General features: G+C 34.5%; 7 protein-coding genes across 11 annotated transcripts; 5 read left to right on the forward strand and 2 right to left on the reverse strand.

Annotated features, from left to right (window-relative positions):
• The first annotated feature begins 10,066 nt into the window (after nucleotides 1-10,066).
• On the forward strand, nucleotides 10,067-27,123 carry LOC149902588 (uncharacterized). 4 transcript variants are annotated; one of them, XR_016457506.1, is made up of 16 exons: nucleotides 10,067-10,290; nucleotides 10,499-10,664; nucleotides 11,246-11,428; nucleotides 11,933-12,181; nucleotides 13,044-13,164; nucleotides 13,394-13,564; nucleotides 14,062-14,176; nucleotides 14,853-14,998; nucleotides 17,308-17,457; nucleotides 19,832-19,941; nucleotides 20,630-20,765; nucleotides 21,168-21,334; nucleotides 22,033-22,187; nucleotides 23,773-23,869; nucleotides 25,398-25,541; nucleotides 26,766-27,123. XR_016457506.1 is itself a non-coding variant. In XM_090109815.1 (15 exons), exons 1-15 carry the CDS (start codon nucleotides 10,265-10,267, stop codon nucleotides 26,814-26,816), a joined length of 2,043 nt encoding a protein of 680 aa, XP_089965941.1. In that variant the 5' UTR covers nucleotides 10,067-10,264; the 3' UTR covers nucleotides 26,817-27,123. The 4 variants fall into 4 exon arrangements, 2 of the variants coding, with proteins under 2 accessions (XP_089965941.1, XP_089965940.1); XR_016457507.1 differs by having other exon boundaries at nucleotides 25,398-25,531; XM_090109815.1 differs by lacking the exon at nucleotides 25,398-25,541.
• Nucleotides 27,124-39,590: 12,467 nt separating this feature from the next.
• Nucleotides 39,591-65,531, reverse strand: Exo70 (exocyst complex component 7). Its single transcript, XM_090110049.1, has 17 exons — nucleotides 65,343-65,531; nucleotides 64,594-64,759; nucleotides 64,330-64,457; nucleotides 63,952-64,026; nucleotides 63,740-63,857; nucleotides 62,452-62,663; nucleotides 61,596-61,660; nucleotides 61,408-61,508; nucleotides 61,026-61,202; nucleotides 60,205-60,386; nucleotides 59,203-59,341; nucleotides 42,928-43,026; nucleotides 42,540-42,646; nucleotides 41,685-41,791; nucleotides 41,169-41,262; nucleotides 40,263-40,457; nucleotides 39,591-39,738 (listed from the first exon to the last, which is right to left on the reverse strand). Exons 1-17 carry the CDS (start codon nucleotides 65,388-65,390, stop codon nucleotides 39,697-39,699), a joined length of 2,055 nt encoding a protein of 684 aa, XP_089966175.1. The 5' UTR covers nucleotides 65,391-65,531; the 3' UTR covers nucleotides 39,591-39,696.
• Nucleotides 65,532-67,111: 1,580 nt separating this feature from the next.
• LOC149902590 (protein transport protein Sec61 subunit gamma) lies at nucleotides 67,112-68,537 on the forward strand. Its single transcript, XM_090110136.1, has 3 exons — nucleotides 67,112-67,268; nucleotides 67,350-67,446; nucleotides 68,302-68,537. Exons 2-3 carry the CDS (start codon nucleotides 67,353-67,355, stop codon nucleotides 68,412-68,414), a joined length of 207 nt encoding a protein of 68 aa, XP_089966262.1. The 5' UTR covers nucleotides 67,112-67,268; nucleotides 67,350-67,352; the 3' UTR covers nucleotides 68,415-68,537.
• A 378-nt stretch (nucleotides 68,538-68,915) lies between these two features.
• Nucleotides 68,916-107,565, reverse strand: Gnmt (Glycine N-methyltransferase). Of its 2 annotated transcripts, XM_090109986.1 has the most exons (7): nucleotides 107,551-107,565; nucleotides 75,598-75,623; nucleotides 72,022-72,235; nucleotides 70,679-70,806; nucleotides 70,113-70,372; nucleotides 69,748-69,863; nucleotides 68,916-69,120 (listed from the first exon to the last, which is right to left on the reverse strand). In XM_090109986.1, exons 3-7 carry the CDS (start codon nucleotides 72,228-72,230, stop codon nucleotides 68,958-68,960), a joined length of 876 nt encoding a protein of 291 aa, XP_089966112.1. In that variant the 5' UTR covers nucleotides 72,231-72,235; nucleotides 75,598-75,623; nucleotides 107,551-107,565; the 3' UTR covers nucleotides 68,916-68,957. The 2 variants fall into 2 exon arrangements, with proteins under 2 accessions (XP_089966112.1, XP_089966111.1); XM_090109985.1 differs by lacking the exon at nucleotides 107,551-107,565 and having other exon boundaries at nucleotides 75,598-75,710.
• On the forward strand, nucleotides 85,413-86,577 carry LOC149902592 (uncharacterized). The gene has a single exon (XM_090110447.1). The coding sequence runs from the start codon at nucleotides 85,413-85,415 to the stop codon at nucleotides 86,562-86,564; it is 1,152 nt and encodes a 383-aa protein (XP_089966573.1). The 3' UTR covers nucleotides 86,565-86,577.
• Nucleotides 95,106-96,282, forward strand: LOC149902593 (uncharacterized). The gene has a single exon (XM_090110514.1). The coding sequence runs from the start codon at nucleotides 95,106-95,108 to the stop codon at nucleotides 96,264-96,266; it is 1,161 nt and encodes a 386-aa protein (XP_089966640.1). The 3' UTR covers nucleotides 96,267-96,282.
• Nucleotides 102,833-104,042, forward strand: LOC149902594 (uncharacterized). The gene has a single exon (XM_090110357.1). It carries the CDS (start codon nucleotides 102,861-102,863, stop codon nucleotides 104,013-104,015), a length of 1,155 nt encoding a protein of 384 aa, XP_089966483.1. The 5' UTR covers nucleotides 102,833-102,860; the 3' UTR covers nucleotides 104,016-104,042.
• Nucleotides 107,566-118,762: the final 11,197 nt, after the last annotated feature.

The following is a 118,762-nucleotide window of genomic DNA, read 5'->3' on the forward strand; positions in this document are numbered from 1 at the left end:
AGTGATAACAAATATTAAAACAGCTTAATCATGCCTATAAACATACCTGCACCAAGTGACTGGAATTTTGCTGTTTTAAGAATTTAATTAGGACAAAAAAAGCTTTATAATATTGTTCTTCATTACAGGCCAATTTATCAGAAGAAATATCAATATTTACTTAATTTAATAACGAGTTATAATGTCTTAAAGTTCTATATAAAAAGAAATATATAGAAAGTCATAAATTTTATTGTGTTAGTAGATAGAGCATTTAATTATTTAATTATAAAACACTTTTGAAATTGCAATAAGAATAGAAATAGAACCGAACCCCCTATATTATGTATCCCTATTTTAAGTACCTATAGTATCTTTTAAATAAATATATATTATGTTTGATTTGATGAAACCAGATATTGTAATGTAGAAGAAAGGTGGAAAGCGAAGTTTCTTTAAAACACGATAAAATTTTTAATTTTTAAATTATTTAAAATACATAGATACCTAACCCAAGTACTAATCTTACGAAACATCTTCAAAAATTACTTTATCGCATTCACCAATATTTTAAACGTGTTCACTAGTAACAATCTAATTAATTGGACTTCAGTATAATAATAGCTATAAAATCAAATGTGTGCTGAGCCTATTTAAAAAATCACCAAAATAGGTAATTATTCGTGCTCGCATTAGTCGTGCTCGCAGTCACGCCCACGGCTGCAGGTGTTTGGTGCAGTTACTTACTGGCTGGAGCCCCCAATTAAGGGATTTACAAAGTAAAATTAACCACGATTATATTGTGGTACAGTAACGTAGGTATAGCTTTGGAGGCCCGGCTCAAATTCAGGAAGGATTCTACGTTAAACGCTCTACAATTGCATTTTTGGCTTTATTGGCAAGCTTGGCTTGGCATGGTCTACTGAATGACGCATAGCAGGATTCTAAATCCACTAGTTATAACATTCACTTTTTTAAAATCAACATTTATACTTATTTGTTAAATTTTGAGAACTTCCTAATACAATATAAAATATAAAATATTTTAGTTTCCACTGAGCGTAGGTACATTAGGTCTTTAGGGTAAAGTTTAGTTACTACGTGTTTTCATGGCCCTGGTCAATCTCCATCATAATTAGGAACGTACTAATTAGTGTTTGTTGAGTTCAACTTAATTAGTTTTGCTCAGTTAAGTTTACTTAATTAGAATTTATGAAACAAACGTTTATTTTAACAACGGCCTTTACCGTTCTATACGTTTTTTCTTTGACGATGAAAAATATTACTTCAGCATAAATGGTTTGATTTAAACTTTAAAATAGAGATATTTTATTTCAAAACAATGCTAATAATATCGTATTAAAACCAAACATAGAACATTAATTACCTATTCAATGTTTCAAAAAACACCTATATTATAATTGTTATATATTTATTTCCAAAGTGCTTTACAATGTTATAATTACAACAATAATAACCTTGTTAATGACTGAAAAATGAACAAAAGACAATTCACATCTAGGTACATTAACGACAGCATTTGTCCAAATACCCAATGAACGGTTAGTCAACCGTAGACCATAGAGAATTAGTAATCAAACATTCATAGCACAGATAATACTATACACCATAACAATAACTAGCTGCGCCCCGCGGCATCACCCGCATGTCTCCGCTCCTGTTGGTCTTAGTGTGATGAGTGATGATATATAGCATATAAAAGGCTATAGCCTTCCTCGATAAATGGGCTATCTAACACCGAAATAATTTTTCAAATCGGACCAGTAGTGCCTGAGATTAGCGCGTTCTAACAAACAAACAAACTCAGAACTCTTCAGCTTTATAATATTAGTATAGCTTACTATCTGTGGTACTGAATAGCGTTGTCTCTGGAAAATTAAAGGCACTCGCAAAAAGTCCACGCAATCAGTCCGACAAGCCTGATAAAGGATGTTTTTGCCCTGTATTTATTACGGAAGCTAGGCTCGATTCATTAATACTGTTCGAGAGGGAACTATTTTTTCACACCTTGCTTCGGCTCCTTATTTATGATGCCTGCGGGTGAAATTCTATTTGCCGCGTTCGGGCACAGCGCAGAAAAATCAGTAGCCTAAATAGAATCGTATTAACTTTAACAAATAGAATAAATAGTCTATTTTTTCAAAACATTTTTTTTTATCAACTCAATAACTTAAAGATTAAAAACTTCCGGCTACCTTAGTTTGCAGGTATCTATTTTAATTTATGTTATTTTAAATGTATTGTATTCTTTCTAGGACAAATGTTAAATAGCATTTGTTGTTAGTTGTTACACACGTTTATACCTTAAAATAAAAAAAAAAAAAAAAAAAAAAAAATATCTTTATTTCACAACCACAATTACAAAATATACAAAAACGATGGTCCCGTACTAGACTATAGTCTGTATTACGGGTACCGATGTCCTTCCATGTTACAGTTGAGAAATATACTGACGTAATTTAAACAGAGAATAAAGTAAAAAAAAATATATATATATATATATAATGTAAAAGTTGTGTCTGTGGGTGTGTTTGTGAGTGTATGAGTGTGTGATGGTGAGTGTGTGTGTGTGTGTGTGACATGTCTTACGTGTGTGCATGATTGGAGGAGTGTGGGTTCATGTAATGGTAGAAGAGCATGAGTAGAATGGTGTTTACGTTTGAATAACTTATATAGACTCTCACGTTAACAGCGGGTTTTAGAGATAATTACATTTTCTGTGTAGTAGTAATCCTTTGAGAGCAGCCATTTAGTTATAGTTTTTTTACTTTTATATCGTGATAAATTAAAATGACTATAAGATGTGAGAGAATTCAAAAAAAAGACGGGTTGCACTCCGGGAGTGCCGGCAGAAGTGAAAACTTGATTATTAACGTTGAGCATGTTTGATATTTTGGAATGGTATCCGTCTTACGCTTTTTCGATCGTCACGTGACTCACTGAACTCCTCGTAATTCCTGACGCGAGTTTAAGATTTTATACCCATTACAAAAGTGCTCAACCGCCGCCGCTAAAGAAGTTTTCACTTCAAAAAAAATATTATTCTATGCGCTACTCTTCTACTCTGTGACTCCAGTTATCAAAGGCTCATCAATTATTAAGGTAATGGTAGAGGAAACGGTATCGCCATGATGCGGTTCAGTTTAAGCTCACCTCGACCCACTAAAATGAATTTTTCATACCATTTCCTGCATGCAAAGAACCTTTCTTGTGTATTTTTAAAGGAAATTTACATAACTGCTTGTAATATCCTTACACGAGTACCAGGAAGCTATTAACTCGATTGGTAATTTTAATTGTTTAGTATTCTTTAAAATTTCATGTTCAATAACCTCAGTTCTTGATTAATTCAGTTTTCAATCCCTCTTTGTCTATCTAGTATCTACCCTTTAACATTATAGAACAAAAACCGAAACCCATTAAGTCCTTTAAATCCGTCCAATCTACGACCAAACAAATTACGCATTCAATATACCCATAACAGTAATATACTGATTCAAAGAATAGCACTAAGAGCTAATGTAATAAGAGAATAAGCTGAAGCTATAAATCAGGCGCCATTAACGAATCTACCTAATTCTGTAACATCGGGAGCAGGCGAAGAGCCAAATGCAGCTTTTTGGTGACATTACTCTCAATGCAAAAACTGGAGGTTGGAAAGTGAATTTGGATGTTTTCGTAGATTTAATGTGCGATTTTATCGTAAAAGTTCTTAGTCAATTGAGGGATTTCAAAAACGCTTTTAATTTAGGTCCCTTGTGCATATTTTAAAAGCGCTAAATAACATGTAATAAAATAATATTATTTATTTTATCTAAGTGGTTTGGTATAAGAAATCCCGTAGCTGCCTTATGTACTGTTAATCCGTTTATTGTATACTGGTTAATATTTTTTTACCTTGCCTATATTAAACAATGTTTGCTCTATAAATCTTATAAATAAAATTACTGAATAGTGTATAGTTTTCAATTAGTCGCTAAGAGGACTGTAAAAGTCACGAAATGTTATTTTTAACTCTTTTAGCTTATTATTTATCACACAACTAAAAATACTTAGTTTTATTTTGCCACCTGGTAGAGTAAAATTTCCTTTATAAAATTGATATTAAAACCAATTTAAGAACTTAATTAGTTTTAAACCTCAATTACTACGAGGACTGACTAACGAAATATTATTTTTAACTCTTTATGGTATTATTGATCAGTGATCACACAACGAAAAATACGTTTTGCCACCTGGTAGAATAAAATTTCCTATATAAAATTTATATTAAAACCTATTTGAGAACTTAATTAGTTTTAATCCTCAAATAGTACGAGGACTGACTAACGAAATATTATTTTTAACTCTTTATGGTATTATTGATCAGTGATCACACAACGAAAAATACGTTTTGCCACCTGGTAGAATAAAATTTCCTATATAAAATTTATATTAAAACCTATTTGAGAACTTAATTAGTTTTAAGCCGTATGATATTGTACACACCATGTTCAAAAGACGCGCTTTGTAATACGATGATACACTTTGCGCTCTATCCAGCTAGTGGGTTTACTGTATATAATATCTTTTAATTTTATACGGTTAATTTTATACGGATTATAGAAAAAACAATATTCGATAGCGAATATTATTATAATTATTAATTACTAAAATAAACGTGTCATTCAGATATAAACAACACAAAAAGAGCGTGTGTGCTGAGCATACGTGTCAGAAGTGAAACTTCTTTAGCAAGATTCAAAATACCAAAATTGTCACCGATAGATGATACTACGCCAAAATTAATAGATATACATTAAGTTTTAAGTTTACCTATCCTAAAGCCACTTGGAAACGTAAAGAATAACCTAGAAAATCCGTCGTAATTTAACGTTTAAAATAGTTATGTTAATAAATTACCTACGCAAAATACCTACTAATAAGTTTACGTACTTGGCCGAAAGAATCGTCAACTATTCAACGACAAAATTACTGTACTTACACATTCAATAGAAACCACATCAGTGACAACCTTTTTTATTAGTTCGCCGTCAAGTTCGCTTGATATTTTCCCTCATGACAATGTAAAATATGTAGCCAGACCTTCACACGTGTTGCTGACGAGGTCTGAAAGTTTGCAGCATAAAAGCTCTTTGACGCCCACACTTTGCTATTTCGGAGATTCCATGATACTTAGCGACGTAGGTACTCGTAGATAATGAATAGAAGTAGGTATCCTTGTATGCTCTACACGCTATGAAGAAATATTATTTTGTCAAATCGATTAATTCCACGGTTTTTATTCATTCGTGTTTTGTACATCCATCCAAAACTAATTGGAAGACGGTAGTTAGTGACTACGCGTTAGTCATTACAATTATAAAAAGCAATTACCTACCTACCTACTACACAAGTGCTTATCACAGGTGCATAACGCACTTTTCCACGTGACATAACGTACCTAATAATTTGCTACTAATATAAGTAATTGACAAACTTAAAGAAAAACGAAATATAAAACAAATACATTAAGTATCGTTGAAAAACAATACATTTTAAAATTAATTAACAATATTATTTACGACTAGCTTCCGCCCGCGACTCCGTCCGCGCGAATGTCGGTCTTCGCGTGGATGGTCTCCATTTTGATTAACTCTTACAATGACATCTTATAAATATCTATTGGACCTAAATACGGCTAGGCTTATAATAATACGCAACGTGTGTTCGCGGTTCTACAGAACAACGTCTAGGTATGGATAAAACTGAAAAATTAAGATTAATTTTTTTTCTACGTATTTTTCCAGGATAAAAAGTATCCTATTTTACGCTCAGGATAATAAGGTATAATTATACCAAGTTTCATCGAAATCGAAAGGTTAGTTTTCACGTGATGTCTTCACATACAGACAGACAGACAGACAGACAAAAAAATTTTTAATCACATATTTGGGTTTGGTATCGATCCAGTAACACCCCCTGCTATTTATTTTTTCAATATTTTAAATGTACAGAATTGACCCTTCTACAGATTTATTATATGTATAGATATGCGTAGACAATAATACGACGCGGCCGTCACAATATTACGTCAGTTCTCTTGAGACAGTTTTGTGAAGGCCATAATGAAATTATTGTTCATACATTCAAATAACAACAGAAAAACTTATACCATATCATATTTACATATAGTGCCACAAACTTATCTGACCCGGTGACGGTGTCACTGATGTCGCTTTCTTTTTATATAAACAAAATATTTCGTATGAAAAATCTGTGAAAATGTGACATTTCAAAATGGCGGCACGTAGTTCCAGTTCTTGCCACCGGGTCAGATAAGTTTGTGGCACTGTACCTATAACTGGTGACGCTCAATCGCGCTTCAAATTACTTGTTAGTATGACGCAGACCGATGTAACGGATTCTACGGCAAACTGAAACAGGATAAAACAAAAATAATTTGGAAAATCCAAAAGTGCACGCCTCATAATTTTTTTTTAATAAATATTTATTAATTATTATTTTTGTTTATTTAATAACAATTAAACCACATCGAATCAGACCCTGAAAAATGAAAGGGTTCTATTCCTGAGCACTTTAAATAACAAAAATGACATCAAAAATATCATGAACGTTAAAAATAGTGTTTTTTCTTAATATGTGTGTGTATGTATTATCTTACAAGTGCAATGTATGATACATAAAGACATTTTAAGTTTGAAAAATCAGATGTTTTGCGCGAAGTGACAGTAGTACCCACCTCAACGCTTCGCTTATGAGGCGTGCAATAAACACTTAATTTCACTCTGTTTTCACTACTCTCCACATTCGTTTCGAATAATTTATTCTCCATCAATATTGAGAAATTTTCAATTCAGCGCCTGTTTTTGAAAATAGAATGTGCACATATTTTTTCTTTTCTTATTTTTTTTTTTTTTTGATTGCTATTATTAGTTAGTTGCCAATTATATTATATCCTGTCTATGGAAATCATAGATAAATCAAAATTTACAGTCTATTAATTGGTATTTTATTATTTAATTATTATTGTCAATTTTAAAGTATTTAGTTACTTCTATGCGATCAAATTACGATCAATTATCTCACAATCACAGGTACACCGTCGACAAAGCTGGAAACATTCCAAATGCAATCCGTTCACGTTCCTTGTCATTGTATCGTAATGAACGCAACGTGATCGCATACGATTTAACTTTGAAATTAATATCGAAATGGGAACACGATTCCAATTCACACTGCATCTCTTTGTAACGCAGTACAAGCAATCAGAGATACGTCGAGGTGTCCATGAAATAAACGGAGCGCTTCGTACCCATTATGTAACAGACTTCTTTTTCGAAACGTGTCAATTGGATTGTGTATCCGCCGCTTTACCGACGTACAATCTACCATAACAGTACTTATCTAGACATTACGATTTGCGCTTTACATTGGATATTGTGGAAGAGATTTTGAATAAACACTGCTTTTGTAACAAGCAATGGTTCACTAATGATGCGAAGCTATTACCGTATTTCAGTTCCTACTGCCTAAAATCAAATTAATCTCGTAGATAAACAAATTGGAATGTCTGTTATGGTCTGTGGGTTTGTCATTTTTGACTTTCTTGTGCACCTTTTTGAAAAAAAATTGGTATCGGCCGGATGTTTATTTGGTAGTTAAAATTAATTCTCTGCCAAATACAAAAAAAAATACAATGTACGTAACATTTTTGACTGCCTCCTTAGTACAGTGGTTGACGCGTGAGCGTAGCACCGAGGGGTCCTGGGTTCAATTCCCGGTGGAGACGAAGAAAAAAAAATTGTCTCGGTCTGGTAGGACACAGAAGGCTGATCACCTACTTGTCCCTAGAAAATCGATCAGTGAAACAGATGTATAATGCATCTGCCCCTTACCCCACTAGGGGACAATTATATGGGACTTCACTTTATTATGTAACATTTTAAAAATTTTTAATATTTATATATCTTATTTTTAGATAATAAATTGCAATTCGGTTGTGCTTTAATGACTTATATTTAATAGGATCGTAAATTATTAATTAATTACGAGGACGTGTCGTTAGCAGAGTAAGGGACAATGCCCAATGGCTACCCTTGGGTTTAGGACCGAAAGTGCTTTGCCATAAACTGCGCTGCAAGATTGTATTTTGTATGAATTATACTTTATTTCAGTTTCATTTTTTAATCAATTTATAGATAGAAATTACGTTAATAGTCGTCTTTAGATATTCTTATTTTTAAAAGAAAGGAAACAAAATATAATATTTTAGAAACGAACTAAAAGAAACGTAGGTAAATAACGAGATTTTCTTAAAAGTCAGATTATTTATTTCCCTATTTAATCTAATGTATTCTAAGTTTATTTCTATGAACAACAATTACTTAATAATTGTCACATAACAACAACAAAGCATTTCCATAGATAGGTACTTATAATAGTAATTGACTCAATCGTCTCTCACATCGTCACGCATTTCACGGTTCGGTTATCCATGTAATTCGTCCCCGAACTTATTGAATAGGGAAGCGGGAATCCAATAAAAAGCTGTCAAACCCAACACCCCGACAGGTGAGGGTTAGTCTTATCTTTGACTGGGGAATCGCGAGACATTTAAATTTAAAACAAATCCCTTACAATGACAGAGTTTTCTGGAACATTGAATAGGTATTTGATATTATATTGATTTTCGGTGATGCGACCTATTTAGTATTTATTATGATACCTTCCAAATAAATATACATATTTGAAAAAAAATACTCTAGTCTGTTAGGTACCCGCACCACAGATTAGTAAATAGTTACACCCACATAAAAAAAAGACGGGTTGCACTCCGGGAGTGCCGGCAGAAGTGAAAACTTGATTATTAACGTTCAGCATGTTTGATATTCTGGAATTGTATCTATCCGTCTTACGCATGGAATATAAGGGCGGGGGCACACGATGCGTTGCGGCGGCGGTGCGGCGCCGGAGCGGTGTCGCTGCGTCGTCTTACATAGAAATATCTGTGGTATGTCACACGATGCGCTCCGGCGCCGCACCGGACTTGTAACCACCAAGACGAGGCGGGGAGGGGTGAATGCGGTGCGACGTCGGAGCGGCACCGCTCAGTTGTTTTGCATCACAAGGAAGGACACGCTGTGCAACGCTGCTACGACGCCGCTGCGACATAAAAACGTTACGGCGCCGCACCGCTCGTGTGCCCACTGCCCACTGACACGGTGAAATCTTTGCGGTGCGGCGCCGCAACGCATCGTGTGCCCCCGCTCTAAGGGCTGAAAAAAAAACATCCGTCTTACGCTTTTTCGATCAGGCGACGTGTCCTGACGGGAGTTTAAGATTTTATACCCAACGCCGCTAAAGAAGTTTTCACTTCAATAATATACCTACCCTTAACTAACGCTCCCATACGCTAAGATGTCTTTCAATTTAGTTTGTGTTCTTGAAAGGCAAAGTAGATAATCAATTTTTTATTGAAGTGAAAACTTCTTTAGCGGCGTTGGGTATAAAATCTTAAACTCGCGTCAGGACACGTGACCTGATCGAAAAAGCGTAAGACGGATGGATATCAAACATGCTCAACGTTATTATTCAAGTTTTCACTTCTGCCGGCACTCCCGGAGTGCAACCCGTCTTTTTTTTAATGTGTAATTATTGTGTATTTTTAAGATCGATTAAAATATACCTAAAACTATAATATTGAAGTGGAATATAAATATGTTTAAACTTTGAGGAGTTACAGGCAACCTATGTTTTATGATTAATTATTATTAAATATCCAATTTTATGATAAAAACTTCATATAAAGACGAGATTTTTGCTCATTTTTGAGTATTCCAGTACAATTATAATTTAGTAATTGTTATTTTGTACTATTAAATTTAAATTAACTCTCATGACAGTGCTCATGACTCATGACTAATTCATTAAGATGAGACCAAAAACCTTGTATCTAAAGTCTTCATAAAATTTTTTAAGAATATGGCAACAAAATTATGACATTGGCACTTGGCTATTTGACACAAAGATTTGACATTGCAATTTGCGTTTTGCAAAATTGCATGTTGAATTTCGAATTCGAGATTCCATTCCATTTCCAAACACTTTCATGAATTCATGAGCGTTTTTCAATAGTGAATGAAATATTTAAATAATTCAATTAAATAAAAAGTAAAAATCTATACATGTAACTTCGATTTAATTATTTACCATGAGCTTCAATGAGCGGGGAACTCTTTGGTAGCAGTTGAAAAGCTTCGTGATGGATAATATTGTTCAATTTGAGTGGTTAGTAATTATTACAAAACTATATTATATTATGTGAAATGGACTTTTAAACTAATAGCATGTTTCTTAAGTCTTAATTGAATAATAAAATAGTCATTTTAGTAACTTGAATTGTTTTTACTTATTTATGTCCGTGTATTCAGTATTGCAGATATAACTTGGTGCTTTGAAGTATTTAAATAAATATATATCCTCATTCTTATTATAGGGTTGAACCAGAACGCGACCACTATTTCCTAAGAGCACAAGATTTAGAGAACTGTGTGACAGAAAGAATATTAAGAAACACATTCCATGACCCATTGATTTCTAGCAGTGATAGTGAAGAGTCCAATGATATCAATTGGAATGATATTTTTAGTCAAAAACAAAATGTAAGTTTCAATTGATTTATCGCTGAAAATTTAATGAAAATGTTTGTATATTACCTGTATATTACTGATTCAGTTACTTGATTATAAAATACAATATTTCATTGATTATAACAATTATAACAATATTTGTTTAAACAATTTATAACAATATTTGTTTAACTTATCATTCAATAATATTTCATCCATATTAAAAACATTGGAATAGTTTGAAAATATATTCTTTTATGGTACTTATTAAGTTTGTTTCGAACTGGTGGTAAATGTAAAAAATGACAATTCAAAAGTGCTTCTAGAAGAAGTCTTATTGAATAAATAAATGTTTGAGTTTGCATTTGTTGCAGTGTAGGAAATAAGTATTGTTGAAATGTTAAACATAATTTGTAAAAAAAAAGACGGGTTGCACTCCGGGAGTGCCGGCAGAAGTGAAAACTTGATTATTAACATTCAGCATGTTTGATATCAATCCGTCTTACGCTTTTTCGATCAGGTCACGTGTCCTGACGCGAGTTTAAGATTTTATACCCAACGCCGCTAAAGAAGTTTTCACTTCAAAAATTACTAAAAGACTATCCTTCAACCAGGCAAACCAAAACCACCGTCTCTTCGTACCAGGCTGTCGGCCTGTGCCAAAGTACCCAAAGTTATCGTCGCTCACTGCGATAGAACACACACAATGCCTCAAAGTGATGTGTGTGAAGAATCCACACATATTGCCGCTCAAGCCATTTCCGAAGCCTGGTAGAATGGATTATAAGGTTTTTGAGGTATGCATTTTTATTTTGCTTTCATTTTATTTGTAAGTTCAGGTCATTTGGAATATTGTTATTTTGTTTACTATAATTAAGATAAAAGTAGATCTAATTATGTTATAACTAAAGATTTATAATTTGAAATCAAGTGTTATTAACACATATAAAATTTGTGAACAATTACTAGATAGGTGACACTTCAATCTCTATGCCACCTGGATACATTGTATTGGTAAACAGTAGTTTTCATTTAAATCAAAATCCATAGGTACTCTATTTTACACTGTACATATTTCACAATAAAAGATAGCCTATGTTCGTTTTCAGGGTCTAAAGATTAACTGTGCCAAATTTCATCAACATCGGTCCAGTAGTTTATGCGTGAAAACCATACATACATACAAACCTTTCCTCTTTATAATATTAGTATAGATTATAGCGCCAAATCTCTTAACTTTCTTTGGTCATTCCTACAACTATTTCACACTACTTCATTATATCAAAATATATTTCTTACAGGAAATCAAAAAGGAATATGAAGCGGAACAAAAAGAATATCTAGCTTGGGCGAAATCGCTCTGGGCTACCGAGCACTGTATTAAAGCTTTACGACCAAAACCACATGTGGAATTAGTATATGAAGCTCAGTATAAAATGAGGGCACATGAGTTACAGTCATATCCGAAAAACTATGAATTAGCCGCACAAATACCTTTGGAAGCGAGGAACGATCAATGTGAATTTGAGTTTGTGGAAGATTTAATTAGTGTGAGTACAGTAATTTGTTAGAAATAATAGTAGGCGGAAATTTAATAACTTTTGCCTTGACAAATTAAAATACTTGAAAATTTTGAAAGAATAGAAATTATATTTAAAGTGAGATTTGGACGACATCTTTATTTATATTCTAGTAATACCTTGCGATAAAATGGCCTCCAATAAAAAAAATATATTTTTAAAATCAATCTAATAGTTCATTTTTTATATTTACAAAGTATTTATTATTTATGCAAAACTTGTTTACTAAATATTTCTTATGTAATTGCTTTTTACTAAGTCTTTATTATGTAACTAGAGGTCCACCCCGGCTTCGCCCGTGGTACATATTTCGCAATAAAAAAAAAATAAAATAATATTTATTAGCAAATTTTACATACTTAGTTCACAATTTTGCTCTGCCTTCTGAACTAGGTTAATACCTGTGTCTCAGAAAACAGTGCCTTCCCTTATGAGTTCATACAAGTATTATAAAATACGTAAACAGAATATTCTAGTTACAGATTAATAACAATTAAAGAATAAAAATTACTAGTTAATTATAAATATAATATATATATATATGACGATACATGAATTGGACAGGTGGATAAGCGTGAGTATGTGTGTGTGTGTGTGCGCGTGTGTGTGTATGTGTCAGTGAGTGGAATATTATGATTAATTGTGTTTTTGATTTTGACACCTATTTAACCCTTGGCAAAAAGGTAGCCTATGTCCTTTCTCGGGTATCAAAATATCTCCATACCAAATTTCATGCAAATTGGTTCAGTAGTTTAGGCGTGATTGAGTAACAGACAGACAGACAGAGTTACTTTCGCATTTATAATATTAGTATGGATTGCTTTTTTCCTAGATTGATGCTACAGACCTACCACAGATCCAATATGAAACAGTAGAAGATAAAATTTTCATAATGAAAAATAATGCAGCACCTGAGCCATGCAATAAGCATCCATGCAAGTTTATTTTACCAAGTAAGTTATTCTTGCCTGCTTTTCGTTTTCAAGAAAATATTAACTTTTTAATAAAAAAATAACTATTTATTTACAATACTTTAGTTTACAATTTGCATTATTAAAAGGTTTTTAAGTTTGAACAAATTCACTATTCATACATATCCAAGAAGTTTTCCTAAAAAATACCTCTTTCTCTATGATTTTTAGTATATAAGTCAAATATATTAATTCGTAATATTATTTCCAGGAGAGAAATCAGTATCAGTGCTACCACTAACGGAAATAGAGAGGGAATTAGCGCAATATGCGCTCGAGCACAACACACAGTACATAGCTAGTGAGAGCGCGCTGCGTTGCTTGCTGTCGCTGGACCAACATTGGTACATCACTGTGCGAGTGTGTGACGTCATTGGCTCGGGTAAGGACTACTGTGAGTTAGTTAGAGCACAACACACAGTACATAGCTAACGAGAAAGAGATTTTTAAGCTATTGCATAGCTTCTATCGCGGGCCTTGAGCGCGGGGACCGAATCGAGAAATTCCGTAACGAAAAAACCTCACGTTCCCCACTCCGACGGGCGCGGAGGTGTGGCTTGAAGGCATAGCATGCAATAGCCGCGGCAGTCCCCGAGTGACACACGTCTTTTTTTTTTTCAGTATAGATTTTTATTAAAATGGGCTAGTAGTAGTAGGTGATCTACATGTCTGATGGAGATTTTTAAAGTTATACTTCTTAAGGCTCGTTGCAATACCGTCACGTCATGGAGTAAGACGACGATTTGGGTATCTTTAAATCTTGCCCAAGAAGTTTGACTTCTGACACGTGTGCTTGGCAGTCGGCACACACGCTCTTTTTTAAAAGAAACTACTTTGGAACAAAAGTAAAAGTAATAAAAACCATTTATTTACTTTCAGATGGTGAGAAATCAAATGTAATAGTGTTAGGAAGTGAATTTTCCATAAAGAAAGAGTCAATTATGCGCAGGACGTATAAGGCTTTCAGACATCTTTTGGAAGATGCACTTGTACCGTAAGTAAAAATTGTATTATAGGTAAATTTGAAACATTTGGTTTTTGAAGTGCGTGTTAAGAGTAAAATCGCGTCATGGCAATACCGTCACGTCATGGAATAAGGCGACTATTAGTATCTTTGAATCTTGCCAAAGAAGTTTCACTTCTGACACGTGTGCTCACTGCTAAGCACACACGCTCCTTTTTTTTAAAGATATCGAAAAATATTTAATGTTATGACAACTATTTTGAAGATGTACCCAAAGTTTGTTTTATCAGCTAACATACGAGGTACAATTTAATTCAAATATCTCGAAAAAATTATATCAATCAGAAACAATGTAAACTATTGACTGACCGGTTGGCTAGGTTGGTAGTAGCCCTGCCTTCCAAGCCAGAGGTTGTGGGTTCGATTTCCACCCGGGGCAAATATTTGTGTGATGAACATGTTTGCTCTGTGTGGGTGTTAATTATCTATATAAGTATTTATTTAAAATAATATATGTATGTTTATCAGCCATCTGGTTTCCATAACACAAGTGAAAGCTTATTATAGGATGAGATTGTGCAGTGTGTGAAAATTGTTCTGAAATATTTATTTATTTATATATTTTTATTAAAAGAAAACAGAAATGTATTGACTTAATCTCTATATATTTTTAACCTCTCTTACAATTATTTAAAATAACTTTCAGGTTATCAGAAAAGGGGAGGATCATGAACAAATTGATTAGAAACTCTGAAAGAGATAGTAATGTAAATACGAATGTATCAAATGTCGAAAATAACAATATGGAACCGTCCAGTGATGATGAAGACGATGGTTTATGTATAGATACAGGTAACAATTTGTTTTATGAATAATTAATATTAATTTTGAAAAACATTCTTAAACTCATAAAATTATTGTATTGTCACCAATCTTTTATAAGTTTACAAATTTTGAATTAAATGTGTTTGTTTAATCCGTCAGTCCTCGGATCACAGACACAATAGAAAATCTATTGTGTCTCGGCCCGATCGGGACGCTCGGTGGTCAATGGGTTAAAGGGGGCAAAAATCGAGTCTATAGGAGTCAATTACATTCAAATATAGAGATGGAGCTAATAAAAGCCTGTTTATTTTTATTTTTTTATTATTTACAATCTTAGATCATTAAGTAATGGATGGAGCACGCTGGCAAATGTTCTAACTAAACTTTCTGCCGGTTTTGGTGCGGGGAGGGTAACTCACACTTTGAAACACTATCACACATTCACAAAAATAATTTGTGTCTTTACAAACTCAAACTATTACAAAATGGACAGACTAGCATGTTTTTGCACACATACATCGATTACACAGAAAAATCTCTATACATATACGTAATAATACAATCGCTCTAAAGGGATGTAACCATATCGATATTACAAAAATAATAATTTTGTTGAAATTAGAAATAACATTAATATTATACATATTCATAAAAAATACTACACAGGTCATTTGTAATTGTAACGTTTTCATCATTATTATATGCATACGAAAAAACAATAAAACGCCATTTTATTTGTATTTGAATATGTATTTATTCAACACATCACATATTATATTCAATAAAATAAATATCGGTCCAGAAATTTTTATTATTTCTGTACCGAGGTGTCCATTCTAATTTTCTCCCACAGCATTCAATCCACCTTAGCCTTAAAGCAGGATTTTTTGTAAATCTGAAATATACGCAATATTCGTACATACATATAAATATAAAGTAGCTGCTCCGCGCGGTTTCACCCCCGTGGCTCCACTCCTGTTGGTCGTAGCGTGATGATATATACCTTCCTCGATAAATGGGCTATCTAACACCGAAAGAATTTTTCAAATCGGACCAGTAGTTCCCGAGAATAGCGCGTTCAAACAAACAAACAAACAAACTCTTCAGCTTTATAATATTAGTATAGATTACATAATAGAATAATTACAAGATTAACATTACAAAAAAAACGGCTAAATGCGAGTCGGACTCGCGCACGAAGGGTTCCGTACCATTAAAATGTTCTGCCAGTTAAAAGTAACCGAGCGTAAATTTTAATAAATATATACAAGACTTACAAAATAAACATTATACTCCTTTTTATGCAGTTGTGTAAAATTTTAATATAATAAAGATTAATTCTCATCTCATTTCAAATTATACTTAGAAAAATATTTTTTTATCGACGTTCAAGTTAAAAGCAGTCCGTCACTAAGAAAGTCGTAAAAATTAACGACCTTTTAAGCGACGAGTTTTTAAATTCAACTCTATCACTAAGTTCATAAAGATTAAATTTGAATTTCTCTTCAAGATAGTCTCGCTACATCACTTTATAGTCTCGTGGGGAGTGCGGTTCAATATCGCGTTCTAAATTCAACTTTATCGCTTAGTTCATAAAGATTAAATTTGTATATTTTCTCTTCAAGATAGTCTCGCTACATCACTTTATAGTCTCGTGGGGAGTGCGGTTCAATATCGCGTTCTAAATTCAACTTTATCGCTTAGTTCATAAAGATTAAATTTGTATATTTTCTTTCCATGATAGTCTCGTGAGGCCGCATCAATGATCGAGTACACACATGACTCGATTATTTGTCTTGATCATATCGCTAAACGATACATCGACGATTATTAGAAATTGCATTTAATTAGAAATGTACGTTAAAAAAATAAAAAAATATACACAAATGAAAGGTTATTCCATCTTTTTTAATATTCGACATGTTTGAATTGCTTCTGCAAGACTTGACAGTGCAAAACGGCATTTTTAGCGGAGCACTCGCAGACGTCCTTTCGATGTTTTACGAATACGCAGAGTGTTCGTAATCGATTACGCAAGTAGTTTTTATGAAAGCATAAGATTTTTCGATTCGAATAATCTTATACCTCGGCAAAAGGGGAAACGCCTGCGTGTGTTATCCATTACTTAATGATCTAAGTTTACAATACATGGTTATAATTGTATGTAGTGATAATTTTGTTTTTAAAATACCTTTTTTATTTTATTAAGTCTAAAAACTTGCATATTAATGAAAAATCTAGGTACAAAAAGGTTTTATTTTGGTTTGTGTTTTTATTGAATAAAAACTTCCTTTCTATAATATTTTAATATCTATGACTGTTTTCATAATTTTTAGGTGAAGATCTTCAAGAAAATAGTGATGTAGAAACTGAAAATGATCAACAGGAACACCAGAAATCTCAAGAAAACACTAATAACAATGTAGAAAAGTCGGCTAACAATAATTCTACCGCGTCTATAGAATTTTATGAATGCACATGTAAAGGTTATTATTGTAACTTTAAACACTTTAATAAAAAAAAAAACTTTATCTCTTGATTGTTCTTAAGGACGCTGTCACAAATCTGCGTTACTCAAATTTAGGTATCTAACGACGTAACTTTGTTCGCGGCAATATCACGCTCACGTAAACATAGCGCATTCCATTTTATAGACCATCTTCATACTTGATATTATTTTTAATTTTTGATATTATGTATTTTTGTTGAAATTGATTCCAGAAGATTACTAGGAACTTTAAAAATTCATTTTGTTACTTTTATTAGTAGGTACGATCCTAATAAGTATGTTAGTATATTCAAACAACTTAAAAAAGTGTGACTATTTTACATCATTATTTCATTGAATAATAATCTATGAATTGTATACAATATCAAAGCTTTTTAAGAAATGTAGAATTATTATCATACATATTATGATGTTACCGGCACTGTATTAAATCCGGCATTGTATACAATTCTTAGTAAATGTATGTTATTCTGAAAAATAGTCGGAATGAAATAAATTATAGGTATTCGTCACATAACACATTACCTAGGATACTCTTAAATCTGAACTTTTCCTACGTAGCAAACACATTTGCAAGTGTGGGTAGTTTTTGGGGTAGTTAACCAATATGAGGTCAAAACTAAAATCCAAGATGGCGCCGACGAAAATTTTACATCTTTTCGTCATGGGTGTCATTTTCAAGGTTTTGGAGTGGCTCTTAACAAATATGAGGTCAAAACTAAAATGCAAGATGGCGCCGACGAAAATTTGACTTTTTTCGTGATGGGTGTCACTTTCATGGTTTTTGGGGTAGCTATTAACGAATATGAGGTTAAAACCAAAATCCAAGATGGCGCCGACGAAAATTTGACTTTTTTCGTGATGGGTGTCATTTTCATGGTTTTTGGGGTAGCTATTAACGAATATGAGGTTAAAACCAAAATCCAAGATGGCGCCGACGAAAATTTGACATCTTTTCGTCATAGGTGTAATTTTCTTAATAATAAAGAAGTAAACTAAAATAAAATAACAAAGATTTTCGTCGGCGCCATCTTGGATTTTATTTTTGACCTCATATTGGTTAATAGCTACCCCAAAAACCATGAAAATGACACCCATGACGAAAAGATGTAAAATTTTCGTCGGCGCCATCTTGGATTTTATTTTTGACCTCATATTGGTTAATAGCTACCCCAAAAACCATGAAAATGACACCCATGACGAAAAGATGTAAAATTTTCGTCGGCGCCATCTTGGATTTTAGTTTTGACCTCATATTAGTTAATAGCTACCCCAAAAACCATGAAAATGACACCCATGATGAAAAGATGTAAAATTTTTGTCGGCGCCATCTTGGATTTTATTTTTGACCTCATATTGGTTAATAGCTACCCCAAAAACCATGAAAATGACACCCATGACGAAAAGATGGCAAATTTTCGTCGGCGCCATTTTGGATTTAAGTTTTGTCAAATTGCTTTACCCCACCAATCCGTTCAACAACCCATAAAAAAAGAGGATCTCAGTCAACATAATTTTTAAAACATAATTTTAAATTACAAATAACTGGAATATGAAACTTATACAGTTTACTCTTATAAAGTATCAAATATTTCAAATCACGAAAACGACAGTATACGCACAATAATCTTTTTCTAATTCGTTTTTATTTTTGGGACGAGGAGCGATACACCCGTCCTTCCAAGAGCGCTTCTGAGCGCGGTCTGACGACCCGCGAGAGCAAAATGTATGAAGAAATCGACAAGTATTTTTAATTTAGCTTATAATTGAAATAAAATTTTGATTTAGATACAAAAAAATTATCACAATCTATAAAGGACTATATATCCCTCAATAATTTATAGGTAAGAAGATAGATTAGGCTTTTAATTTTCTTAAAAGTGTACCGGTTTAGACCCCATTTTTTTGCATTTTATGCGATCATTGTGCTGGGAAAATCGTATTTCAGTGACAATTTTGTATGACGTCGTACAATTTTTATAAGATGATCGTAGAACTGAATATATTATCTTTAAATTAAGATATTACTTTGTTCTCACGTGTAAGTACTTTGAGTTAAAATTGTACCGTAAAATAGCGGTTTTTGTTAAAAATCTGTTATAGCACCCTTAAACTAAATTTTATATAGTTGAAGTTTATTAATTTCCTTTTCATTCGATTTTTTTTTCTAGTCTATTAATGAATATAATGTCCATTAAAAACCATTTACTTATAAAAGTTTTCAATTCACTTTATTATTTAACAATTATTTCATAAATTTAGTACAAAATTAATGATTCGTCTTTTATATAAGTTTAAGTAACTTTGTATTGATACAAGCATGAATGTTTAATTTAATTAATTATATCCAGATACGATATTCGAGTTACCAGCACAACGGTCATACAAAAAGTGGCAAGTGAGAAGCAAAACTTCTGGCGAAAAATACGACCTTATAGTGCATTGTGCGCATCGAGCACGGGTGAGTTGGAATATACACCTTATATCTATAATTTTAGGGGTTATTTTGCATAATTCAATGAATAAAGTCAGATTACGCATAGAGCGCGGGTGAGTTGGAATATAAACCTTATATTTATAATTTTAGGGGTTATTTTGCATAATTCAATGAATAAAGTCAGATTACGCATAGAGCGCGGGTGAGTTGGAATATAAACCTTATATTTATAATTTTAGGGGTTATTTTGCATAATTCAATGTATAAAGTCAGATTACGCATAGAGTGCGGGTGATTTGGTGGAAATTGAACTTTATTGGATAGGTGTTTAAGGGTTATCTTTCATTTTTTTATTATAAATAGATCTTATAGTGCATGTATGTGAGTGAGTGAACCGTATGTGATGTGTGCTTAAGGGTTAATTTGCATTTGTATTATTAGCCAAGTGTTATTGCCTTTATGTGACTTATATGAATAGCGGTTTTTTATGATTTCGTAGGGTCTCTTTGAAGTTTTGTTTGAGTTAATATAAAACATGAGTAATATTATTGGACAGAAATAAATATTTAAAATATTCGTCAAAATTATTTTCGTTTCTAGTATTTTAAATTACTGATATATCTTAAATCTGTTTGTGTACAAGTTTCTGTGTCAGTCTACTACTTTTATTATACTTTGTTTTCCAAAAGAAATCTTTATCCTCTCAATCCAGGGTTCGACCAGCGAAGTAATACTAGAACCGATACCAGAATACCAGTTGGAATTAGGAGCTAGTTCACTGTCTCAGCACAAATTAGCTAGCTTAGCTTTAGCTCTGCATTTGAGGAGGAAAGCTGCCCTTATGAATGGTGAAAATATTAATTATTGTGATATTAATGTTAAATAATGAACTATAAAATAAATTAGCCGCTTGCCCCAGCTTCGAGTTAAAAATAGTTAAAGTAATTTGGTAATGATTTAACTTTCTAATGGATAAATATAAAAAAAAACGAATTAATCAATACTAATATTATAAAGCTGAAGAGTTTGTTTGTTTGTTTGAACGCGCTAATCTCAGGAACTACTGGTCCGATTTGAAAAATTCTCTCGGTGTCCCAATTCTTTCGGTGTTAGATAACCCATTTATCGAGGAAGGCTATAGGCTATATATCATCACGCTAAGACCAATAGGAGCGGAGCGAAATAAAATATTGGGCCAGAATAAAATGGAATGAAATTAACACCATCTTAAAATCAATTATCTTTTACAGTGCGATTAGACGGTGTGTCCGGGGAAATAGTGACAATGGAAAAGTTGTATCAAAATGAGTTCAGCGATAAGTATGGCGACATGTTGCCCAACATCGCGAATATATTGCATGCGACATTGAACCAACTACAGGGACTGTTGCCGGGATATTATATATTACATCATGAGGTCAGTAAATATATTAAATTAATATCAAACTCAAACATTTATTTATTCAATGAGACTTCTTCTAGAAGCACTTTTGTATCGTCATAATATTTTAAACATTTACCACCGATTCGGAAAGCAGTATCTATGGAGAAGTACGGTCAAGAAACTCCATAGTTGCTCAATAAATTAAAAAAAAAACTTAGAATCGCTTTTAAATCATGATTATATGTTGTAATTATTTATAACTAGCTGCTCCGCGCGGTTTCACCCCCGTGGCTCGACTCCTGTTGGTACACCAACACCGAAAGAATATTTCAAATCGGACCAGTAGTTCCCGAGATTAGCGCGTTCAAACAAACAAACTCTTCAGCTTTATAATATTAGTATAGATAAGTTAGAAATTTTCTACACAAAGCGAGTTGTAATTTTTTGTAACTAATATTTTCAAATCATAGAAAGAATTGTCCTATGCTTCTTAAAGTGACAATGCTACATTCATAATCGCTAATGCTGAATCATAGTTATAAAATTGCGTTTCAGCCATACTAATATTTTAAAGTCGAAAAAACTGCCTGTCTGTTTTTTCAAACCACAACACTGACTTTTTAACTTCAATACTAACAGCTACTTTTTTTTAAAGGGCTGCTTTTTCCCCCGGTTTTGTCCGCTAGTGAAACCGCGGGGCAGAACTAGTTACAAATAAATATATATTTCAGCCAAGCCACGGAACAAACGCCCTATTATACTGTCCAAAGAAATCAAGTGGAAACAACACATTAACTCTAAATTTGGATCTATCTCAAATGCCCGACGAGTCGAGCGCATTGAAAACTCCGCCCACTATATCTTTGGATATGTTGCCGATGCATAAGTATGGGTTTTTATTATTTTTTAAATCTTTTGAAGTGAAAACTTCTTTAGCGGCGTTTAGCACTTTTTTCTGTAATGGGTATAAAATCTTAAACTCGCGTCAGGACACGTGACCTGATCGAAAAAGCGTAAGACGGATACCATTCCAAAATATCAAACATGCTCAACGTTAATAATCAAGTTTTCACTTCTGCCGGCACTCCCGGAGTGCAACCCGTCTTTTTTTTGACGTGACAACGTCTTATAATTCGATAGAGCCGGCTGCACGCACGAAAAAACATGACTCATGCGGCGTTACCTCGCTCTGAGGCGTTCCATGTAAGGCTTGAAGTGCAAGCGAGAGCGCGGAACGAGCGACAAAGAAGCACAATCGGACGTTGTCACGTTCAACTATCGTCAGTAAACCGACTTTACAGACAACCAATTTTTTTTTTTGGATAGGTTATGTAGAATTTGAATGAGCAACTTTCTCTTTTTCGATAAAACAGATTAGTAGATCTTTAACCGGTATAAACTAAAAAAATATAGTTATGATTATCGTAAAGTGACATTCGAACTTGTATTTTAAATTTTTTGCTATTTATGTAATCTACAATATTGTTAAAATGACCAATATGTGTGTAGCCCAGTACAAATACATATCTTTTTACTTTTTTAGATTAACTTAATTTACTTTAAAATCCTCTTTTTTAATTATCCGTAACGTCCGTGTCATGGAGTAAGGCGACGATTTTCATATCTTTGAGTCTTACCAAATAAGTTTCACTTCTGATACCAGTGCTCGGCACACACGTTCTTTTATAATGTAATAAAAATCTATAAAAAAAACCGGCCAAGTGCGAGTCGGGCTCGCGCACAAAGGGTTCCGTAGCAGCAAATATAATAAATTACAGTTAAATCAACCTATCTCAAAAACTATAAGAGATACTTTGATCAAACCAAAAATCGTTGAAAGAGTTAATTAGCATGCATCACCTCTATTTTTTTTAGAATTTTATACCCCGTAGTTATAAAAATAGAGGGGGGGGGACATACTTTTTACGACTTTGAGAGCTGATATCTCAAAAACCGTTCACTTTAAGAAAAATGTTTTTTAGAAAACTTTATATCATTTTAAAAGACCTTTCCATTGATACCCCACACGGGTATGTACATCGAAAAAAAAAATTTCATCCCTCAGTTACATGTATGGGGGGCCCCACCCCCAATTCTTTTTTTTACTATTTAGTGTCATATTTTTGTAGCGGTTCATACAACACATATTCCCATCAAATTTCATCACTGTAGTACTTATAGTTTCCGAGTAAATCGGCTGTGACAGACGGACAGACGGACAGACGGACATGACGAAACTATAAGGGTTCCGTTTTTGCCATTTTGGCTACGGAACCCTAAAAAGACGTGGCACTCGGGGACTGCCGCGGTAAAGCTATTGCATGCTATGCCTTCAAGCCACACCTCCGTGCCCGTCGGAGTGGGGAGCGTGAGGTTTTTCGTTACGGAATTTCTCGATTCGGTCCCCGCGCTCAAGGCCCGCGATAGAAGCTATGCAATAGCTTAATTAACAAAAAAATATAAATTTACAGATTTCGCAGAATATTACCATGTGCATTCACACCATACCAAGACCAGTTGCCCCGAAAGCCGATCACTCGCAGTAAAACTCCGCCCCAAGCTCTCAAGGTACAAACATACAAACATATTGTGCTGTTGCGAAGTATGATCATGAATTACATTTTACCATAATATAATATTTAGTATACTTATATATAATAACAATACAATAAATTTCATTCTTAAATTTATTATTAATATTAAAAGTTATTTTACATCTCATCTCATTTACATTTTTTATGGACGATTTGCCACGAAAATGAAGGTATGTAATCTACGTGTAAAAATAGAGACTCATTTTCTTTCTGATGTTGAATTTTGACATTATTTTCTTTAGAAACAAATATCAAAAGTTAATCACTTCATAAGCAACGTGTATATTTTATTTTATTATAGTCCATTTCTTATACATAGGTAAAAGCAATCAGAAATGAAATTAATTTATTAATTGTAATTATAGAATTACATAGTTAACGAGAAAATGTGTCACTAAAATATACATAATATGTACTAACTACTAACCGTCATCAATCACTACATATTATAAAAAAAATTTCTGCTCTGTGTCTGTTTGTTCGCGATAAACTCAAAAACTACTGCACCGATTCTCATTCTGTTTTCACAATGGGTAGCGTGGTTCTCGAGGAAGATTACAGAATGTAATTTGTCAAGTTTTACACAACGCGGACGAAGCCGCGGGCGGAAAGCTAGTAAGCATTTTTATTATAATAGAGAAAATTACACTTAGTAAAAATTTTATTGGATTTTTAGCAAATAAATATTATTTTAATTTTCAGTCAAAATCCTGGGTTCGAATCCCTGTCCCTCAAAACAACTTTAAATTTATCTCACTTTAAAATGATAAAATTTACCCCATACCTTAGTAAAAGGCGAAAGATTTATTTCTAATTCCAAGAAAGATCCAAATAAAGTAACTAAATAAGACTTTTATAAAAGGATGGAATAATATTTTTGATGTGTTAAAGTTTTTAATTAAGTGTGAGAAAGGAGGAGGATGTCTGAAGGTATCAAGATGGAGCGACGCAGCATACACACACCGGGAAAACTGTGCTTGCAATATTATACTGGGAAAAGCAATTAGAAAATATTAATTGATTCTGGTTTATTTTTCTATAATAAAACAGAGATAGTAAAAATCATAAGGAAAAAAATATATTCGATTAAATTTTAACTTGTAACTGGTCAATGGCAGAAAATGAGAATATTTTAAGGGCCGATTTTTCAATGCTTGGATAAAACTTATTCGGCGAATAATGTATAAAACTACCATTTTAAAAACGTATTCTAATTGCCCGTATTTGACAGTTTACGTGACATTTTAATATTATCGTGTGTCACTTTATTGGACGGATAAGTTTTATCCAAGCATTGAAAAATCGGCCCTAAATTATTATTATTAAATTGGTTGAATATTTTCTTAAACATCTCTTGAGTGTATCTTTTTTATGACCACTATCATTTTAATCATTAATACTTAAAAATGTAATTATGTTTCCCATTATAACATTGCAAGCCGCTAGTGAGGTGCGCTGGCCATCGATATCGATAATCACGTTGCAACCAATCTGTTGGCCAGAGCGCAGCGGGCAGAGCGGGCAAGCGCGGGAAGCGAAAGCGAAAGAAATAGACGCGTGGGATATATACCGCCGCTAGTGACGCGCCACCTGTCGATAGTCGCCCGTAGTGATGTCTGTTGTCGATGGATTCGCCGTGGGTATTGGTAAAGTTCGCGCAAAGTGTTGCTGACGTCAGATGATGCGTCGGTTGAATTGGAACTACTGAATGGATGGCTCGAACGCTACTGAACCGAGCGAATAAGGGGTTTGCATACAAAATATTGTCTTTTTTTGGAAGTTTTTTGCAATTTTTTCACTTTTTTTTTTGTTGAAATTTCACTTGTAATTTTGACTCACTGAAATCATATTTTTTATGTTTAATATAATTATTGTAAAAATAGTAAAAAAAAGTAAGACTTTGTATGCAATTCGTCCTTAGACGCAAACATTGGTAACATTGGTAAGGATAGTCATAACATTTTGATTTTTTTTTACTAGCAGACCTGTTGCCTGATGGTGTGACAAAGTTGCCCATAAGCTATGCAAAAGTCCATTTTTCGTAATGTTTGAAAAAAGTCAAAATAAAGTTGAACATGCAAAGATTGCTCTTTTCTTGTAATTATACTTTTTGCGAACTCATCATCGGATAAATAACTGATGCTTAATGATACAATTTGATCAAATTTGACGTGAGAATTTTATTCTTCTAAAGTACGGCCAACGAGAAGCCATATCAAATGTAAACAAAACACATGCAAGGTCATTGGGAATTGCAGGGGTGCGTAACTTTTTGAAAGTTGGATGTATATAGTTTTAAAAAATATCCGGCAAATTGTAATAATGCCAAAAAGGATACTTAGTCTATTTTTATAAATTTTATCATAATTTGCATTATTGTATAATGTAGATTTAAATTAAATAACGCGAATAATAATAATTTTCTGAATCATAAAATATAATAAGAATAATAAAATGGCCGCCCGAATGTTGGCGAATCCGTCTTGACGTTGTTATGTTTTTGCCGGGAGAACGAGACATTACGACAAAGGCACAAGATGGAAAGAGATAGATATTAGATTATCAACGCCACAATTGTTTTCTAGGTGAATGACGTTTTGTATCGCTTCTCGTTGACCTTACTTTACCATTTATATTCAAGAAATTTAATAGTACTTTTTTCCTTCTTAAAAAAATGGTTTATTTTATGAGTTCAGTATTAAAGCTAGTTTCCATAATACATATTATATATTTTTATTTTTGAGTTCTTTACAAATATCTTTTTTATTACATTATTCATATATTTACCATTTATAGTCTCTTATTTCCAAAGCAAATTTTAGCGACATTACTAATAGGTATCGATTTTAACCTTCCAAAAATTGTTACAGTGGCCACGGCGAAAGAAAAATAAAAAGAAGAAAGTTCGGGCAAACGTTTAACCTGGCGGAGACATCACTATTTTTTCATAAATGTTAATATATATAAAATGTCTAAATTCAGGATAGATTGTGTTATAAATCAATAAAATTTAGTTTAAAAGAGATTGAATTGATGGAATTTTAATACTAATATTTTATAATATTTATAGTATTGTCGACCCTTCGACAGTGGCAAAGTGCCAAATCGTTAATTGGACTATTTATATTACATAATACAAAAACGTTACATTTACACTTAAAAAGTTAATATGTAGTATTAAAAGAAATTGTGATAAGTTTATGTTTTACTGTTATTTATGTAAATATTAATTAATAAAGTACGAAATATTAAAGCTTGGTTTTATTTAAGCTCTAATTGATCCCAGGAATTACTGAAATATATACAACTTGTCTGGATGATATCCTATCCTTCCTACTAATCCATACTAATATTATAAATGCGAAAGTAACTCTGTCTGTCTGTCTGTTACTCAATCACGCCTTAACCACTGAACCAATTTGCATGAAATTTGGATTAACACATGGGATAGGGGTTATCCCGGGAATCCCACGGGAACATGAACTATACGGGTTTTTCTTTGAAAACGCGGGCGGAAAGCTGGTAGGATAATAACTCATAAAATTTTGTAATATTAAGTCACACACATAAATGAATTAGGTACCTACTAAATCAAAGATCATTTTCTTAATTATTGGTTTGACCTCGAATGTACACACATCAACGAAAGTCTAGGGATATTTTTTATTGATCAAATCTCTAAAAATCTATGAAGAATTTAGTGATACTGGTATATATTTCGCAATAAAAGGTAGCCTATGTTCTTTCTTCGTAAAAAATTTAGACTTTGTTGATGTGTGTATTTTTTATCTTATAATTTTTTGTTCAGCTTAATAAATCTACACAATTCTATTGCACGCCTCATAAGCGAAGCGTTGAGGTGGGTACTACTGTCACTTCGCGCAAAACATCTGATTTTTCAAACTTAAAATGTCTTTATGTATCATACATTGCACTTGTAAGATAATACATACACACACATATTAAGAAAAAACACTATTTTTAACGTTCATGATATTTTTGATGTCATTTTTGTTATTTAAACTAGTTAAAAAACAGTTTAAAAAAGTTCTGTCTTGGACGTCCGTGTGTCTGTATGTGCGGATCCTTTTTCTTGTTAACACGATAGCGACCGAAATACTTTACTAATCGAGTCTTTTTTTTTCTCTTACGCTTGAGTATGCTCAGGAATAGAACCCTTTCATTTTTCAGGGTCTGATTCGATGTGGTTTAATTGTTATTAAATAAACAAAAATAATAATTAATAAATATTTATTAAAAAAAAATTATGAGGCGTGCACTTTTGGATTTTCCAAATTATTTTTTATTAATACTTCTAAACAAATAGGTACACTAAATGCGACTGTATAGCATAGGTAATATGTCTCAAATGTTACCAATGAATGTAGTTTGCAATTTATCTTTCTCAGGATACACGCCTATTAGTGTGGTGTACCACACAATTGTACTTTACATAAAAAGGTTTATGACAAGACCAAATAGTCTTAATAATTCTCTGTTGGAGATTTATCACTCAACTAGCTGTGCCCCGCGATTTCAGCCGCATTGCTCCGCGCCTGTTGGTCTTAGCGTGATGATATAATATGTAGCCTATATACAGGGTGTCCCACTTTCGGTATACTAAGCGCAAAGGGATTTGTGGTTTTGCATACGCTGAGTACGTAAAAAATAATTATAAAATTCCAGACGCATTTTTTTTTAAAATAGAGGAATTCTTAAAATTCCATGTGTACACCCCCAACAAGCAAACCGCCCAACTTTGCCACCCGCATGTGAACTATCGTTTAAGATTATGTTTTCATAGACAAAATACTCACATTAGCGAAGCGGTATATGCCGGCTGCGCGAAGCTAGAGACGAATACATGGATTTTAAGGAAAAATTTAGCAAAAAATTTTTCGCGTAATTTTGTTATTTAAGTATTTTTTATGTGATCAGTGTATGCAAAACTACAAGTCCCTTCGCGCTTAGCATACCGAAAGCGGGACACCCTGTATAGCCTTCCTCGATGAATAGGCTATCTCACACCGAAATAATTTTTCAAATCAGCCCTGAGATTAGCGCGTTCAAACAAACCAACAAAATCTTCAGCTTTATAATATTACCTAGTAGATTATATTATAATACCTTAAAAAATTGCCTTAAAATTGGTTTAAGTTCTAAATACAGTTGCATTGATAGTTTTTCAAAATTATGAATGATATTGAAAACCTGAATAATTTCAAATTAAACAGTTGCAGTTTTAACAGTTTTGGGATGTGAGTTATTAGTTTTTGTCAAAAATCGGTGCAGCCATTATTATTTGATAGGGTTTTTAAAAAAAGAAAAACAGTAAAAATTTCACCAGCGGGGTAGCTTCGCATTATAATGATTTTTATGGTAATTAATTCCACTTAATGCTCAAAATTAAGGTGATTGCAACGATCTGTTCCCAGCCAATATCCCGCTAGATGGCGCTGAATTCTACATTTCTAGTTTATTTGAGTTTTTGCGTAATTGGAATAGTCATCAAACCTAGGAATAGTCATGGCGGTTACTGAATATTATATTTTATTGAAATATGTTATATCATTGCCTTAAAATCCACCCAATTCGGTAAAATTATGCGTTTTAACATCTGTCATTGCATACAGGGTCGTTTACACACACAGACGTATACAAAAATGATAAAGATTTAACTCTAGATGGCGTGAATGTAAAGCGCGTCACACACGGTGAAGATACTACCTATAATATTTTATCTAATCTAGTAATATTTTATATTACAGTATCTTAAGGTATCCGGTATCAGCGTTCTGACCATCATTTTTCTTTTTTCGCTGTAGAACCGCCATCCTGTTACAAATGACCCACAAAGGAGAATGACCACGGGTGGTATCGGTAAAATTTTAGTTGTGCCACGTATTCGTTATATTGTTAATTCCTATTTGTATTTATAATGATCATATGTATCAATATTAAGTCTTAATTAAACCGGATAAATTGAAATAATAGTAAAAGTAAAAGTTTTTCTTTTGAAACATGTATGAACTTTCGCATTAGTAGGAAGTAGGATTGTTATAAAAATAAAAGTTATATTTGTTGGCGTAAACTATTTTATTGTAATTTTGGGAAATAAATAATGTCAAAATTGATTACCTACAATAAAACGCAGTTTTATTTTATTCCCTACATTACACTATTGTTTTTTTTTTTATCAAAACATGTATTTGAAGTAGCAAATATGATATTATGCTGATCCAAGCATTTTCACTCAAAACTAATATCACTAATGATTTGTAAAAGTAAATTATTTCAAAATACATTTCATAACCAACAAGTAAGAATAATTATTCATACAACAACAAATCAAAAACACTATTTACTATGGAAAAAAAACCAGGAAGGTGAAAAACATATTTACGATTTCGATGCACTCGACTTTTAGTAAAATAATAGGTAAAAATATTATTATGGTTTTGATCACAGACATATCTGTGGTTTTGATTTTAGCTACTAGTATCAGAAAGCTGCGTGTTCAATGCACGTCGGGGTCCCACAACTGTGGAGGAAGGAAGGTAGAATACCTCCATCGAATAAGTAAAGTTTCTCGACATACTCGATTTGCCGGCCGGCCTCAATGAAGATTGTCCGAAAGTTGTATATGTGCTCTGTAACGAAAAAATTTCGCTAGCGCGATTCAGAGTGAGGTGTCGTACAATATACCTAATGAAGTTTTTCATCTTTTTATTTTACTGCAAATACAAAATAAAAATTAAACAATGGTAATGTAAATTCTAAACAAACTACTACCAAAATACAATTAGAACAAAAATCATTTGACTTGTTTATTTCACCCAGAGGCCAGAGGCGGCTCGTGACAAAATTGTATAGGTGTTCACTTGAAATAAAACAACGAAAATACAATAGCGTTCGGGATGATTTATTACAAAAAAATGAGCACCACATTTTATAAATGTCTATAACACTAAAAATTACAAAGTACAGGCTATTTCAAAACGAATTCAATGACTAGGTATCAATAATTAGTAAATCACCGAATTTGCATTCGCGAGCGTAGGTATCCATAGTGTTTGTCACTGACGGTCACTGACCTCTATAACTTATAGTTATAGAGGTCAGTGGTGTTTGTTGTGTAAACATGTATGTATTTGAGTAGTTAGTAGCATATTATATTCTGAATTTCTGATCCATGCCTATTCACTCAAAACTAATAACACTAATGATTTGTAACAGTAAATTATTTCAATAGGTAGGTATTTGAACATTTCCCAACAAGACGTAAGAAATAAGAATAATTATTCGTAGGTATACAAGATACAATAACAAATCTAATACACTATTTATTATTTTATTATTTACTAGCGGTCCGCCCCGGCTTCGCCCGTGGTACATGTTTACGTTTTCTCTCCATAAGAAGTAATAGCTAGAGAGCTAGCGCAAAGCTACCTGTATGTATTTGACCAGACCTGGATTTTTGTGTGTTGATTCCCCTATACCTACTATACATGAGATGAGGAGTCACTAAGCCCAGAGTGGTGGACGGGGCGCGCGCTTAGGTAAGACAGGTGGAAATTTTTGGCGAACTTTGAAACCATTTGACCACGTCTGCCATTTTGATATTTGAAAATAGATTATTATTACTATCGGAAAATAACAATGGCAGACCATTATCACGCGGATAACATTCTGGCAGACACTTATGAAAGTGCTGAAAAAAATACAATTTTGAAAGTATTTGACCAGATCTGCCATTCATATATTTTATTTATTAGGGTCTTAAAAACTTATTTTCGAAACGGCAGACATTTTCATTGCGTACAGACTTCAGCAGACAACAAAACTTTACAGACTTCAGCAGTCAACAAGACTTAGCTTCTACATGGTCAGATGTATATATGTATTACGTTCCCTGACCTTACATCAATGATTTACTTTATTAATGTTTTTATGGTCATTTACATTTAATTTTGAAAACTATGGAATAAAATTTATAAATTTGATGATACAAAACTAAATATAAATTTGTAAAGAATCTCAAATATAAAGTTGTGTTGCAAATAACAAATCATCATTTAAATATTTAGTTTATTTCTTTATTTAAGAAACAATTAACAATTACAAAACAACATAAAAAAACACGCATGCATTTATTGAAATGTTCATTCATCATCACTATCGTATGGCGTTGTGTGACTCGTCTTCATAATCCATTGAATCGGATTCTGTAAAAGTAAAACGTAAATTATATAATAAAAGAAATGAGTCATTATAAACTTACCTAGTAAGGCAATGCCTTTGATGTCGCACGATGCCGCCGCGCCGCAAGCGCGGATCCAGGGGGGGGGTCACGGGGTCATGACCCCCCCCTGGGCTAGGTCCACGACCTAAGTGGACTAATTTAATATTCACTTTTTTAAATTAACAAATTAATAATACTGTTCAACATGATGTTTTTATTGAATTTTGAGACATAAAAGTAATATAGAACAATGAAATCAATTACAAACGGTAACGAAAGAGAATATAACAAAAATTATAGAAAAAGTTTATTAGGGTCGACCTGTGGTCGTAATATAAGGACAAAAAACAGGTTTTTCGATTTTTTTTAAAATTTATAACTGCGGAATAAAGTGTAATGGTAAAGTTGTATGTAATTATTTTTTTTTCTACAACTTTTGCTGTTACACTTTTCACACAAAACCTCAAATATCCCAGTTCGTGGATAAGAAATAAAATAGATTTTTTTTTTAAATGAACAAAAAATACAGTGTAAATGAAAATACAGTCAAATTACAACAAAAAAATCGGCCAAATGCGCGTCGGACTCGCGCACCGAGGACTCCGAGCAAACATATTTTTTCATTATGTTGTATCTTACAATTTTGTTTAACCCTAGAACCGTACCCTGGGGTACAAATGAAAAAAAATTCAGAAAATCTTCTATATCTTTTTTTCTAAACAACGGTTTCTTTTGCGCGTTCGTGTATTTGTCGGGGATGAGGAGACACGTAGATACCGTATTCGATCAGTGGTCAATCTATTGAGAACACGTCGTACGAACCTGTCGGGGTACTCCAGTACCCCTGGGTACTACGAACGTAAGTATTTTAAGGTTCATTTATTTTATTTTTTCGCCTTTTGGCCGTTTTATTTTATATTTTTTATTAATAAATTTAATGTACAATTATAAGTTTACTTTACATTCATGTTATATACATACTGTTATTGTTAAATAGTGTAGGAATTTGTATTTTCAACAAATTTATGATTTGCTGCATGATTTGAATACCTGAGTTATTCATTTTCTTTTTTTGATGGCAAATGATGGATGAATTTTGATTTTTTGTGGGAGGTGGAATAACAAGAAGAGCTGGTACTTGGTGAGGCATCAAAATATGAATCTGACGAAAAAATTTTAATTTTTTATTATAAAAAACTTCACCTAGAAGAACGATTTCAGTACATAACTTTGCCAATGTCTCTACAAATAAGTAATGGAGATATTTTAGGACAACAATTACCAATAACTGCAGGGACCACTGCTGTTTCAAAATCTGAGATGTAACTATGAATATCCACGTTAAAATTCCGTCAGTCCCACACACAGTGCAGGAAGTGAAAACTTTTAATACATTTTGATCACCAACGTAAAGTGTGTGTAAATTGTAGAAAAAATATAAAAATGCCATGATAAATTAAATTATTAGGACCTAAATGAATGTTAAGATGACCTTAATAAGTCAACATTTAATAAAAGTTAATAATCTTTTTGTAATCTTGTTTTTTTCATTGGGGTACACTTGTACCCCTGGGTACCGTTAATGAAATTTTAATATGGGTACGGTTCTAGGGTTAAAGGATTTTTTCTTTATCTGTGCTTGTAAGTGCTTAAGTCGTTGCTTTTAACCAAATTTCAAGACTGTGTTCACGGGAAGTACCTTGTAGGTTTTGATTGATGATTCCCTTGCAAGTATAGTTGCGAATTACAGAATATGCGGCTCTAATTGCTTTTTCTTTAGATTGCGTTGACATAGAATTTGAATTAAAAAAAAACAGATTTAAGTTATTATAGATATGAGTTCTGATGTGAATATCAATTAAATACATGTAGACGTTCATGAGTAAAGGGATTGTTAGTTTAAAATGATTTAAAAAATATATTTTATTTAATTTAATTAAATAATTAGGTTTTTAGCAGTTATTACTGCATCTGTGCCATAACACGATACTTTTTACTCAATTTCAAGACTGTGTTTATGGGACAGGGTGCTCCCTGCAGGTATTGATTCCCTTGCTAATGTCGAAATCCTACGGTCTACGGTCCCTTGATGCTGTGAAAAATTCAAACGTTTTAGCCAACGCAATCAAAAGATGCAGCTGTAAATGCTGAAATTTTTCGCAAAATTCGACACTCCCTAAGAAATCAAAACCTACAGGGTAGTTCCCGAGTACACAGAGTCATGAAATTTAGTACAATCAAACGTCTTATAACGCAGACTAGCTTACCTACCTAGCTGTGAAAAAATCAAACTTATAAGCCAACGCAATCAAAAGATACAGTCGTTTATGCTGTAAATTATCACAAATTTCGACATTATCGCAAGGGAATCAAAATCTATAGGTATTGTGCTACTTGTGTCAGCACAGATGGAGGAAAAATTGCTTAAACATACATTTCATGCTTATCAACATTCGCAAGTGTTGCCAGGAATCAAAACCTACAGGGTACTTCCCGTGAACACAGAATCTTGATATTTAATCTTTATTTAATAGAAACTTACGTCTTATAGCACAGATAAAGGAAAAATTGCAAAAAGCATAAATTTAATATTAGAACATATACTTAAAAATGTTCGTACGGAACTCTTGGTTCGCGAATCCGACTCGCACTTGACCAATTTTTTTAAATCTACGTGTCAATTAAATTACCAAAATATAGCTTTTGAAAATTTCCCACGTCTATGTGACCCCCCCCTGGCACTAAGGCTGGATCCGCCCTTGCCGCGCCGCCAGTGTAGGTACTTCTGCTGCTACATGAAAATATGCTAGGGTTGCAACAAATGGGAAATAAAACAATTGTGATTATTACTATTATGATGTAATCATTTATTCATATTATGTACATTCAAAACAATTGCTATTATTAAATCTGATGTAATTATTTTTTCATAAATATATAATTATTATTAATTACATAATATATTGCACTGTGAAATATTTACGTATCACTTTATTTTTGATGTTCTTAATTGTCTTTTATAAAATTTAAGTGACGCATTCGCATTGGGATCAACAATCCGATAAGAAAAGAATGGAGACAACATATACATAGCTTTGATTTCAATTCTACAGATACAAAATATACAATCTATCTAAAATGATACAACGGATGTTTCCTGCGTTTTCTCGTCAAAATACCGAAACAACGTAATTATTGTATAGTAGTTGGGCGTGAAAGTAAAAAAACAAATGAAAAGTGTTTTCCATATGATTATTTATTAAATTTACGCGATTAAGAATAATTTCAACGATACAATTTAGTAACCGAGAATTCAGAGGATTAAAGAAAATACCTGCCTGATCATTTTATCAAACTCTAAAAGAATTATGGTTATTTCGCATCACTCGGTTTATTAGTTTGGTAATAATTATTAAAGGTAGTTACAACCCTAGCCATTGAGTCGAACGGTAGGCAACACAATATCGACTTTGTGCGGGTACATATGGTACATTTCTTCTTGCTGTGAAGCGTAATTATTATTATTAAGATTTTTTAGGCTATTCTGAATCAGCTGTTCTAATTTAATTCTAGAAATTTATTGAAACGTGATTTTTTTTAAAGTATATTATGAGTTTATAAATACCTCAACCAATAGTTATTGTGTCCTATCCTCATTTCTTTATATCTTTAAGACTAGCGGTCCGCCCCGGCTTCGCCCGTGGTACATGTTTACGTTTTCTCTACATAAGAACCATCCTCGTACTTCAAGGAATATAATAAAAAAAGAATTATCGAAATCGGTTCAGCCGTTCTCGAGTTATGCGCTTACCAACACATTTTGCGATTCATTTATATATATATACTAGCGGTCCGCCCCGGCTTCGCCCGTGGTACATAATATTTACGTTTTCTCTACATAAAAACCATCCTCGTACTTCAAGGAATATAATAAAAAAAGAATGATCGAAATCGGTTCAGCCGTTCTCGAGTTATGCGCTTACCAACACATTTTGCGATTCATTTTTATATATAAGATAAGATTATGTGAAAATAACCAGGAAGGTGAAAAACATATTTACGAAAACATAGTAACATAATATGGCTGTCGCTACAATAATTATATTTCAATTTTATCTTTTTATACCTAGTAGAACTGGCCGACGAATAAAAAAAATCGTATTAGAATAAATACAATAAATTACGGAACAAAAAAAGGATTGTAACTGAATTAGGTATGTTTGTTTCTGGGCGCACCGTTTTCGACGACGCGACGCGCGACGTAAGCGTATAGGTATAGGTACCTACTTTGCTAAAACAAACTAATAAAATTGTGTGTCTGTCTGAAAATTCGGAAAAGCATATTTTGCAAGTTTGTAATTACTTTGATAGTTTACCGATTTATAATAATTGTAATTGTAATTGTATAATATATAATTTGCAATGTGGTGAAATTTCATAAAAATCACTGGCCAATTTTTTGTTTTGAATCCCACCGAAAATATAATTGCGTTATTAGAATAATTAATTACTATACCTACCCACGATCAATTATTACAATATAGTCTCAAATGCATACTAGAGAAATATTGCAATTTGATTCAATTAAAATGCATAGCATACAAAAATAAATTCACAACACAAGAAATTCCGCGCGCAAATCATAGCGCGTGTCAATGAAATCAAGAATGTTTTATATCAAGCCGACGCGGACGACGACGCGACGCCGAACAAAAGTACCTACGACGGACGACCACGCTTCGAGTTGCCAAACAACATGAGTAATAAATTTTTTACAAAAAAAAACAAGTTTTCCATTTTTCTGTATGAGTAGACAGAACTTCAAAACGCCACCTGCTACGGTTTATATTATGAACGATTGTTATAAAAATAAAAGTTATATTTGTTGGTGTAAACTATTTTATTGATCAATAATTTTGGAATTAAAAATTGTCAACATTGATTACAATAAAACGCAGTTTTATTTTATTACACTATTGTTTTTTTTATCAAAACATGTATTTGAAGTACCATATAATATTATGCTGATCCAAGCATTTTCACTCAAAACTTATATATCACTAATGATTTGTAAAAGTAAATTATTTCAATATACATTTCATAACCAACATGTAAGAATAATTATTATTATTCCTACCTACAACAACAAACCTAAAACACTATTTACTATGGGAAAATAACCAGGAAGGTGAAAAACATATTATTATTTACGATTTCGACGCACTCGACTTTTAGTAAAATATAGTAGGGAAACATAATATTATGGTTTTGATTTTTGCTACTAGTATAAGAAAACTGCGTGTTCAAACTACTTGTTTGTCTGTCTGAAAATTCGGAAGTACTTTGGTAGTTTACCGATTTATAATAATATTGTATATATCGTTGTTTAAAAAATATTCAAACACAATAAAATATGATATATGTACTGATTTATCACTGGTTTCAGTGATGAACTGATGAGTCAATTATAGCCACTATACTTTCGTCATACGTGTGTATGATTGATGTGATTTGCAACGTGGTGATATTTCAGAAAAATCACGGGTCAAATTGTCCCACCGAAAATATAACTGCGTTATAAGAATAACTATACCTACGATAAATTATACATAATACAATATAGTCTCAAATGCATACTAGTGAAATATTTTATTTGAATCAATAAAATAAAAAAATAAATAAAAAATAATAATAATACAAAAATAAATTCACAACACAAGAAAATCCGCGCGCAAATCATAGCGCGTGACAATGAAATCAAGAACTTTCGAGCCGACGCGGACGACGAAGGAGCCTAACAAAAGTACCTACAATCATAGGCGGCTCGTGACAAAATTGTATGGCCGTGTTCACTTGAAATAAAACAACGAAAATAGGTACTTACCTACAATAGCGTTAGCAGTACAAAAAAAATGAGCACCACATTATAAATGTCTATTTATACACTAAAAATTATAGAGTATTTCAAAACGAATTCAATTATTATTTAGCAATAATTAGAAAATCCCCGAATTTGCATTCGTGATCGTATTCATAGTGTTTGTCTACACTAATATTATAAAGAGGAAAACTTTGTTTGTTTGTTTGATTGTAATGAATAGGCTCATAAACTACTGGACATTTTACCAATGTTTGCAAGTTTGTGATTACTTTGATAGTTTACCGATTTATAATAATTGTATACTTATATCATTGTTTAAAAATATTCAAACACAATATGATATAGGTACTGATTTATCACTGGTTTCAGTGATGAACTGATGAGTCAATGTTAGCCACAATACTAATCACTTTCGTCATACATGTGTATGAACTATGATTGATGTGATTTGCAATGTGGTGAAATTTCATAAAAATCACGGGCCAATTTTTTGTTTTGAATCCCACCGAAAATACATATATTACTAATTGCGTTATTAGAATAATTAATTACTATACCCACGATCAATTATTACAATTTACAATATAGTCTCAAATGCATACTAGAGAAACATTGCAATTTGAATCAATTAAAATGCATAGCATACAAAAATAAATTCACAACACAAGAAATTCCGCGCGCAAATCATAGCGCGTGTCAATGAAATCAAGAATGTAATTTTATATCAAGCCGACGAGCGACGACGCCGAACTAAAGTACCTACAGTACCATTTACCTTCAGTGTACAATACAGTTTACAGACCTACGACGGACGAACAATAATGAGTAATAAATAAAAAAAAACATAGTTTCTAAGGTCATTAGTTTTATTTTATTTTATTGTTATTTTCTTTGAACGATTGGAAATGAAATTACTCAATTTTTACACAGAACTTTGATTTATTAGAATTATGCTCATTATGCATAAGATAACGAACGCGAATGCACGACATCTAGCGCGTCAATGTCTAAACATCGCCTTTCGTTCAGACATTGACGCGCTAGATCTGTAATAAGTATATAGTCTATGCGCTAGATGTCGTGCTTTATGTCGTGTTTCGCTTGGCAAAAGTCACGCACACTACTGTAGAAGTGTCAAATTTTTCCGGTATTTTACTGTTGTTTTTCTAAGTAAATATTGTAAATTATTGATTAAAAAGGTCGAACGCGCACACATTTCATTATAGAGAAGTGATAAAATGATTAGTTTTAAAGAAATAGTGTCTGTGTTAAGTGTTTAGAGGTAATCAAAAATGTATGGAGGGACGGTCGGAACATCAACCTTAAGTAAAATTTTCCAATGCATTAGGGGCTTAGAGATCTAAGTCGGAGTGCAGCAATTGTTTATTTTTACATAATATTTTAACAGTTTCTATACATATAAGACGTTCATTTCTATATTTTGTTTTTGAAGTGGCTTGGCACACACGCTCTTTCTTTGTGAAACTATAATTAATAAATAAAGGGATTACTGATAATAAATTATCCCCCATTCAATGCTTTAAGGTTTTTTGGATAAAAATAAGACAACGATATAAATTTAAATATTTATTGATAAATATCTGTATAATACTTAGTATATTGAATAACATAATATTTCAACCAGAAATAGCATAATAATATACATAATAAATATATTTTAAGCAGTTTCATCGAAGTAGCCGTCGAGTTGCGTCGCGATCTGGAAATATTATAATTAATTAATTGCGCTCTAAAGGTTCGACATTAACACGTTTTAAATATGTAATGATAAGATCTAACGAGAAATGAAAAAATATAAACTCTATATTTACTCAATTATCATGTAATTACAAATATGTAATCTCTCATATTTGATAAACAAAATAAAATCAGTTCGACGCATAGGTCAACTAGCGTCATCATTTTACCACATTGCAAATGGTAACTTTTTCCTTACCCTAATCACATCAAGAGACTTTCTTTCCACAATAGTAACTATTTCCTTACCCTAATCATATCAGGAGATTTTCTCTCTACAGTTGTAACTATTTCCTTACCCTAAACCTATCAGGAGACTTTCTATCCACAATAGTAACTATTTATGTACCCTAAACGTATCAAGAGACTTTCTAATAATAGTAACTATTTCTGTACCCTCAATATATCAAGGGACCTGTTTTGTACGATTTTAGCCCGCTACAACGGTAACTTTATGGTAACTCTGCGCCAACGCCGTGGTAGTACCTGCACGGGCGTGTACTTGGCGTACTTGTCCGGGTTCTTGGAGAAGGGCAGGTGCGCGGTTGCCGCGTGGAAGGCGGAGTAGCGCGGCAACAGCGCCTCCTTGTTGTCCCGCTTGAGCGTCTCGCGCAGCTCCCCGTCCGGCACGCTGTAGCTGCGCTGCGCTCGCCCGCTCTCCTCCCACTCGCGGTTGAACGACTGACACATGATAAAAACGTGTGTTTATTCATTTATTTATTCATTCATTTATTCAAAAAACACACACTAAAATTACAGTTTCCCAATACGATAGTGGTTTTACATTTAATTGGTTACATTTATGTACTACTAGATTTCCAACCGTGGCTTCGCCGCGTTCAAAATAACCCGCATAATTTCCGTTCTAGTGGAATTTCCGGGATATAAAGACTATAAAGTAGCCTATGTCCTTCCTCAGGTATCACGCTATCTCTGTACCAAATTTGAAGAAAAACCCACGGGCTAATTTTTAAGTTTAGCCCGAACATACATACAGACAAAATTCTAAAAACTATCTTTTTGGCTTCGGTATCTATTGTAAGTCACGCCCCAAATATTCTTTAAAAAATATTCAATGTACAGTTCTGACATTCCTACGATTTTATTAAAAAATGATTTATAGACAAAGTTCTTTTCGCACAATCGTAAATCGACATCACAATGAACCGTTCAAATTTCATCCAAAAATGTCCGAACAGTGTTGTGGTCGAAATTAATACCTTATTTCGTCACAGTAGTGTTCAAAGTTTATTGTATCGCTCACTAGTAAACTCTGACTTAATCGGATAGCTTTTTACTGAGTGTGTGTTTGTTAATCTTAATGATACATCAATGTGTTAGTAACACTGTTAAAAATTTAAGAATGGCGGAAACAGCTGGTAAAATTCTCACGGAATATTTATCCTTTAACATCTGGCGATCCTTGTCTCTCAACTTCGCAGGAAGAGGCTCGTCCAGTGTAATGTACGATAGCAACTTGTTCCAACTGTAATACAAGATTCAGTAATTATATATTTCAATATTTTCACATTGAGTTAAATTTAATTATTTGCGAAAGTGTCATCCTTTTCGATACAGCTGTTAAGAGTATTAGTGTATTTAAACAAAACTTAATCACAAGATCTAAACCGAAATTCACGAACGAACATCTTAATTATCTACACAAATATTATAAAGAGGAAAACTTTGTTTGATTGTAATGAATAGGCTCATAAATTACTGGACCGATTTTAAAAATTATTTCACCATTCGAAAGCTACTTATCCACAAGTAATATAGGCTATATATCATCAAGCTCAGATCAACAGGAGCGGAGTAATGCGGGTGAAACCGCGCGGCACAGCTAGTCTAGTTATAAATATTAAAATCTAAACACAATGTACAAGCCAACTACCGCAAAACACTCACCTATTAAGATACGCAGTCTTGTATTCATTTATCATGTTGCGATAGGACGCCTCACAGTCAGGCTCTGATAGCGCCAGTACGTCTAGCAAACCACTGCGCTGCAAACCCTGTAAAACCATCATCACCACCGTCAAGATCATTATTTTTATTTTATTTTATTCATAAAAGGTACATTACAGCTGTTGATAAGATAAATTATACTAATTACATATAAAAACGCCAATTACAAGGCACACCGATAATAGTAAAATTGTGTGACAAAAAACGGCAAACTACAAAGGTACAATAATTGTTTTGAATGAATGAATGAGAGAATGATTTACTTTCACAAAAAATACAATTATTCTTGATAAATCAGAACACCAGCCAAACGAGGCTTACAATAATTTATGATAGTACCACTATCGATATCAACCAATACACAATCATTAACATCATTAATGAAAATACCACAATCATCACCGAGAAATAAACTAACACCATCATTACTCATCATCATCGTTATCATTGTAAGGAACAAGAACAATATAAACATCACCACTTAAAATCTGTTCAGACTCGAAGGACCAATTTAAAACATAGTTATAATAATACTAGAGGTCCGCCCCGGCTTATAGGTATATAAAGGTATAAAAGGTAATAAAAGGTAGCCTATGTCCTTTCTCGGGTATCAAAATATCTCCATACCAAATTTCATGCAAATTGGTTCAGTAGTTAAGGCGTGATTGAGTAACAGACAGACAGACAGAGTTACTTTCGCATTTATAATATTAGTATGGATTATCTTTATGTTTGCATCCCAATATCACAAACCATTATATGAAAGAAAGAAAGAAACATATATATGTATCTTACCTGTAATAAATACAAGGTGTTGTTCAGCAAGAATATAGCCTTTAAAGCATCTGGGTACTGCTCGCTCTTGTTGCGTAGAGACAGGTTCAACTGTGCTAGCACTTTGCCTGAAAACATTACAATTAGTACATTTAGAAAAATAAACCTAAATTTAAAAAAGATAGTTTCATCCCTTCGTTGTCTCCTGCAGGTTAGAACAAAAAGTGAGCTGGCTGGAAAAATATGCATGCTAAATGAAAACTCAAAATGAAGACTGACTGGGAAACCTACCAGGGTCTTTTATTTTGAGTACTGCGTTACACTGAAATCTAGTAAGATAGAAAAAATATCTTGAACACAACTTCATTCCAACACCCTATTTTTTACCAGCAATTCTCCAAATACATACGCATATAAATAGAGAGCATAAGCGCGTTCTTATCCCCCGTGGTGTTGCCGCACGCGGCCGCCGCGCGAGAGTATGCGGGCTCCGTGCTCAGAGCCGGACCTGAAACATTTTAAAATTACTTTCAACTATTAGCTAGTAGAAGAATGATAAACAAAATTAAAAAAGTGGTCCCAAATAAGATCACTGGGGAACTCCTCTTAGAATTATGAATTATGATTAACTAGCTGCGCTCCTCGGCTTCACCCGCGTGGCTCCGCTCCTGTTGCTCTTAGCGTGATGATATCTAGCCTAAACCTTCCTCGATGAATGGACGAACTAACACCGAAATAATTTGTCAAATCAGCCCAGTAGTTCCTGAGATCAGAGCGTTCAAACAAACAAACAAACTCTTCAGTTTTATAATATTAAGTATAAATTAGGACGTATAGTTGTATCGATTAGGTATATACAGAGGTGGACGTTTAATTAGAAACACGTAACTCGATGAAGTAGTCATCAAATTAATTTAACATTTATGTATTAACGTATTAGAGATTAAGTATTATTTATATTTATTATATTATATTTATATAATAGAACACCCGTTTATCTAGTTTTATAAGAAATTGCATAATTTTAATCAAACGTTAGCTTAAATTAATAAAATGCGAAAATAATTATTTGCCTATGCTCGCGAGCAGTGGTTTCTCATGGTCGAGCTTTTTTAGGCACTTAATCAGAAATACCATGCTCTTTTAAATAAACTGTAGCAGTGAATATATTTTTATCGAACACTCTAAATGATTTGCAAGTTTCCTGTAACTCCAGTTTTTGTCAAACTGTAAACTTAAAATTATTTTTCTTGTTGATGGGTCAAAAATCTTACTTTTACTTAATTTTCAGAAACTTTTAGATGGAATGTTTAAAAAACGGTGCAAATATTTGTAGAAGAAAAATATATTGGCGGCATTTCAACAGGTTTTGACTTTGGAACACTCGAACCATGCTGTTTCTAATTTGTTGTCCAGACTGAAAATACTCGGAAATCAGACTTCACTTAAAGTTGTTTAATTTTATTAATTTAAGCTAACGTTTTATTAAATCAAGCAATCCATACTAATATTATAAATGCGAAAGTAACTCTGTCTGTCTGTCTGTTACTCAATCACGCCTAAACTACTGAACCAATTTGCATGAAATTTGGTATGGAGATATTTTGATACCCGAGAAAGGACATAATTAGGCTACCTTTTATTGCGAAATATGTACCACGGGCGAAGCCGGGGCGGAGGAAGGAAGGTTAGAAAAATGATTTTAACAATAGTTAGGGAAATTTCGATTGACAGAAAAATTACGATAAGTCAGGAAAAATTTATATGTCAGGAAAATTTCCATAAGTCGGGAAAATTTCTATAAGCTGGAAAATTTCCATAAGGAAGGAAAATTTCTATACGCCAGGAAAATTTATATAGATAAGGAAAATTTGTATAAGTCAGGAAAATATTTATAAGCCAGGAAAATTTCCATACGAATGGAAAATTTAACACAGGAAAATTTCCATAAGTCAGGAAAATTTATATAAGCCAGGAAAATTTCTATAAACAAGGAAAATTTCTATACGTGCCGCAAAATTATACAGATAAGGGAAATTTGTATAAGCCAGGAAAATTTCCATGAGAAAGGAAAATTTAAGACAGGAAAATTTCGGAAAATTTCAATACGTCAGGAAAATTTCTATAAACAAGGAAAATTTCTATAAACAAGGAAAATTTCTATACGCCAGGAAAATTTCTGTAAACAAGGAAAATTTATATACGTCAAGAAAATTTCTATAAGTCAGGAAAATTTCTATACGTCGGGAAAATTTATATAGATAAGGAAAATTTGTATACGCCAGGAAAATTTCAATACGTCAGGAAAATTTATATAAGCCAGGAAAATTTCTATAAACAAGGAAAATTTCTATACGTGCCGCAAAATTATATAGATAAGGAAAATTTGTATAAGCCAGGAAAATTTCCATGAGAAAGGAAAATTTAAGACAGGAAAATTCCGGAAAATTTCTATACGTCAGGAAAATTTTTATAAGCCGGGAAAATTTCTATACGTCAGGAAAAATTCTATAAGCCAGGAAAATTTCTATACGTCAGGAAAATTTATATAAGCCTGGAAAATTTCTATACGTGAGGAAAATTTCTCTTTGCCGCAAAAATTATTATTTTAATATGGTAACAAAATCAGTTTGTATCACTAGCGCCTCCTACTGTATGTAATGTGTAATATTACTACTAAAATTAAAGTCTGTTCGTTCACGTCATCCGCTGTGGTTTTATTAGGTTATGGGCCCAGCTACGTATTTTTCTTGTTTTTTATAGTTTAAAGTTTAAAGTTACTGCTAGGTTTGCGATAATAATGACGACGAACTACTTAGCAAGTGTTCCAAAGTTGCGAGGACGCGAGAACTATGATGATTGGTGTTTTGCGGCTCAAAATTTGTTGGTGTTGGAAGGCATGGCGGCGAGCATACAAAGCCAGTTGAAATCAACCGCTACTGCAGAGCAAAAAGTTGAAGATGCGAAAGCCAAGGCGAAGCTAATATTGTCAATCGATCCATCGATTTATGTTCACATTAAGCAGGCGGTCACAACATATGATTTATGGACTACACTCAAGAAGATGTTTGATGATTCCGGCTATACAAGGAAGATTTGTTTGTTACGAAATCTCATCAACATTCGACTTGAAAATTGTGAGTCAATGACGCAGTATGTGACGCAAATAATTGAAAACAGCCAGCGATTGCAGGGAACGGGTTTTGGAATAACAGATGAGTGGGTTGGTGCACTGATGTTGGCGGGATTGCCTGAAAAGTATGCCCCCATGATAATGGCCATTGAACATTCAGGTTGCGAGGTCAAATCTGATATAATAAAAACGAAGCTAATGGATATGTCGTCTGAAATTGGTTCTGTTTCCGCTTCCGATCGCGATAGTGCATTTATTGCTAGAGGAACGCATAAAATGAGAAATGGCAACCCTAAAAATAGCCATAAACTGTCAGAGAAGTCAATGTCAAAGTCTGAAAATAAGGTTATTAAATGCTACAGATGTAAAAAGACCGGTCACTACAAAAATCAGTGTCCGCAAGAAGAAACAACGAAAAGGAAACAAACTAACGCATTTAATGCTATTTTCCTGACTGGAAAATTCAATAAAGACAGCTGGTATATTGATAGTGGTGCAAGTAAACACATGACGGCATGTAAAAATAACCTCGTGAATTCGTCGCATCAACATGAAATTAAAGAAATTATTATTGCAAACCAGACTAGAGTTCCAGTGCTGTGTTCTGGTGATGTCAACATTGTCACAGTTGTGAAAGATGTAGATTATGACATCACAGTGAAAGATGTATTGTTTATACCAGATTTAACCACCAATTTGCTATCCGTCAGTCAGTTGATTAGAAGTGGCAACAGTGTAATTTTCGAAGAAAATGTTTGCTATATATATAATCGACAGAGAGAACTAGTTGGCCAGGCAGAATTAATTGATGGTGTGTATAAGTTGTGTACATTACAAACAGAACAGATACTAGCAGCAACAGCGATTGCATCGAGTGAGACTTGGCACCGGCGCATGGGACATATTAACAGTAACAGCTTAAACAAAATGAGAAATGGAGCTGTAGATGGAATATTATATCCAGACATGGCAGAAATAGATAAAACATCATGTGTTATATGTTGTAAAGGCAAACAAACCAGATTACCATTCCAGCTAAGTTCATCCAAGACTAAGGATTTGCTAGAATTGATACATTCAGATGTAGCAGGCCCTATGGAAAACTTATCGATAGGGGGATCGAGATATTATGTTTTGTTTGTGGACGACTTCAGTAAGATGGCTTTTGTGTACTTTATGAAAGCAAAAAGTGAAGTTTTCAAATATTTTGTTGAGTTTCAGTCCATGGTTGAAAAACAGAAAGACAGAAAGATAAAAATTCTAAGGACAGATAATGGAGGTGAATTCTGTGGTCAGGAATTTGAGAAATACTTGAAAAAGCAAGGAATTGTCCACCAAAGGACAAATGCTTACACCCCTGAGCAGAATGGTCTATGCGAAAGAATGAACAGGTCCATCGTTGAAAAGGCCAGATGTTTGATTTTTGATGCTGATTTAGACAAGAAATTCTGGTCAGAGGCGGTAAATACTTCTGTATATCTCAGAAATAGATCTGTGGTTACGGGACTGAACAACAGGACGCCATATGAAGTCTGGACAGGCCAGAAGCCAAATTTAAGCCATTTGAGAATATTTGGCAGCAAAGTAATGGTACATGTTCCAAAACAAAGACGTTTGAAATGGGATGAAAAGGCCAAACAGCTGATATTGGTTGGCTATGCTGAAAATATTAAGGGCTACAGAGTTTATGATAAAAAAAGCAATACCGTGACTACCAGCAGAGACATAGTTATCATGGAGTCTTCAAATGAGTCAGTAAGAGATACTGTACAGATACCTGTCGACTGCAAGTCTTCAGTGGAGGAAAGCATCACAAAAGAAAATGAAAGTACAATCTTAGAAGAAGATAATGATCAAGATAAGACATATATTCCAGATGCAGATGCTTCTTCAGTAAGTGATTCTAGCGACAGCTTCTTTGATGCCACTATAGACTCAGACTAGCTGGTGCGTTGTGCGCGGGCTGCAAGCAGCCCGCGAGCCCCTTTTGCCCCTGAGTTGAAGCAATAGGGCAGTCATTTGAAAATGCATCAAAATCCCCCGTCAATTTGTTATTATTTGCCAACAGCGATTCCACAGTCAATCGGAAGTGCTTATAAATTCCCAATTCAAATATTTTCTATTTTGAAATGCTGTCGACCTTCGAGGGTGCGTGGTGCGCGGGCTGCAAGCAGCCCGCGAGCCTCTTTTGCCTCTCGGTTGAAGCAATAGGGCAGTCATTTGAAAATGCATTCGAATTTCCTGTCCATTTGTTACATCTGCTAACAGCGATTCTACAGTCAGTCGGTAATGCTTATAAATTCTCCATTCAAGTATTTTCCACTTCGGGAGGCTGCCCACCTTCGAGGGTGCGTGGTGCGCGGGCTGCAAGCAGCCCGCGAAGCATCCCAGGGCAGAAATCTTCAGTCAGTTGAAAATGCATAAAAATTCTCCGTCAATTTGTTAATATCTGCTAACAGCGATTCCACAGTCAATCAGAAGTGCTTATAAATTTCCCATTCAAATATTTTCTACTCCGGGGGGCTGTCTACCTTCGAGGGTGCGTGGTGCGCGAGCTGCAAGCAGCTCGCGGCTCATCCCAGGGCAGAAATCTTCAGTCATTTGAAAATGCATTTGAATTTCCTGTCCATTTGTTACATCTGCTAACAGCGATTCTACAGTCAGTCGAAACTGTTTATAAATTACTTATTCAAATATTGGTTAAATTCTTGAAACGTGATCCCCGAATTTCATCATTTTGAGGTGTCTAATCGATAGCGGGCAGTGACTTTTCATAATAAACTGTTAAAGAGTTTACTTAACACGCTCGTCGCTTCGCTCCTCGCTACCTATTTGAATATTTACGCCGGCCGCTGACGTGACTTGCTCGCTTCGCTCGCTTGGCTAGTGCGGTAGTTCAAAAGTAACCTAACTGGCTCGTCGCTTCGCTCCTCGCTACTTCTTTGAATATTTACGCAGGCCGCTGACGTGACTTGCTCGCTTCGCTCGCTTGGCTAGTGCGGTAGTTCAAAAGTTAACCTAACTCGCTCGTCGCTTCGCTCCTCGCTACTTCTTTGAATATTTATGCCGGGCGCTGACGTGACTTGCTCGCTTCGCTCGCTTGGCTAGTGCAGTAGTTCAAAAGTTAACCTAACTCGCTCGTCGCTTCGCTCCTCGCTACTTCTTTGAATATTTACGCCGGCCGCTGACGTGACTTGCTCGGTTCGCTCGCTTGGCTAGTGCGGTAGTTCAAAAGTTAACCTAACTCGCTCGTCGCTTCGCTCCTCGCTACCTATTTGAATATTTACGCCAGCCGCTGCCGTGATTCGCTCGCTTCGCTCGCTTGGCTCGTGCGGTAGTTCAAAAGTTAATAAATATTTTCTACTCCGGGAGGCTGTCGACCTTCGAGGTTGCGCGGTGCGCGGGCAGCAAGCAGCCCGCGGCGCCGTCTTTTGCCGTTGCTATTCAATTACACTTCCTACTATGGAAATTTCCATACAAAATTTTCGAAAAAAAAAATTTCGCTTTTTACCAAAAATTTTTATATGTCTGGAAGCGGACCAGGTTTTGAAGCATTTTTTACTTCGGCGACCTCGACCTACCTGCCACCGGTTCAGAGAGCCGTTGAATTTCGTGATGTATGGAAAATGGAAACCGAGGGTCGGAGAGAAATTCTGAGTATGCAGTTTTGTAAATCTGGCCGATTAGAGCACAGAAATCAATTTTCAGACCGATCGTAAAGTAACCGGCGCCACCATCTTGCTTTGAAAAATTGGCCATTTTTGAAAAAAAAATTGCGTCCAATTTGAAATTTCTCCATTGCCCTGGTAGCGCCCCATGTTTCTGATCATTTTTTAGTTCTACACCCCCCACCTATCTGGCGCCGTTTCGGAGAGCCGTCGAATTTCGCGTTGTATGAAACTCGGAAACCAGCGGTGGAAACTGAATTATGAGTATGCCAACTTAATGTGCGGCTCAATTAAAGCCCCTGTGCCAAGTTTCAGCGCGATCGGACCAGCGATGGCCATTTTAGCATTTGTATGGCGGCAGCAATTTTTTCCGCCATTTTGATTTTTTTTCACCATCTGTGGTAATTGCTTGAGGTCTACTACACATTTAGTTTGAGCACCCCAGATGTAGCTGCTACCGTTTGCGCGGGCCGTTGACCGTCTCCGCGGGCTGTGAGAAAGTTCAAAATTTCGGATTTTTCTGGATATCCTGGGAGCTGGGCGAGTATGAATGCATCATTGGTGTGTTTCTCCGTTGCGCCACCTCGTCTAAATTTACGTTTTTATGTTTGCGCCAAAAATGGAAAAATTCCAAAATCGAGCGACCCACTATGCGTCCCTGGTAGCGTCCCAGGGTGGTGATCATTTTTAGTTCCGGGACCCCCCACCCTAATCGCACCGTTTCCGCGGGCCGTTGGATTTTACGTTGTATGGAAGTTGGAAACTGGGGCCCGGAGCCACTCGAACGGGGCACCGATCGATTCGCCGGCTCGAACAGAGCACGTGTGCCAAATTTGAGACGTAAGGATTCATAAACGGCGATTTTGGCAAAGTACGGCGGCCATCTTGTTTTCGCGAAAATCCCCATTTTTCCACCACCCCTGGTAATCGCCACCAGTTCCGAGCATTTTTTGTTCAGACACCCCCCTCCAAGTGCCACCGTTTTGGCGCACCACCAGGGGTCCACTTGGTATTCGAAGGTGATCGAGATCGCTATATTTTTCCTCTGGTCACTCGGCGCACCTCTACACGATCACGTCAAAATCCCCCCCACTTTCCCCGTAGTTTCCGAGAAACCCGATGTCAGTCAGTCAGTGAGTGGTAGTGTAGCTTTATATATATATGACTAGCTGGTGCGTTGTGCGCGGGCTGCAAGCAGCCCGCGAGCCCCTTTTGCCCCTGAGTTGAAGCAATAGGGCAGTCATTTGAAAATGCATCAAAATCCCCCGTCAATTTGTTATTATTTGCCAACAGCGATTCCACAGTCAATCGGAAGTGCTTATAAATTCCCAATTCAAATATTTTCTATTTTGAAATGCTGTCGACCTTCGAGGGTGCGTGGTGCGCGGGCTGCAAGCAGCCCGCGAGCCTCTTTTGCCTCTCGGTTGAAGCAATAGGGCAGTCATTTGAAAATGCATTCGAATTTCCTGTCCATTTGTTACATCTGCTAACAGCGATTCTACAGTCAGTCGGTAATGCTTATAAATTCTCCATTCAAGTATTTTCCACTTCGGGAGGCTGCCCACCTTCGAGGGTGCGTGGTGCGCGGGCTGCAAGCAGCCCGCGAAGCATCCCAGGGCAGAAATCTTCAGTCAGTTGAAAATGCATAAAAATTCTCCGTCAATTTGTTAATATCTGCTAACAGCGATTCCACAGTCAATCAGAAGTGCTTATAAATTTCCCATTCAAATATTTTCTACTCCGGGGGGCTGTCTACCTTCGAGGGTGCGTGGTGCGCGAGCTGCAAGCAGCTCGCGGCTCATCCCAGGGCAGAAATCTTCAGTCATTTGAAAATGCATTTGAATTTCCTGTCCATTTGTTACATCTGCTAACAGCGATTCTACAGTCAGTCGAAACTGTTTATAAATTACTTATTCAAATATTGGTTAAATTCTTGAAACGTGATCCCCGAATTTCATCATTTTGAGGTGTCTAATCGATAGCGGGCAGTGACTTTTCATAATAAACTGTTAAAGAGTTTACTTAACACGCTCGTCGCTTCGCTCCTCGCTACCTATTTGAATATTTACGCCGGCCGCTGACGTGACTTGCTCGCTTCGCTCGCTTGGCTAGTGCGGTAGTTCAAAAGTAACCTAACTGGCTCGTCGCTTCGCTCCTCGCTACTTCTTTGAATATTTACGCAGGCCGCTGACGTGACTTGCTCGCTTCGCTCGCTTGGCTAGTGCGGTAGTTCAAAAGTTAACCTAACTCGCTCGTCGCTTCGCTCCTCGCTACTTCTTTGAATATTTATGCCGGGCGCTGACGTGACTTGCTCGCTTCGCTCGCTTGGCTAGTGCAGTAGTTCAAAAGTTAACCTAACTCGCTCGTCGCTTCGCTCCTCGCTACTTCTTTGAATATTTACGCCGGCCGCTGACGTGACTTGCTCGGTTCGCTCGCTTGGCTAGTGCGGTAGTTCAAAAGTTAACCTAACTCGCTCGTCGCTTCGCTCCTCGCTACCTATTTGAATATTTACGCCAGCCGCTGCCGTGATTCGCTCGCTTCGCTCGCTTGGCTCGTGCGGTAGTTCAAAAGTTAATAAATATTTTCTACTCCGGGAGGCTGTCGACCTTCGAGGTTGCGCGGTGCGCGGGCAGCAAGCAGCCCGCGGCGCCGTCTTTTGCCGTTGCTATTCAATTACACTTCCTACTATGGAAATTTCCATACAAAATTTTCGAAAAAAAAAATTTCGCTTTTTACCAAAAATTTTTATATGTCTGGAAGCGGACCAGGTTTTGAAGCATTTTTTACTTCGGCGACCTCGACCTACCTGCCACCGGTTCAGAGAGCCGTTGAATTTCGTGATGTATGGAAAATGGAAACCGAGGGTCGGAGAGAAATTCTGAGTATGCAGTTTTGTAAATCTGGCCGATTAGAGCACAGAAATCAATTTTCAGACCGATCGTAAAGTAACCGGCGCCACCATCTTGCTTTGAAAAATTGGCCATTTTTGAAAAAAAAATTGCGTCCAATTTGAAATTTCTCCATTGCCCTGGTAGCGCCCCATGTTTCTGATCATTTTTTAGTTCTACACCCCCCACCTATCTGGCGCCGTTTCGGAGAGCCGTCGAATTTCGCGTTGTATGAAACTCGGAAACCAGCGGTGGAAACTGAATTATGAGTATGCCAACTTAATGTGCGGCTCAATTAAAGCCCCTGTGCCAAGTTTCAGCGCGATCGGACCAGCGATGGCCATTTTAGCATTTGTATGGCGGCAGCAATTTTTTCCGCCATTTTGATTTTTTTTCACCATCTGTGGTAATTGCTTGAGGTCTACTACACATTTAGTTTGAGCACCCCAGATGTAGCTGCTACCGTTTGCGCGGGCCGTTGACCGTCTCCGCGGGCTGTGAGAAAGTTCAAAATTTCGGATTTTTCTGGATATCCTGGGAGCTGGGCGAGTATGAATGCATCATTGGTGTGTTTCTCCGTTGCGCCACCTCGTCTAAATTTACGTTTTTATGTTTGCGCCAAAAATGGAAAAATTCCAAAATCGAGCGACCCACTATGCGTCCCTGGTAGCGTCCCAGGGTGGTGATCATTTTTAGTTCCGGGACCCCCCACCCTAATCGCACCGTTTCCGCGGGCCGTTGGATTTTACGTTGTATGGAAGTTGGAAACTGGGGCCCGGAGCCACTCGAACGGGGCACCGATCGATTCGCCGGCTCGAACAGAGCACGTGTGCCAAATTTGAGACGTAAGGATTCATAAACGGCGATTTTGGCAAAGTACGGCGGCCATCTTGTTTTCGCGAAAATCCCCATTTTTCCACCACCCCTGGTAATCGCCACCAGTTCCGAGCATTTTTTGTTCAGACACCCCCCTCCAAGTGCCACCGTTTTGGCGCACCACCAGGGGTCCACTTGGTATTCGAAGGTGATCGAGATCGCTATATTTTTCCTCTGGTCACTCGGCGCACCTCTACACGATCACGTCAAAATCCCCCCCACTTTCCCCGTAGTTTCCGAGAAACCCGATGTCAGTCAGTCAGTGAGTGGTAGTGTAGCTTTATATATATATGATATCACCTTGGTTAAACAAGAAAAACTACCAAGACGTACAAGAAGGCAACCAGACTGGTATACAAATCTGTGTATTGCAGAATGTGAAGATATTGACAGAGAAGTCACGCTTGATGAAGCTTTGAATGGCCCGGAGAGTGTTTTCTGGAGAGCTAGCATGAAAGAAGAATTGGACTCTTTCAAACAGAATGAAGCCTGGGAGCTTGTGGACCATCCTCAAAATAGTTCGGTAATTCAGTGCAAGTGGGTGTTCAAAAAGAAATATGATAGTGATAATAATGTGCGGTATAGGTCTAGATTAGTGGCAAAAGGTTTCTCTCAAAAGGCTGGAGTGGACTATCATGAAACTTTTTCCCCTGTGCTTAGATATTCCACACTAAGATTACTGTTTGCATTAGCAGCTAAATTAAATTTAGATGTCACCCATCTCGATGTAACCACCGCTTTTCTTAATGGTTTTCTGAATGAAACTGTGTATATGAAAAAACCTGTAACTTTTGAGTGTAATGATGGTGAAAATAAAGTGTTAAAATTGAAAAGAGCGATATATGGCCTAAAGCAATCATCTAGAGCTTGGTATGAGAGAGTCAATGATTACTTGATTAGTTTAGGTTACAAAAAGTCAGAGTATGAACCATGTTTATTTTCAAAATTTAAAGATAATGTAAAAATTGTAATTGCACTATTTGTTGACGACTTCTTTGTATTTTCAAATTGTAAGAAAGCTACTGAACAGCTGGTTCAAGAATTAAGTAGTAAATTTAAAATTAAAAATCTTGGTCAAATTAGAAAATGCTTAGGTATAAGAGTTAAAATTGATGAAACTAAAATAACATTAGATCAGGAAGAATATGTTGATCAATTGTTGAAAAGGTTTAATATGATACATTGTAAAACTGCAGAAACTCCTATGGAGGCAAATTTAAAATTAGAGAAATCTTTTATTTGTAATAATAATTATCCATTTCAGCAGTTGATAGGTGGACTTATGTATTTAGCAGTTCTTAGTAGGCCAGATATTGCATTTAGTGTTACTTACTTAAGCCAGTTTAATAATGCATATAATGAAACCCACTGGAAGCATGCAAAGAGAATTCTAAAATATTTAAAAAAGACTAAAAGCTATGGCCTTGTATTTTGTAAAAATAATCTTTCTATAGAAGGTTTTGTAGATGCTGACTGGGGTTCAGATATTACTGACAGAAGGTCATATTCTGGTTTCTGTTTTATGTTGTCAAATACTGTTATATCTTTTGAATGTCGAAAACAAAGAAATGTAGCATTATCCAGCACTGAGGCTGAGTATATATCCATGTCTGAAGCATGTAAAGAAGGGATTTATTTAAGAAATTTATTGTTTGAAATTGCTGGAAAATCGGATCCAATTGTTTTATTTAATGATTGTCAAAGTGCTCAAAAACTAGCATTGAATCCTATTTTCCATCGTAGATCAAAACATATTGATATTAGATACAACTTTGTAAGAGAGGCTGTAGCCAATAATTATATAAAATTAAGCTATTTACAGACAACTGAAATGCCAGCAGACATACTTACAAAAAGTTTAAATTCTGTAAAACATTATTATTTTATGAAGAAGCTTGGCATTTTACCTGTTAATTAAAGTATCTTATCCTATATACTTATAGTTAAAAGTAAGAGTTTATATACAATTGTGTGTTTGTTCCTCTTTTACACAAGAACTTTCTCATAATTTTTTTTTTTGTGTTTTGTTTTCTTATAAGAAGCTAGTGATTGTCACTTCATTTTTTAGGGTTCCGTAGCCAAAATGGCAAAAACGGAACCCTTATAGTTTCGTCATGTCCGTCTGTCCGTCTGTCCGTCTGTCCGTCTGTCACAGCCGATTTACTCGGAAACTATAAGTACTACAGTGATGAAATTTGATGGGAATATGTGTTGTATGAACCGCTACAAAAATATGACACTAAATAGTAAAAAAAAGAATTGGGGGTGGGGCCCCCCATACATGTAACTGAGGGATGAAATTTTTTTTTTCGATGTACATACCCGTGTGGGGTATCAATGGAAAGGTCTTTTAAAATGATATAAAGTTTTCTAAAAAACATTTTTCTTAAAGTGAACGGTTTTTGAGATATCAGCTCTCAAAGTCGTAAAAAGTATGTCCCCCCCCCTCTATTTTTATAACTACGGGGTATAAAATTCTAAAAAAAATAGAGGTGATGCATGCTAATTAACTCTTTCAACGATTTTTGGTTTGATCAAAGTATCTCTTATAGTTTTTGAGATAGGTTGATTTAACTGTAATTTATTATAGTTATTTGCTGCTACGGAACCCTTTGTGCGCGAGCCCGACTCGCACTTGGCCGGTTTTTTGATTTTGTTAAGTGGCGGTATTATTTTAATATGGTAACAAAATCAGTTTGTATCACTAGCGCCTCCTACTGTATGTAATGTATAATATTACTACTAAAATTAAAGTCTGTTCGTTCACGTCATCCGCTGTGGTTTTATTAAAAATTTCTATAAGTCAGGAAAAATCTATAAGTCGGGAAAATTACGATGTCAGGAAAAATTTCTATAAGTCATACAAAATTTCCATAAGAAAGGAAAATTTCTATACGCTAGGAAAATTTCTATAAACAAGGAAAATTTCTAAACGTCAGGAAAATTTCTATAAGTTAGGAAAATTTCTATACGTCGGGAAAATTTATATACAGGGTGTCCCGTAAGTAGTGGACCAACGGGTTATGGGGAGTAGAGGGACTTATTATCTAACAAAAATACTAAAATTTATTGTCCTAAACCATAAAGTTTTTGATTTATGCTTTATTTTCAAAATTTTATAAAAATATCATCCACGTAAGCTTAATATGAACTTTTAGCATTTCTGTTTTTATTTTATTCTTATTTTTTTGTTCAAGGTTGTTAAGAATACATAAGTCTTCCTAATTAAAATGATACTCAAGCATAATTAACAACAACAACAAAATTAGACCAAACAATAGGTAAAATTTTACGTTTTAAAAATTTACGGACTGAAGTTTGAACAAAGCTGGTGTAAAAAAAATGTATGGTGACCCTGTGAAACTTTATTTTAAAAACTTCTACATCTCATACAAATTACAAAAAGGTATAAATGTGTGGTATAAAGTATTTAAAAAAATGTTAAATTGGCGTACAACATTCAAATTAGAAATTATCAGGTAGTCAACTCATTAAGTTATTCCGAGAATTATTGCCTTTATGGGCGCGCGCTGGAATTCTTTTGTATTGTTTCTGGCCAATCATAGACGATACTTGAACCCACTATTATTTTCTTTGATTTTCAACTATTTCAGTGACTTGCTTATAGCTCGGAACTACACGCGTGTTTAGCTTGAATCCGTCATTACGATATTATTCTTTGTTGAAGTGCGCTTGAATTGGACACTGATTTTGCTTGTGATTTGGATGTTGTTCGACTTTGGTTTTTTGAAGGAAAATGCCTAATACATACACTCCACGTGAATATGCAGAAAAATGTTTTTTATTTATGGACTCAGTGATGGAAATGCTCGACAAGCAGCACGTGTTTATCGTGAGCGTTATCCCAATCGGGATTGCTATCCTGATCACCGATTTTTTCTCAGAGTAAATAACGCATACCATGAAGGTCGTATTCCTGGAATTGGAAATCGAATAGGAAGGCCTAGATCAGTCGATGATCGTCTAATATTGACAGAAGTAGAAGAAGATCCTTCAACTAGTACTCACCGTATTGCTAGACGCACTGGTGTACCAAGAAGTACAGTGCATCGCATACTGAAGAGAAGTGATTTACACCCGTATCATGTACGAGTGAGCAAGCATTAATACCAGGTGATTATCAACGACGAATTAATTTTTGTCGAGAGATGCTTGATGCTTGGATCAAAATTTTTTTAACTCAATAATTTTTTTTAACATTTCTGCATATTCACGTGGAGTGTATGTATTAGGCAATTTCCTTCAAAAAACTAAAATCCAAATCACAAGCAAAATCAGTGTCCAATTCAAGCGTACTTCAACAAAGAATAATATCGTAATGACGGGATTAAGCTAAACACGCGTGTATCTAGTTCCGAGCTATAAGCAAGTCACTGAAATAGTTGAAAGTCAAAGAAAATAATAGTGGGTTCAAGTATCGTCTATGATTGGCCAGAAACAATACAAAAGAATTCCAGCGCGCGCCCATAAAGGCAATAATTCTCGGAATAACTTAATGAGTTGATTACCTGATAATTTCTAATTTGAATGTTGTACGCCAATTTAACATTTTTTTAAATACTTTATACCACACAATTATACCTTTTTGTAATTTGTATGAGATGTAGAAGTTTTTAAAATAAAGTTTCACAGGGTCACCATACATTTTTTTTACACCAGCTTTGTTCAAACTTCAGTCCGTAAATTTTTAAAACGTAAAATTTTACCTATTGTTTGGTCTAATTTTGTTGTTGTTGTTAATTATGCTTGAGTATCATTTTAATTAGGAAGACTTATGTATTCTTAACAACCTTGAACAAAAAAATAAGAATAAAATAAAAACAGAAATGGTAAAAGTTCATATTAAGCTTACGTGGATGATATTTTTATCAAATTTTGAAAATAAAGCATAAATCAAAAACTTTATGGTTTAGGACAATAAATTTTAGTATTTTTGTTAGATAATAAGTCCCTCTACTCACCATAACCCGTTGGTCCACTACTTACGGGACACCCTGTAGATAAGGAAAATTTCCATACGAATAGAAAATATAACAGGAAAATTTCTATAAGTCCGGAAAATTTCTATACGTCAGGAAAATTTCTATACGCCAGGAAAATTTCTATACGTCAGGAAAATTTATATAAGCCAGGAAAATTTCTATAAACAAGGAAAATTTCTATACGTGCCGCAAAATTATATAGATAAGGAAAATTTGTATAGGCCAGGAAAATTTCTATAAACAAGGAAAATTTCTATACGTGCCGCAAAATTATATAGATAAGGAAAATTTGTATAGGCCAGGAAAATGTTTGTAATGCAGAAAAATTTCTATACGCCAGGAAAATTTCCATGAGAAAGGAAAATTTAAGACAGGAAAATTCCGGAAAATTTCTATAGGTCAGGAAAATTTCTATATGCCAGGAAAATTTCTATACGTCAGGAAAATTTATATAAGCCAAGAAAATTTCTATAAACAAGGAAAATTTCTATACGTGCCGCAAAATTAATAGATAAGGAAAATTTGTATAAGCCAGGAAAATTTCCATGAGAAAGGAAAATTTAAGAAATGAAAATTCCGGAAAATTTCTATTCGTCAGGAAAATTTTTAAGAGCCGGGAAAATTTCTATACGTCAGGAAAAATTCTATAAGCCAGGAAAATTTCTATACGTCAGGAAAATTTCTATGCGTCGGGACAATTTCTATAAGCCAGCAACATTTCTATAAGACAGGAAAATTTCGATAAGCCAGGAAAATTTCTATATGTCAGGAAAAATACTACTGAACCGACAACAAAGAAATTTAGCACACATATAGGAGGTAACTACTTGGATTAACACAGGGTAGGTTTTATCCCGGAAATCCCACGGGAACGGGAACTATGCGGGTTTTCCTTTGAAAACGCGGGCGTAGCCGCGGGCGGAAATCTAGTTTCTTATAAAACTAGATAAACGGGTGTTCTATTACATATGCTTAATCTCTAATACGTTAATACACAAATGATGACTACTTCATCGTGTTACGTGTTTCTATTTTCTAATTAAACGTCCACCACTGTATGTGTTATGCGTGCATGTAGTGTGTAGTATGTAGTGTGTAGTGTGTAGTGGCGCTCACCGATAACGTGCAGGTGCGCGGCGAGCGCGTGGCAGTAGGCGAGCGCGGCGACGGGCAGCTGGTGCACCGTGCCGTCCACCGCGCCCCCCGCACTGTCCCCGCGCACGCCCTCCACCCACTCCTCCAGCGAGCGGACGCACTGTACGTGTGTTATGGATTGATAACTGGTCGTATATAGTGCACATACACGTCTCATTAACTGTTTATTTATGTGTTTTTTTTTTTTTACAAAAATACTCACAAATTTAAAAATAATTAGTGTCATCATCCGTGTATAAACTTCTGAAATGTCATTGATATTAAATAATTTATAAAAATAGAACAGGCCCTAAGACACTTCCTTGAGGTACACCATACTTGTTAAATCTTTATTTAGAGTTATTTGTTAATTATAATATTTTTTTTAGTTTCTATTTAAACAATGATTCGAACCAATTTAACACAAGCCCCCTTATTTCATATGAGTCTTAATTGGTTTCTAATAATGCTTGAGCAACTCGATCGAATGCTTTTGACATGTCAAATTACAATATTGTATAGAAGTTAATATTTTGAAGAATCAAGTGTGGTTAAAAAGAACTGCATCAACAGTTTTTTTTGAAGTGAAAACTTCTTTAACGGCGTTGAGCACTTTTTCTGTAATGGGTATAAAATCTTAAACTCGCGTCAGGACACGTGACCTGATCGAAAAAGCGTAAGGACGGATGGATATCAAACATGCTCAACGTTAATAATCAAGTTTTCACTTCTGCCGGCACTCCCGGAGTGCAACCCGTCTTTTTTTTTCATTAGGCGGGCTGCAGGCGCTGCAGGCGGGCTGCAGGCGCTGCGGGTGCACTCACGTGGTGCTGACAGTTGTGCAGCAGCGCGGTGTACGCGGCGGGCGAGGCGGGGTGCAGCGCGCGCTGCAGGTCGGGCTGCAGGCGCTGCAGGCGGGCTGCAGGCGCTGCAGGCGGGCTGCAGGCGCTGCAGGCGGGCTGCAGGCGCTGCGGGTGCACTCACGTGGTGCTGACAGTTGTGCAGCAGCGCGGTGTACGCGGCGGGCGAGGCGGGGTGCAGCGCGCGCTGCAGGTCGGGCTGCAGGCGCTGCAGGCGGCCGAGCAGCGCCCAGCACGCGGCGGCTCCGGCGGAGCAGCGCGACGCGGACTTGCGGCTTCGGGTGCACGCGCGCTCAACTTCCGTCGCTGATAACGGAACGGATGATTGTTTTTTATCAAGTCTCCAATCATATCTCGATTAAGACTAACAACTAAATAAACCATTTACATAATACCAAAGAAAAAAAGTCCTTCTGCAATAACAGCATGTCGTCAATGATATAAATGTTCTTGTCTAATTTAAGAGCATCAAAAAATTGAAGAACAATAGATGGCACAAATCGTTTATAAAAACCACAAAGAACACAGGTCCTAAATGCGAACCCTGTGGTACCCCGAAAGGCACATTAGTACATTTTCATTAAAAAACCCTCGTTCAGTTACTGATTGAGTATACTTCCACAGAAATAATTCACATCATCCCAGCACAAGACCCCAAATACCAGCATATTCTTATTTGTGAATAAAAAGATCATGTTAGACAAGATCAAAGGCTTTGGCAAAGTCAGTTACACACAGAATGAAAAAACGTGTTTTTCATGGTATAAGTGGTGGATATTTTTTAATATTATTTCTACAAACAAAAAAAATTGCACTGCAATCAATTAACAACGTTTATCTATAAGAAACAACCGGAATTTTTCATATCGAATTTCATTTTTTACATATCGTAATCTTTCAAATGAACACAAAAACTCGGGAACTCTAATAGAAAAGCTCACTTACCCAGCAAAGCGAGACAGTCTTTAAGCACAGCAGCGAGCAACGCTGGGAGGCGAGCTAGCGGCACTAGTCCGATCACGTGACGTTGCTCGCGACGCGCGAGTCGGCACAGAGCCGCCGCCAAAGTACCGGCTGCTTCTGCTTCGCGCTCGTCTAAAGCATCGCTGCATTCTTCCATATCTATACAAAAGGAAAAGTAATGTGAAGTTTGGATTAGTTGCGGGTTTATTACCCTTCGTTTTAAAGGCAGGATAAATTGGACAAAGTTCCAGGTAAAGGAAAAAAATTACAGCACTGTTGGCCATTTATTTAAATACAACTCAGGATTTTTGGTACAACTGGCACAATAGCTCAAGGCAATTTGGTGTTTTATTTTTACACTCACACGTGTCATTTACAGATCTTCGCGGGCCAATAGCAAGTCCCGTAGATTGTTCGAGAGTTTGAGATGCTTTCATCATTATATTAATAGCACGTTTTTCAAACCTGCAAATATTAAATACAGCAAATATTAGTTACAGGCATTCAGGAAATGTGATATGGACATTATTGTTGTATTTTACCGACACTTACACTTTTTGAATTTTACTAGTTCTTCTTGTAGTACTATCCGCGCGGTGAAGCATATTTTTGGCCCTCTGCAAAAAAAAACTTGTAACAATCCATGTCCTTTAATATCATCGTTATCATTCTTTCTCTAATTAACCTTTCTTTAATTAATAAAATTTTCATTTTTTTTTTTACTTTTATTACATTTGGAAAGGTAAACAAATTAAGAGCAAAGTTTCCTTCTAACAGAACAGAACTATTTTACACATTTCCCTGTAAATAATAAGGTAGATCATTAATATACAACAAGAAGAAAAGGGGACCTAACACAGGTCCTTGTGGAACACCAATATTAATCCACGTGGCGCAATAAGTTTCTCCACTAATAACATAAGTTTGTATTCTATTCTAAAGGTGTGCATCTAAGTGCCTCTGAGTCAAATCTTTAATTATCTATTTATTGAGTTTGACAGTAAAGTGGAATCTTCCACGCAGTCAAATGCTTTGAAAAGGTCACTTAATGTACCTTAGCATATTTTAAGTTTTTCTTATCATGCTTCATGTGTCTCCACTCTCCAGCATCTATGATCGCGCACCCCTTGGTGAAATCAAATTGTATTGTTATTTAGGCTTTCACACTTATAGGTCGCGTCACGTAAAAAGAACGCTGACGGTTATGCTGCGCATTGGCGATTTATTGGTATATTTGGTGTTATGAGGTGGTATAAGAATAACAAATATGTAGTTAAGAAGCCACGACTCGAGAGCCTACTTCAAAAATAAAATAAGCAGCAAATAACTTTCGTGCTAAACTCGATACATGCCAAAACACACCCCATCACTTTCATCCAGCGTTCTTTTTACATGATTCGCATTATACCATCAGCGGCGAAGCAGCCATGGACCGCGATCGCAGGTAGTCCTTAAACGCGACTAGCGAGGCCTTTGCAGCAGGTCCTCGTATAGCGAGCAGCGGCGTGGCGGGAGGCCGGCCCGCGCGGCTCAGCCAGTCCGCCGCTGCACGCATTGTGTCCACCGCACCGCCTGTTGTTGAGTTGCTGCCGCTTACGCTAATGCTGTCTACGCTTGAATCTGGACATTTAAATAAATAAATAAATAAATCTCTTTATTTGCATAATGTGTGTACAAAGATAACAAATACATTATAGGTCGAATCAACACATTAGCCATAAATGGCGTGCAAATTATATTATCAGCTCCGCAACATCTTATATATAAAATTCTCGTGTCACAATGTTAGTCTGCATACTCCTCCGAAACGGGTGGACCGATTCTCATGAAATTTTCTGTGCATATCGGGCGTGTACCACGGGCGAAGCCGGGGCGGACCGCTAGTTATTTTATATAAAAAGTACATTACTTCATTGTCACATCATAAAAGCTTATACAGTATAACAGCTGACAATATATTCAATGGACTAACAAAATTAATTATTTTTTACAAGATGCACTATGGAACTATTTTTATTAGTTGAAAATCCTAATATTATACTAGGCAAAGTTTGAGAGGATGCATGTCGTGTGCTTGTTATTTTTTCACGAAAAATTTCAATTTTTATTCATAAACAGAATATTTGAAGGAAACTTTACAGTTATACAGGTAACATAAGAATAACACATCTTAATCTTAATCTTAATACTATTATAAAGCGAAAGTTTGTAAGGATGTATGGATGTATGGATGTATGGATGTTTGTTACTCTTTCACGTAAAAACTAATGCACCGATTACAATGAAATTTAGCACACATATAGAGGGTAACTTGGATTAACACATAAGATAGGTTTTATCCCGGAAATCCCACGGGAAAGGGAACTATGCGGGTTTTCCTTTGAAATCGCGAGCGAAGCCGCGGGCCGAAATCTAGTGAGCTATAAAAATACTTCATTTGCATACTTGTTTATCAGCAGCTTTACAGCTTGTAATTTTATATTTGTTAAACATGTGTGTCCCTTAGACACATAAAACTGAAAGAATGGAATAAGTTTGATCGCTCTGGTGAGTTGGGTGGCCAAGTTGGTTAGGCATCCGCCCCGGATTGGCGTGAAAGGGTGCGGGTTCGAGTCCCACCTCGTGATCGAATTTTTTCTATTCTTTATAAAATTATATTTGTTAAACATGTTTAATTATGTGGTGCATTTATTTACCTTCTTCTAATGCAATCATATCCATAAGAGTAGTGGGAGACAATGGTCTTGTATTTCTACTGAGAAGCTCCTCAAATGCTGCTTCTAGTTTTAGCACCCCAGCATTGTACAGTTGATTCTGTAAATAAAATCAATGATTTTTACAAAATAACTAGAAAAGCTACCTACAATAATAACACATTTACAATGAAATGTTTCAGTTTCTTACTTACAATATTTTCAAGTTCTACACTTTGAGGGTTATTTTTATTAAAATAACTTTGAGCTTCAGCTAATTTATCAAGTGCCTGAAAAAAATAAATACAATTAAGTATTTCAGAAATATCAGCAACATACAATAAACAAAATTAAAATATGAAACCAGAAATAAAGAACTTTATTTTAAGTAAGTATCTATCTTATATATAAAAATGAAACCCGTTTCGCATTGTCATGGCATCACGTGTGATCGGGTGGATCGATTTCGATAATTCTTTTTTTATTATATTCCTTGAAGTACAATGATGGTTTTTATGTAGAGAAAACGTAAATATGTACCACAGGTGAAGCCGGGGCGGACCGCTAGTTATAAAATAAAAATGTACACTTACATCAATATAAACATTCAATGACTCAGTAGAAGCACATTGAGGACCAGCTTGTATCAGATCAGCTAGTTCTCTAGACACCATGTAATAGTTGATGACATGGTCTAAAGACTTGACAGTGCGCTCCATATCTAAAATTAATAGTTTTAATATCATCATTCATTTTTGCAAATAAATAGCAATTTAATAACTCTGTGCCAGTAAAAGTTTTGTAATCTGTGACATTATTTGTGTATTTTGTGTTTTAGAATTCCATCATTAACTTACTATGGTAGATCTGCTGTAACCTAGCTGTATCTCCATACAGTGGTAGCACAGCTGTCTCCAGCTGCTGCAGCCTTTGCTCACAAGCACCCAGCACATTGCACACATCATTCGCTATCGTAGAACTACGATTAGCAGCCGCTTTCAACTCTTGTATATTCGTCATTTCCTAGTGACAGAAACGCCTCTTTTAGGGTGCACTCACACACATCAGTCACCGTCACGGCACGTCACCGGACAGGATTAAAAAAAAATATGTATCAATAGTTCTAGTATGACTCTGTTCCCACACGACAGTCGCCGGCACGAAATCTATCAGTGACGTCACCGGTCAGGCACGTAAAATAATCTTTCCATACATGTATCATACTTTTATCCCCACTCACCCGGTGCCGTCACGTCTCAGTTCAGTCAGCGTCGTGCTACCGTCAATAATTGCTACATGTTCTCTAGCGTGACACACGTCTAATCACTGACTAACCTGATGTATGTGTTCAATGATTCAGTCAAACCGGCGACGTGACTGACGGACAACATGACGGTGACTGGTGTTTGTGGATACATACACAAACCGTCACCGATCAGTCATCGGTGACTTGACGGTGACTGATGTGTGTGAGTGCACCCTTAACGTGATATAAATTAAGTAGGATACGACGTCATTTAACTATTTAAATTAAATAAATGTATAATAACGTCATTTAACCATTTAATGTACAATTAATATAAATAAACTGCTTATAATAACTTACTTTCTTCAACTTCATTTCTATTTCAAACTTTTTCTCTATCGCATACATTATGTAAAGTGCAACTTTATCTTATATTCTTAATATAAAAATAGCACTCTGTATTACAGTCTATAAACTAGCAACTGAGCTTAATATTATGTATGGACTATGGAATTGGAAGAACATTTTCTGCTAAAACATAAAAATAAATAGCAATAATTATTATTATTTGGTACACTGCACCAATAAGCAAGTAAAATGTCAGAAATGTCAAATGACAAAATGAGTAATGACACATGTGGAGGTGTCAAGTGCCAAGTGCCAACTTTGTTATATCAACACCTTCAACACCACAGTTCAACATTGAGTTCAACACAATATGTTCAACACCAAGAAGAAGAAGCCTCACAACAACGAATATGATCGTTGTTCAGAGCAAGAAGCTTATATCTAATACACTGGAGATTTCAGTATGAACATTAACTTGTAACAAGAAAATATGACCTTGAATGACGCCTGTATGTTTTTTATCATGTTGTTCATACTGAAATCTCCAGTGTATTAGATATTATAAGCTTCTTGATCAACACTGGCCGAATGTCAACAAAACTTGTAACTTTCATCGAGATCTACGATTGGATCTACGCAGCTACGACGGCACGACGCAGCTAGAATAAAATTGGTTGAAAATGGCGAAATGGTCACCATACCGCCGTAAATCAACAATTTTTTTTTTCGCCAAACGATTTGTAACTGTACAAAAATTAGCCTGGTACAAATGATTGAATTGTTTTTTTTTTAAATGAAAACTTCTTTAGCGGCTTTGAGCACTTTTTCTGTAATGGGTATAAAATTTTAAACTCGCGTCAGGACACGTGACCTGATCGAAAAAGCGTAAGACGGATAACATTCCAAAATATCAAACATGCTGAACGTTAATAATCAAGTTTTCACTTCTGCCGGCACTCCCGGGGTGCAACCCGTCTTTTTTTTTTAATCAACGCATTCACGTCGGTATGGTGGGCGCTTGGGTGGGCGGTAAGTCACACCCACGTCACACTGGAAAAGTATGGAATGACACTACCGCCTACTTCTTTTTTATGGGCTATCGGTAAATTCTATAATTTTTGTGTTGCAAATCGTTTGACACTCATAATAATTTATCCAACGAGTTCGACTAACGCCCACGTGATTGACCCCGGTACAGGTACCAGCTTTCTGATCATCATTTTTGTTTGTTTCATTGCGTCTAAGGCCGCCTGTCCATCTGCAAGAAAACTTCCGCAAGAAATGTCCGACAGTCTGTCTGACAGCAGCTTGCAAGTCTAATTCCGCGTATCCACCTGAAAGTAGACTTGCAAGTTGCTGTCAGACAGACTGTCGGACATTTCTTGCGGAAGTTTTCTTGCAGACGGAAACGCGGCCTGGACCCCTGTAGAACCACCATCCTATGTTACAAATGACGCAAAATTTTGTGTCAGTATCTCCCGGCCTATTATATGATATTATAATTGTACGAAAGGTTAAAAGTGAAGCTATTTACTGCATTAACTTGTTGTTTTTGCCTTCATACTTTCCTTTACTCCTTCATAAAAATTTCTTAATTAAATATTTTAGTATAGCAATTTTATATCATTTATTCATTTTAGTAAAATTATAAATACATTTTTTTTTGCATTATTAATATAATACTCTACAGTAAGATAATAATAGAATCTAAAAAAATGTTAAGAAATATAATTTTTAATACCTACATTGCACCTATCCGAACATGAAAATGGTGACGTGACGTGCTGTATCGAGACGTGGCTGACGTTTTCAATTTTGGATTGTTTTGTCATTTGCATTTCACAAACGTTCAGCCACGAATTGTACGATTTTTGCGAGTTGATAGGCGGATTAATTATTTGTGGTTATTCTGTTCCACTGTACATATCTAATTAATAGGTAAGTGTGTAATAAATAATAACGGAGAGAAATATATATGATATTAGTTACATCGGTGTAATTGTTAATTCTTATTTTCAGAAAATGGATCAAATCGTAAAGTTTGTAGAGCCAGGCAGGCAATTCGCCAAGGATTCTATCAGATTGGTCAGAAGGTGCACAAAGCCTGACAGAAAAGGTATGTACAATTGAGATATAATACAATTAGATTCTTAGTGGTGATTGTTCCAGAAATGTTGTGTATACTATACGTACTTACTACGAAGCATATTACCGTTGTTGCGCTGGCATTAGACCACTCATTTCTTGGAGTATTTTTGAATTAGATTTTGTTCTAACATGATTAAATGTGAAATCTATGAGTATCTTGTTACATATTGTTTTGCATTTGTAAGACTTTCACATTTGTGATTGAGTTATGTATTTGATTTAGATAAATATTCCTACATATAGCTTATTGTAGGATTGACTAATTACAAAATATAAAAATTATACAGTGCCAAAAACTATTAATTTGTGTCATGATTTAGCAGCTGTGTTCTATTATTTTTATATTGTGTGAATATAAGCTTTAAGTAAGTTAGAATGATATAATTTAAGTTATATGTCATTGTAACATTGGCCATCAAATTGAGTCTAAGACTTAGTTATGCCATATATTTCATTAATTAAATTATTATAAGAACCATTTAATGCAGTATATTTATTGTTATGGAAATTCATCCTTACACAGATAGTTAAATGTCTTAGCACTTCTCTTATATTAATCTAAGTAGTCAGTAAGAAATAACTAAATGATGTTGATTTTATTAAAATTTAAACCTTTATTCGATTTATGTAGTTAAAGTTATTATAGCTTCAGGTATCATGCACATCTGTGGCTTAGTTTTTCACAAAAAATCAGTGAAACAGATGTTAAATATTTTAAACAGTTATTATATTCTTATTTAGATTGTGTAAAATATTTTTTGATAATCTATAAAATACACAATAAGTTATACAACAACATTAAATATTTATATTTCCATTCCAGAATTCCAAAAGATCGCCATCGCTACAGCTATCGGTTTCTGCATCATGGGCTTCATCGGTTTCTTCGTAAAGCTGATACACATTCCCATCAATAACATTATTGTCGGCTCATAGACTGTGTAGACTTAGCTTTAGTTGTAACTTATCTTTAAGCCCCCGACGTGTCTAAGTTAACTCTCACTGTCATTTTATTTCATCCATACAAATTTTATTAGAATAAATTATTTCATTTTTATAGTAATTGTTTTATTACATTTATGTACTATAATTATTTCATGTTATCTTTATAATATATTGTATGCATATTCTTGTTTTAAAGTAATTGAAATTGAAATTTATTTCTTAATTTTTTATCTGTAAAATATGTTGGGTTCATTTATTCAATATATTTATAGCTCAAATATGTTGAAAAACGTAAAAGGTACACTTACAGTTACTTATCTTTTCAAACTTAGAAAAGTTATTAATTATTTTTGTTTAATTGAACACATACTTTGCCATTTGAGAGTGAGTGAACTTTGCAATTCATCTTCTGTCTATGATTTAAATGATTTTAGATATTTTTATTCATCCCAAATTTAAACGAAGAGTAGGCTTTCAAAATAAAATACAAAATTAAAACAACAATTTTATTAACAAATTTAACCTATTTACAAGCTAAAGTTTCTTCATAACATGGATATAATACGCGGGCTCCGGTACTTGTGACAGCTCTTTGAAGTCTGCGTAAATGTCATGTTTCGCGCGGTTTTTGAACGCCTCGTCTAACATCTGTGTGAATCTGTTCAGTTTGTGCGGGTAGTAGCAGAGACGGAATTCACTGGAATAGAATGAGGACAATTACATTGTAATGCAAATTATAATGCATAGTTTCTAAAGACTACAAGCACATAGGTAACTAATCATTGAATATTGAAAATGATTCCTTAATTAGACTACTTAGCTCTTAGACTTAGCTCCTGAAATATGTGACTATTCATTAAAATCGGTTCCATTTTGGTTTCATTTGTTTTGCATAGAAACGGAATAAACATACAAAATAAATAAGGTAATTTATAAGGAGACGATAAGACCAAATATCTTGTAATGTTTTCTTTGAAATATTCTTTTAGAGGCTATGACGCATTATATTATTAGAAAGTTCAATTAGCACGTGAGCTCATTAATCTTGAGCAAATACCTAATATGTAATTAACCTACGAGCTACGTTATTTATAAATATTCTGGATAATCATTAAACTCAATTTTTTATGTTTGTGTATACGGAATTTTGGAAAATAAGTCTGAAATTGACGAATAATATATTCAGTTAAAACCCAATTCAATTGTAAGTAGGTACTTACTAGTTAACTATGTACCTACTCATTTTCAGGTAATGTGTAGTTATAAGAGCTTCTAAAAGAATTATTTCTTTCATAATAATAAAATTGACACAATAATGCCATACCTCCTTTGTGAGACATCTCCGTTCTCTGTGGGGCAGATGCAGTAGTCCAAAGCGACGAGTTCAGGTTTCCCGCGCACCACCAACACGGATGTTTTGATGTCAACAGGGTATTTGCTCTGAAGTAAAAAGGTCAAATAATTAGTAAAAGTAACGGAGAACAATATTGGCAGCAAGAAAAGCAATAATTGAAATTCAGATTCCTTGCATACTTTATCCAAATCATAACGAAGAACGAACCAATTTTCTAACAATTTGCTCGTTTGTTTGGCAGGCGTTTATTTTGTCTTATCTACACTTTATTATTTCTAAAAATATAAATGCCTTATACAAATTCTGTAATAAAATATTCCATAAAATATCCTCACATTATAATAAATAGAATGGCCTGGAGTAGCGCCACTGTCGATCATGGCGTCATAATTCCTGTGGTCAATGAACAGTAGACCTCCTGGTTTCAGAACTTTCGCGAAGTTCTCTAAGCACATCTTCTGCGTTCTTTGGTCTTCGTATTCGTCTAGAAGATGGGCGAAAGAGTTTCCTAAGCAAATAACTGCGTCGAATTTAGCGCCTGGCAGAAATGAGTCGACGTCTTGAGGCAGGGTTTCCCAGGAAGCTTCTTCGATTACTGAAAATGTTTATAGTTAAAATCAATTGACGTTTAAAAACTTATTTTTTACTGAAAAAATGCGAACAACGAAATATAGAGTTATGATAAAGTTTCCGCGTTTATTCCGCGCTATAGGCTATAATTATCTATGCCTAATTTATTCTTGTAAATTTTAATAGCTATAACTGTGGCTATAATATTAATTTATGGATCAATTATTTAAGAATAGAAAAAAGCTCCATTTTGAGGCGGGAGTCGAACCTGGGTCTTTTGCCAAACAGTGCCAACAAAAGAAATTGTGGTTAAGTTAAAAAAAAAACATACCCCACTCATCATACCGCGGATCCTTTCTTTTCTCCCATCGCGCTTTGAGCGCATGTTTCAGCATCTTGTCCGACGCGTCCACCGACACCACCTTGAAGCCTTCGTCTACTAACATCATTGAATCTATACTAGAAAAGTAAAATTTACATTCTTTATAAATAACTTATAGTGACTGTAAAAGTTAGTAGTACCTAGGAGCACAGATTATATGTATAACAAATACTATATAGGCTATAGGTATCTATTAGAGTAGTAACTACCTTGTAGTGATAAAAGCCGATCGATAGATGTAAAATAGGTAAGTATCTATATGAAACGGTTTGTGCTAGCTTATGTAAATATTAGTTATATATGAATAATAATTATTATTAATAGTGTATGTTTTAACTTTTAACTGAAATATATTTATAAACAATTACAAACGTGATGACAAAAACAAATAATGACGTCGTACCATAATATAGTTAGTTAGTTACATATTTGTGAAAAACATATATTATTATAATATTATGTAACTAAGTAGTGATTACCTATTGCGGATTGAGAAAATAAGATAAAAAATTCGATTATTTTAAAATTAAACAAATCATGTTATCTCTATGTACACTTTGGATTGTTTTATTAAAGCAGAATTAATAGCAATAACAACATGCTATATAATACCCACGGTAGTAGTACCTACGGTACCTATAGCGAAGCGATTTTTGTTTGTTAAGTGTTCTTATCTAAGGTTCTTATCTACTGATCGAACCTACACCCTATAGGTCAGCAAATAGTATCATTAACCACTGCGTCATACATCAACTGCATACACAAAAATATTTTGCAAGATATTAGATACCTAAATGCGTTTAACAACAAGATAATAATTATTATCTATTATGTATCTGTAAGAAAAACGACCTTTTTGAGATAACAGATTCGTTTGCGATTCATTTATTTTTATTAAATGTTTAACAGGTATACCTACATATTTCATATCATTAACCAATTTTGGTACTTAATAAAAAAAATTATCATTTAAAAACGCGCCAAAGTCGAACCCAAATTACTTTAAAGTAAGCACCTAGTAACTACATTCTTTACATGTTTTCACCCAGAGCTTTCACACAAAATTGTATATGAATCAATAACCATAAAATTACCTTAATATTACCAGCAGTAAAAAGTGCATAGTGCCCTGATACCTACACAACTCTCTTTGATTTCCGAACTCATTATATTGGAAGTTATAGCTGGGAAGCTTTTAGTTCCTTGCGTGTACATTTTGTAACGCATTACTTTGATTAGGTTGATTAGATTTTTCATTAATATTAAGTTTATTTGTCTTTAAGATAACTTACCCTGTACCACAAGCAGCATCAAGCACATTAACGCAGCCGTGTTTTCTCAGTATACCAGTGAGAAAGTCCTTATAATTCTGGGTTCTCTGGTTGCTGTCTCCGATGTACTTCTTCCATATCCTCGCGGCTATACCATCTGCGTATTGGTCCTTGACTCCCTCTGAAGGGATGCCCTGGGATCTGGAGTGGAACACTTTGTCCGCTGCCATGTTGGCTGGAAATCGAGAAAAATTTCAACACATCAAATTAATACTTCAGATGTTTTTTTGCTTTATTTTTTCCTTATAAATATATCTATGAATAGATTATGTTCTGATTCAGATTATAAATGATTGATCTCACTCAAGTAGCAATTACCTACTTATAGCGGTTTCTATGCTACGGGGGTCTTCAAGCGTAGAGTGAACAGGTAGGTACCTTCTAGGGATGCGCGTTCCATGACCACATCTCAGCTTAACATCAGGCGAGATTGTGGTCAAGCGCTTCCCTATTACCAATAAAAAAAAAACCTAGTTATTAACTCCTATAATTTTTTTTATGTTCATTTAAATATGATAAATGGATTTTTAATCTAATGTAGGTACAAAGTTAATGTAAAATGCACTGAAGAAGGTTTAAAAAGAAGCCATGATTCTGAATAATCGAGTTTTTTGTATGGAGCCATAAATAATCACTATACGAGAGCGATAAGGCCGACTAATAAACTGTTACTTTATCACAATTTCTATTTTAGGTTTCTTCATGTATTGTGTGTTATGAAAAGTAATATTTATTCATCATCTATACGTATAATAAAATCGTAGGAAAATTCAAAACTGTAAATTGAATATTTTTTTAAAGGAATCGCATCCTACTTAGGTCGCGATCTTCAATCCATATCAAAGCCAAAAACATAGATTTTTAGAATTTTTGTCTGTTTTTCAGATTTAATTCACATTTTGCTTAAATATTACTAACAGGTCGGGTCATCATAATATGATTATAGGCTATATAGTATTAAGTATATACCTATTTATCATCACCACATCATGCTAAACCAATTTAACCAAAAATACAAGTCGGAGTTTAACTGTTGCATATTTCTCTGAAATTGTTCATAATATCTGCCATTACTGTCATTAAAATATTTTGTGAGATAAGATACATGGCACATTAAATTTCCCCCGAAAGCTCTCACTACACGTGGATCAATCACATTTCTTATGACGTAATGTTTTCATGTTATTGTAACGACAATATTATTAGATAACAAATCCAGATTCAACCGGATGCTGGGTCTGACACCAATGTAATGAATCTACGAGCAAAGAATAACCTCCTTGATATCAATTTATTATGAATTATTGTAATCATGATGATAATGACATGCAGTTTTGGTTCCCATCTCATCTAAGTGTTTATCATTTTAATGCAAAGACAAGGTTTATTTTATCGTCTAGACTTAATAAAAGTTTACCTACTTACATGTGTATGAAATAGTTGTTTAAAATTGAATGACGTGTATTGTTAACAACTTTCTAATGACTGCAGTCTAAATCATAAACACACGGGCTATTTGTATTATAGACTTGTATTATGTATACCTACTACCCTACAGGTACTACAGATCGAAAACTGGCAAGAGATGGCGCAACTCGCAAGATAGAGTCAAATGGAGGCTCTTATTGTCGGAGGCCAAGACTCACTTTGAGTCTCTGCGCCACTCTTGTAAGTAGGTAGTAAGTAAACTTATACCTACTATCCACATATGAATATGAATGAATACTCTTTATATTGTACATACACAGAAATACAGTTTGTTATATGGTTGAGAACAAACTTAAAATACATATATGTACAAAGAGCGGCTTTATCGCTCGTGAGCGATTTCTTCCAAGCAACTCTAACATATTACATATTGTAGCATATAACTAAGGCCATATGTATATTCTATAGATATAATTTTGCCTATTGGTAAACTATTTAGATTTTAGCTATCAAATAATCTCAAGTAACTACACATCTTCCGAAACTTCCGTTCATAAATTCTTCTTCGTTCAGTAGGTGGGTATATAAAATCATCATCATACTCCTAAATTGGCAGATGGAAGAATTTTAAAAACATTGTTCTTCATTATACACACCAAACAGCTGATGTTATCAAAACATTAATTTTATAGACGATCGAAATATTTGTCGCGTGTTTTCCTGACGTATATATTTGCATTATCATGATTCAAGAGCACAATATCGAGATAACAAGTAACAACAAACGGCAATTAAAAAGAGCGAAGCTGAGTAGGTACTAAGAGACTTTGCTCTACAAATTGTTTTGTTTTCGTTAAAACAGTCATGCGATAATTTATATAATTTCCATAGTTATTCAGCAGATAAGGTATAATATAATGATCCGACAATCCGACATATAAAACATATTTTTGAAGTGAAAACTTCTTTAGCGGCGTTGGGTATAAAATCTTAAACTCGCGTCAGGACACGTGACCTGATCGAAAAAGCGTAAGACGGATCAAACATGCTCAACGTTAAAGCGCGTCACACACGGTGAAGATACTATAATATTTTATCTTAAGATACTGTTATATTTTATATCACAGTATCTTAACGCATCCGGTATCAGCGTTCGGACCATCATTTTTCTTTTTGTCATTGCGTACTAAGACCCCTGTAGAACCGCCATCCTTTTACAAATGACGCGAAATTTTGTGGGTCATTTATAACAGGATGGCGGTTCTACAGGAGTCTTAGTACGCAATGACAAAAAGAAAAATGATGGTCCGAACGCTGATACCGGATGCGTTAAGATACTGTAATATAAAATATAACAGTATCTTAAGATAAAATATTATAGTATCTTCACCGTGTGTCACGCGCTTTATAATCAAGTTTTCACTTCTGTCGGCACTCCCGAAGTGCAACCCGTCTTTTTTTTTAATATAACGTTTTAGCGCCATATATAAAACGTAGACTGATAATATCATAGATAGAGATTACTAAATAGTTACCTACTATGAAACTATAATAATTTTATGCCTATATATTAACTGGCATTTTGCCAATTTGAAGAATGTGTTTATAATAAAAGAATCCAAACTGTAAATAATAAATCAAAGCCATGGGTGTTATCATTACAGTTATCTGTTACAAAACAAACCTTAGATATTATATTTCTCAATTAATTATTAAGCTTTCATAAAATTCGTTTTTTTAAGATTGAAATAAAAAAAAATATACATTTTTTTCAATAATATATGTATTTAGTTCTTACTTCCATAGTTTCTTAGGAGCCAGGAGGATAAACACGAAGATTTAATAAAAACTCTACATAATTTCATCGCTATAGGAAAATAACTACTGCTTTATTTATTTTCTAAAATAACGAACTGGTTTTCTATTGTTTTAATAGAATTCCATCACGTCTTTCTTAAATTTGTTATAATATGTTTAAATACATACCGCATCATACGATAAACTGTTATAATATCCATCTAACAGTATATTTAACGCGATGTTAGATCGTGCATGATAATTAAATGTGTACTTAGAATAATATTTAAATAGAACAAAGAATCAACTTACAGCTATAATTGTGATTATTTCACGAGAGTAATAGGTATAATGAAATACGTCACTTATGATATTATAATATTATCAAGACTACAGGTTAAGGCGAACGCGGGCGAGCGTCTGCTACATGTAAAAACATTGCATGGTTTATAAAAACCGGCCGCTCATATGTGAATGATGTAATAATTTTCATCCCTTGCGTTCAAAGTGTTGTTATAATATTATGATATCACTGTTTTTCTCCGGTATTTTCTAAGGAAATACTTGATGTATGATATTTTGCTGTTAGAATGTTGATCGTTTATAGGTGCATGAATTATTCGAACATTTTGACCTCTGTAATGGATTTTTGTCTACGTGTGTTTTTACATATTATTTTTAAATTATGTAACTAATAACTTATAACATCGTTTGTTTTAGAAACATGATAAGGTAAAGTAAGAGCAGTTGGTAATTATAATATGTTTTATGCATTTTTGTTTAATAATTTAAAAAAAATTTGGAAAATCCAAAAGTGCACGCCTCATAATTTTTTTTTAATAATTTATATTTATTAATTATTATTTTTGTTTATTTAATAACAATTAAACCACATCGAATCAGACCCTGAAAAATGAAAGGGTTCTATTCCTGAGCATTCTCAAGCGTAAGAGAAAAAAAAAGACTCGATTAGTAAAGTATTTCGGTCGCTATCGTGTTAACAAGAAAAAGGATCCGCACATACAGACACACGGACGTCCAAGACAGAACTTTTTTAAACTGTTTTTTAACTAGTTTAAATAACAAAAATGACATCAAAAATATCATGAACGTTAAAAATAGTGTTTTTTCTTAATATGTGTGTGTATGTATTATCTTACAAGTGCAATGTATGATACATAAAGACATTTTAAGTTTGAAAAATCAGATGTTTTGCGCGAAGTGACAGTAGTACCCACCTCAACGCTTCGCTTATGAGTTATGAGGCGTGCAATATGAATTTGAATGTAATTCTGTAGGGAAAAAAACTATTAAGTACCTATCATAAAAATTTGAGTGAACTAACCATTTCATAATATTTGGATTACTATAGTAAAATAAAGTCTTGCAGTCTTTACGCTCTGTATGTAACGTAAAAAGCGTGCCAAATTAATTAGGCAAGAAAATTATTTCCGCTCCATAGTGACGGTTGGATCGTGCTGGTTATCAATTATTGCAAAAACAACGAGATGTTTGTCTGACCCGCGAGGTGATAAACTGTTATCCACACGATATGTATCTTGTATCATCTTTCTTGCGATATTATCGCGTACGTAGGTATCACTGTTAGCTGTTAGTCACATTATTATTGTGTTCGTGAAAAAACAAAATCGTTTTTTAGTGGGGCAGATTTTTAGTTGCGTATGGTAACTTATAATGCGATTAGGGTTTAGGGGAAGCACCTTATTGTAAAATTATTCGTTTTGCATAGGAGTGCTTGCGTTTTCGCAACTTTTAGCTACATAGAAGTATGTTATGATAAATATTGGAATGCAACTACGACAAAAAATATCTAGCTATAGACTGTACAATTAATTTTAAATCACACTCATGAGTACCGAGTATCAATTTGATGATTTCTACGATATTATAGTGTAGCATTATACATTCTGCATTCGAAATACACTACTGTATAATATTTAATAATGTGTTAAATGGTAATAGAGGCTCTATTAACTAATATTTAAAAAATATTATGTACAGAAGTTTGACAGATGGCGTTAGGTATACATATTGTACTTGCACATAGGTACATCTTTTAAATAGGTAGGTATACTAGTCTAAGATCCCACCGCAGGATCAGTGCGCTCATCGGTTTTTTGCTGAAAACCGAATTTTTATGTATATTTATAATTAGGAAAACATATATCGACTAGGTTGCCAGTCAAAATTTGGCCGCAAGCATGTTTAATTAAAATTTTCCTAATCGATTTTTGGGAAAAAAATTCGTTCACTTGTTTTTTGAATAAAATGTACTCTACATCACGTCAAATGATATAAAAATTCTAAAAAATCACGGTTGCCGCTTTTTACCTGGCCGCAACATCTTGGCAGCCTGGTGCAAACAGGTATGATTTCGATTTATTTTTACGTTCATAACGCACATTTATGAATCATATATCAAATTAAAGCTAATTTTTTTCTATTTATTATCATATATGGTTGCCTAATTAAATCCCGCCGCAAATAAGGGTTGCTGGCTTTTAAAAATTATAAATATAGGATTAGTGCGTTCATCGTTTTTTGCTGAAAACCGAATTTTTATGTACCTATATTTATAATTAGGAGAATATACATCGACTAGGATGCCAGTCAAAATTTGGCCGCAAGCATGTTTAATTAAAATTTTTCTAATCGGTTTTTGGGAAAAAAAATCGTTCACTTGTTTTTTGAATAAAATGTAGTCTACATCACGTCAAATGATATAAAAATTCTAAAAAATCACGGTTGCCGCTTTTCACCTGACCGCAACATCTTGGCAGCCTGGTGCAAACAGGTATGATTTCGATTCATTTTTACGTTCATAACGCACATTTATGAATCATATATCAAATTAAAGTTAATTTTTTTCTATTTATTATCATATATGGTTGCCTAATTAAATCCGGCCGCAAATAAGGGTTGCCGGCTGTTAAAGATGTTGAATATTTAAGGTTGAGTGTAAACATGCTTGCGGCCAAATTTTGACTGGCAACCTAGTCGATATATATTCTCCTAATTATAAATACATATAGTTACATAAAAATTTGGTTTTCAGCAAAAAACCGATGAATGCACTAATCCTATATTTATAATTTTTATAAGCCAGCAACCCTTATTTGCGGCCGGATTTAATTAGGCAACCATATATGATAATAAAAAGAAAAAAATTAGCTTTAATTTGATATATGATTCATAAATGTGCGTTATGAACGTAAAAATAAATCGAAATCATACCTGTTTGCACCAGGCTGCCAAGATGTTGCGGCCAGGTGAAAAGCGGCAACCGTGATTTCTACGCCGCACCTCGCCTCGTCTGCTCTCGCGCCTCGCGTCCTTTGACTCGCGCCCAAAAACCGACTCCAGACGGAGGCCAGACGAGGCGAGACGAGGCACGGCGATGTGACGCGAGGGCTCCGACTACACTCTTGTGCTCGCGCTCCCTCGCCTAACCTCGACGAGAGTGAAGAGCTAGCGTAAAGAATTTTTATATCATTTGACGTGATGTAGACTACATTTATTCAAAAAACAAGTGAACGAATTTTTTTCCCAAAAATCGATTAGAAAAATTTTAATTAAACATGCTTGCGGCCAAATTTTGACTGGCAACCTAGTCGATATATATTCTCCTAATTATAAATATACATAAAAATTCGGTTTTCAGCAAAAAACCGATGAACGCACTGATCCTGCAGCCGGATCTCGTACTTTACAGGGTGTCCCACTGTTGGTATACTAAGCTCAAAGGAGGTTATAGTTTTGGCTACGCTGAGTACGTAAAAAATACTTAAAAAATTCCAGACTCATTTTTTTTCAAATAGATGAATTCTTAAAACTCTATGTGTACACCCATAACAAGCAACCCGCCCATTTTTGCCACTAGCACGTGAGCTATCATTTAAGATTATGATCAGTGTATGCAAAACTACAAGTCCCTTCGCGCTTAGTATACCAATAGTGGGACACCCTGTATAAGCAAACTAATTCAGATTTCTTATCTACCCAATTAGTCAATTTCTGCTCAATTTATCTTTCTTTTCATTGTCAATTTAATTATTTTTTATGCCTTTTCACATTTTCTGTATTTTAATAACATGCATTTTGTTATAATACTAAAACTTACATACCTAGTAGTTTTGATCTGTAAAAATGTAAATTACAACTAGTTATTGCATTAAATTATAGCCATAAAGGATTTTTTTTTCATGAAATTAGGTAATTATTCATCTAATCTCAATAAGTAGTGAGTATGGTAAATGTTAAATAGTAAAAAAAGGGAGAAATATCTTAAAATAAAAACAAATTTGTACGTATGTATGTCGAATATTTTTATTATTCACTAGCTTCCGCCCGCGACTCCGTCCGCGCGGATGTCGGTCTCCATTTTGAACTGGGAAGACGTAATATTAGACGATCACTCTCCCTCGCCACACTGAGAGAAAAAAATTCGGCGTAATTGATAGCAATGTTATTAAATAGCGTTATAATCAAATTTTATCAATTCCTATGTATTTTTAATGAAAACTACAAAATAATTTAATTTCAAGTAACTACAGTTTATTAATTTCGTAATATAATACATATTTATATTAGTCCATGATAATACCAATAAACGGGTTTTATTAAATGTCGAAATTAATATTCTTTACTTGGGATTGCAGGATTTTACTAAATATTCCTTGAATTTGTAGGTACTGTACTAATATCAAGGGGTACAGATTAGTTATGATTATAAAAGGTTTTACTAAAGTGACCAATTACAATAAACTATAATATCTAATCATTTACATGGTAACTCAATGTATCTATAATATGGCATTTCTTATTTCTATAATTCGTGAACTTGTAATTAGAACGTGTTTTATTTTTCCCTCAAGAAGTAAACTATTATTTGTCATTACAGTTATGGCTATTAGTGTTTATATCTGTATATACCTTTTCTTGGAATTAGTAAAGTATAGTAGATACCTTTTCTTGGATTTTACAGAGATGTGGTCAAGACACGAACCTTGTCTAGTCGGAAGTGTTATTGCAGGCGCCAGATCGAATTCTGAGACTAGGCATTCCTGCCACCAGAGATTATCAGACGATTCCAAAATATCGACACAGTATTACCATATATTGTAATACTGTGATATCGATATAAATGTCACCTGCGACAATATATTGATTATTTATACTAGAGAGGTGCCTGTCACCACCATTTTGATTAATAATTGTAGTAGTTTTATATGCTGTGTAATTTTGCAATAATGGAATTTGAGAATATTCACTAAGCCATCATTCATTAAGTATTATGACATCATAATATAATAGTTTTAAACGCTGCAAAGAAATTATAAAATTATCAAAATTTTTGTTAATACTACGTATATTGAATGAAAGGACTTTGAAATTATAGTCACTTGTAAGAAAAGATTTACAACAATCGATGTTAGAAATGGCATGGCATTTTATCTTGTACTAGCGACCCGCCCCGGCTTCGCACGGGTGCAATGGCGGCCGGCCGCGGCCGGTACCGCCGCAAACGCTACGTCCCGCAATTTTTAAATCTGTAATATCTTCGAAAATATTCACTTAAATCATACGGTGTAAAGCGCCATATAGATCTATATTAAATGAAAAATGTATTCAAGGTATTTAGTTAGTTAAGGATTAATGCTGTATTGGTTAAAATCGCTTCGAAAATTAACCATTATTTGTCGTAAAAAGTAAATGACAAAAAAAAGTTATTGTGGGTTATCCATAAGAGATAGACATACACCATCGCGGACTTTTCTGTAGACCTTTTCAATGTGTATAATACTTAGTAGGTACATTATTTTGATAAAACTCGTAGGGTTCAGCCTGCGTTTGCAATGTAAGCGGAAAAAATGTATTTTTTTACGACATCACATTAGAAACCTCAAAAATAACAGTACTTCTCCACTATTTAATGGATGTTATTATACATATAAACCTTCCTCTTGAATCACTCTATCTATTAAAAAAAACCGCATCAAAATCCGTTGCGTAGTTTCAAAGATTTAAGCGTACAAAGGGACATAGGGACATAGGGACATAGGGACAGAGAAAGCGACTTTGTTTTATACTATGTAGTGAGTAGTGATGATGATGAAGAGTCTAAATCGGATGCGATATTATTCGACGCCATTAGATATTAGATTTGTACTATAGATTAATCTAGCTTTTACATGTTTGATGATAACTATACAAGTTTCAATCGTAAATAACTTTAAATACAAGTACGGATTAATATGAAGTGCCTGATGTAAATGTCGTAGCAAAGTTGAGTAAAGGATTTTTTGTATTCCTAAATTGTTGTAGGCGTGTAAAATTAATAAATATTGATAATTAATAAAAGTATATACAGGGTGTCCCGCTCTTGGTATACTAATAGACTAGAGTAGATAATTTTTGAAACAAAAAAAAATCGCAGTCGGATGAAACCCATTAGAAAAGGAGGGGAATATGATAAAAATGTAAGGAAAAATAAATTACGGTCAATCCGAGTTCGGGAAGCGGGAGGGGGGAGCTTTAAAGAGAAAAAAATGGTTTCTCTCGATTTCCGACAAAACTACAAGTCCTATAGAAAAAAGTTCAATGGCAAAGTTGTAGGTACTTAAAAGTTCTACAACTTTTGTATTCACAATTTTTTCACATAACCTAAAAATTTAGGTGAAAAATTCAAAAAACCAAGTTTTTGGTCTTTTATTTCTATCTACTTCAAAATTTGTTTTTTTTCTACGAAATTTGGTGGAAACTTACTTTATTATGTCCCAAATACACTGTAATTTATTTGATTGAAAATATTTATTTTTTCGCCTTATTTTGAATTAATACCAAAAATACAACCTAATTTTCAATCGAAAAGTCACCCGTCAAAATATCAGCTTTTTTCAATAACTTGGGGTGCCTTTTATTCATTGAAATCTCTACTTTCATATGGTGTAAAAAAAATAAACACCACCATAGTAAATGTTCTCAGGAAATGCATACAAACAGTCTGAAAATTAGCTTTTACTAAATCAGGCACACTTCTCGAACTACCTGAAATGTTTTTATCGACATCATTTTGCTTTTGAATATGCTGTAAAATATTAAACTTAGAACAGATAATTATTTTTCTTTTGAAATATTACCGAAAAGCCGATACAAGAGAAGATATAGAGTTCAAGAAGTGTGCCTGATTTAGTAAAAGCTAATTTTCAGACTGTTTGTATGTATTTCCTGAGAACATTTACTATGGTGGTGTTTATTTTTTTTTACACCATATGAAAGTAGAGATTTCAATGAATAAAAGGCACCCCAAGTTTTTGAAAAAAGCTGATATTTTGACGGGTGACTTTTCGATTGAAAATTAGGTTGTTTTTTTGGTATTAATTCAAAATAAGGCGAAAAAATAAATATTTTCATTCAAATAAATTACAGTGTATTTGGGACATAATAAAGTAAGTTTCCACCAAATTTCGTAGAAAATAAATAAATTTTGAAGTAGATAGAAATAAAAGACCAAAAACTTGGTTTTTTGAATTTTTCACCTAAATTTTTAGGTTATGTGAAACAATTGTGAATACAAAAGTTGTAGAACTTTTAATTACCTACAACTTTGCCATTGAACTTTTTTCTATAGGACTTGTAGTTTTGTCGGAAATCGAGAGAAACCTTTTTTTTCTCTTTAAAGCTCCCCCCTCCCGCTTCCCGAACTCGGATTGACCGTAATTTATTTTTCCTTTTATTTTCATCATATTCTCCTCCTTTTCTAATGGGTTTCATCCGACTGCGATTTTTTTTATCTTTTCATTATTTTCAAAGGCTTCTACCCCAGTCTATAAGCGCGAAGGAACTTGTAGTCTTGCATACACTAATCACGTAAAAAATACTTTAAAAAAAAATTACGTCCAAAATTTTTTGCTAAATTTTTCCTGAAAATCCATGTTTTCTTCTCTAGCTTCGCGCAGCCGGCATATACCGCTTCTCTAATATGAGCATTTTATCTATGAAAACATAATCTTAAACGATAGCTCACGTGCTGGTGGCAAAGTTGGGCGGCTCGCTTGTTATGGGTGTACCTACACACTACACATAGAGTTTTAAGAATTCATCTATTTGAAAAAAAAATGCGTCTGGAATTTTTTAATTATTTTTTACGTACTCAGCGTATGCCAAACTATAACCTCCTTTGAGCTTAGTATACCAACAGTGGGACACCCTGTATAATATGTAAGGGCCGATTTTTCAATGCATGGATAAAACTTATCCGTCCAATAAAGTATTACACGATAATATTAAAATGTCACGTAAACTGTCAAATACGGGCAATTAGAATACGTTTTTAAAATGGTAGTTTTATACATTATTCGACGAATAAGTTTTAACCAAGGATTAAAAAATCAGCCCTAAGGGCCGATTTTTCAATGCTTGGATAAAACTTATCCGTCCAATAAAGTATTACATGATAATATTTAAATGTCACGTAAACTGTCAAATACGGGTAATTAGAATATGTTTTTAAAAATGGTAGTTTTATACATTATTCGACGAATAAGTTTTAACCAAGGATTGAAAAATCAGCCCTTAAATTAAATAAAAAGTAAAATAAATAGATAAAATATATCCATAGTTACTAATATTATAAATGCGAAAGTAACTCTGTCTGTCTGTCTGTTACTCAATCACGCCTAAACTACTGAACCAATTTGCATGAAATTTGGTATGGAGATATTTTGATACCCGAGAAAGGACATAGGCTACCTTTTATTGCGAAATATGTACCACGGGCGAAGCCGGGGCGGACCACTAGTAATGAATAAATTGAAGTAATAATTTTATAATTAGTCCATTGAAAAGTTACATTTGGGGTTGCGTTTTTTAGAGGACGCAATTTTATTTTTGTGATGTGTAGGGGGGGTCAGTGTGAAGCTAAAACCAAGTTTGTGGGGTCGCCACCCTTGTCCCACGGCCGCCATCTTGAAAATAGCGGCTGAAATGGTTTTTACGATATATCTCACTATTTATCTGATAAAAAATAATTGTTAACAATATTTGTTGCAAATTAAATTCTCTACAACTTTGATCTAGTAACTTTTTGTCGTAGAATTATAAATAAAAAAGTTATAAGCGAAAATGTTCAGAAATTAGAGATAGGTATAAATTATATTTTTCAATAAAACTTTTTTTTATCATTTTACGAAGAAATTATATCAGACCATTTTTGTAGATTATTTTTCGAGGAATAACTTTTATATAGGTACAACATTTTTTCATTAAGTAAATAGCTAAGGTTTTACAGCGCTCCGAAGTGAGTACTATTTTTCAGTACTCTTAGTACTGTAAGTCACACCGGAAAAGTATGGCATGCCTACTTCTTTTTTATGGGCTATCGGTAAATTCTAAAATTTTTGTGTTACGTACAAATCGTTTGACTTTCGCTATTTTTCCGACGAGTTCGACTAACGCCCACGCGACTAGTCCGCCGGTACCAGCGTTCTGACCATCATTTTTCTTTTTGTCATTGCGTACTAAACCCCTGTAGAACCGCCATCCTGTTACAAATGACTCGAAATTTTGTGTCAATATCTCCCGGCCTATTATATTTAGTTAATTGTTTTTATAATAATAATAGTTAATTGTATAGGTAAATATATAAACTCAATCTAATATCTAGATTTTCTCTTTTGCTTATGAATCCCAATGATATTTTGTAATTTAAGTTCTTAATATGACTTAATATGAACCCTAAAAAGGAACCAAATTATGATTTTTTTTTTAAATAATAATTTTGAAGTTGATCTACATTCTACACCATACATTTTTGTTGTAAATTACTAAATAAATATGACTGACTGAGATGATACTAATAAGCTTACGAAAACAACATATTAAAAAAAATATAAGAAAAACAAAATAGGACGAAGGAAATATTCGGCACGAGTTAATTGAATAAAGTCATTATTTCATTCTAAATATAATATATCAGTTCACAGGGAAATTCTGGTCAATAAATAACACAATAATATGTGATAAGAGGTCAACCTTATTATAATTTTGCATATAAATACTGGACGATTCAACGAGCACCTATCACAGAGTGTTTCAAACCCGTAAAGATGTACCGCATATTTGTTTTGCTGTGTACATTCCATTTGTCACATGGCTTTTTCTGTTACCACCTGCAGGTGCAAGTGGGGCAACTACAGCAGGGCATCACCACCATGGAGTCGCATCTATTGAGCAAACGTGCGTACTACGAACAGCAGTTAGCGGAGGCGCAGCAAAATGCGAATGATACATCGCAGAACGCACAAACACAAATAAATCAGTGCCACGAACTTAAGAATCAACAGGCTGCGTCACATCAGCAACAAGAACAACAACTTAACCAACAGATTACGCAACTACAAGCGAAGTTGGCTGAACAACAAGGGGCCGCACAAACAGGAATGCAATGCCAGCAACAGCTAGGCGCTCTACAGCAAGTAAACACGTTGCAAGCAAAAGAACAAGAACTTAAAAAGCGGATAGAAGAGCAGCAGCGGAAATTGCTTGAACAAGAACAAAACGCAAAATTACAACATGATCAGTGCCAACAGCAACTACAGCAACAGATCGCGTTGCAAAAAGAGCTAGAAAATAAAATGAAGGATCAAGAACAACAGTCACAGAAAAACTGCGCAGAAGCTCAAGAAAATATCACACAAACAGAACGAGCTAAGTGTCAGCAAGAACTACAGAAACAGCTAGATTTACAAAAGCAACAAGAAAACACAACGAATCAACGAGAACAAGAGTTACAAAAGCTCCGAGAGAGGGTGCTCGAGTTGGAAAAATATTTGTCCTCCAACAAAATGCCTCGAAGTAAAACTTTTGATTACCTCGGCTCGTTTTTGAACGAATTGGACTTTTTACAATGTAATATCGAGGTTTCCACAACTGTGGCTCAAGATTCCTATAAACTTACTTACCGTCTGCCGAAAAAACTCACCGATGACGATATGGAAGTTAAAATTAATAACAGAGTGATTTACGTAAAGGGCAGTGAAGGTTCCACAGTTTTGTTTGAAAGCGTTGAATTATTGCCGGCCGGTTTAGATGTGAAATCGACCGATTGGCAGTTGCGGGGAGATAATATGGAAATATTTATTCCATTTAACCTGCTTAAAACTGGCAATAAAATTAAATCATGTATTGCAGATAATCCAGCGATTACAACAGAATCTCCAGAGAGTACTCTTACCTTAAGTTATAGAAATAAACCATAATAGCACTGAACACAGCATTGCGTAACCATGGCTGATAAATCTAAATTCATTTATACTCTTTTTAATAAAAAGTATAAAAGCAAAACTGTGTATACAAATTATTTGAAATCTTCCCTAAAATGATTTTTAATTATTTTACTTATACTTTCATCATAATATTCATCTTCCAGTATCGTTGACATTTTTAATTTGATATTGAACTTAATTATACTTTTAATATAAAATTACGATATTTTTATATAAATAGAGACGCTAGTTGAAGCGATCATTCTATTTTCCAAATTAAGCTAAGGTTATGACAAAGGTTAATTGCTACTTAGGAAATACCCCTACAAAAGCAGATTATAATACCTATAATATGAAAAATATTTGTTTTCATTATTCAGAAGATACATTGCATAACGACAGGGATCGCATCATCATCATCTTTGTATTCTATTTACTTTAGAAACGCTTTTGAATCATCTTAGATAGATTAAAATAGTACCAAATCGGAAATCAGAAATATTTTCTTCAGAGAAGTGCCGATACCAAACTCTTTAGTTTTAAATCTTTTTTAACATAATATTGTTTCACACATAATTATAGAAGAAAGATTAGATGGTTGGTTCATAACGATTTTACTCAAATTTCACAAATAGAAAGCTACACTATTCCTAAGAGACAGTTTTCCAGGCGGAGGCGGGACGTACATAGTTTTCCGCCAGCGCGAGCGGCTTCGACCGCGTAGTCAAAGAAAAACCCGCATAGCACAGTTCCCATTCCCCTGGGATTTCTCAGGTCCAAATTTGAAATAAATCCAGTACTTTTTTGAGTTTAGCCCGGATATACATACAGACAAACAGATAATCAAACAGACAAAATTCTAAAAACTATATTTTTGGCTTCGGTATCGGTTATAGATCACGCCAAGTATTCTTTAAAAAAAAATCAATGTACAGTTTTGACTTTCCTACGATATAATTGACAACATTTCAAAATTTTAAGCTGTGCCACAAACTTATCTGACCCGGTGACAGTGTCACTGATGTCGCTTTCTTTTATATAAACAAAATATTCCGTATGAAAAGTCTGTGAAAATGTGACATTTCAAAATGGCGGCACGTAGTTCCAGTTTTTGCCACCGGGTCAGATAAGTTTGTGGCACTGTAACTATTTTTTTTATTTTAATGAAAACGATCAAAAATTATGATACCTACACATATTTTTTGCTTTTTCTAAATATTGAAGTTTTCATTCATCTTTTTGAGTTTTAAAATCATCTCATTCTAAAATGTCATAAGCGCCAATACATACGGAGGAATACATTTTTTCCTTTCCCACATACCTAGTTTAAATTAAAAAAAAATCGTGACAGTTATCATTTTCGCACATTTGTCACTTTGATTCGTCAAGCTTTGTAAATATTGTTATTTGCTGATCCAAATTTTGAACAAAAGAAACTTATTCACAAGTCCTGATGATCATGAGTCATGACTTTATGCAGGATATGTTAAGGGGTGCAGATAACTTTTGGGAAACAAATATACCATCCCAAAAATGTTGGAAAGTGTTAAATAAATACAACTTTTAGTAAATAAACAAAGTCTTTTATTTCAAGGAAATTATAAACACTATAGGCACTATTTGTATAATATAAATAAATTGGTTCAACTCCAATCAAACAAACATCACGCTAACAATGATATTTTATGTATAGATACGTTATATACTCACAATATATCCAAAAAATGCTTTGTCAGGCACACAGAGATACAAGTTTCATTTCACTTAATTTATTACATTGACAGACTGTAGATATAGTGTATACTTACTAGCTGTGTCCGCGACTTCGTCCGCGTGGAATAGTGACTGCATAGTAGTTACTACTTAACACACAATTATTGAGTAAACACGTCTTGAAACACGTACTGTCATATACAACTAAATTATAAGTACTTACACATTATTATAAAGTTAAGAAATAAAATAAATAATAACACAAAAGAACTGTTAGTAAAAGGAGAATGACCACGGGTGGTAAGTATCGGTAAAATTTTTGGTTGTGCCACGTATTCGTGATATTGTTAATTCCTATTTGTATTTATAATGATCAAATGCTTAGATTACAAAATAAAAGACAGATGGAGCGTTGCCGAACTAAACCGAATAATTTATCGTCATTTCCATAAAGCTATGTGTGCTGTCATTTCGCCGTTGCACTGTACGTACACGGTGCTTCTGTGTGCGTGTTATGTTACCAGATAATGAAAAATTTCCCAAATTTTTGCCTGACTACGGAAGAAAGAGGGTTATGTTTTTCGAGTGTAGGTATGTATGTATAATATTTCTTTGACACGCCCTGCAGTATAAACTGTTGGATCGATTTTGAGTTGTGACTTGTGAGGTGTCATTGCAATCATCTGAATTATGAAGGTAGCTGTGGTGGTAGTGACGTAGGCTACATAAATTATTAGCAGTCATGTTTTAATTTTTATTTTAATATAAATTCGGGTTTTTGATATTATTTTATAATATTGTAAAAATTATTTTATCACCTATCTAGCTAGTATCTACTAAAGTTATCTATACATGGACAAAATAATTTTATTCAATTTTTATTAAATAAATTACATTAAATTTATTAAATAAATTACATTAAAAAAAAGTTTTTATTTTTCAAAACATATGAATGCGAATAGCGGTAGTTTTTAGTCGAGAATGCTGGACATTTTATTTTCATCATATCCATCATGTGCTCACATGAATTAAATCGCAAGCGAAAACGACGCTTTTTATAAAAGTAACAAAAAAATGTATAATGCTTTTTAAAATAATCTAATAATGACCATGAACTTTTATTGCACTATACAAATAATCACATTCACGATCGAAAAATCCAACAGCACTACCCCGAATATCTTTTAACCATTTTACCCCTAAAAATGGCAAATTCATTTTCAAAATACTGGCAGCATACGTTGAAGTTTTGAATTCCTTCGTATTTGTAAAATTATTATTTGTATACAAAATTAAATAAGCCAAATAATCTACAGAAAATCTGTAAAACGATGTTTTATCTTTTTGTTTGTTTTCGGGAACAAGTTTTACAGCGTTTTAATATCACAAGACAGCATTTTTTTACTAAAATATCAAACCCCTTTTGACGTATTGCATGACACTAGAATCGCTATAGCACTAGCGGAGGAACGTATTCCTTTTTGATTTCGTATTTTCTTTGACAAGGTCGATCAATGATTGACATGCTCCATCTGTATTTTATTTTGTAATCTAAGATCAAATGTATCACAATTAAGTCTTAATTATACCGGATAAATTGAAATAATAGTAAAAGTTTGTGTTTTGAAACATGTATGACCACGTATGGAATCGGTAAAATACTTACTAGTTGTGTCACATGTTTGTGATATTTTTAATTCCTATTTGTATTTATAATGATCATATTTATCACTATGAAGTCGTAATTATACCGAATAAATAGAAATAAAAGTAAAAGTTTTTGTTTTGACACATATATCTATCTCTCTTGCAAGCGTCCTGCGTCATCTGTCATTTTGTTCGACGCATTGTTCGACGTTATTTATTTTGAAATAATGTTTATTACGATTTTCTTTTCACATTTGTCTTGTAAATTAAAATATTACCTATGTAATAAATGTAAAACTTAACGTTCATCGTTAGTTTAAACTCGATAAAGTATTTTTTTAAAGTGTTGAATAACACTATTGTTTTATTTTTATTGTCGCGAACTGCGGCTTATTTACATAAAAACTTTAATCGTTTCTAAAAGTATTAACATCAAGCTTTAAATTGAGCTATATTTCATCTTGACACAATAAGTTTGATTGCGATACCAAGTGTCATAGTAACTTGGGCAATCTCCTTTATTACTAAACTGAGCTATAAAACTTAGGTACAGAAGAGTTCAAAATTTCCAGGATGTGGTTATTCTCCCGCTCCCATATTCCTTCTACTTTCACAGACTTTCAACTTTTCCCTTTCACCCCTAGTAAATGGCAGAACCGATTTTGATCTTAACCATGTCTAATCATACCTATATATTATGTACATGTCATATCCTTTCGTTTGGTACTCCATTTGGATTATTTATCCCCACTATCACCCCTAAGGGCGTATTCAGAAAGAAAGCTTGAAACTTATAAGCGCTTATCGGCGCTTGTCATGTTCATATATTTTCCTGTCAGTGCTGTCAACCCGCGCAGGAAAATATATGAACATGACAAGCGCCGATAAGCGCTTATAAGTTTCAAGCTTTCTCTCTGAATACTCCCTAAGGTGCCCTATATGTAATAAACAGATTAACCAATTTTGATAAAACATGACTAATTGTAATTCACACGTCATTTGATATGCCGCTTGATTATATTATTTGACCACATTCGATTATTCATTCCCACTTTTACCGCTATAAATCAATAAATGGATGAACCGATTTTGATTAAATATGCCTCATTATACTTCTCACGTCAGGTCATGCCCTTTCATTTGATATGCCACTTGGGTATATTAATTGACAACTTTTATTCCCACTTTTATACCTATATCCAATAAATGGATGAACCAATTTTGATAAAATAATATGTCTTATTGTACTTTACACGTCATGTCTTTCATTAGATACGTCACTTGAGTATATTTGATAAAATTCATTTATTTATTCCCACTTTTACCCCTATATCAAATAAATGGATGAACCGATTTTGATAAAATTGGACTACTTAATTGTTTCTGACAGGTCGACTTTTTTCATTTGATATATCACTTGGGTATAACAGAAAGCATTCGTTTGTCTCATTCCCACTTTTGCCCTACATATAATTATTGGATGAACCGATTTTGATTAAATATGCCTCATTATACTTCTCACGTCAGGTCATGCCCTTTCATTTGATATGCCACTTGGGTATATTCGACAACTTTTATTCCCACTTTTATACCTACATATTACTTATATCCAATAAATGGATGAGCCAATTTTGATAAAATATTATGTCTTACTAGCGGTCCGCCCCGGCTTCGCCCGTGGTACATATTTACGTTTTCTCTACATAAGAACCATCCTCGTACTTCAAGGAATATAATAGAAAAGAATAATCGAAATCGGTTCAGCCATTCACACGTGATGCCGTGACAACGCGAAACGGGTGCAGACCCGCCGCCTTTTTAGGGTTCCGTAGCCAAAATGGCAAAAACGGAACCCTTATAGTTTCGTCATGTCCGTCTGTCCGTCTGTCCGTCTGTCCGTCTGTCACAGCCGATTTACTCGGAAACTATAAGTACTACAGTGATGAAATTTGATGGGAATATGTGTTGTATGAACCGCTACAAAAATATGACACTAAATAGTAAAAAAAAGAATTGGGGGTGGGGCCCCCCATACATGTAACTGAGGGATGAAATTTTTTTTTTCGATGTACATACCCGTGTGGGGTATCAATGGAAAGGTCTTTTAAAATGATATAAAGTTTTCTAAAAAATATTTTTCTTAAAGTGAACGGTTTTTGAGATATCAGCTCTCAAAGTCGTAAAAAGTATGTCCCCCCCCCTCTATTTTTATAACTACGGGGTATAAAATTCTAAAAAAAATAGAGGTGATGCATGCTAATTAACTCTTTCAACGATTTTTGGTTTGATCAAAGTATCTCTTATAGTTTTTGAGATAGGTTGATTTAACTGTAATTTATTATATTTGCTGCTACGGAACCCTTTGTGCGCGAGCCCGACTCGCACTTGGCCGGTTATTGTTATTAATTTTTATAGCTCCCGCCGCGCAGCGCGTCGAACGCGGCAACTGATACACAAAAATAATCCTTATGGCATGATTCTGTATTCACGCGCGATGACTTATAACGTATTTCATGTATAACTTTGGTGTTTCTACACCGATTTACATGATTCTTTTACTATAACCTGCCCAGGAGTATGAAGAATAATTGTGCCAAGGCGATAGAAGGTCTTCAAGCTCAGGCTGATATTATGAAACAATTATCTGATCAAAAATTTCCGCCAATCGCGATTGGAAAAACTGTAACCTTACCTATTCCCAGCTTTGACAGAGCCAAAGGAGATGCTCGAAATGTTTTGGGTATCATACAAGATAAAACGGATGATGGTTTATACAGAGTAGGCACGAAACACGGGACAATAAACACACTTTTTTCGAGGAATCAAATAAAAGAATGCAAAGAAAAATTTCTTAAGATCGAAGATGTGCCTGACGTTCGGCTGTCTCTTAGAGAAATCAGTGCAAAGGATTCAAAATTTGGTGGCCAAGGCTTTATAAAATGCCACTGCAATAAAAAATGCTCTTCAAAATTATGCAAATGTAAAAGGTCTAATGTATTGTGCAATTCTAAATGTCATAATGACTCACCATGCCAGAATAAAGATTAATTTTTCATTTTAATTACCTAAGAAATTATTAAAACAATTAACATTAATGCCTCGCCATGTCAGAAAAATGATTAATTTGTCACTTTAATTACCTAAGAAATTATTAAAACAATTAACATTAAAGTTAATGCCTCACCATGTCAGAAAAATGATTAATTTTTCATTTTAATTACTTAAGAAATTATTAAAACAATAAACATCAAAATTTTAAATATACGAAGATAAGACACTTCATACCTATATCGGAGTTTGACTCGTCAAACCCCGATTTAATAAAATTGTGTTTTGACGTTTGCCTGACCAAATTAGTCTCTCCCAGGTTTGACGAAAATTGTTTAGTCAAAGGCCGAAAATTTACATTTGTTTGGGCTTTGACTAAGTCATTCAGTCTGACCCGAGGATTGACCAGTCCAACCTAGGAGCGCCGGAGCTTCGGAGTTTGCCTATAACATATACAATAAACACCTGGAGACTCACAATCACGTTCAAAACTCTGCCTACGTGGCTCTTAGGCTGATCGATGTAAGGTGTTAATTTCAATTATGTTTTATACACGGCGGATGACGAGCTATATCCATTTTAATAGGCGATTCCAGTACTTATAATACGTCAATTATTAATAACGAGCAAAAAAAAAACTGAACGGTCGCTAGTCGCCCTCTCCCGGCCGCGCTCGGGCGCGTGTCGTCTTGCTTCTTCCAACTGACCCAGTTTTATCCTGCAAATAATATATTTTTTATGTTGAAATACTATATAACATCATAAGATGTTTGATAGTAAGCGAAATATGAGAGACATTTTTTGGAAATTAACAACTTCTTAACCCATTATGCCCCAAGCGGGCAAGCGGCCCGATCGGTCCCAGACACAATAGATTTTCTATTGTGTCTGTGGTTCCGGGGCCTGAGTTTTTAAAAAGTATCAACAATCTATACCATAGAAATCTAAATAACAAGACACTAGAAGTCGTAAGCACGCGTGACCTTGTCACCACTCAGGTGACTGCCAAGCCACCAGTGCGTTCGTCGCTATTCAGTTCAGGACGTGCGTGTGTAAACATAGTGTGTTTCATCATTTCCCATTGCGGAAATTCATCCTGCTATACTACTTACTGTATGTACGTATATATCTGTCAACTGTGGTAAAACGCCACCCTGAATTATTCACAAAACTGTTGAGTGAACGAAATTGTGACCAGCTGCAAGTACGTTTCAACGTTAAAACTGCCTTATAAAAAAAAAAGCGTATTTGTAACTCCAGCAATTATCTATACTTATAATAAATCTGTAGAGAGGCCAATTCTGTACATGAAATATATTTAAAAAAAAACTATGAAGGGGTGATAAGGGATCGCTACTGATGCATTTTTGGCATCAGTAGCGATCCCTTATCACCCCTGCATAGTTTTTTATATATATAGCGGGATAGCGAGTCGCCGCGGGGGCAGAAGAATGAAGCGGGGATTGTGGGTACTCGGCCCAGTAAACACATTAGTTAACTATAATTATTAAAAAAATAATAGTAAAATATATAAGTAATAAAGTTATTACTTATCTTTTACGGGGACTTATGTTGATGGAATTCCACGTATCTCGATGACTTTTTAGTTATTGTGTCATTCTATTCGAGACACCAGCTGACGTATAATACACTATGCTGTAACCAGCTGATTATTTTTTTCGTTAAGATATTGCACTAGCTACAATTTGACAAATTTTTAGCTGAGAGGAAATGAATGAATGTATTTTTTTTCCTACGTGCGTGAGAGGCTACAACCGCTCACCCCCCCAACCGAGCGCCAGCTGACGTTCACGAGGCTTTATAATACTATACTCTGATGCGTCTGACGAATTATCTCTCGAGAGGAAGTAATTAACCAAATTTGCACCTGGCTCTCGGACTATAAAAAAATATAAGAAAAACAAAATAGGACGAAGGAAATATTCGGCACGAGGTAATTGAATAAAGTCATTATTTCATTCTAAATATAATATATCAGTTCACAGGGAAATTCTGGCCAATAAATAACACAATGATGTGATAAGAGGTCAACCTTATTATAATTTTGCATATAAATACTGGACGATTCAACGAGCACGTATCACAGAGTGTTATAAACCTGTAAAGATGTACCGCGTATTTGTTTTGCTTTGTACATTCCATTTGTCACATGGCTTCTTTTACTGTTACCAACTGCAGGTGCAAGTGGGGCAACTAGAGAAGAGATTCTTCAGCTTGCAGTCGCAGCTATTGGACCAAAGTTGGAACTACGAACACCAGGTAGCGCAGTTGCAGCAAAATGCGAATGATACATCGCAGAACGCACAAACACAAATAAATCAGTGCCACGAACTTAAGAATCAACAGGCTGCGTCACATCAGCAACAAGAACAACAACTTAACCAACAGATAACGCAACTACAAGCGAAGTTGGCTGAACAACAAGGGGCCGCACAAACAGGAATGCAATGCCAGCAACAGCTAGGCGCTCTACAGCAACAAGTAAACACGTTGCAAGCAAAAGAACAAGAACTTAAAAAGCAGATAGAAGAGCAGCAGCGGAAATTACTTGAACAAGAACAAAACCCAAAATTACGACATGATCAGTGCCAACAGCAACTACAGCAACAGATCGCGTTGCAAAAAGAGCTAGAAAATAAAATGAAGGATCAAGAACAACAGTCACAGAAAAACTGCGCAGAAGCTCAAGAAAATATCACACAAACAGAACGAGCTAAGTGTCAGCAAGAACTACAGAAACAGCTAGATTTACAAAAGCAACAAGAAAACACAACGAAACAACAAGAACAAGAGTCACAAAAGCTCCGAGAGAGGGTGCTCGAGTTGGAAAAATATTTGTCCCCCAACAAAATGCCTCGAAATAAAACTTTTGATCACCTCGGCTCGTTTTTGAACGAATTGGACTTTTCACAGTCTAATATCGATGTTTCCACAACTGTGGTTCAAGATTCCTATAAACTTACTTACCGTCTGCCGAAAAAACTCACCGATGTCGATATGGAAGTTAAAATTAATAACAGAGTGATTTACGTAAAGGGCAGTGAAGGTTCCACAGTTTTGTTTGAAAGCGTTAAATTATTGCCGGCCGGTTTAGATGTGAAATCGACCGATTGGCAGATACGGGGAGATAATATGGAAATATTTATTCCATTTAACCTGTCTGAAACTGGCAATAAAATTAAATCATGTATTGCAGATAATCCAGCGATTACAATAGAATCTCTAGAGAGTACTCTTTTCTTCAGTTATAGAAAGAAACCAGAATAATACTGAACACATAGCATTGCATAACCATATCTAAATTCATTTATACTCTTTTTAATAAAAAGTATAAAAGCAAAACTGTGTATAGAAATTATTTGAAATCTTCCCTAAAATGATTTTTAATTATTTTACTTATACTTTCATCATAATATTCAACTTCCAGTATCGTTGACATTTTTAATTTGATATTGAACTTAATTAACTATACTTTTAATATAAAATTACGATATTTTTATATACTTAAATAGAGACGCTAGTTGAAGCGATCATTCTAATTTCCCAATTAAGCTAAGGTTATGACAAAGGTTAATTGCTACTTAGAAAATACCCCTACAAAAGCAGATTATAATACCTATAATATGACAAATATTTGTTTTCATTATTCAAAAGATACATTGCATAGAGACAGGGATCGCATCATCACCTATGTATTCTATTTACTTTAGAAACGCTTTTGAATCATCATAGATAGATTAAAATAATACCAAATCGGAAATCAGAAATAGTTTCTCCAGAGAAGAGCCGATACCAAACTCTTTAGTTTTAAATCACTTTTAAGGGGACTAGAAGAGCTAAACGCGAGTTTTATAATGCTTTAAAGTATATGATTAACTGCAGTAAAAAAATCTCAGACAAATATATGATATTCTTCAGGAGATATACTAGCTAGATAGTGTGTTGAAAACACAATACAACTTATTTTACTCGATAGAAAAAAATCACAAAGGTACCTCTAAAAAATACTTTTGATGCTTAAAAACCATACTAAACAGTAAACTACATGCAATCATTCTGTTTTTTCGGCAAATAATTCTACAAGCAACATACTAGAATAATAGTGTTTTCTTTTTTTTTAGTCCAATCAATAGGAGTCGGGGAGGCGTGGCGTCGTGCGGCTCGCGTGTGCCGCAAACAGTTCAAGCCAAATCCGACATTCGGCGCAGTACATGTTACGGCGCTGAATCCACTGCGGGTAACGCAACGTGTGTTCGCGGGGCTACAGAACAACGTCTATGGATAAAACTGAAAAATTAAGATTTTTTTTTACGTATTTTTCCAGGATAAAAAGCATCCTATTTTACGCCCAGGATAATCCTTACTAATATGTATTATAAATGCGAAAGTAACTCTGTCTGTCTGTTACTCAATCACGCCTAAACTACTGAACCAATTTGCATGAAATTTGGTATGGAGATATTTTGATACCCGAGAAAGGATATAGGCTACCTTTTATTGCGAAATATGTACCACGGGCGAAGCCGGGGCGGACCACTAGTAAGCTATAATTATACCAAGTTTCAACGAAATCGAACAGTTAGTTTTCACGTTATGTCTGCACATACAGACAGACAGACAAAATTTTTTTTTAATCACATATTTGGGTTTGGTATCGAATATCGATCCAGTAACACCCCCTGCTATTTATTTTTCAATATTTTCAATGTACAGAATTGACCCTTCTACAGATTTAATAAATTGTATAGATATGTACAGAAGTTTGACAATTCCTTAACTAGATGGCGTTATACATATTTTACTTGCACATACATATTTTAAATAGGTATATAATAAAACTAATTCAGATTTCTTATCTACCCAATTTTCATTGTCAATTTAATTATTTTTTATGCCATTTCACATTTTCTGCATTTTGTTATAATACTAAAACTTACATACCTAGTATTTTTGATCTGTAAAAATGTAAATTACAACTATTGCATTAAATTATAGCCATACGGGATTTTTTTTTCATGAATTTAATTCATCTAATCTCACTAAGTAGTAAGTATAGTAAATGTTAAATAGTAAAAAAGGGGGAAATACCTTAAAATAAAAAAATAAAATTGTACATGTCGAACATTTTTATTATTCATCACATACTTAATATACACCAAAACATAAGAATTTACAGTCGTAAACTAAAAATAACGTAAATACAAGTCATGTAATGGTCAATACATGGTATTGTACAATTATTTTTAGAACTATCAGCATTGTGATTGACTGACTAACATTATCTTACAGACTAATTCTACATGAAAAATATAAATCTAAAAAAATTATAAGAATTGAGATTGGGACAGAACTTTCTGATCACGTTTAATACAATTATTGTATTTTATTTCATGACATGGGACATCTACTCACATTTTTACCAAACTTTAAAGAAATATAATACTACAAATTACATTTTTACCAAAAAACTCATATTCCATATTAAACGCAATAAAAACCCTCATTATAACCGTCAAGTACTTTATTTGTAACATTGTATCCACAAGCCATCACATCCCTGCCCCAACATCCGAGGCATCGATTCCCAGTAGCGCCAATTCATTCAACTCTGTCTTCTTCTCCACCGGGCTCTCTTTCTCCTTCTGATTATTCTGATTCTGATTCTGTTGATTCTAATTCTGTTGATTCTCATTCTGGTGCTTCTGTCTGTTATTCTTCTGGTTGCGTTTGGACATCATGGGCACGTGAGTGTCGTAGAGCTGGGGCCTCGGGAACAGCGGCGAGTTGAGGTCGAAAGGCATCATCATGGGGGGTTGGCCCAGGAGGCTCAGTGGGGGGAACTGGGGCATCACACCACCGAGGCTTAGCCCCGGGAAGCCCGGGATCCCCTGCAGCCCTTGGAACATGTCCTGCTGGCTCATATCTTGCTTCACTTCTGACGGGAAGATTATGTCGAGCGCATCTTGGAAGTCTTTCGGTAAGTTCACCGGCGGCTGCGTGCCTCTGTAGGTGAGAAAGAAAATTAAAAATCATTTGTTTGGACAACAAAGTGTGTATGTACTCAATAAAATAAATAAATTTTATGTAGTTCTCACAACATTAGCAGGTTACAAAACTTAACAAGTCGCCAGCACATTAACGATGACATCGTTATTGTTGCTTAGATTTAATGTAAAACAGAAAATATCGCATCGCATAGTGTTTGCTATTATAAAAAATTCCAAAGCTAATCAACGTAGGTATTAATGAGATTTTTTGAGGCGAAGGATAATTGTTTTTTTGATAAAGAGACAATGCTAGACTGATTGTATTTCTCGTAAAACATTGTTGATTATTTTTAGCACAAGAGTTACAGTAATCAACATTACCTATTTATGATATATTTTGAAATTGGTTACGATTTACGAAATTTTGTCTATAGCAACTTTACAATATCACTAAAAAAATTTATATGTGCGTTTAGTGTTTAGTGAATATAAGTAAATGTACTATAATATTATTCATGATAAATAATATGATATATATTTATTTAACCGAATTAAATAGCTTATACGAATTAGTAACTAATAACTATACTCTGTCCATTATATTATTTGCTTTTTGACAGCTTCACGCCTATGAAGGATTGTATTGTCTATGTTAAAATGTCATACAAATAATTATTGTACTTCATGGACCGGCCCCGCCCACTTAGTGATGTCTACACAGAATTAATCAATGATGGGTCGATAGATTATAATAATCGATAGAAATACTCTGTAAAATATATCCGAAACAGAAAAACTCTTCTAATAAGTTATATCATTTAAACATAAAGACAACCAAATTGTAAGATAGAAACAAATAAATAATAAAATATAAGTTTAGTTTAGTTTTAACATAAAATTCATAGATATGTGGTCTTATTATCACATATCTTATTAGTACGTTTACGTTGTAACTATTATTTACGTACCTAATTCGATTTTTGATAATATTTTGAATTTATAATTGAAATGGTATCACAATCGATAATATTTTAGACATCACTTCTGGTATCACCCGCCGAGCTGTCAAAAAGCAATTATAGTGGACAGACTATAATGGAGTTAGACAATTATACATCGACTAATGTCACAATATTAATGTGTTAGCAATTTATTCACACGTACATGTGTGCGTGTGTGTGGGGTCGTAAGCGTGTGTGTGTGTATATCACGGCGGCACAGGCATCGCAGTGTGTGTATGTAGATGTCGTGGCCATATCGTAGATTTGCTCATTTCATGATATGATCGATCATTTCACGAAATGGTCGCATTTCATGAAATGGCCAACATAGTTTGATCAGATCGTTAAATCGTCAACGTTTCACGATTTGGCCATCCACATTTGGCCAGATCGTATAAAATATAAAGAGTCTATAATATAATATAAATAAAATATAAAATATAAGAGATCCAATGTCATAGTTCCGTATGTTTCCGTCATCTATTCAGTTGTGTGGCGTGGCGAGGGGATTTTTGTGAAGCGTCCCGCGTGCTCTTATGCTCCACCCAGGGGGCGTAGCCCAAAAGGTGCACAAGCATAATTGTATTTCGCCTTAAGTTAGTGCCGCGGCAGCGGCCAGCGAATGCCAGAAGCGAATCGTTTTTGCAATAAAAAACAGTTCTTAAATAGGTTAGGTTAGGTTAGACTTTGATAAACAACGCACGAGCCGAGCGAGCAAAGATAGCGTGCCGCGGCAGCGGCCGGCGAGTGCCAGAAGCGGATCGCTTTTTAAAAAACAAACAATTATAATACAACCAGCGAGCTTTCAAAACCTCACATCTTGGAAAAGTGCACGATTCTCGTGCGCCCAGTATTTTACATTTCTATCACCGATGTGACTCGGAGTAGGATATATAAATATATTATGTATGTATATCCTAAAAGAAAAAATGCGTCATAAAATATTAAATTTAAGATGCATTTTTTCTTCAATACATACCTATAGGTAAGATATCCATATTTTCCATAGTACTCGAACCGTCGTAAATTCTTTGCTATGACTTTCTTCATATTGTTATTTAAACGAATTATGAAGTTTTTAACTGCGAATAATTATATTTTCGCCAGCGGCCGCCATCTTATCATATAAACACAGAGCTTGCAGCGCCTCTACCAATGATTAATGTAACTATTTTACGATATGATCAAATAAGTTTGATCATTTCATGAAAAAACGCGCGTTTAGTTGGCCATATCGTGAAACGATTTCTTATCATTGATCTGCTCAAGCCACATCATGATGTGGCCAAACTAAATTGGCCATTTCACGAAATGCGACCATTTCGTGAAATGGCCAATCATTTCATGAAGTGAGCAAATTTACGATATGGCCACGACATATATAGGTAACCTGCTTAATAACATCGATTAAAGTGAATTAATCGATACGGACTTGAAACATTTGTCAATCGAACTTGAAACATATTTATTAATTTATGATGATTTTTATTCACAAGTAATCAACGCATTCGATTCTAGATGTCAGATTTCGATTTTTAGAGTAACGTCTCTGGTATTTAAAAAGAAAAAAGGTTTATTGACACAAAATTGTAGCGACGTCAGTTCTTTAAATCAGAAATTGTTTTTTATGTTTAGAATTTTTTATCAGTAAAATCAAATATTAAAATTACTTGTATCGGTCATTACTATTATAAATATTATATTGTAATCGTAATTGAAAAAAGTTAAGCAAATGTGCAGTTCTAACAAAACGAAATATCATGTTATTCTATGTCGTCGTTACTATGTTACATATACATAGGTTGAATTTTTTTGAACTGTCAAATGTTGCCTATTAAAATGGCTCTACTATAGTATTTTAAAGATGCAGTTAATATGCTGGAGTATATTATATTGATTACTGTTCTTAATTGACCCTATCTCCGCTTATTAACATTATTTTGAATAACATTATCAGAATATTAACAAAGCCATGACCGACATCTTTAAGGAAAGTCCAATATGGAGTTTACATAAATCATGACAGTGAAAATCACAGGGGAATACCAGTGTAAATAATAAGGCGTTATCTGAGACCACAGACTAATAATAATATACTACTAAGACGTATTAATAAGTTTATTCACTGTAAACAATAACAAATTCCCCAAGGTTGATATAAATATTACATTTTAATATACTTAAATACTTAGATTACAAAATAAAAGACCAGATGGAGCGTTGCCGAACTAAACCGAATAATTTATCGTCATTTCCAACGTACAGTGCAGCGGCGAAATGACAGCAGTACAGCACACATAGCTTTACGGAAATGACGATAAATAATTATTCGGTTTAGTTCGGCAACGCTCCATCTGTCTTTTATTTTGTAATCTAAGGAGTAAATATTATTGTAATTTGTAACAAAAATAGTCAATAATAGAAAATTTACCTTTTTTTTCTTTAATGTATCATTTCAAACTACTTAACTACAATGTAAAAGTTTAAGTTTAATTTTCTATCCGAACTTTAATCCAATGCGCTTTACAATACATATTCAAGCCAATCAAATACTCACGTAAACTTGAATCGATTTATCGTGAGTATCGAGCACCGAGTCGTGTGGATAGAACCATTTAGAACCATTTGGAGCCACTTTTCACCCCCTTATGGTAGGCGTCCATTAGAGACGGATCGGGGCGGGTCGCATCGCAACGTCCCATCATGGAATAAAGTCATTATTTCATTCTAAATATAATATATCAGTTCACAGGGAAATTCTGGCCAATAAATAACACAATAATATGTGATAAGAGGTCAACCTTATTATAATTTTGCATATAAATACTGGCCGATTCAACGAGCACGTATCACATTGTTTCAAACCCGTAAAGATGTACCGCGTATTTGTTTTGCTGTGTACATTCCATTTGTCACATGGCTGTTACCATCTGCAGCAGCAAGTACAGCAGATACAGCAGAACTACGCCACCTTGGAGTCGCAACTAATGAACCAACGTGTGCACTACGACAAGCTGATAGCGGAGGCGCTGCAAAATGCGAATGCTAAATCGCAGAAAGCACAAGCAGCTATAAATCAGTGCCACGAACTAAAGAATCAACAGGCTGCGTCACATGAGCAACAAGAACAACAACTTAATCAACAGATAACGCAATTACAAGCTAATTTGGCTGAACAACAACGGGCCGCACAAACGAACGGAACGCAATGCCAGCAACAGGTAGGCGCTTTACAGCAACAAGAAAACACGTTGCAAGCAAAAGAACAAGAACTTAAAAAGCAGATAGAAGAGCAGCAGCGGAAATTGCGTGAACAAGAACAAAACGCAAAATTACAACATGATCAGTGCCAACAGCAACTACAGCAACAGATCGCGTTGCAAAAAGAGCTAGAGAATAAAATGCAGGATCAAGAACAACAGTCACAGAAAAACTGCACAGAAGCTCAAGAAAATATCACACAAACAGAACGAGCTAAGTGTCAGCAAGAACTACAGAAACAGCTACATTTACAAAGGCAACAAGAAAACACAACGAAACAACAAGAACAAGAGTTACAAAAGCTCCGAGAGAGGGTGCTCGAGTTGGAAAAATCTTTGTCCCCCAACAAAATGCCTCGAAGCAAAACTTTTGATCACCTCGGCTCGTTTTTGAACGAATTGGACTTTTTACAATGTAATATCGACGTTTCCACAACTGTGGCTCAAGATACCTATAAACTTACTTACCGTCTGCCGAAAAAACTCACCGATGACGATATGGAAGTTAAAATTAATAACAGAGTGATTTCCGTAAAGGGCAGTGAAGGTTCCACAGTTTTGTTTGAAAGCGTTAAATTATTGCCAGCCGGTTTAGATGTGAAATCGACCGATTGGCAGTTGCGGGGAGATAATATGGAAATATTTATTCCATTTAACCTGCTTAAAACTGGCAATAAAATTAAATCATGTATTGCAAATAATCCAGCGATTACAATAGAATCTCCAGAGAGTACTCTTTTCTTCAGTTATAGAAAGAAACCAGAATAACACTGAACACATAGCATTGCATAACCATATTTAAATTCATTTATACTCTTTTTAATAAAAAGTATAAAAGCAAAACTGTGTATACAAATTATTTGAAATCTTCCCTAAAATGATTTTTAATTATTTTACTTATATTACTACTTACTTTCATCATAATATATCTGGGGGCACGGTAGTGCCCCCGCCAAGACGAGCCAAGCGACTACGCGTACGGGCACTACCTACCTTTTCTCGAAGCGCTTCGTCGTTTTTTTGAACCCTCATAACTTGGGTTTGGATTATGCTACATCAACAAAATTTTCGGGATATATTGTCAATAGCGGACTTATTGATTTATATATTTTTAATTACAATACTTCAGATTTTATTTATATCTAAAAAACGCTAATTTCGTCACTGACTCACTGATGATCATCAAAATTCTTAAGGTATTTCCTAATGTCCTAGAAAGCTGAAATTTTGTATGTAAGCTAGTATTAGCACACAAACAACAAAAAAATTATAAAACTTGTAACTTTCATCCCCCAACCCCTTAAACTAGGGGATGGGAGATTATATGAGACCTATAATTTTAAATTAAATTTTGATGACGCTAGAGGTCTAATCTAATAATCTAAAACTTGGTTCCCCTAGATATATATATGTATAGGTACTCCTTGTTAAAAAAAATGTTACAAACAACCTACAAAAAGAAATGAAATCCCACCAAAAACATTTTCATGTAAAATGTTGCCAAGACGAGCCCATATGACTCACACTGTCAAAAAGTTATCAGATCTCATGTAGAGCCAAGCTTCTAACACTACACGCCCTAACTCTACAAGGCCTAACTTCACAAACTCTACACCTTAGTCAAAATATGTGGCTTGGCCGTTCGTTACTACAAGAACTATTGTATAACACAAAAGTAATGAACAGTGAATTAATTTTTCACCTTACGCCGATGTGAATGTAGCGAAATGGCCAAGCCACATATTTTGACTAAGGTGTAGAGTTTGTGAAGTTAGGCCTTGTAGAGTTAAGGCGTGTAGTGTTAGAAGCTTGGCTCTACATGAGATCTGATAACTTTTTGACAGTGTGAGTCATATGGGCTCGTCTTAGCAACATTTTACATGAAAATGTTTTTGGTGGGATGATAATATTCATCTTCCAGTATCGTTGACATTTTTCATTTCCAATTAAGGACGCGTTTACGAATCTGACAAAAATACGCAGTTTTTCGGTGCATTTTGCGGCGAAATAGTACAAAACCAAATTTAACTAATAATTACCATAAATAGATTACTCCTTAATCTTTAAATGGTACTATATTTTAAGTCGAAAATTTTGGTTTATAATATTGAAAAAAATAATTTCCGTTGCCTCTTCACCCAAAATTGACAATATCGTGCTGAATAAACGAACATTTTTCTTGTATTTAATAAAACAAATTGATTTATTTAAAAATATTTTAAGTAAGTAGACATGTCTAACTCAAAAAGGTACTAGATAAAACTATCAAAATGTTACAAATAGGCTGAGAAAAAAATTAAAATCAAATCTTATTTTTTCACATATTTAGCTGTAACGCGTGATACTTATTGCATTGAAATAAGGGTTATTTTATTTGTCACTACCTTGAATTATTGCAACACAATTTGTAATGAAATATTTTAGTAATTTAGTCTGCGCTCAGCCGCCGTTGTGAGTAGACACTGTGACGCTTGTAAGCAGCTCCTCGTTTACGAAAAGATCACTGTACGAATACAAAATATTTCACCTAATAAACTTGATCCTTCACGCATTTATTTTATTTATAGATTTTATACTTATGGGATTATAAATTTCATATTTAGTTTCTGACTTGATGGAGTGACCTGAACGTGTACTTCGAAGACTGCTACTGGAACTAATAAACCATTAGAGCTAGGTATGCCGAGTTTGGGCTCGTTTTGTTAGTTATGTTGAGAGTTGAGACCTTACCTCCGGACTTGATGGAGTGACCTGAAGGTGTACTTCGAAGACGGCTACTGGAACTAATAGACGAGTAGAGCTAGGTATGCCGAGTTTGGGCTCGTTTTGTTAGTTATGTTGAGACCTTACCTCCGGACTTGATGGAGTGACCTGAAGGTGTACTTCGAAGACGGCTACTGGAACTAATAGACGAGTAGAGCTAGATATGCCGAGTTTGGGCTCGTTTTGTTAGTTACGTTGAGACCTTACCTCCGGACTTGATGGAGTGACCTGAAGGTGTACTTCGAAGACGGCTACTGGAACTAATAGACGAGTAGAGCTAGGTATGCCGAGTTTGGGCTCGTTTTGTTAGTTACGTTGAGACCTTACCTCCGGACTTGATGGAGTGACCTGAAGGTGTACTTCGAAGACGGCTACTGGAACTAATAGACGAGTAGAGCTAAGTATGCCGAGTTTGGGCTCGTTTTGTTAGTTACGTTGAGACCTTACCTCCGGACTTGATGGAGTGACCTGAAGGTGTACTTCGAAGACGGCTACTGGAACTAATAGACGAGTAGAGCTAGGTATGCCGAGTTTGGGCTCGTTTTGTTAGTTACGTTGAGACCTTACCTCCGGACTTGATGGAGTGACCTGAAGGTGTACTTCGAAGACGGCTACTGAAACTAATAGACGAGTAGAGCTAGGTATGCCGAGTTTAGGCTCATTTTGTTAGTTATGTTGAGACCTTACCTCCAGACTTGATGGAGTGACCTGCAGGTGTACTTCGAAGACGGCTACTGGAACTAATAGACGAGTAGAGCTAGGTATGCCGAGTTTGGGCTCGTTTTGTTAGTTACGTTGAGACCTTACCTCCGGACTTGATGGAGTGACCTGAAGGTGTACTTCGAAGACGGCTACTGGAACTAATAGACGAGTAGAGCTAGGTATGCCGAGTTTGGGCTCGTTTTGTTAGTTACGTTGAGACCTTACCTCCGGACTTGATGGAGTGACCTGAAGGTGTACTTCGAAGACGGCTACTGAAACTAATAGACGAGTAGAGCTAGGTATGCCGAGTTTAGGCTCATTTTGTTAGTTATGTTGAGACCTTACCTCCAGACTTGATGGAGTGACCTGCAGGTGTACTTCGAAGACGGCTACTGGAACTAATAGACGAGTAGAGCTAGGTATGCCGAGTTTGGGCTCGTTTTGTTAGTTACGTTGAGACCTTACCTCCGGACTTGATGGAGTGACCTGAAGGTGTACTTCGAAGACGGCTACTGGGACTAATAGACGAGTAGAGCTAGGTATGCCGAGTTTGGGCTCGTTTTGTTAGTTACGTTGAGACCTTACCTCCGGACTTGATGGAGTGACCTGAAGGTGTACTTTGAAGACGGCTACTGGGACTAATAGACGATTAGAGCTACGTGAAGGTAGTCGTGATGATACACCCGAAGGGCAACCGGAAAGATATGACGATTAATTTTTGAAGGAGAACATGAAGACACATTTAATTCGATTTTATAAGAACAGCCTCCTTCCAGAATTGACCGATCCAAGATTCAAAAGAAATATGGAACTACAGGAACATTCATCAAATTGCCATAGTAATATAATGAAAACTAAGAATTAATTAAAAAGAATTGTTTTTCTTGAGTTTTATCCATTTTTTTATCTTTTACCCTACATAACCCTACCCTATCTATCCTACCCTACACTACTCTACTCTACACTACTTTACCCTATTCTACCATACTATACACTACTCTACCTTACCAAACTTCACATAAACCATGTACTTAATAGTCTGAAAAAAGCCTAAACATTTTGTTTGAATAGGTGAGCCTGTTCTTGAGTTATAAAATTACAACGCAAAGTGGCATCACTACATAGTATAAAACAAAGTCGCTTTCCCTGTCCCTATGTCCCTATGTCCCTATGTCCCTTTGTACGCTTAAATCTTTGAAACTACGCAACGGATTTTGATGCGGTTTTTTTTAATAGATACAGTGATTCAAGAGGAAGGTTTATATGTATAATAATATCCATTAAGTAGTGGAGAAGTACTGTTATTTTTGAGGTTTCTAATGTGATGTCGTAAAAAATTACATTTATTCCGCTTACATTGCAAACGCAGGCTGAACCCTACGAGTTTTATCAAAATAATGTACTAAGTATTATACACATTGAAAAGGTCTACAGAAAAGTCCGCGATGGTATATGTCTATCTCTTATGGATAACCCACAATAACTTTTTTTTGTCATTTACTTTTTACGACAAATAATGGCTAATTTTCGAAGCGATTTTAACCAATACAGCATTAATCCTTAAGCAATTAAATACCATGGATACATTGTTCATTTAATATAGATCTATATGGCCCTTTACACTACGGCCAACGTAACTTGGCGGGCCTGAACTTCGCGCAGAAGGCTGCGCACGAACGTTTTTTAGGAACGAAATGGTGGCATGAGGCGGCGTGCGCGGGGCGGAGATCTAGGCTAGGGATTGACTCTATGTAAACACAATCATCCCTTTATTCGAACGAATATCGCAATCGATTTTTATCGATTTGAAATTTATTGATTTTTGTTTATATGAGATACTGAACGAAATAGCTTTACAAACTTATTGAATTTTGTCGTTAGTAAAAGAGATTTCGAGTTTAATAGCAAAAAAAAACTAATAACATTTTATTTTCATGGTTGTAAGACATGATTTAGTTAAATATCATTTATTTATAAACGACCACTACAATAAGGACTGATTGAGAATATTTGAAACCTATTATAAAATTAAATATAAATATATTTCACAATTCAATTTCAATCGATTTGAAAAAAAAATCGATTAATCAATATCCTCAGACACGCATAGTGGACATCCCTTTTTGTTTACGTCGTATAACTTCGTGCATATTCGGCAATTCTCGGTACGCAATTATGTATCTCAGTCACACGTTAACATTGGTGTCGTGTTCGTGTCGCTATCTCTGTCTTGAGTACAGGCGGTTACAAAAGTTTTCGTTGAGTTGATCGTTATTATTTGTTATTATTATATTGTTGAGTGTTAAGTTTAAATTTGTTCGTGTTTAAGTTTGTTTTAGTGATAATTTGGAATATTCTACTTGGAATTTTGTATTATTCGGGAACAAAGATGCCACCAAAGCATAATATGGTTTTAAATCGCCAGGCGAGAAAAATAATATTCGATTTAACGCAGTATTTTAAAAAAGAAAAAGAAGAAGGCGTAAAAAATGTTGACAAAGTTTTTTTAAGAGTTGCTGAGTGAATCCTGAATTCATTAGGTTATTTTTATTGCTTTATGTCTCATAGCGTTTTGATATTTATTTTATTTGTACTTGGTCTCTGTATAAGGAAATTTTTATTCGAATTTCAGTTTAAAAGAAATAAATGCTTATAACACTTTTTTTTACGAGTGTACATGCGCAAAAGTTCGTAGAGGCTATGTTCAGGCCCGCCAAGTTACGTTGGTCGTATTGTACACCGCATGATTTAAGTGAATATTTTCGAAGATATTATAGATTTAAAAATTGCGGGACGTAGCGTTTGCGGCCGCCCGGCTATGTATTTTATACCCGTGCGAATTGCGATGCCGGAGCGGGCCGCTATATTTTTATACCTATACAACGTTCACAATTTTTCTGTAGTGTATTTAGTATCAGCATTGCACCCGTGCGAAGCCGGGGCGGGTCGCTAGTATTATTATAAAGAGGAAAGGTTTGTATGTATGTATGGTTTTCACGCATAAACTACTGGATCGATTTTGATGAAATTTGGCACAGATAATCTTTAGACCCTGAGAAAGAACATAGACTATGTTTTATATTTATTGCGAAATATGTACCACGGGCGAAGCCGGGGCGGACCGCTAGTTGATTATAAATAGATAGATACATTATATTATCACTATCATCACTACATAGTACATATAAAACAAAGTCGCTTTCTCTGTCCCTATGTCCCTTTGTACGCTTAAATATTTGAAACTACGCAACGGATTTTGATGTGGTTTTTTTTTAATAGATAGAGTGATTCAAGAGGAAGGTTTATATGTATAATAACATCCATTAAATAGTGGAAAAGTACTGTTATTTTTGAGGTTTCTAATGTGATGTCGTAAATAATAACATTTATTCCGCTTACATTGCAAACGCAGGCTGAACCCTACGAGTTCTATCAAAATAATGTACTAAGTATTGTACACATTGAAAAAGTCTACGGAAAACTCCGTGATGGTATATTATGTCTATCTCTTATGGATAACCCACAATTACTTTTTTTTGTCATTTACTTTTTACGACAAATAATGGCTAATTTTCGAAGCGATTTTAACCAATACAGCATTAATTCTTAACCAATTAAATACCTTAAATACATTGTTCATTTAATATAGATCTATATGGCCCTTTACACCGTATGATTTAAGTGAATATTTTCGAAGATATTACAGATTTAAAAATTGCGGGACGTAGCGTTTGCGGCGGTACCGGCCGGCCGCCGCGGCCGTGCCATTGCACCTATGCGAAGCATGGGCGGGTCGCTAGTTAGATATAAATAAAGATACATATTATATACGTATGATATAAGATTTTTGATAGATTTTATTAAAGTGAAACTTTTATTACATCGTCTCAAACTTTTTGGTCTGTGTAGCGCATGTCGCGTGTATCGCGGCTGCCGAGTAGGTATACCTACTCGGCACGCGACATACGCTACACAAAGCAGTGTTCGGAACCGTTCGAACAGTTTCACTTTTACCGTGGTTTCATAAAACCACACAACATTTTATTTATAGTAATGTTTCAGTATATTGGAACTTAAAAAGTATTTGCAAGTACCTATCAGTAGTATATGTATGTGCCAAATAAAAGTATTTTCTTTCTAGTTTTCGAAAACCCACTTGCATTTGATACCACAACAAAATTATATACTAAAAAAACGAGCCCAAACTCGGCACACCTAGCTCAGCTCGTATATTAGTTCCAGTAGCAGTCTTCGAAGTATACCTTCAGGTCACTCCATCAAGTCCGGAGGTAAGGTCTCGACATAACTAACAAAACGAGCCCAAACTCGGCACACCTAGCTCTACTCGTCTGTTAGTTCCAGTTGCCGTCTTCGAAGTACACCTGCAGGTCACTTTATCAATTGCGGAGGTAAGGTCTCAATATAACTAACAAAATGAGCCCAAACTCGGCACACCTAGCTCAGCTCGTATATTAGTTCCAGTAGCAGTCTTCGAAGTATACCTTCAGGTCACTCCATCAAGTCCGGAGGTAAGGTCTCGACATAACTAACAAAACGAGCCCAAACTCGGCACACCTAGCTCTACTCGTCTGTTAGTTCCAGTTGCCGTCTTCGAAGTACACCTGCAGGTCACTTTATCAATTGCGGAGGTAAGGTCTCAATATAACTAACAAAATGAGCCCAAACTCGGCACACCTAGCTCAAATCGTCTAGTAGTTCCAGTAGCCGTCTTCGAAGTACACCTGCAGGTCACTCCATCAAGTCTGGAGGTAAGGTCTCAACATAACTAACAAAATGAGCCTAAACTCGGCATACCTAGCTCTACTCGTCTATTAGTTCCAGTAGCCGTCTTCGAAGTACACCTTCAGGTCACTCCATCAAGTCCGGAGGTAAGGTCTCAACGTAACTAACAAAACGAGCCCAAACTCGGCATACCTAGCTCTACTCGTCTATTAGTTCCAGTAGCCGTCTTCGAAGTACACCTTCAGGTCACTCCAACAAGTCCGGAGGTAAGGTCTCAACGTAACTAACAAAACGAGCCCAATCTCGGCATACCTAGCTCTACTCGTCTATTAGTTCCAGTAGCCGTCTTCGAAGTACACCTTCAGGTCACTCCATCAAGTCCGGAGGTAAGGTCTCAACATAACTAACAAAATGAGCCCAAACTTGGTGATTAGAGCTACGTGTCTCTAATCATCTATTAGTTCCAGTAGCCGTCTTCGAAGTACACTTTGGCAAGTACTTGTTTACCAATCAATCACTGTCCAATGAAATTAGGTAAATGGTATCTACTTTTGTGACCATTCAACGTTACAAACAAATCAAAGTAAATTAAAAAAAAAAAACATGGCAATAAAAATAAGTTCAATTATCAAGTCGTGTCAGTTTAGTCATAATTTCGTCGTTTCTCGCATTTCGCTGTGTGTGTGAGCCGTGCACGTGTAGTAGTAAGACTCAAAACGTAAAATTGATGCGCGTCAATTTGTATATGCGTCCTTAAGCTAAGGTTATATAACAAAGGTTATTTGCTACTTAGAAAATACCCCTACAAAAGCAGATTATAATACCTATAATATGACAAATATTTGTTTTCATTATTCAAAAGATACATTGCATAGCGACAGGGATCGCATCATCACCTATGTATTCTATTTATTTTAGAAACGCTTTTGATTAAAATAGTATTAGTAGTAGTGATAGATTAAAATAGTACCAAATCGGAAATCAGAAATAGTTTGTTCAGAGAAGAGCCGATACCAAACTTTTTAGTTTTAAACATCGAGATATATAGTACATACTATCTCGATGGTTTTAAATCACTTAGAAGTGCTAAACGCGAGTTTTATAATGCTTTAAAGTATATGATTAACTGCAGTAAAAAATCTCAGACAAATATATGATATTCTTCAGGAGATATACTAGCTAGATAGTGTGTTGAAAACACAATATGTACTACCTAGTATATTATTATTAGTCTGTGGTACTACTAGTGGTCCGCCCCGGCTTCGCCCGTGGTACATATTTCGCAATAAAAAGTAGCCTATGTCCTTTCTCGGGTATCAAAATATCTCCATACCAAATTTCATGCAAATTGGTTCAGTAGTTTAGGCGTGATTGAGTAACAGACAGACAGACAAGAGTTACTTTCGCATTTATAATAATTATTAGTATGGATATGTACAGAAGTTTGACAATTCCTTAACTAGATGGCGTTATACATATTTTACTTGCACATACATATTTTAAATAGGTATATAAGCAAACTAATTCAGATTTCTTATCTACCCAATTTTAATTGTCACTTTAATTATTTTTTATGCCTTTTTACATTTTCTGCTTTAATAACCTGCATTTTGTTATAATACTAAAACTTACATACCTAGTAGTTTTGATCTGTAAAAATGTAAATTACAACTAGTTATTGCATTAAATTATAGCCATAAGGGATTTTTTTTCATGAAATTAATTCATCTAATCTCACTAAGTAGTAAGTATAGTAAATAATATTAAATAGTAAAAAAGGGGGAAATACCTTAAAATAAAAAAAAAATTGTACATGTCGAACATTTTTATTATTCATCACATAATATATATACACAAAAACATAAGAATTTAGTCGTAAACTAAAAATAACGTAAATACAAGTCATGTAATAGTCAATACATGGTATTGACCATAACGATAGATGGCGTTAGTGTCATGCGTAAAATCGGCTCTGTTTATTTTAAAGTTTAAAAATAGTTAAAGTGCTAATTATGTACTAGTAAAAAAAGTGTTAAAGTGTTTATATAAGTTATAAATATAAAGTACAAATGTTATCTATGTGAAGAACGCACGATTAAAGTGAAAATAACGTAATAAAAAGAACGACTTTAAGAAGAAGAATACAATATAATAATTATTATAATATATTTTTTTTTTTTTTTTTTTTTATGTCAGAGCAAGCAAAGGAGCAGATGGGCCACCTACACATATTATTTAGGCCACCCACATATATTTGATTAACCGCTTCTTAAGGGGATTACTATGGTCAAAACCGAAAAACACCTTATACATATTGAATTTTGTTGAAGAAACTGTTGGTACGATTGTGTTAAAAAAAATATATGTGATACTCAAGGATATAATTAACAAAGTGTATTGTTTACTTTTAGCCTAGACATAAAAAAATACATACAAATCAACCCCTTTTTTTAACATAAAACGCATTTTGTTAGGAAAACGGCTACATATTTATATATGAAATTTATACCAAAAAATATGTTATGATATTTGTAATAACTAATAACTTATATTCTTTATTTTTTAAATTTTCATTATTATCGTTAAATTATCAAGGAAAACTCGAAATTATAATAAAACCCACATAAAACCTCACCTCTTTTGCTTATTTTCGACGAAAGTTGACGGTGTCAGTTCGACTCGGACGGGGGACTGTACGTGCGGTTTTTTTGCAAAATAACGCTAAAATTCACCGAATTGAATGTTTTGTTAAATTAAACCAGATTGTAATAGGTATTTACATGAGCAGTTCATGAAATGAAAGTTAAAATTAGGTATGTAAAGATATAAAAATCTGTTTGTAAATTAGTTTTGTTTTTGAAAGGCGTCATTGAATAATATCCATGTTCTCCTGAGTCTATTACGTTCTCTCAACTTATCGCCTCCGGTTATTGACTGGTTCTCCAGTTACTTACACGGGCGGCGTCAACGTATACGAATAGATGAGGTTGTATCATCATGGTGTGAAGTCAGTGCTGGTGTTCCGCAAGGCGGGGTCCTATCTCCATTATTGTTTTCCATATTCATCAACACCATTTCGAGCAATTTAACATGCGACTACCACATGTATGCCGACGATCTCCAAGTCTATACCCAATCAACCCTTGACGATTTACAGCAGGCTATCAATCTAACCAATAAGGATTTGCAAAGCATAGTTTCATGGAGTTTGGCTTATGGTTTGCAAGTAAATCCTTTAAAGACTCAAGCTATAATTATTGGCAGTCCTTCTTTAATTGCAAGGGTGAATTGGGTTAATCTCCCACCTATTATTGTTGACGGCACATTGATCCCATATAGTGAATCTGTAAAGAACCTTGGTGTGCACTTCGACAATACTTTATCTTGGAGACATCATATTAAGGAGGTTAGCAAGAAAATGTATGCAACTGTGGCGTCTTTGCGACGTCTACAAAATTTCCTTCCTCTTCCAACCAAAATCCTGTTAGCTCAATCCCTCCTTTTGCCCATACTTGACTACGCCGATGTGAGTTATGTCAATCTTTCCGTAGACCAAATAAACAAACTCGAACGTCTACAAAATCTCTGTATACGATTCATATTTGGTCTACGGAAATATGACCATGTATCTGAGTTCCGGTCTAAACTCAAATGGCTACCGATCCGATTTCGCCGGAATGCTCATGTGCTGCATCTTCTCTATCAGGTAATGTTCAACCCAAAGATGCCGAAATACCTAAAAGAAAAATTTGTCTTCAGGGGTAACAATGGAGAACCTGTTCGCTCCACTGAAATGTATCGTTTACGAATGCCACCACACCTTACTTGTTTCTACGATACTTCCTTCACTGTTCAGGCTATTAAATTGTGGAACGCATTACCAGAACCAATAAAAAAGGCACAGTCATTACATAAATTTAAAATAATGGTACGCGATAATTATCATTCTTCTTGTCGTACTTAATAATCTATTTTGTATTATATCTTTATCGCTTTATATATTTATTAACATATTTTTATGGCCTTAATTATTCCTTCCTATACCTAATATTGTGAATATATATTGTATTTCTCGATAATCTTATAGTAACATATTAATATATTCTTACTTATTACATTTATGCTCTGCCCTATTCCTCTCCTCAAGCTAACTTCCTTTCGTACGTCTGGTTGTCTGGAAGAAATCGCTATTTAGCGATAAGACCGCCATTTGTTTTAATTTATAATTAGATTAAGTTTCTAGTTAAGTTCTGTCAGAGCAATAAAGTATGAATAAATAAATAAATAAATCCAGTGTAGATAATTTTTGACAGTAAAATATTATCAGAAAACACATACCTATAATAAAACAGTAACCAGACTTTCCCTGTGCCTTGAATATTTTTTTTTAAAAGATTAATTGCTGTTCTATTGTATATTTTAAGCGTCCAAAACAATCCATATACTATAGGCCGGGAGATATTGACACAAAATTTTGGGTTATTTGTAACAGGATGGCGGTTCTACAGGGGTCTTAATACGTCGTTGATGCGGCTTGACGGAACACAGTGGGGTTTTGGTCGGTAGGAATCCGACATAACCCACGGCCCCTTCCCCGGAGGCCGTGGGTATCTATGCAAGATTTCCCCACTTAAAAAAATTAGGGGTCTTAATACGCAATGACAAAAAGAAAAATGGTGGTCAGAATAGTGGTACCGGCAGACAAGTCGCGTGGGCGTAAGTCGAACTCGTCGGATAAGTTACGGAAGTCAAACGATTTGTAACACAAAAATTTTAGGATTTACCGATAGCCCTTAAAAAAGAAGTAGGCGGAAGTAGCCATACTTTTCCGGTGTGATTTACAGCCCACGTTGATTTAAAAAAAAATTCAACCATTTGTACCAGGCTATTTTTTTTGTAATCATCGTCCAGTAGCCATGTACGAAAATCGCCATGCCATACTTTTCAGACAGTTCCAAATGGTCGCCATACCGCCGAAAATCAGCAATTTTTTTTTCGCTAAACGATTTATACCAGTATTGCATTTGGATTTTTGGAAAGTATTTGATAAAATGTGTCCATTATTATATTTGCCATACTTCTTTAGGGGGCAAAGTGCTTGAAAAACTTATTTATTCGACACTTTTCAAAAATACGACTGTACAAAACGTAAAATACTTGTTATAGTATGGGATCATTATATTCTGTTTGTATTGTGTTTGTTTGTTTGTATACAATTCTACCTACAAAAAGTTATCCCGGATTGCAAACATGGGGCGGACGATTGTGAGATTTAAGCCAAGACGTAAAAAAAAATGACGATTCGTACCAGTATGGATGGCATTTAGATATTTGGAAAGTATATGATGTAAAGTGACCATTATTATATTTGCCATACTTTTAATAGAGGAAAAAATAACTACGTTAAAAATAAAAAAATAAAAGAGATTTGATATTATTAATTACTACATATTATTTAGATGTGTTATTTATTAAATAGGTTTGATGTCGGTGCACGGGCTAAATACTAAGTGCTTAGTGCTTGGCACTTTGTTTGCACCGACTTATTTTTTAACGTAGTTATTTTTATTTAATACTTTTTAGTGAATCAAAGTTACTTGCTACATTTCAATTAAGTCATCGAGATCAGACAAAAATGCTCATAAAATAAAAACTACTGGGCCAATCTGAATAAAATTTTTATGGGACCAATTCGACACTATTCCGCATCAAACAAAAAAAGAATCACGTAAATTGGTTCAGAAACCTCGGAGTAATCGGTGTACATACATAAAAAACATACCGGCCGAATTGATAACCTCATCCTTTCTTTTAAAGTCGGTTAAAAATTTGTGCCATACTGCTACAAATCGTTCAAAATCCGAATAAAATCTTACAATGAAAAACTTTATTATACACATTCGCCTCTTCCCATAGGTATGGCATTATCACACTTCTGTTTTTGATCATTCAGGAGCTGTTGAAAATAAAATTTAAGGTGGTACAAATCGTTTAGCGAAAAAAAAATTGCTGATTTTCGACGGTATGGCGACCATTTGGAACTGTCTGAAAAGTATGGCATGGCGATTTTCGTACATGGCTACTGGACGATGATTACCTGTGCAAAAATTAGCCTGGTACAAATGGTTGAATTGTTTTTTTTTTTTAATCAACGTATTCACGTCGGTATGGCGGGCTGTAAGTCACACCGGAAAAATATGGCATGACACTACCCTACTTCTTTTTTATGGGCTATCGGTAAATCCTAAAATTTTTGTGTTACAGATCGTTTGACTTCCGTAATTTATCCGACGAGTTCGACTTACGCCCACGCGACTAGTCCGCCGGTACCAGCGTTCTGACCATCATTTTTCTTTTTTCCATTGCGTACTAAGACCCCTGTAGAACCGCCATCCTGTTACAAATGACCCAAAATTTTGTGTCAATATGAATATATTGACACAAAATTATTAATAGACCGGGAGAATTCCCGGTCTATTATTTATAATCATTTTATTACTATAATTTTGCAATGTTCCTATTGAGATCTAGTGTTGTGTGAAGTATTATGTGTAATGTAATTTATAATTTAAGATATTTGCACGCTCTACTACGAGCAGAATGTCTAAGAACCTATAAAATTTGTACCTCAGCTATGTAACTACATTCAGCAAATAAAGACAATTTGAATTTTATTGTACAATTATTTTTAGAACTATCAGTATTGTGATTGACTGACTATCATTATCTTACAGACTAATTCTACATGAAAGTATAAATCTAAAAAAATTATAAGAATTGAGATTTAGAGCAGGCTCCAAGGAGATGTTCGTTTGCAAAAATCGCGGACCTAAATCTGACTTCTGATATATATTGTATCGATCCCAGACATCCTATAGACAGATGTTGCCAACCAGTTTTGTGGTCCCCCTGCCCGCACCCCGGTAATTAAATATGGCATACAAAGAAAAAAATAAAAATTTCCAAAACATGCCGTGTGGGGTATCAAATGAAAGAGCTTATTGAGTAGATCACGAATATATAGCATACTATATACATTTCTTACACTTTCTCTAAGATTTTTTAGAAAATTTACGAAAATGGTCCATTTTTGAGTTAACTTTAAACCACTATAGATTGAAAACTCATGAATATATTTTTTAAATTATTATTTTAAATAATTAACAATAGTCCATTGTTTATGATTCAATAGTTCGTAATATAATATAAGTGAGCTATGTGGTGGATTTGATGAAAATAACTATATACTATATGAACTTGAAAATATACTCGCCATCTTTGAATGCTCCCCCCACTCCCCCATGCAA

Source organism: Colias eurytheme, chromosome 15, assembly GCF_061535395.1.
Source record: "Colias eurytheme isolate Ceu_HAF_F1 chromosome 15, ilColEury1 Martin Lab GWU primary, whole genome shotgun sequence".
Classification (NCBI taxonomy): Eukaryota; Metazoa; Arthropoda; class Insecta; order Lepidoptera; family Pieridae; genus Colias; species Colias eurytheme.

Bases quoted from the DNA above. Each gene is read 5' to 3' on its own strand.
- LOC149902588 (XM_090109815.1), top strand. From the start codon at position 10,265: ATGGATAATATTGTTCAATTTGAGTG. The intron at 13,165-13,393 runs GTAAGTTATTCT...TATTATTTCCAG, and splicing joins ATGCAAGTTTATTTTACCAA to GAGAGAAATCAGTATCAGTG. The intron at 17,458-19,831 runs GTTATTATTGTA...AATTATATCCAG, and splicing joins TTATGAATGCACATGTAAAG to ATACGATATTCGAGTTACCA.
- Exo70 (XM_090110049.1), bottom strand. From the start codon at position 65,390: ATGTATGCGATAGAGAAAAAGTTTGAAATAGAAATGAAGTTGAAGAAA. The intron at 63,858-63,951 runs GTAAGTAAGAAA...TTTTATTTACAG, and splicing joins GTGTAGAACTTGAAAATATT to AATCAACTGTACAATGCTGG. The intron at 42,647-42,927 runs GTATGTATTTGG...TAATGTTTTCAG, and splicing joins TATGCTCTCTATTTATATGC to GCAAAGTGCTAGCACAGTTG.
- LOC149902590 (XM_090110136.1), top strand. From the start codon at position 67,353: ATGGATCAAATCGTAAAGTTTGTAGAGCCAGGCAGGCAATTCGCCAAG. The intron at 67,447-68,301 runs GTATGTACAATT...TTTCCATTCCAG, and splicing joins CACAAAGCCTGACAGAAAAG to AATTCCAAAAGATCGCCATC.
- Gnmt (XM_090109986.1), bottom strand. From the start codon at position 72,230: ATGGCAGCGGACAAAGTGTTCCACTCCAGATCCCAGGGCATCCCTTCA. The intron at 70,807-72,021 runs GTAAGTTATCTT...TTACTTTTCTAG, and splicing joins GATGCTGCTTGTGGTACAGG to TATAGATTCAATGATGTTAG. The intron at 69,864-70,112 runs GTGAGGATATTT...TTTTTACTTCAG, and splicing joins GCCATTCTATTTATTATAAT to AGCAAATACCCTGTTGACAT.
- LOC149902592 (XM_090110447.1), top strand. From the start codon at position 85,413: ATGTACCGCATATTTGTTTTGCTGTGTACATTCCATTTGTCACATGGC.
- LOC149902593 (XM_090110514.1), top strand. From the start codon at position 95,106: ATGTACCGCGTATTTGTTTTGCTTTGTACATTCCATTTGTCACATGGC.
- LOC149902594 (XM_090110357.1), top strand. From the start codon at position 102,861: ATGTACCGCGTATTTGTTTTGCTGTGTACATTCCATTTGTCACATGGC.